At 43.8% G+C, this 139,278-nt stretch overlaps 10 protein-coding genes, 1 long non-coding RNA gene and 1 other non-coding gene across 18 annotated transcripts; 8 read left to right on the forward strand and 4 right to left on the reverse strand.

The window, feature by feature from the left end:
• The first annotated feature begins 1,037 nt into the window (after positions 1–1,037).
• Positions 1,038–12,510, forward strand: ptprna (protein tyrosine phosphatase receptor type Na). Of its 3 annotated transcripts, none has more exons than XM_011610821.2 (24): positions 1,038–1,318; positions 3,601–3,651; positions 5,001–5,111; positions 5,807–5,924; positions 5,999–6,152; positions 6,270–6,465; positions 6,549–6,764; positions 6,862–6,987; positions 7,075–7,109; positions 7,192–7,436; positions 7,512–7,598; positions 7,679–7,758; positions 7,917–7,981; positions 8,912–9,121; positions 9,217–9,453; positions 9,530–9,677; positions 9,861–9,934; positions 10,048–10,125; positions 10,215–10,334; positions 10,516–10,682; positions 11,253–11,306; positions 11,395–11,459; positions 11,550–11,623; positions 11,710–11,781. In XM_011610821.2, the coding sequence occupies exons 1-24, from the start codon at positions 1,243–1,245 to the stop codon at positions 11,779–11,781; spliced, it is 2,859 nt and encodes a 952-aa protein (XP_011609123.2). In that variant the 5' UTR covers positions 1,038–1,242. The 3 variants fall into 3 exon arrangements, with proteins under 3 accessions (XP_011609123.2, XP_011609116.2, XP_029690092.1); XM_011610814.2 differs by having other exon boundaries at positions 1,042–1,318; positions 9,202–9,453; positions 11,710–12,510; XM_029834232.1 differs by lacking the exons at positions 1,038–1,318; positions 3,601–3,651; positions 5,001–5,111 and adding an exon at positions 5,130–5,534 and having other exon boundaries at positions 9,202–9,453.
• On the forward strand, positions 10,920–11,005 carry mir153b (microRNA mir-153b). The gene has a single exon (NR_105335.1). It is a non-coding gene; the product is annotated as a microRNA mir-153b (primary transcript).
• A 157-nt stretch (positions 12,511–12,667) lies between the features above and the next one.
• On the reverse strand, positions 12,668–17,929 carry dnajb2 (DnaJ heat shock protein family (Hsp40) member B2). 5 transcript variants are annotated; one of them, XM_029834256.1, is made up of 12 exons: positions 17,677–17,927; positions 16,526–16,615; positions 16,251–16,360; positions 16,070–16,123; positions 15,801–15,917; positions 15,571–15,642; positions 15,291–15,414; positions 15,018–15,088; positions 14,583–14,867; positions 14,018–14,062; positions 13,051–13,121; positions 12,668–12,926 (listed from the first exon to the last, which is right to left on the reverse strand). In XM_029834256.1, the coding sequence occupies exons 2-11, from the start codon at positions 16,588–16,590 to the stop codon at positions 13,093–13,095; spliced, it is 972 nt and encodes a 323-aa protein (XP_029690116.1). In that variant the 5' UTR covers positions 16,591–16,615; positions 17,677–17,927; the 3' UTR covers positions 12,668–12,926; positions 13,051–13,092. The 5 variants fall into 5 exon arrangements, with proteins under 5 accessions (XP_029690116.1, XP_011609138.2, XP_003962049.2 ...); XM_011610836.2 differs by lacking the exon at positions 14,018–14,062 and having other exon boundaries at positions 17,677–17,926; XM_003962000.3 differs by lacking the exons at positions 12,668–12,926; positions 13,051–13,121 and having other exon boundaries at positions 13,351–14,867; positions 17,677–17,929.
• Positions 17,930–19,010: 1,081 nt separating this feature from the next.
• LOC101067523 (tubulin alpha chain) lies at positions 19,011–22,147 on the reverse strand. Its single transcript, XM_029834239.1, has 4 exons — positions 22,005–22,147; positions 20,588–20,810; positions 20,327–20,475; positions 19,011–20,235 (listed from the first exon to the last, which is right to left on the reverse strand). The coding sequence occupies exons 1-4, from the start codon at positions 22,005–22,007 to the stop codon at positions 19,258–19,260; spliced, it is 1,353 nt and encodes a 450-aa protein (XP_029690099.1). The 5' UTR covers positions 22,008–22,147; the 3' UTR covers positions 19,011–19,257.
• Positions 22,148–22,966: 819 nt separating this feature from the next.
• LOC101067442 (tubulin alpha chain-like) lies at positions 22,967–24,706 on the reverse strand. The gene is made up of 4 exons (XM_029832915.1): positions 24,689–24,706; positions 24,334–24,556; positions 24,041–24,189; positions 22,967–23,956 (listed from the first exon to the last, which is right to left on the reverse strand). Exons 1-4 carry the CDS (start codon positions 24,689–24,691, stop codon positions 22,982–22,984), a joined length of 1,350 nt encoding a protein of 449 aa, XP_029688775.1. The 5' UTR covers positions 24,692–24,706; the 3' UTR covers positions 22,967–22,981.
• Positions 24,707–27,841: 3,135 nt separating this feature from the next.
• On the forward strand, positions 27,842–32,208 carry LOC101074770 (tubulin alpha chain-like). Its single transcript, XM_003961951.3, has 4 exons — positions 27,842–27,989; positions 29,782–30,004; positions 30,086–30,234; positions 30,932–32,208. Exons 1-4 carry the CDS (start codon positions 27,987–27,989, stop codon positions 31,904–31,906), a joined length of 1,350 nt encoding a protein of 449 aa, XP_003962000.1. The 5' UTR covers positions 27,842–27,986; the 3' UTR covers positions 31,907–32,208.
• Positions 32,209–33,001: 793 nt separating this feature from the next.
• On the forward strand, positions 33,002–35,714 carry LOC101067668 (trans-1,2-dihydrobenzene-1,2-diol dehydrogenase-like). Its single transcript, XM_003962002.3, has 7 exons — positions 33,002–33,359; positions 33,894–34,005; positions 34,213–34,376; positions 34,459–34,711; positions 34,851–34,975; positions 35,074–35,224; positions 35,320–35,714. Exons 1-7 carry the CDS (start codon positions 33,270–33,272, stop codon positions 35,427–35,429), a joined length of 1,005 nt encoding a protein of 334 aa, XP_003962051.2. The 5' UTR covers positions 33,002–33,269; the 3' UTR covers positions 35,430–35,714.
• A 494-nt stretch (positions 35,715–36,208) lies between these two features.
• Positions 36,209–40,656, forward strand: pofut2 (protein O-fucosyltransferase 2). Its single transcript, XM_011610862.2, has 9 exons — positions 36,209–36,507; positions 37,423–37,676; positions 37,834–37,978; positions 38,133–38,243; positions 38,454–38,520; positions 38,601–38,726; positions 38,885–39,065; positions 39,192–39,315; positions 39,788–40,656. Exons 1-9 carry the CDS (start codon positions 36,332–36,334, stop codon positions 39,939–39,941), a joined length of 1,338 nt encoding a protein of 445 aa, XP_011609164.1. The 5' UTR covers positions 36,209–36,331; the 3' UTR covers positions 39,942–40,656.
• A 772-nt stretch (positions 40,657–41,428) lies between these two features.
• Positions 41,429–89,017, forward strand: abca12 (ATP-binding cassette, sub-family A (ABC1), member 12). Its single transcript, XM_029839226.1, has 71 exons — positions 41,429–41,680; positions 42,562–42,639; positions 42,730–42,823; positions 44,703–44,838; positions 46,188–46,300; positions 46,419–46,486; positions 46,612–46,782; positions 46,861–47,054; positions 47,650–47,768; positions 47,856–47,944; positions 48,251–48,397; positions 48,990–49,135; positions 49,286–49,419; positions 49,900–50,030; positions 51,068–51,232; positions 51,478–51,680; positions 51,911–52,047; positions 52,267–52,381; positions 52,581–55,214; positions 55,576–55,688; positions 55,806–55,864; positions 55,992–56,140; positions 56,227–56,357; positions 56,454–56,596; positions 57,117–57,272; positions 57,457–57,665; positions 58,165–59,058; positions 59,502–59,608; positions 60,655–60,761; positions 61,207–61,406; positions 61,571–61,647; positions 62,459–62,589; positions 63,055–63,225; positions 64,197–64,361; positions 64,499–64,694; positions 65,059–65,198; positions 65,638–65,757; positions 65,921–66,011; positions 66,373–66,552; positions 66,826–67,153; positions 67,860–67,974; positions 68,118–68,447; positions 68,646–68,715; positions 68,794–68,928; positions 69,075–69,236; positions 69,326–69,509; positions 69,893–70,111; positions 70,576–70,772; positions 72,017–72,174; positions 72,748–72,981; positions 73,137–73,281; positions 73,568–73,814; positions 75,215–75,301; positions 76,231–76,318; positions 76,620–76,747; positions 77,037–77,124; positions 77,259–77,367; positions 79,105–79,159; positions 80,420–80,597; positions 80,729–80,844; positions 81,908–82,070; positions 82,478–82,731; positions 82,913–83,117; positions 83,430–83,539; positions 83,883–84,033; positions 86,316–86,450; positions 87,038–87,141; positions 87,324–87,416; positions 87,556–87,661; positions 87,953–88,090; positions 88,324–89,017. Exons 2-71 carry the CDS (start codon positions 42,574–42,576, stop codon positions 88,426–88,428), a joined length of 13,338 nt encoding a protein of 4,445 aa, XP_029695086.1. The 5' UTR covers positions 41,429–41,680; positions 42,562–42,573; the 3' UTR covers positions 88,429–89,017.
• A 282-nt stretch (positions 89,018–89,299) lies between these two features.
• bard1 (BRCA1 associated RING domain 1) lies at positions 89,300–100,494 on the forward strand. The gene is made up of 11 exons (XM_003962005.3): positions 89,300–89,522; positions 90,565–90,621; positions 90,703–90,851; positions 91,231–92,267; positions 92,536–92,616; positions 93,437–93,609; positions 95,176–95,293; positions 95,368–95,497; positions 96,048–96,140; positions 99,087–99,184; positions 100,004–100,494. The coding sequence occupies exons 1-11, from the start codon at positions 89,431–89,433 to the stop codon at positions 100,349–100,351; spliced, it is 2,376 nt and encodes a 791-aa protein (XP_003962054.2). The 5' UTR covers positions 89,300–89,430; the 3' UTR covers positions 100,352–100,494.
• A 1,426-nt stretch (positions 100,495–101,920) lies between these two features.
• vwc2l (von Willebrand factor C domain containing 2 like) lies at positions 101,921–119,599 on the reverse strand. The gene is made up of 4 exons (XM_003962006.2): positions 118,894–119,599; positions 117,712–118,234; positions 109,139–109,268; positions 101,921–104,361 (listed from the first exon to the last, which is right to left on the reverse strand). The coding sequence occupies exons 2-4, from the start codon at positions 118,117–118,119 to the stop codon at positions 104,210–104,212; spliced, it is 690 nt and encodes a 229-aa protein (XP_003962055.2). The 5' UTR covers positions 118,120–118,234; positions 118,894–119,599; the 3' UTR covers positions 101,921–104,209.
• A 3,930-nt stretch (positions 119,600–123,529) lies between these two features.
• On the forward strand, positions 123,530–124,543 carry LOC115252658 (uncharacterized). Its single transcript, XR_003890984.1, has 3 exons — positions 123,530–123,634; positions 124,004–124,067; positions 124,183–124,543. It is a non-coding gene; the product is annotated as an uncharacterized lncRNA (long non-coding RNA).
• The last annotated feature ends 14,735 nt before the right edge of the window (positions 124,544–139,278 follow it).

Consider the following 139,278-nt stretch of genomic DNA (forward strand, 5'->3'; position numbering starts at 1 on the left):
AGAGATGTTGGTTAACTAAAGATTCCTTGTATCAAAAAATACTGAAAAATGCAAAATCAACAAAAGATGTTGATTGTTGAATTCATTGCCAAAGTGGTTTAATAATAATAATAATAACAATAATAATAATAATAATAATAATAATAATAATAATAATGTTTTAGACTGTAAAGACATTACAGTTAGGACAGCCGAAATTCTACCACTTGCTGTTAAACAATAGAGGGTGCCAGAGGGCAAAAAATCAATGTATCAAGAGTCAACAAGGACTGTTAAAACACCAAATAAGAATACTGTACTTGATGATAAGAAAATAGGAGAATATCTGAAAATACTCATCTTAATCACTAAACTGGAAACGTGTTGTAATTATGCAAATGATGTCTCTTTCTGATCTCGTCCACAGAGGGAAAACAAATCCCATTATGTTGTAGCAGTATTTGTTTTATTGTGCAGTAAATCCACACCAGCTGACATTGAAGAACGATGTGCGTGTGCAGAGCCAAAAGTGGGCAGATCAACGTCAGCATCAGCAGTGATGTCATTATATCAGAAATGTTATCACCATGGTAATGCTAACCTTGAGCCTATTGCAATAAATTTTGGGCAGCAAAAGTAATTTATGTTTAAAGTCGTTTTAAGCCAATTTAAAATGCTTGCAAAGGCCGTTGACCCTGGCCTGTTGACCCCAATGTTCCTCATTTGAATAAAGAAATTCCAAGACTTATAGCATGTAAGTTAAAAACACACTAAATAACACACAGTTTAGATAGCACATACTGCACACATAAATTAGACATTATGTCGTTTTTGTTGTCCGTTGGACCAGAGGGCTGTATTGTTTCTTTATAGCCTAGAACAATATGCATTTACCTGCTCGCATCGGGGGAGTGACCTCTCCCACCCAGATCGAAGGACGTGATGACGTACAAGTCCCCGTTTCTTCCATCCTCCCCTTCATTCCGCATTCACGCTGTCATAAATCGATTACTAATCGATCCTCCGTCGTCTGTTACTAGCCTCTTCGCTAAACCACGCCCACCTCCACCCCCTCCCGCCTCCCGCGAGGAACTGGGTTTTCCAGCTGCGTTTTATTCCCGTTTTCTCGTCACATGGGTCCTGAGCCGCGACTGTCTGCGCCCCGTCGGACCGTGATGGGGATCTGAAGGCGGATGCGCAGCAGCAGCAGCAGCAGCAGCAGCAGCATCCTCTCGGCTCGTCTCCTCCGCTGCTGCGGGAATCATGCAACACCTCAGACCGTGGCGAGCCTTGCTGCTCCTCACCGTCCTCTGCCAGCCAGGAAGGTCCGAGAAATACGGTAAGATGTGGCTGAGGAAGATGGCAGCGTCGCTGCAATATCTATAAAACAGGGCTTGGTTCGTTTAAAGCGTTTTTTTTATTTTAACGTGTTGCTCCCTCAAAATGACTTGAAATGGTTGTCACAATCTGACGTGCTCCAGTGAAACCTGAGCAATTACACGTCATTAATTTGTTGTTAATGAGTTTTACTTCTGTTCAGAAGCAGACGTCAGAGCCCCTGAAGGCGTTCAGTCTTTCAGTGCGATTAAAGTTTGTTTTCTGGGTTAAATAAACAGGATTTTTATGTCCAGGATTCGGCTCACACCTCCCTCCTCGCATTAGCGACCATATTGATTCTCATTTTATCAAATTATTCTTGATATTTGGCGACAGATGCTTGAAGTGCTGCAGGCTGAAACCACTGCCATGAATGCAACAGGTGAATTATTACCCAGAGGACTCAAAGATGACGTTTTTGGTTTGTTTTTCACAAGGTGTGTTTGCACAGAGATGCGTGTCACCCTAAATGCACATGATGCTGTGTGAATGTTTCAGGTTTAATGGAAGCACAGCAGTGGAATCTGATGCGTGAAAACAGGGTAAAAGGAACCCGTGCTGGATGTTTTCAGATTTGAAAATGAACATTGTTACATTGGTGTATTAATAAAGTGTCGTTTTGGTTTTTTGTTTTTTTGGGTTTTTTTTTTAAAGCAAAATCATGTTTTATTTGCAGGAAAAACAGAATCTAAACATCACAGTCTTTTGTGTCTTTCTCTGGGGTGCACCCGTGGACTTTGCTTGTTACTGAAAAAACACATTTAAAATCACGGTGACACAAAATAAATCAAGCTGTGAACTTTGGAGAGAACAAAGGGACAGAAATTATTGTTGCCTCCTCTTGTTCTCTTTCTTCACCCGCACTCGTTTATTCCCAGCTCTCAACTCTGTTTGTCCACACATTTGTCCATCCATCCATTTATTTGATGAGCCACCCATCCATATGCCTTACCGTCACACACACACACACACACACACACACACACACACACACACACGTCTGATGAGCTTGTTGCCATTAGGAAAATGTATCAATTACCACAAATGTTTCCACTTTTTAACATTTTTACCATTTTACAACACTAGAATAATTGCTTCGTGTTGCCTGTAAGACACGGTTTATGGTTTTGGAACTTACTGGTTTTGGAACTTACTTATGGACCCATTTACAGGTCAGAAAGTGAAGACGTCCCCAGGGAAGCTGTTGGTGTTAGCAGTGTTCACACTATAACCAATGATTTTTTTGGGGGGGGTTCGATGGTAGCTGGTAGTTTTGTTTTGATAGAAAGGTCAGAATTCATAGTGTTCATAAGAGTCAGAGAATGTGAATTTAACTTCCAGACGGATGCAACTTCTGCTTTTTTGTTAAAACTCACTGCAGTCAATGTTGATCCAAAGAAATAAACTCAATTTTTTTAAGTTGCTTGTAAACACTGTCCTGAATGAATAAATGAAAAGTTGAATGATCGAATGGCGGTTCCTCCTGATAGCTCCAGAGTGGGTGCTTCTACACAGACGCATCTCTGGGGGTGTATCACAGAAACTTGATTTATTGCGCCCGTTACTCATTGAATGTCAGATATGGGTTTTAAATGGAGCGTTGGAGGTTACCAGAGAGAACCTGAGGGTGTGTCACTGAAACAGCTGAAGCTTCGGCCATTCTTCATCTCCTCCTGCAACGCTGCTGAGCCACCTGCTCCTTTCCCATGTTTTCTGTCACCTTTAGCAAATGTCACGTCACTATGATTTCGTAACATTTCCCTGGATTTGTGCCAAACCTGTTTTCTTGTCTCCGGGCAGGAGTTCCGCAGCGCTACGCTACTTTGCTGTCGTTCTACTGTTTGCTGTGTTTTTTTTGCAATTCAGATGAATCACTTCCTCTTTATATTTTGGGATTAATTGGGCCGTCCCGATGAACATACGCAGTCAGCCACGATGGCGTCTCTGTGCGAATGAAAATACAAAGGAACAATTTTGTATTTGTGGGTCAGCAGCTGTTGAAGGTGATAATGAATTGAGCACTTACACAAGATGGTGCTTCTAAATTGCCCCCTTGCAATTATGGAGTCAGTCTTTGAGAGTAAGTGCAGTGTAGGTTGACTTCGATTGTGTTAAGAGCTGGTGAAAGTGTGTGGGAGTGTTGTTATTTATGATGTTTGTGTTACATCAGTGCTTTGGGGGATAATTGAATAAGAAGGCAAAGCTAACTATGACGACTGTTCCTACTCTCTCTGTCCTCTGCAGGCTGTCTATTTGAGAGAAAACTATGCATGAGAGATCAGTTCTGCTCAGATGGTGAGTAAGCACACACACATATGCACGGACACACACAGCTGATTTTCCATTCGCTTTAATTTATTTTCCAGTCATTTGCACATCCCAACCCTTTATTGCCTCTAACCTAAAACCTAGTCTTGAAATTGTGGGGCCACTTTTTTTTGGTCCAGTTTAGAACCCTCTAATTAGCGGGTCCCCACTAATGTAGGTAAACCTACTCCCTCACCCTCCTTCCCGATGGGTCTTTAGGACCGTGTCGCTGCAAAGATGGTGCCTGAACAGCGCAGGTAACACAATTTTCCCCTCTCGTCACTCTCTTCATCCGTCTCTCCTCCGTCTCTCTACCTTCCCTCGTTTTTAATCTAAGCCCCTCCTCTGCCCCGACCATCTCCATGGCAACACTGACATCACAGTGAGGTCGACACCCCCACAGTTGTTGTGCTAATACGCCGATGAGTCACTGGCACACACTTGCGCACTTCTGCGTGGAAACGGCACTTACGTATGTGCGCAGCCACTGGTCAGAATATAAAATGGGTCTGCAGACGCACGTATCACAGAATCAAGAGGGAAGCGATAAAAAGAAGCTCTCACTCATATAAATGTGCTCATGCATTAGGTGGGCTGACTGGATTCAGGAGTTAGAAACAGGAGAACTCCCTCCACATCTTGGCACAGCCGTCCCCCCCCGACAGCCCCTCTGTTGAACTGTCGAAGCTGCTGTAGGGTCCCTGCACAGAGATGATGCATACGCAGCGGTGCTGCTCTCAAAATAGCCCCAATCCAATCAGAGCATGTAGTTTGCTTCCTCTTTCTCCATCCATGTCCCATTCCTCCTTCCCCTGTCCCCTCTTCTCTCTGTTGTTGGGACTTTTACGTGAGCCAGTTTATATGTCAGATCACATCAGCCGCAACTAGAGGGATGAAGATGAAGAACAGATATCTTTGGTTATGTCCTTTACTTTTTGCAAAAGGGGTCGTCCATATTGTGGCCAAATACCCAGAGCGGTTTATATTCTCTGCATCCTGCTGTGACATTTCAGCCTGCAGGAGCAAGTTTCTGTTAGTTCTAATGTGTAAACCAGCCCAAAATGTGAAAAGTTAGATTTAGCCCTTGAAAGCCTGTGGTGACTCATCGGTGCACCAGATTACTCACCACCAGCGTCGCTTTATATTTATTCCAATCACATGGAGAGCGACACTTTTGCCAAAATATTCTCACTTTTTTTCAAGTTTTTGTCATCTGTTCTGTCCAATACTAGATATAAAGAACCGAATCTACAGCAGCGTCCAGAAAAAGGATTTCTGCCTTCAATTTTCCTTGTGAAACCTTTTTCCTTGTCTATTTGCCTCTTCCCTCCCTCTAGATGGGCTCTTTGGTCAGTGTCTCAGCTCCAAGCAGGACAAGGTCCAGTACCAAGTCTCAGTTCAAGTGCTGAAGAGGATGCAGGAGGTCCTGAAACAGCTGATGCTGCAGGGTGACACTGCTTTTCCCTCAGATGCTATTTCTAAATATAGTCTTGGGGTGGATATTTTAGCATGTCTGAGTTGGTGTTTTGCAGTTTAAGCCTGCAAATGTTTGCGTCTCAGCAGCAGTTCGTGTAAAGCCGTTAGAGACACTGCTCTACGATCTTTTCCCCCTCTCACAAACTGCAGTTGAATGTAGAAAATCTACACACACTTCCTAGTCAAGACTTATTTCCTCCATCTCCCTCGGCTCCCTCCGAGCTGATGCACTCAGCAACTGCTGTTCAGATTGTTGTCCAAAAAGGTCCATCGAAGAGATGTGGCTGTGTGAGAGGATCACTTAAGCCCTAAAGAGTCTGCGGCCATGTTGTGGCCGTGCTGATGGCCTTGTTATCCAGATCTTGGACACAGAAGCTCCTACACAGCAGAAGCAGGTGGGCGGCGCTGGCTAACCATTAGCTGCTCATAGTCATTGTGGTGGGCTAATGTCAGGGCAGGGTCCATTTCAGGCTCTGCCAATGGAACCCAAAGAGGGACCCATGCGAACACTGGCAGAACCCCCGGAGATGCAATGTTCTCTGCTTGTAACTGAATTTTTGCTAAAATCCATTCATAATTGGAGCAGTTTGATGGAACCCTGCAAAGAATTATTGATTTTGGAGGATCTTTTTTTGTCTGTCATCTCACTCTCTTGATGGAACCACAGGTCTCTCCTGGCAAGATGACATCACCCAATACATTTTGTCAAAGGAGCTGAAGAGAGTTCCCCACACCAGCCGCACATCCAAGTCAAGTTCCTCGTTCCCCTCGTCTCATTCTCCTCAGTAAGCCATAATTACAGGGACTCTTGTAACTTTGGTTAGTGTTCTTAAAAAGTCACCTGATCATGTGTTGTCAGGTCGAAGCAGCACCCCCCCCATTACCAACACAGTTCTAACTTGGGGTCCTCATCATCTCCTGGTGCAAACTATGTGGATTACATGATTCCTGAGCCTCCACAGTCTCCAATGAACATGCAAACAGCCTCCATGGACCCATACATGTACCATCAGGTACACAAAACTCCTTTATACATGTAAAAAGCCAATTTTGTTGTAGAAAAGAAGCTCAAATACTGTAAACTCTACAAATATCGCATTGCTAAACTGGCCTCATTTCTGTGATTTCAGCACAGGTATCAAGATGAAGTACAGCAGTACCCCCATGGGGCAGGGGGCACATATGCCCGCCCCTCCTCAAGGACCCAGGCCAATCAAAGAGAGCTGGAGCGGGACAGACAACTGCTACAGGAAGTCCTGTCTCTGTACTTGGCGTCCAGCCAGCCATCGTATGGTCACCGAGGGGCTGCGGTCATGGCTCCTGCAGGTGAACATTTACAGATCAGATCAGAGCGTCCTGTGCTGGACACAGATGTCCTTTCCTGCCATTACGTCCTCTGCTGTCTACAGGTCTGCCTTATTATGAGGACTTTGAACTGGAGATGCCAGTGGATTATGCGGAAGACTACACTTTACCGGAGGGTCTCAGTGCTGGTGGCAGACAACACCAACAACACCAACAACACCAACAACACCAACAACAACAGCAGCAGCAGCAGCAGCAGCAAAAGCTGCAGAACAAAAAAGTGTCTCAGGATTTAAGCTCCCTGCCTCTAAATGGAAATGGTGAGAAGCTCCTTGGACTCACGATATACCTCAACACAATAGATGCATGCACATGGTGTGCATAAAAGCTAATGCTAACTCTGCTGTCCTGTGACAGATGGCCTCCTCCAGCGGATGTCAGGGGTCCTGCAGAGGTACGGCGTGGACCCCAGAGAGCTGAGTCAGGATCAGCTCTACAAGCTAGCGCTCATCCTGCAGCTGTTGCAGGCTCAGGAAAAGACAGGTACAACCTCCAGCTTTAACCTCGTGTTTCTGGGCAGAAAACCTTCAATCTGCCATAAAATCTGAACATTTGTTTGCCTCAACACAGGTTCCACAGAGAAAGACCTCATAGCCCTCAAGGAGGTACGTCTGCAGCCCCCGCCCTTAGTGACGGACAGACAATCACACGCCTTTGGATTGACAGGTGCTCTGTTCTTCTCTGTAGATGCAGCTGGTAAAAACTGACAGTGCCCCCCTCAAACCAGAGAAGCCTGCCACTGTCCTCGACCCCCCAGATGCTCCCCCCGCCCCTTCCTCCACTTTGATCTCAGCCCCCACCAAGAGCTCTGGCTCTGTCCCTTCTGCCTCTCAGCCCACCCACGCCACAGAGCCCGGACAGAGTCTGAAGGACCTGCCGCTCGATGGCACAGGAGGAAAGGAGGAGTACGGGTACATCTTCACCAACCAAAGGTCAGAACTCGTTTTCATTCAGCTCTTTGACTTCTTGACGGCGATAAAGGGCATCATGGAATCTTTCTCTTGCAGTCTGCTGACCTTGTACGACGGCGTGAAGCTGCTGGGGCTGCTGGCTGACAGGATACACCTGTCAACCAGCAGTTTCATCAATATCAGGTACCCGCTTCAACATTTGTCCGTGTAGGATGAGCTGGAATCTGTCTTTCCTGCTCAAAATAACACATTTGTGGTTTCAGTGTGGTGGGACCGGCGGTGACGTTTCGCCTCCGCCAGAACGAGCACAACGTGACGGCCGCGGAGGTGGCAGCTAAAGCCGGTGAGGCTGGAAAACACACGAACACCCACCTGCCCACAGTCAGAACGCGGAACAAGTGTCTGAGCTTGTCGCCCTCGGCGGTTATCCACTAAATGATGTTTTATCAAATGTGTGTTTTTTCCCCCCGGTAATTGTTTGTTTTGACTTCATACCAACAGTGTCAGAAAAACACTTCCTGGAGTCTGAGACAGGCCTGAAGATTGTGCAGAGTGGCGTGGGAGAGGTGTGTACCTGCCACCGCAAACCATGTCAAGCCCCTGGAGACATAATAGGCCGTTGCTGAGGGAACAGATGTAGAACCACTGCTGTTTAATTGGAATTAATTCAAACATACATTCTCTGATAATCAGACATCCGCGCAAGCCTGCTTTTGCGGCTCAGATCAAAGAATAATGAGCATCATTAAATACCACAAGCAGGCCTTATTACAGGAAAGTAGAACACAGAAAGAACACAGATATACAGCATCTGTCTCATCTGTGCTCGTCTGGTGTGGGTGTTTGTTTGGCCGTGTGCACATAAACCTCAGCGCTGGTGTGTCACCTGTTCAGTGAGGCGACGCAACATAACTGGCCGCGCTTCCCTTGTTGCCACGGTGCCTCATCTCACCCCCCGCTCCTCACCGTGGTTCACATATCCCAGGTACCATGGCAACAGTCACAAGAGTCACCCGCCATGTTGTTTTTTGCTTCATACGGCAGCCTGACCCCTGACCTCGTGCAGAGCCGATCAATAGCCGCTCCACCAGATGTTGAACTCACAACGGCTGAATGCTGTTTGTGTGTCTGCAGGAAAATGAAACTGCTTCTGAATATTCATATAAAGCATAATAATAATCACATGAGCCTATGTTAGCATAAAAACAGCTACCACAAATGCTGCAGTGAAAGATATTCAAAGGTCTTCAAGATGATGATAAGGGGAACGGACACAGACGGCAGTACTGAGTCACAGTTCACAGACCCCCGTGGGGTCTCTGCTGACTTGTAACACATCTGAGGCCCCCACTGCTCCGACTCCTCAGACCCGCCTTCAGATCTCATCGGCGACCCAGCAACGACCGTGCTGCTGACACAACGCGCTTGACCTTTGAGCTCCTGTGACGAGCTCTGATTGGCTAAGCTCATGTCCCGTTTTTTCCCTTCCCCCACAGAGGACAGATGCACGGGGTCTCCCTCAGGTAATCAAGGTTTCCGAGAGCTCCGGCGGGACTGTCATCATTCTTGTTTCCATGGCAGTCGTGGGAGGAGTCCTGGTATTGGCCATGGCTGTCGCTTGTTTCCGTCACTACAATCAACAACTAGCCAGTGGCAAGCTGGGTCTGGGTCCAGAGGGAGGGGCCGAAACCCACTTTGATTACCAGGTGAGACATAACACAACATGTCGAATACATTTACATCGAGAAGAATAAATAGACATTAAACACAAGCTGACTATTAACAGGAGCTGTGTCGGCAGCACATGGCATCCAAATCTTCACTGTGCCGGCAGGACTGCGTGGGAGGGGGAAGCATAGCGGGCGTCGCTGGCGCCGGCGGTCGCAGGGGCACAGACACGTCGCGCGTCAGCAGCGTCTCCTCCCAGTTCAGCGACGGGCCCCAGCACAGCCCGTCCTCCACCCACAGCTCCACCCCCTCCTGGAGCGAGGAGCCGGCCCAATCAAACATGGACATCTCTACTGGTCACATGATCCTGGTGAGCAAAGGAACTCAACTTAACGGTTTTTGACATCGACCTCCTGTGATTCACCTACGCGTCCTCTGTGTCTCAGGCATATATGGAGGATCACCTGCGGAACAAGGACCGGCTTCAGAAGGAGTGGGAGGCTTTGTGCTCCTACCAGGCTGATCCCAGTTCATCCATCGTGGCTCAGAACCCAAACAACATCGACAAAAATAGACACGCCGAGTCGCTACCCTGTTAGTGCACCGACGCATCTACCCGTGTCACAATCGCATCATATTTGCACATTACTAAGTATTTCAGACAAATATATTTACTTTCTGGCACGTCTTCTTGTATATTGGATCTTTTTCAGCCATTTTCTTACCTCCACCTGAGATTTCTGTCATGCAGGGCTCATTTTGCTTTTTTACGCCCAGATGATCACTCGCGGGTGAAGCTGAAATCGGATGTAAACGCCACTAAACAGGACTACATCAATGCCAGCTTCATTGTAAGAAACCAGCCAGGATTTCATATTCCCAGAAATGTGTATTTAATTGCTCTTTTGCTTTGCACTTTTATCACAGTAAATCATTCTCTTTGCTCTATTTCCCTTTCTCCCAGTTTGACCATGACCCCCGGCAACCAGCTTACATCGCCACACAGGGGCCGATGGCTCACACAGTGGCTGATTTCTGGCAGGTGAGGGCGACCTGTTTTCCAATCACCTCCCGTTTCGTCCCTGTTTCCTCGATGATAAACAGGAACGCCGTCCTCTCTCCTGTCTGCAGATGGTTTGGGAGAACGGCTGCACGGTGATTGTGATGATGACGGCTCTGGTAGAGGATGGGGAGAAACAGTCTGAGAGATACTGGCCTGACGAGGGCTCCTCCCTCTACCACATCTACGAGGTGATATTGTAATAAAGCTAAAAAAATTAATTCAGGCAGCATTTATTTTAGATGATTACTAAAGTGCAGATTTTGTAAAGTTAAAGAACTTTTTGTTGCCCGATTTGTAATTTTTTCCTCTTGTACTATTGAAATCCTAAAGTTTGTCTTAAATTTCCTGCCCCTTCCCCGGTCGGGTCAGGTCAACCTGGTGTCAGAGCACATCTGGTGCAAGGACTTCCTGGTGCGAAGCTTCTACCTGAAGAACGTCCAGACGCAGGAGACCAGAACCTTGACGCAGTTTCACCTGCTGAGCTGGCCCGCCAACGGCATCCCCACCTCCACTCGTCCGCTCCTCGACTTCCGCAGGTCAGAAATGGCACTTCCTCTCACAGTCAGTTTGCCTGTTTTTATATTGTTTTTAGCGGGGTAACAGATCACGAATGAACGACACACAACACAGAACAGAGTCTGAATGCTGAATCCATAGCATCCGTCCTTCTGCTCCCTTCCATCCTCCTCGTTCCTCAGGCCCTCAGACATTCCGCCCTCGCTCTGCCTCTCTCCCTCTCCCCCAGTGTGCAGGTTGATCGGTTTGTGTTTTGCCATCTCCCAGTGTCATTTTTGTGGTTTGCAGCTAGTACTCTGGCTCCAGTTGCATAGTCACAAAAATGAGCATTGGCAGGTGTGACTGGCTGCTGCAGGAGGGACAGTGAATCTTTGGCTACCTCCTCTTTCCCCTCTCCTCCCGTTTCTCTGCCATCCTGACATTCCCTCTGTGTGTCATTCATTTATGGTCCCCCACCCACAACCACTCTCTAATTTCCTCTCATTTGCTGCAGCCCTCAGCTTTTTATAATGGTCTTAAAAACATGTTTAACTGCAACTGTAATGTTTTACAGAGGCTTGTTTTCTTCTTTTTGCTGTCGTGCTCTTCAGAAAGGTGAATAAATGCTACAGGGGTCGTTCCTGCCCAATCATTGTTCACTGCAGGTAAAGAAATGCATGTCTGGTATGAGTCCGATTTCTCCAGCTCGAGCACCCACCTACAAAAACGGACCTGTTTTTGTTCCTCCCACAGTGATGGAACCAGCAGGACCGGCACATATATCCTGATTGACATGGTGCTGAACCGCATGGCGAAAGGTGAGGATTCACCCGCAGGCTCTGTTTTAATGGTCCTAATTAGACTTTTACCATTTACATCTCCAACTATATCTTGTTTTGTGTTTACAGGAGTTAAAGAGATCGACATTGCTGCCGCACTGGAGCACATCAGAGACCAGAGGCCGGGCCTGGTCCGCACCAAGGTACCGTCCGTCTGCATGTCTGTGCTGTCTGGATACTTTTGACATGGAGTTCCTTCCTGATCTTCTCCCTCTCCTCTTCTGCTCAGGACCAGTTTGAGTTCGCCCTGACGGCCGTCGCTGAGGAGGTGAATGCCATCTTAAAAGCTCTGCCGCAGTGAGGCGGAGCAAAGGCAGGTGGGAGGAGTCACGTGGAGAAAGAAACAAGACTCTGGGGGTGCAAACGCGTACATCCGCTCATCACTGTAAATAAGGTTCTGTGGCCCTTGAGTAGTTACTGCTCGTGTTTCAGCATGCAGTATTTACGCCATCCGCTCCTTCTCCAGGTTGGGAAATGTCACTTTATTAAAAGTATGTGTTTTGTTTAGTTTTGTAATCGTGCAAAGATAGAGAACAAATGTTATCATGACTGAGGCAAAGATTTCATTTGTCTTTATTCTAACATTTCAACCAAAGCAAACACAAATGAGTAGAACGCTTGAGAGTGATGATTCTCCGACTTTGGTCTGTCCTGCAGCCAGAATGCATCCCTTTGCACCACTGTCAGATGCCCGTGCTGGTCATTTGACCTGTGTGTGCTTTGGTCCTGCCTGTGTTGATTTTTTTAAATTTGCAAGGCTCGTCCCTGCCCTGACGACACGATTGTTCGCAACAGATGCTGTACGTCGACAACCAGCCCCACACTGCTGTCGTTCCTGCTCTTTCTGCACACAGAGTAATCATTTTGGGTTCTTTTATCGTCTCGTCATGTATTTACATGTGATTTCTGTGGGGGAGGGGTCACCCATCCCCCCCCAATAGTTGTGTTACTTCCATGTAGCAGACAGATACAAAATACCTATAAAAATGTATTTTTGACTTGAATAAATTTGTGATGTGATGCAACAAAACAAGTTCTTTTCTTTAATGATAAAAATGTTAAATTTTACATTCAGGCACGCTATTTTCGCGGGCACCTGTTGATTTTCTATCAAATGTAATAAGTTTGGGAAACAGCGCCCCCGCACGCATGAGAGTGGAACAGTCAAATGCAAACGTGACAAATTATTTACGGACAAAACCCTTTATTTTCTGCTCTTAGTCTGTAGACGAGCAAATGTAATTAAAATAACTGTGTTAAGATAATTTAATAATTTACTTGACTTGTTAAGTAAAAAGTTTCCAGTCGTCCGTCTCCACAGTCAGCTACTGTATGAACACGCAAACACATTCTCACACATACATACAATCAACATTTGTAGCTTTCTTTAAGTTTCTGATAGGTGCCGTGTTCAGCAGGGAGACAAGTGCATCATGGGGAACTGACCTGTAAGAGCAGACACAGTATAGGACACGTTACCCAACCATCATCAGTCATATCAGGACTTTGACAAAACTCCGTCTAAACCGTATCGAACATCATTTCAAAGGTGCTTCACACTGGATTTTACCTCAGGGCAGAGCTGTCCCATGCAGAGCAGCACCACTCAGGGTTAACTTGTAAAGGCCTCAAAGTCTGAGTCTGAAACAGGAAGCAGCAAATGTGAGAATTGCTACCAGTCAGTAAAAACGACAATATTGGTAGGTGCCACAGATGAACCCACAGGGCCATTTAAAGGTCTTCCTTGGCTAATGCACATGAGATCAGCAGAGTTTTAGTATGCCTCAATAATGTATAAAGAAATAACTTTCCACAGATTTGAGTATTTAAAAAAAACAAAAACGTAAGCACAGTAAGCAGATTTAGTTGGCCTGTCTTGTCTTTATTATCATCCCAGTCTAGAGATAACAGCAATACATGGCACATCCGTACACATAAAACGTACAAAATGAACTTATAAAAGACCTCCGTCCTCTTTAGCTCCTAACATCCAACAGTCGTTTGGGAGAGATAAAATATAACAGACATATTTCTATAATTCTGCTAACTGTCCACATGAAGGCGACACCTGGAGCAGGTGTGACATTTTCAGCAGAAATCAGTCTTTCTTTTTAAAGGTTGGCGTCCAGACGACTGCACGCTCTTTCCCCCTCAACTGAAAGATCGCAAATATTAAAAATAAGGTGGGAAAAAAGGCGACTTGGTGTTGGCACCCTGGGCAGCTCCAGTGGAACAACTGGTCAGTCAGGTGATGTCAAATGGCTCCTAAATTTACGCAGGCAGCACTATTGGAGGAAAACTTTTTTTTATCTATTTCCTACATTTTCTTCCGTTTTGGCACATTTTCGGCGTTCGCCTCACTGAATGAGCTCATAGTCAATCGCTTAAATCTTTAAAAGTAAAAAACAAATAATACTGTCATATGTATGGTAAATTGTGTTCACTGTAAAACAAGTGTTTGATGTTATAGTACGTTATAAATAAATGGCTGTGACTGCAAAACTTGATTGTGCGTTAAAGGCAAGGCATTTTCATACCAAATTGCAACGTGTGTCCTCTTGACCCTTCCTGCTCAGACTGAACTGCATATATAAAGAGGAAGGGAATTAAAATAAATAATCTGACAATTAAACTTTGCGGACTGTGTAAATGCATTATTAGAATTTTCAGTCATATGGAGAAAATTTAGAGCAATAATTGCTTTTGTTTCTTTAAACTGTGCAATTTTAAGTGTGTCAGCCTGGAAACCCTGAGGTTAGGATCGCATAGAGCTCCCCAAACCCTACTTTCCTCATCAGGACACAGTGCAGGTGCACTTCTTTTTCTTTTTTGCCTCACTGTTGTTGGTTTTTAGCTCAGGGTTCTGCTCACTGTCGGGTGTGGAACTGCTGGAGGCTGTGGGGGACTCGTGAGAGAAGCCCGTCTCCTCCATCTCGCGCCTGGTTTGGGGCTCTGGAACAATTCTAACATTGCGCTCCTCACCCCTCTCCTCTGAAACAACCTTGCCGTTAACCACGACAGTGGTGCTTTTAGTTTTAAAACCATGGCTTTCTCTGCGGCCATCACCCTGGTCCTTCCCTGCTTTGGCCCCTTTCGCAGCACCTGATATGGTGTTGATAATAGATTCTCTCTCCTGGTGTTCCATTTCTGACAGGCTGCAGGCCAACGCCATCTGCAGGGCTTCGTCCTCGTCGTCCTCGCTGCTTGTCTCCGTCCGGTAGTTGAAGAAGGGGGCGGAGCTAAAGGAGCGGCGTGCGGGTGAAGGCTGAGGGTCACAGTATTGCGTGTCAGAGGGTCTGCTGTGGATGTGTGGCTTCTGGGGCAACTGCTGGGGCTGTACCCCCCGACGACTCAACTCCAGAGCCAATGCCATGTCATCCTTCACGCCTGGAAACAACAACCCCGCAACAGTGTGTGTGAGGCCTCGCCGTGAAAGGTTCATGGAGAGGTGGATCTACTGCATTAAGCACTTTACACAGAAACCAATGAGAAAGCTTAAAGTTTAGTTGTCCTGATGACGCCAGTGTGCAGTCTTACCATTTATGAGGACGCTCTTTAAGACACCGTCCTCCTCAATCTCGACCCTTTCCTGTCCATTCTCCTTTATCCTGGTGGGGAATCAGATACATGGGAGCATTGAAATCATTGCTTATTTTGTCTGGGCTTCTTCTGTAGAGGAGATTTAAGACTTCAACATGTTCACATGTCAACTTTAATCATATATGTCCCACTTTCCTGGGTTAACACAAACACAGACAGAGTAAATGTGAGATATGATGGTAAATGGGACATCTGATCAGTTTTACATACTTTTTCGTGGTGGTGCGCTTGCCATTTACGATGCGAGTGGAAGTAGAAACTGATCTGAAGTTGCCCGTCCCTCCCCCCATGCTGTCCATACCCCCCATGGACGAGGAGAAGGAAGTAAAGTCCACTGAAAAGCACATCATTAGGAAAGAAGGGAAGATCAAATCGATTAACTCTGAAGGATCATTACGGACCCTGAGTCTTTTCTGACTACTGATATGAGATAATAAACATAACAAGAGTATAATTCTCTGGATGATGCTGATTATCTGTGGTTTCTTACCTCCAGCTGAAGGGAAAGAAAAGAAGCGACTGGGTCCAACATGAGATGAACCACAGAAGGGTGTAAAATCATCTGAGAGACAGAAATTCTGCTTTTAAATTATGCAAAATTCAATCAAAGCAGATTTTACTGGCAAAATGATTGCTGGTTTGGCAGAATGTGAAATGGTGTGAATAGAAAAAAACCTCTATAACTTCTCAAGCATGTTTATTACTGTATGTAGGTCATACCAAAGAAGGAACGAAAGGGATCCTGGCCCCCAAAAAAGTCCCTGAACACCTCATCTGGGCTGCGGAATGTGAAGGTGAATTCTGGGAGATCTGAAGAAAATTCTGAGCTGGAGGAGCCTGTGGAGAGAGAGAGAGAATGACAGGAAAAGAATGAGATGGATGGAAGGAGAGAGGTGGGAGAGAGATGAATAAAATGGGACAAAAGTAGCCTTTGAATAGGTTTGGTTAACATTACGTCAGAGCAGGTGAATGGACCAATGGTTACTTACCTGCATTTCGCAGTATGTCACTTCCGTATCTGTCGTAAGCCTCACGTTTACTCTCTGAAGAGGGAGTTGAATGAAATTTAACATTACAACAAAAATTTCCACACTTAGAAAGATAGAATCTGGTAAATATTCAGGATACAGTCCTGCCTATACCCACATAAATTACTAATTACTGACTTACTGTCAGAAAGAACTTCGTAGGCCTCGGCCACCCCTTTAAACTTTTTCTCTGCCTCCTCCTTATTGTCTGGGTTTTTGTCTGGATGCCATTTCAGTGCCAGTTTCCTGTAACTGAGCAAATACAGTAACTCAGCAAAGGAAGTATAGGACATTTAAGGAGTTGTATCAACAAACCATAATAAATGTTATAATTCATAATGATCTGAGGAAGTATTAATATTAATACACTGATTGTTAAAAATATAATTAGTCGCTAGATACTTTCACAGTACTCACGCTTTCTTAATGTCTTCCTGAGAGGCTGTTTTGGAGACTCCCAAGACATTATAGTAATCTACCATGTTGATTCTGGTCACCTAAACACCCCTGGAAGTAAAATACAGTTAAGATTTAAGTTATAAATACATTTTTGATTTTTTTGTTTATTACCTAAGTAGAAAGTAAAGGGTGATACTGCACATACAAATGAACTATGGAAGGAGTGGCAAAAGAAAGGGAAAGGGTAAGGCAATTATACATATAAGTCTTTACAAACAGAGTCAAAATGTGTAATATTCTGTGACGGCATACATAACCCTCAGACAAACAAATATCTGACGTAAGTCTTAAATTCCATATCATTTTTGGACACTAGTTGATAAAAATTAGGACAAACTGAGATATTATGACTGATTGTCTTAGCATATTAGACGTTCATGGTGTAGCAGGTGTTTCATTGGGATCTATTCAACATTACTAATTGTTTGATTACCAAGTTTATTATATAGTTTAGAAATTAATTAAATTAGTCAGTATGTTTGTTATTTGTCATATTTCTAGCAGTTGAACGCTATAATTTATCCTAAAGAATACAACGGCCATGTTTATTTACATACAGAGTGAGCTTGAGGATCTCCATGACGTCAGAATCAGCTGATTGGTGCTTTATCAGCTTGCTATTTGAGTATGAATTTGAATTAAATACATTTAAAATTAGCCCGTGATCACATACACACAAGTTAACTTGGGCACCGAACATTTTGCTTTGTGTTTACACTGTCCTTGTTAAAACAACACCCAGTGCCCTTTAAAAGTTCCCCTGACCGGTGTTCTATTATAGCCACATGCTGACGGCCGCGCCAATCCCATTAACGGGCACTTCCAGGACCGCGGGGAACTTCCAAACTGAGGCACCACAAATAAATTTAACCCACTTTACTCTTCAGGGAACAGCCATGTGGTCAAAGCAATATTGTTTCTATTACGAAACGAATTCCAGGTCTACGGAATCCGACTACTTTATAAAAAATAGCAGACTTACATACAGTTTAAGGCGCCTCCTCACGTGGGCTTTGTATTCAAAAGCATTACGTCTGTTAACAACGTTTCTCGGCGTGTGGGAGTCAACCGACGGCCGTCGCCGCTTTCAGAACAAACTGTTGACCTACCGACGGATTTTTAGCCTTTATTTTCTCCGCAGGTTTTGACAGCTCCCGAATACGCCCCCCTGTCCTTCTTCGTGACAGCCGCAGAGACAAATCCTCTTTATCTCGCCTTCCTCTGGACAACAAGGGATAGTGTGTTTGCAGTAGAGTCCGGGACGTGTCTCTGCTGCTCTGTGGTCCCTGCGGGGTAAAACAAGCGGCCAGTTTAGCCCCGTTAGCCCCGCACGCTGTTTAAAGATCCAGCCGTTACGTCACTCAGGTCTCTAGAACTTACCAGTGTGGTGACGTCACCAACGACGTTCGCCTGTTTCCCCAGCGATGCAACGTGATAAAATGCTGTGTGTCGTTGGGCTGCAAAACTGAATAGATATTTATAGCGTCATAGTTTATAGTTATAGGGTTTAAAATATGTATTTAAATGTAAATGTTACATAACTATGACGAAAGATAATTAGCTTAATACTTTTAGATGCGTTGGGCAATAACCTTGCGTTTATTGATTTATTTTCGATTTCGATTGAAAGTCGAAGGGAGCCAATTCTGAAGGGAGTTGATAGTGACTATATCAGAGAGTGCCTTCTGATATGGGCAACTGTGCCAGACACCGCTGACAGGAACAGTAACTGCTTAAAGACGAAATATAAAGAAGAGAAAAAGCCGAGTTGGAGACGAAATGAACCTGTATTCCCACTTTCCCTCTGTTCTACTTCTAACTACATGATTATTATTCTTTGCTTTCCCCCCTGTCTAATTAAGTTTAAAGTTGAAATTATGGTCTTTCTGTGGGAAATGAATGTGGAATATCAACTACCTATTGATTGAGATTACAATACTATTAATGTTGGCCTGGACTTGAACATGGAAATGTATGTAAGAATTTGATTACTTTCACAGCCATATGTGCATATGATCTATTTCAAATACCCTATATATTTCTGAAGTAATAAAGAATGGCACAGATTCTAATGAAAGCTGGGTGCAACAATGGAGGACACCAACAAACACCAACACAACTATGCTGTAGCTGGTTCTGTTGGCTCAGAAACTGCAGAGAGGCTGAAAAGGCCAGCACAGCCTATTGTTTTTGGGGGGGGGGGGGTTGTACCTCATCGCCAACTGTAGAATAAAGACTGGCAAAGGCAGCGAACTAGAACTTTCATTGTAAATGGACGGCTGTTGCATATAAATGTGATATCAAGGAAAATATGGATGCTGAAATCTCTATCTGTAGTTAAAAATGCAAGGTCAGTTATTTAAATGTGTAGTAAAATTTCCATAGGCACTGCCAGAAACCATATTTTACCGGCACAAGCAGAATAATATTTCCTTAAAAGTCGTATGGTTTAAAGCTTTATTGTTAAATACATTTTCACACTTTCCTGTAACAATTGTCATTAACATATGAACGTTTAAGACCAACAAACACCCAAAAGAATGGGACGACCATACACTCATTTCAGATTTTTACTTTTTTATTGAATACTGTACTATTAGCAGAGCAGAGTTAACATGGTGTTGCTAGGAATGTGCACATTCATCTTAGCTATTGGAACAAGGGGTATGAAGCTGTGATGACTGTTCCCTTCAGTATTCCTCACCTTCTTCATCCTCATCTCCCACGCTGTCTGTGCCGACCTCTTCGTAATCCTTCTCCAGGGCAGCCATGTCTTCTCTGGCCTCTGAAAACTCTCCCTCCTCCATTCCCTCCCCAACATACCAGTGGACGAAGGCTCTCTTGGCATACATGAGGTCAAACTTGTGGTCTAGACGGGCCCAGGCCTCAGCGATGGCTGTGGTGTTGCTCAGCATGCACACGGCCCTCTGCACTTTGGCCAGGTCTCCTCCAGGAACCACAGTGGGAGGCTGGTAGTTGATGCCTACTTTGAAGCCTGTGGGGCACCAGTCCACAAACTGGATGGTGCGTTTGGTTTTGATGGCTGCGATGGCAGAGTTGACATCTTTGGGAACCACATCGCCACGGTACAGCAGACAGCAGGCCATGTATTTACCATGGCGAGGATCGCACTTCACCATCTGATTGGCCGGCTCGAAGCAGGCGTTGGTAATGTCAGCGACAGACAGCTGCTCATGGTAGGCTTTCTCTGCAGAGATGACTGGAGCATAAGTGGCCAGAGGGAAGTGGATACGAGGGTAGGGCACCAGGTTGGTCTGGAACTCTGTCAGGTCAACATTCAGAGCTCCATCAAAGCGAAGGGAGGCCGTGATGGAGGACACTATCTGGCCGATGAGCCTGTTAAGGTTGGTGTAGGTCGGCCTCTCAATGTCCAGGTTCCTGCGGCAGATGTCGTAGATGGCCTCGTTGTCCACCATGAAGGCACAGTCAGAGTGCTCCAGGGTGGTGTGGGTGGTCAAGATGGAGTTGTAAGGCTCCACCACCGCAGTGGAGACCTGGGGTGCCGGGTATACGGCAAACTCAAGCTTAGACTTTTTGCCATAATCGACAGAGAGTCTCTCCATCAACAGTGAGGTGAAACCTGAACCAGTGCCCCCACCAAAGGAGTGAAAGATGAGGAATCCTTGAAGGCCAGTGCACTGATCAGCCTATCATGAAAATGTATTTTTAATTAAATGAAGTTACACATCAACTACAACTACAATAGCATTTTCTCTTCCACACCTATGAGACCCTCACCAATTTACGAGTCCGGTCCAGAACCAGATCGATGATTTCTTTGCCAATGGTGTAGTGTCCACGGGCATAGTTGTTGGCCGCATCTTCCTTCCCTGTGATCAGCTGCTCAGGGTGGAATAGCTGCCGGTAGGTTCCTGTACGCACCTCATCTGGAAAATGAACCATTGACAAAAAAATTTGCTTCTTGCAAGTTACTGTTGGAATTTTCAAACACAAATGTCTGACATGCAGATTTTAATTAAAACAGTAAATTTTACTGACCGATCACAGTAGGTTCTAAGTCAACAAAAATGGCTCTGGGAACATGTTTCCCTGCTCCGGTCTCGCTGAAGAAGGTGTTGAAGGAGTCATCTCCCCCTCCAATGGTCTTGTCACTGGGCATCTGTCCATCTGGCTGGATCCCGTGTTCCAGACAATACAGTTCCCAGCATGCATTGCCCATTTGGGCACCAGCTTGGCCCACGTGCATGGAAATACACTCACGCTGCAGAAAAGCAAGGAAAGCAGTCAGACGACAGATCTTCTGAGCCTGTCTTTTTTTTCCCTGACAGGGAACATTTTTAAAGTGCGTTACTCAGATGGAGATGTTTATTTTCATCTGGAAATTTCTGCATCATAACCACTAATCTCTGGCCCACCACCGAATTCCTCAGAGAAACCCTTCATTTTGAGGGAGCATCTCATCCTAAACCAAAGATTCGGTCACTTTTAGTGAAATTGTGTCACCTGATCAATCTAAATATGGGTTTTACAAGATTTCATTAAGGGTCTATGGCAACCAGGGTTGTTCTTTGAACCTTAAGTTAACGTTTCAAGTCATCTGGGCCTTCACTTTATAGAGAGAAGACAGGCCGATGGATACGTGTTGTGGTAGAAGGTCAAAGTTTTCATCTGATCAACCAAGTCAGTATCTACATTCAGTTAAAATGTTAAACCATTACACCAAAATCCTGCAACCACAGATACAAAATAAAGCTGAATTGTGAAATCTTTCAACTTCTGACTGAGTACACATTTTGAGGAGTCCCTCTCAAACCAAGGAGCAGTGGACAGCAGAAGGCAATGCTCAAAGAAGCTGGAAATCCCTCCCCTCTAAGCTTTTTATTGTGTCTATCCTCCCTTTCCTCTCATCTCTCCTCCCCTTATTGTTTCCATCTGTACGTGCTGTGAGAGTCAGTATGGTGGCTTTTCATTCCCTCTTCCTTCACTCTTAAATCATATCCTCCCAACAGCTGCAGTATGGCTTATACAGCCGGGTCCCTTCCACTTCGGCAGGCCGGACCCCTCCTCTTTTCTGTTCTTTATCCCCTAAATTCCTTAGCTTGGATTTGCCAAATCACTCCTTTTTTCTGCACAGCCATAAAGAAACATGGTTAGAACTAGCAGTTCTAATAGTTTGGGCTTTAAGACTTGGTACAGTAGATTAAAACCAACTTGTCAAAAAAAATAGTCAAAGAAAATAAGCATTTGTCATCTGACTTCCAGAGGTTCAGCATGAACAGAAACCTATCCAGGAACAGGCCTGTGCTCAAGGTTTCTCTGCATAGAAACAGCTAAACACCAGAGGATTCCCAGAGGATAAAGCTTTATATGCATCACTAATCTAGAGGCTGCTATTCACAGCAGAAAGGCTGAGGAAAAAAGAGAATGAGACAGCATCAGCAGAGCGGTTACTCACCATTTTGCCTGCTCGTCCTGTTGCTGACGTCGAGGAATCAGACACCGTGCAGAAATGCGTAGGAGAGGGAGAGTCGGTGTTTATATAGCCAGGCGATGATGTGGAAGGGGCAGGATGGAAAGCACAGCTGCAGAGTTCATTGGCAGAAGGGAAGGTCTGTTTTTTAAAGAAAAAGAGGGCAGTTCTTTAAAAATGTCTGCCATTTTATGATTCCTGTGCTTTAAAAAAAGGCTTTGGCATTGTTCCTGACCTCACACTGTGCTTGAAATGAGGGAACATTCAGAGATTGATGTAAATATATTTTATTAACAACATAAATTCTATCAGGTAGAATTATACATTTTATTATACATTCACTGCATTCATCAACATGCATGTTGATACCTCATCATTCACATCTAATATTTATTGAAATCGAGCACTAGCCTGGTTATTAAGACAGTGGCTTTAATGATCATATGGGACACTAAAAAGAGACAAAACTTTAAAAAGAGGAGAAGATATGAAAGTCATTTTGTGGCATCTTCTTGGTGGGATTATTCAACAGTCCTTGAGCTGATTCATAACTGAGATCGTATTGTTGCTGTAGGCCCCTGTCTGAGTATGAGTAACATAAACAACAGCCAGTGAGCTGGGACGTTTTTTTTCCACACTCGGATTCACAGCTGAATGGTGTATAGAAACTGACATAGGAGCCCTTTCATAACTAACATTCCACATGGATGGGACAGAGGGGGGGAGGTGCACAAAGAGAGGATTTGGTCAAAGTTTCTCAGCCTGATGCAGTCCACCAGAGAGGCTTGAACATGGGAGACTTCAGCTTTAGGTGTTAAAAATACAAATGCTTTACACAACTTCTACATTGAATATCAGATTTTCAGAAAGTACTTCTCTAACAATTGGTAAGTCAAGATTTTTCAAGAAAACATTTTTCAAGAAGTATAAATTGTACTATTTAACAGTAAGGTTAAGGATGTTCAATATTCCTCTCCTTCATCATCTTCCCCAATGTTGTCAGTGCCGACCTCTTCATAATCCTTCTCTAAGGCAGCCAAATCTTCTCTGGCCTCTGAAAACTCTCCCTCCTCCATTCCCTCCCCGACATACCAGTGGACGAAGGCTCTCTTGGCATACATGAGGTCAAACTTGTGGTCTAGACGGGCCCAGGCCTCAGCGATGGCTGTGGTGTTGCTCAGCATGCACACGGCCCTCTGCACTTTGGCCAGGTCTCCTCCGGGAACCACAGTGGGAGGCTGGTAGTTGATGCCTACTTTGAAGCCTGTGGGGCACCAGTCCACAAACTGGATGGTGCGTTTGGTTTTGATGGCTGCGATGGCAGAGTTGACATCTTTGGGAACCACATCGCCACGGTACAGCAGACAGCAGGCCATGTATTTACCATGGCGAGGATCGCACTTCACCATCTGATTGGCCGGCTCGAAGCAGGCGTTGGTAATGTCAGCGACAGACAGCTGCTCATGGTAGGCTTTCTCTGCAGAGATGACTGGAGCATAAGTGGCCAGAGGGAAGTGGATACGAGGGTAGGGCACCAGGTTGGTCTGGAACTCTGTCAGGTCAACATTCAGAGCTCCATCAAAGCGAAGGGAGGCCGTGATGGAGGACACTATCTGGCTGATGAGCCTGTTAAGGTTGGTGTAGGTCGGCCTCTCAATGTCCAGGTTCCTGCGGCAGATGTCGTAGATGGCCTCGTTGTCCACCATGAAGGCACAGTCAGAGTGCTCCAGGGTGGTGTGGGTGGTCAAGATGGAGTTGTAAGGCTCCACCACCGCAGTGGAGACCTGGGGTGCCGGGTAGATGGCGAACTCAAGCTTAGACTTTTTGCCATAATCGACAGAGAGTCTCTCCATCAACAGTGAGGTGAAACCTGAACCAGTGCCCCCACCAAAGGAGTGAAAGATGAGGAATCCTTGAAGGCCCGTGCACTGATCTGACTGTAATTAAAAAAATGTTAAAATTGAACAAAAAATGTACCCACACCATAATCATGTAGGTTTGTCATTATCGGACTGTCTTACCAGTTTACGGATCCTGTCCAGAACCACATCGATGAGCTCCTTGCCCACTGTGTAGTGTCCACGGGCATAGTTGTTGGCCGCATCTTCCTTCCCTGTGATCAGCTGCTCAGGGTGGAATAGCTGCCGGTAGGTTCCTGTACGCACCTCATCTGGAGACACATCGAGACAGAAGACTACACTTAAAGCCCCTCCTATTGTTTAAAAATGAATCATTTAAATAAAATCAAAGATGCTAAGTGTTTAATCAGTCAGCAATCAGTCAGCAATTTTTTAACATTAATATTCTCACTGACCGATCACAGTAGGTTCCAGGTCAACAAACACAGCTCTAGGGACATGCTTCCCGGCTCCAGTTTCACTGAAGAAGGTGTTGAAAGAGTCATCTCCCCCTCCATTGGTCCGGTCACTGGGCATCTGTCCATCTGGCTGGATCCCATGTTCCAGACAGTACAGCTCCCAGCAAGCATTGCCAATCTGAGCCCCAGCTTGGCCAACATGAACTGAAATACATTCACGCTATGGAGAGGGACATTTGTATGAATTTGGAATTATTCTGCAATGTTTTCCATAAAATCATCACAATCAACCTCAGTTAATGAACTAATATTTATAGGTAAAATAAAGAATAAAGCTTTTGAAACGAGTTACCATATCTGTTTTCCTCTTCTCCAATGGCAAGGTATCAATAAGAAGATGAAGTGCTCGAAACAACTGTGTTCCTCTGCGTTTTTATACCTGCAGCTTTTGGTGAACTGTGATTTGATCCAGGCTGAAATCAGAGAAGCTACTGATGGATGCGAGATAAGGTCATGCTTTTGACAGACAGACATGAACACAATGCAGAAAGGAGGTCACCACCCTACTCATTGTGTGACTGTGTGATTGTTTGGTGCCGGTGTGTATGAACCCCCAGTGTTTCGGAGAGGATATGCAGAACCTCAGATGAAGTGGAGGAGCCCGATTGTAGTTTTGCTTGAATTATTGTGTTGATTTTGATGGTTTTGGAAGCAGGAACATTCATTGTAAGCCTTCTGACAAATGCTTTTTTTAAGCTATCCCTGATTTTCAACACCCCAACAATAAAGTTTTTCATGTTATACCATAAAATACCATATTCATTTCCATTACATTTTAATAGAAACTTCTGCATTCACTTTATATTTAATGCACTGTTATCTACAGACACAACTCCCATCTGAGAGACATGTTGTCTAAATTCATGTTGTCTAAAGTCAAAATTCATTGAAATGTGTACTGAAATCCACAACTTTCCCATGCTGTTTGGCAATGTCTAAGGTCTCTGAAAAGCCACTCAATGCCCCTCCTATTCAGTCCCAGAGGAGACCAAAAGAACAAAGTCAACATGTTTTAATCTACAGAAAAAGGAAATATGTCATAGGTGACTGATGATTTCTGTTGCCAGGAATCAGTTTTCTTCCACTGCCTGAGTTTACAAGAGGCAGCAGCTTGTTTGTGTTGGCAGCTCTAATCTAAACTGAGGTAGATTTCTGAACTCTGTGATATTCAAAACAGGTGAAACCACTTTAAGAGCCTCCGGGGATTCACAACACTGATGTACTGTCAGTTATTGTGCTCAGAAAAATACCCAAATGGATGAAGAGTTTGAATTGTTTCTTAAAATATTATTGTAATTGTAGAGTTATTCATAAGAATAAAACATCCATTCAATTAACATAACTTTGTTTAGAATATCTTCAAGATTGGTTAGGATGTGTTGTTAACCATTAGTGGGAAAGCACGCACCTGACTATTCCCTCACAGGTGTTGTTTGAGGTTTAAAGCCATGGCCCAATTCTATTGTTTGCTTCATTCTCTGACGCCACAAAATCACGTCTCTTTATTGATAATAACCATGTCAGTGCTGTGAACAATGAAAACAGAGTGCTGGAACTGAGGTGCATTACACATAATTAAGGTCATGAGCGATAAACTTTCTGTAAAAAATGCTCTGGTGTTTTTTTATGTTTTAATGATTCTGTTTAACAGTTACAAGTTAGATGAGTTACAAGTTAGAGAGCAAGTTTACTCAACAATAAATCCTGAGTTGTGGTAAACTCGCAGTTGTGAATTATTGTGTAAATGCACAAAAAGAAAGAATGCTATAGTCACCTGAATCGTATTTGACAAAAATGGCATGTTTCTCTAGAAAGATTTTTAGTTACCCACATTCAAGTGATGTCAAATGTGTTACTTAACAATAAATCTTGAGTTGTGGTAAACTCTCACCAGTGAATTATAGTGTAAATGCACAAAGAAAAATTTGAAAGATGCTACAATCACCTGAATCGCATTAGACAAATATTTTAAGTTTCTCTACAAAAAAATTTAGTTACCCATATTAAAGTGATGTTGAGTGCATTTACATCATATGAGGAAACACTAGTTGTTCATAGAAAGGAGATCTTTACTAAAGTATTTACAGTAATATTTTTAGTAGTCATATAGTTATCATGGTGCATACAATATCCCTATAAGTTCAAGGTTTATGTGGAGTTTTAATTTTATTTCATGCACTTCCAGATCTACAAGTCCATTTGATTTTTTGGTTTTTATGTTTACCGTGTTTTAGACACAAACAGTGAACGACCTCTTGTCTCATGTCCTCTAGTCTAAAATTTATATGTCACTGCAGGAAACGTTCGGACACAGCGACATCTGGTGGATTTTTTATTAAACACGGCGAACCTTTGAAAACAGTCCATTCCATCAATTTGTGATAGATGGTATAAAATTATATGAACATATAAATGAGATGAAAAGGTACTGTATATTTTAAAATGTGAATTAAAGAAAATTTAGATTTAAATAAACCAAAAATATGTGTACATTTTCTGAGATAAATTTGATAAATATTTGATTATATAGATGCCAAATTGTTCATGTTAAACATTAAACAAATTACAGGATTTGGATATGCATTTCATGAAAAACAAATGTTAAAAATACATTGCTCTAAAAAATAAAGTCACTTAAGTATCTGATATCTCGATGAAGAACATTTTTCAGTTGAAAATCTTTCCTCAGTTCGTAGAAAAAATTTAGAGCAAATAAATGTAAGAACAAAAAGTCAAAATCCAAATTCAAAAGGCATTATGGACTGAACTCAGAATAAATACTCAAAATCAAAGTGGATTCACAGGCCATGGGTCAGTTTTGCATGTATCTGTATGCACTCCCTGCAAAAAGTGATTAATTCTGCTGACGAGACATCTTGTTCTAAACATTTTGTGAGTGTGTGGATTTATTGACTCAACCGAAAAGGGGAAGGAAGTGATCTAAAGCCTGTGACATAAGACTTAATTGACAGTTTTAGTTTCTTTGAAAGAACATTAACAAAAAAATCACATTCAGTTCAACAGCTCCACCTTAGTATTGTGTTTTGTGTGCAGCAGTCACAGTAAAAATCAGCAGGTGATCCAAGGACATATGGGATAAATAAATAAATAAATACAAGGGCGCTACACGTAAGTGTTTGCATGGAAGCGGAGGTTCAACGTATTTAAACTGCCGATTTATGAAAAAAATATTTAAATAAGCCTTCATGAACATGGCAAATAGATTGTGTTTTTAATCGGAAATAAACTCAAAATGAATAATGTACAAACTTATTTGAATAGACATTTATTAAGATTAATATATGTTATTAGATTTCATTTTTACATCAGTATTACACGTATGAAGTACATCGATTTCTCTTTTCTGTCTAGATGAAAAGCAAAACATCGATTCGAATTTTTACAGCCCTGCGCGCGCCACCATGCTTGACAGGGAGGTGGGCGTGGTCAGCTTCTAAGTAAAGGTCACGGCACTCTTTCACCCACCTGCCGCCGCTCAGTCTCACTCGGACCACATTGAAGGCTGCTGTGAGAAACATACCCCTAAAAGTTTTCTTTACCTTTTGAGAACCTTTTTCACAAATCAGACAATGGTAAGTTTACGTTTTTAATATATTCAATACGCGTTTATCGTTTGAACGTCATCACTGGCTCCTGCCAAGAATACTCTGGCTGGCAAAACTGAGCCGATGAAGTCCTGATTTGACATGTTCAGCGCACCAGTGGAGGGAAAATAACCTCCTTTTTTGTAATGAGTTACACAGTTTGACTATAGACTTGATCGGGTCAACACATGCAGAACGATATGTTATTATCATTAAGCTCTGTTTCATGATACATTTACACCTTGTTTTTTTATGTGTATATATATACAATGCGAAGACGTCAGAAATACAGACGGAAGTGATTTTCACCATTACGTTTGTGTAAAGAACCTGACCTGAAATAGATGAAAATTAGGAACATTGATTAAGTTGGTTTTAATGACTGATTTGTATATATTATAGTAAGATTTGGATGTCAGGAAGTGAAATTCTACTCGGACACGCCCTTAGACTTTGTTCTGTTTGCATACTGGAATATAAACACAGCTTTGTTTGGGCAGCATATACAGGACAAGGTTTCGCTGCATTATAAACACCTTTGCCAAACACCCCTGTGGTAATAAATGTAGTGTTAGTTTTCCTGTAACTTTAATTGTATTAAATTATAGCTGGTAAAATTGACTATTAGTGTAAAAGAATGAAATGGTTGCACATTTGTCACATTGGTCTTACCTGAAGAGAATGAGTGTACATCTCATTTCAAAAACATGGACTGAAAGTAAACTTCATAAGCTTAAAAGCATGATTCCTTCACACCAGTGTTGCTATTTTGGGGGCTGTCATTTGGTGTTTACAGACATAGCCGCCATTCTGTGATATGCAGGTTAGCTCCAGTCACCAAAAATAATCCTTTCTATGAGCTGATCAGTGTTTGATGTACATATGTGTATAAAATCCCCCTGACTGATATGGATTTTGAGAGATTTACACGTTAAATTTGGAAGGCAATTCTGTAAAAACCTGCAGCTACAACCCTCCCCTCACCCAGCAGCAATGTCACTCCTTTTGAGTACTGGTAAGCAGAAATATTTGGGGTGAAGGATAAAAATAGGAGGATGCAAGTATATCGTATTTCAAAGGTCACTGTGTTGAGTCACATCAGGTAACAGTAGATTTTTAGTTTGTTGATCACAACAAAATGCAGCTGCGTTGTAAAAATATGGAAATCATTTGTAAAATCCCTATTTTGAAAATAAAACAGAGAAAATACATAAATGATTTGGTTCTCAGAAATAATGAAATTGTTTGAAGTTGAAAGTTTATTATATACAGTCTATAAAATTGGATGAAATGTTATGATGGCCAAAATTTTACGTGTGTTGCGGAGTTCCCTGAATGGCATTAGGCTCTGAAATAAACCACTGATGGTGCCACTTTTATTTTTATGCAGTGCGCAAACACAGTGCTGTGTGAATTTTGGGTGTACCATTACATCTCTCTCTTTAATTTGAGCTATAGGTATAAGAGGATAATGATCTCCATTTTAGCTCCCAAACTTTGCTCCCTGACAGTCACAGGAGATCTGGCAACAGCTGCAACTCATCTATATTTCTGTGAACTTCAACCTTTTCCTTGTATAAGCTTTTGCTTCCACCCTGAGGTAATTTTTGAGTGATTTATTGCATTCCTGCAGGCATCAAGTGTATTAGTAACTTAAGTCATGAATGCAGAAGCAGAAGGACAAAAAGCATCATCTGCTGGCATGTCTCAACTGGAAAAGATGAACATGCCATTGCCAGAAGTATGTGACCGGAGAGTTTCTGTTGTTCTGCCCTTCCAGCGTGAATGTATCTCAGTCCATGTCGGCCAGGCTGGTGTCCAGATGGGGAACACCTGCTGGGAACTCTACTGTTTAGAGCATGGGATAGAGCCAGATGGTCAGATGTCCAGCCACAAGCCCGTGAGAGGCCACGATGACTCCTTCACCACTTTCTTCAGTGAGACAGGGGCTGGGAAGTATGTCCCCAGAGCCATCTTTGTTGACCTGGAACCTACTGTCGTTGGTCAGTAGGTTTATGTTATCCTGCTTTTTAAGCTCTCATGCCATTCCATTACAAGATAATGGAATCTCCTTGCTTCTGCAGATGAGGTGCGCACAGGAACCTACCGTCAACTCTTTCACCCTGAGCAGCTGATCTCAGGAAAAGAAGATGCAGCTAACAACTATGCCCGTGGACACTACACCGTCGGCCGGGAAATCATTGACTCTGTCTTAGACAGGATCCGTAAACTGGTAAGACAAGATTAAGATAACACACCAGATTTAAGCCGTTCCTTTACTGGTTCTCATGCAACCCAATATTTTTTTTCGTGGTCACTGCATCAACTTGCCGTCATGGATTACATTCTATTAACCCTATATGCTCAAGCTGTTTGAGGTTAATGGTAAAACTGCCTTGAGCAGAGCTTCTGCTGTAGTTTATGTGAAGAGGACTCACCCTGTGAGTGTCAGCTGGAGACAGTCCTCTATCCTGCAGCAGCTTGCACATTTATACTACTTCTTTGTGTTGAAGCCCAGCACACATTCAATGCATTGCTTAAGTTCATAGTTGTGTATTTCATGGGCACCTTGAGCAATTAGATGTAACGTTCAAAGAACAAAAGGCTTGGAAAGAGGCATGAGGTCATTTAACAAATCTTTGTTTTTTTGTCCATTTTCTACATTTCTCTGCCAGTAAGTTCCGCCTGCTTCCTCATTTTGCTCCCTCCCTTTTAGTATGTTCAGCACCTTAGGAAATTGCACACAGGGTGTTAATTTTCGGCCATTAATGTAATAACTGTGTAATTCTTTGTTTTTCTATTAACCATACTGTCATATTATATTAAATTTAACAAAATCACCATTCAGACAATAACAGTAAGCTTTAATAGGAGAAGATAGTGAGGATGTGTTCTGGGATCTCAACCCCAACTCTTTTTTTTAATTACAGTCAGATCAGTGCACGGGCCTTCAAGGATTCCTCATCTTTCACTCCTTTGGTGGGGGCACTGGTTCAGGTTTCACCTCACTGTTGATGGAGAGACTCTCTGTCGATTATGGCAAAAAGTCTAAGCTTGAGTTCGCCATCTACCCGGCACCCCAGGTCTCCACTGCAGTGGTGGAGCCTTACAACTCCATCTTGACCACCCACACCACCCTGGAGCACTCTGACTGTGCCTTCATGGTGGACAACGAGGCCATCTACGACATCTGCCGCAGGAACCTGGACATTGAGAGGCCGACCTACACCAACCTTAACAGGCTCATCAGCCAGATAGTGTCCTCCATCACGGCCTCCCTTCGCTTTGATGGAGCTCTGAATGTTGACCTGACAGAGTTCCAGACCAACCTGGTGCCCTACCCTCGTATCCACTTCCCTCTGGCCACTTATGCTCCAGTCATCTCTGCAGAGAAAGCCTACCATGAGCAGCTGTCTGTCGCTGACATTACCAACTCCTGCTTCGAGCCGGCCAATCAGATGGTGAAGTGCGATCCTCGCCATGGTAAATACATGGCCTGCTGTCTGCTGTACCGTGGCGATGTGGTGCCCAAAGACGTCAACACTGCCATCGCAGCCATCAAAACCAAACGCAGCATCCAGTTTGTGGACTGGTGCCCCACAGGCTTCAAAGTAGGCATCAACTACCAGCCTCCCACTGTGGTTCCTGGAGGAGACCTGGCCAAAGTGCAGAGGGCCGTGTGCATGCTGAGCAACACCACAGCCATCGCTGAGGCCTGGGCCCGTCTAGACCACAAGTTTGACCTCATGTATGCCAAGAGAGCCTTCGTCCACTGGTATGTCGGGGAGGGAATGGAGGAGGGAGAGTTTTCAGAGGCCAGAGAAGACATGGCTGCCCTGGAGAAGGATTACGAAGAGGTCGGGCTCGACTCATTCGAGGAGGATGAAGAAGGAGAAGAATATTAGACAGGCTTCTCTGTCATTTGCCCATTGATATAACAAACAAGATCTTGAAAATAACAGAAATATTTGAGACGTTAATTTGCATGTTATTTATTTGTTAATTGTTAAACTGAAAAAACTAAAGTTTAGTTTTTCTACCATTGTTCTTTGCTACAAATCATTAGTTATGGAAGTGCATCCACGCTGAAAAATGACAGTACAGGAGAGATGCTGTGACTATTATTTTTGTGTGTGTGTGTGTGTGTAATTCTTTTGCGTGTCTGTAAATGAAGTGCCATGATAATAAATGCGATGTTTGAAACCTGTTTTGTTTCTCAGTGTCCATGCAGGATCTCTTTCATCCAGGCTATGGTAATCCATAAAGTTATAGCAAAGGGTCAACTGTACTGTTGAACACAACTGGAAAATGTTTTGATTCTCATCCGAAAGAATTCTTCAGTCCTGGTGTGACCAGAGTTGAAACTATTTAAGCTGATGCATTATGAAAGGGCTGAATAGCCATCACATGGGAGTGGTTTTCTTGAATAGTTGTCAATAACACTCATCAGAAAGACAAAAAGCCTATCGGGTGAGTCTTTCGGATCACATGTCCTGGCAGAAAGCGGAGTATTTCTCAGTAAAACATTCTTTTAATAAATTGATTACACAATTACTGATCAGCTACATTCTTCTATTTGGGATCTAGTTGGGAATGTCGGTCCAGAAGTCTCCTCAATTTTACTTGTTCAATGTGCATAAGGGTGAGACGGCCACACAGTGACAGTCTGAAGAAGCATATGGGGGCAACAGACTGCACTCCCACTTTCCATCATTAAAAGTAACTTGGCAAAGAGAAAAATGCTATAGAGGCTTAAAAATCATTCTGGCAGTAGGAAACTGGTGGTATGAATGTTGATATTGATCTGACACATTCCACTTGCCTAACCACAGTTGTGGTTTGAACATGCCTCTGTGCTAATCCCTTTACAGACTTTTCTGAAGCAATCCAGGGCTTGTGCTGGACACATTGCTGAACTGTGGGGTTATGAGCAAAGACAGGACAGAATGTACTTGATACCTTCGGTATCTGTCGCCAGACATATGCTGTGATGCATCAGATATGAATCACTTGAAGAAGATGGATTGTTGCTACATTTTACCCCTTGATTGTGTATTGCCTGTCTGACTGGGCAGAAGTGCCCCACCTTATCTGCAATTGACCTCTTCTTAGGAAACTGGCCTTGTTGGCATAATCATTGAGTAGGGCAAGTCTCAGAGACATTAACAGGTGTGTGAAGGTGCGAGTCTTCACAAATTGCTTACTGGGAACATCAGAACGTAGTTAAATTGTGTTTAATTGCAACTAATTGATTAGAGATCTCAAACAATGGCAACACGTTGGGGCATATGTAGTGTAGGTAAAATCAGTCATGATCTCTCAGCTGCTTTGCGGACTCTGGTTCCTGAAGACCATAAGGTAAGTTGTAACATATATTTAATCCCTTATGTATTCAATATGCAAGCTAGCCAAATCCCTTCCTTGATCTTTAATTCACACAGTAACGTGTTAATGAAGATTTGACGTCTAGCTGGAGTGTAATAAATGGATTTATTCAAAGATAGCAATATCACATAAATGCAGGATCAGGATGAGTTCAGATGTCACAAATTACCCAATTTAAACAATGTTACACTAATTGTTGTGGGCTGTTAGCATTTACTGTGTGTTTAAACATCAAACTTGTTCTTTATCATTATTTATCAAAATTTCATGCAGTGTCACTAGGCGGCCAAAACCAAGGACAATTATTATGTCACTTATAACGGTTAAATTACATTGTTAAGTAAACTATAAAGAAGACAAACCTTTGATGAAGTAAATTCCTAATGGTGTTCCACGCCCTTTATAAAATAATTGCTTGATAATTTCACACGCTCACATTTCAACTGACGTTAACACCACTGTGCTGAAAGTTTGTGAAGTAATAAAGTCAGTTTTGGTTCTGCTCAGATTGTGGCCGTGGCATCGAGGGACCTGCAGCGTGCCGAAGAGTTTGCGAAACGACACAAAATCCCTCGTGCATATGGGAGTTATGAGGAGCTAGCACAAGATCCAGACATTGGTGAGCTCATCTTTCTGGACATGATGTTCCTGGACTAAAATGAAACTGATGAGGAACCATCATTTTTGTCCACTTTCAAGGCTCAACAGAACTCTGAAATTGAAATTCCTAACTAATAAAATTCCAATGAAGTATCAAAATTTAGAACAATAAATGTTTTTCACAGAAATGTGACAGTGACAAAAGTCAAACCATTTACTTTTGTAGATGTTGTGTACATTGGTACAATCCACCCTCAGCACTTTAACACTGGAAAACTCTTCGTAAACGCACAAAAAAACGTGCTGATTGAGAAACCGCTGGGCATGAATTTAAGGCAGGTGCAAGAACTAATCACTGCAGCCCAGGAGAAAAAGGTGTTCCTCATGGAGGTAACTGTTTGGTTTTTTTTTTTTAAATTCTAGGGTGAAAAATATCTTTGTTTGATACATTTCTTTTTTTAAATTCTTCCAGGCAGTCTGGGCGCGGTTCTTTCCTGCGTATGCTGAAGTGAGAAGACTCTTAAAACAAGGAGTAGTGGGTGATGTTCAGATGGTGAGGGCTGAGTTTGGGCTTCCAGTCTCGCATGTCCGTCGCATGTCAGACAGCAAACTGGGAGGAGGGGGACTGGTGGATTTGGGCATCTACCCACTGCAGTTTGCCTTCATGGTTTTTAAAGGGGAGAAACCAGAGTCCATCCACGCAAGTGGCCATTGTTTGGAAACAGGTACAGGTCTCAAAACTGCTAATGTAATTGCCATTTCATAATAAGCTCAGAGAAAATGAGCCGAAATCCTAGTCAAGAGACAAGCTTCTACATTTTATAAACAATTCATGAATGAACTTGTGCTAATTCTCTTATTTAGGTGTTGATGATACAGCAGTTGTGGTGCTCAAATTCTCTGGAAACAGGCTGGCTGTTTGCACCTGTTCAATCAGCATGAAGCTGGTCTCTGATGCTGTTATTGTTGGAACAAAAGGCACTATAAAGGTAAGAGGAGAAAAAACATTTCCACACAATAAGACATCTGTAATGATAAAGGAGCAGTTTTGTAATAAGAAGTCACGTGTGGGTTATTTCCACTCCAGCTGCCCCACCACATGTGGTGCCCCACCGAATTGGAAGTAAATGGGAAGGAAATGCACTTTCCCCTGCCAGAGACCGACCTGCCTCTGAACTATGTCCACAGTGCAGGTTTACAATATGAAGGTGAAGAGGTCAGACGCTGCCTGCTCAAAGGTACAAACTAAAAAAGGTCCAAGTCTGTCCATTTATTGCTGCACAAGTTCAGCAACATAATATTAATTAATGTGCAATTACATCATCCCTGCTAGGTTTGAAGGAGAGTGCAGAGATGCCGTGGGCTCATTCCATCCTGTTAACAGAAACCCTGGATGAAGCCAGAAGGCAGATGGGAGTGATATATGACCAGGACAAACTCTAGAGTTTGCCAACTCTATGTTAGAAAGTAAAAACAAAAGAATCACATTTCCAATATCCTGGTTATGCATACATTGAGGCTCAGTAGCTGACTTTTGGGTTTTGATTAAGGTGAAGTAAAATTAAGAATGTCTACTAACCTGTTAGGTAGGAGGAATTTATTTATTTTATAGCATGTTTGTTTCCAAAATAGATACATTTTTTTCTTGTTTGACTGAGTGATTCAACTGTCATACTTGGCTGAGTAGTGGCAACTTTAAGGGGTAGAGTAATAAAGGTAAAGAATGAACCTTGGTTTGTTTGATTGGTTTGTCAGAGGGATGGATGGATGGATGGATGGATGGATGGATGGATGGATGGACTTTTGTTCTGATGATTTTCCATGCTTCACTAACTCACTAGATGCCATTACAATTCGGAGTAATTTGGAGTGAGTTGCAGTATTTTGTTTTCACCACAGAGAGGCAGAATGTTCAGGCCAAGAATATGCGCTGCGTCATCACTCTTTGTTTTCACCCACGTTCTTTTTTTTATTGTCAGCTAAATCCACTCTGAGTGGAAAAGGCGTGCGTGAGTTCGTTTGGAACCTAACATATACATTCAGAGTGCCACAATAGTTAATGGCAGTCTGCGCATAACTACACGTATTTAGTGCGACAGCATCTTATGACGTCAAATCGACGCGACTTAAACTGGCCCTTCTAAATGATTGAAAACTAACATTTGAGTCAATTTACCGAGACTAATGCGTTTAACACATGGATAAGTGGTTCATGAACTGCGAGGCCATCAAAAGATTAGGGTTTTTCAGTCCGCAGCCATGTCGTCGTGTCAGGGACTGACGGTTGCTCGGCAACTGTTGAGACGCTTTTCGGTTTGTCCGGAAGTGCGTTGCTCAGAGGAAATATGGCGCACCGTGCAGTGCATATACTCCGGTTATGGACTGCTTCACTTTACTCTTGTACTTTATCAGTTTCGTTTGTGCTCGTCACTCTTGTTGCATTTAACGCAGCGAACGCCGACGATGTCTTTAGTGCAAGTCACACGGCGACAGCATCCACCTCCATGGCGAGGGATCTGCGGTAAGTTTTCACTGGTTGCTAATTTAGCAAACAAAAGCTAACGCAAAACTAGTGGTGTATATTCATCGAAACACTTCTAGTTTTTAATGACACTTCACTTGTACCCCTTTTTAGATCAGAGTTTAGTGTCTGTGATCGTTTTCCCGTTTAAAGGACTATTAACATTCAAGTAGTCACAAATACATTTTTTCTGTGAATATTTGTAAATACTCTCTTTACCTCCCCGTGTGACTATAATGAATTACTGCTATTAATAGAATACCAATTTAACTTAAAACATGAAGTGTCAAGACAGTTTCACGTTGGCTGAGAGGTGTGATTTTTTTAAAAAAAGGTAACAAAGGTAACAAAAATAGTATACTTACTAAACCCATAGAGTCTAGCAAAGATTTTTGAAAAGCTGGATATTACAGAAAGAAACTATAATGACTATATTAGCTATAATAACATATAATATAGCTTTACCAACAACAACAATAAGGAGAAGAATAATAAAAAGAAGAATCTGTTCAGCCAGCAGCGATGGTGCTGGTATATAAATGTCTTATTTGTATTTTTTTTCATTTTTGTTCAACCCTCATTGTGTGTAGAATAAACATTGAATAATAAAAAACTATTAATAATATATCCAAGGTAGTTTTCTATGTCATATTAATAATATACATAATAACAACACATTTTTTAAAGTTACAAATAATCTCCTACCTTTAGGGAATGGACTGTTTCCTCTTTATTCCTGTTATGAGGTTAAAGATTTTTGCCTCTTCCACTGTTGCTTGGGGGGGTTGTGCAGTCTTGACTGTGAAAGACAATATATCAATGATGTTCAGTTGGATTACATTTTGTCATTGACGAATGAGCTGTTCCATTGGCTATTCTTGAAGCTGGAGCTCTTGACCTCTCTCATCACTTTAGGTACCTGTTGTATGATGTAAACCCTCCGGAGGGCTTCAATCTGCGGAGAGATGTCTACATTCGAATGGCCTCCCTGGTTAAGACGCTGACTAAAGATGGAGATGACTGGGTATTGGTACTTCCCCCGTGGGGTCGGCTCTATCACTGGCAAAGCCCTGATATCTACCAGCTGCGCATCCCGTGGGGAGAGTTCTTCAGTCTCACCAGCCTGCAGGTCAATGTTCCTGTCATTGAGTATGAGGAATTCATTGCTGGTAAGTTTCTAATATTATTGATCCAGAATTTGAAAGTATTCTTGTTTTTAGTCAATTTAACACAGATTCTTTTAAGTCACCACAAGTCTAATTTCTTCAGATTTTGTGGATTAAAGCCAAACGGCCTTTCACATTTTGTTCTCCCCTTTGTGTCCAGAGAACGGAGGCCCATTCATAGACCAGGTTTTGGTCCTGCAGAACTATGCTGAAGGTTGGACAGATGGGAAATGGGAAGAAAAAGTAGATAAACGGCCATGCATTGAGAAGCTGATCTACTCCAAAGATAAACAGGGCTTTTATAGGTAAAGAAGTTTTAACTGCAATGGCAAAATAATAATTTTAACAGTTGTAGATCTTTCAAATAATTACACTCATCTTCATTTTTCTGCATTGATATTTAGCCTCTAGCCTTTACCTGATTCTGATATGAATCTGTTTGTCTGCGTTGATTCCAAGGGGCTGGTTTTGGGGTTATGAGGAGACAAGAGCTCGAAATGTAACTTGTATATCAGCCCAAGGCCATGCATCTATCATGGCTCCAGTTCTCCAGAAAAACATCACAGTGACGTGAGTAGCAGTTGAGCAGCATTACCGTGGAAACGTACTCTGAGGCTCCACACGCAAACACAGTGTGGATACATTTATGAAGCACACCAAAGCATTTTCATATGCAACACTGTTAATGTTACATTAAAATAGAGTATCGTTGTACTTTTATTACAAGCTGCTGGCGTCAGATGCACCTCATCGTCAATGTATGCATCATTTGTGTCACAGATCTGTAATGCTGGACCGTGCCGAGACCCTCCTCCACGATCACTACGCTGGGAAGGATTACTGGGATGTAAGAGGTGATCGGTTATACATTTCTGTTTTTTTTTAACGCCTCAAGTCTAACATCATGCAAATCTGTGTTTGAGGCAGACGCGCCGCAGTATGGTCTTTGCTAAGCACCTGCGGCTCATAGGGGATAACTTCAGGGCAACACACCTGAACTCGACAGATATAAGCGACAGCACCGTTTACAGTGAGGACTGGACCCGCATGAAAGTGAGTGACCCTTGAACTAAGCACACTTTATTTTGACAGTTCATTTTTGCACCATTCACAAAACTGCTGACAAAGTCACTTTGGAAATCAACAAGACGCTAATAACAGTCTTCATCTGCATGTTCTTGTGCTGTTTGGGGGAAAATGTGTCTCCTCAGGCTAAGCTAGGCTCAGCGAAAGGGGGACCGTATCTTGGTGTCCATCTGCGACGGAAGGATTTTATCTGGGGCCATAGAGAAGATGTCCCCAGCCTTAAGGGAGCCGTCAAAAAAATACGCAGCTTGATGAAGAAGCACAAACTTGACAAGGTTTTCTTGGCAACAGATGCAGATGGGGGAGGTGAGGACATAAAGACATAAATGTAAAAGGGTTATCAGAACAATTCATATAATTAGGTGAATAATAAAAACAGTGGTCTGTTCATTTTCTCATTTAATCGATGCAAACTGGTGCCAAATCTTTTAGAACTGAAAGAGCTGAAGAGGTTGTTACCAGAAATGTTGCGGTTTGATCCCTCAATAGAAGACCTAGAGCTCCTTAAAGATGGAGGAGTGGCCATAATTGACCAGTGGATTTGTGCTCATGCGAGGTAAATTCCATATCCCATTTCTGTTGTTAAAAAACTGTAAAAGCTCATTTCATTCTTGCCTTTTTGGTATCAGGCAATAAGTTAGCGCTTGTTAGCATAATGACTATTTCTATGGCCAAAGAACCAATCCTTTCAATAAAGACACATCATTTTATAGATATTGGTTGCAGTAATACACATGTCATAGTGAATTTGTATCGACTAAATAAGTTTGAATGCATTTCCCCCTAAATTCACTCTAGATTACCTCGACATTGCTATTAAGATGTTCTGGCACCTTTCCCTACCAAAACACCTTCCATAAATCAAATATCTCTTATTTCTAAATCAATTCTACATTACTTAAATGTAAAAGATGTCTTTGTCTTCATTCCACACAGTTTAAATTAAGAGCACAATAGGTTGAATACAACCGTTTCAGCTGTGGTTCCTCTTGTCAGTAGGTTCCTTTTAACTCTACCTTAATTTTCAGATTCTTCATTGGAACTTCGGTGTCTACTTTCTCATTCCGGATCCATGAAGAGAGGGAGATCCTGGGATTTGATCCTAAAACTACGTACAACCGTTTCTGCGGAGACTCTGAGAAAGAATGTGAACAGCCGACACACTGGAAAATAGTTTACTGATGCAGTCACCAACGGTCTTCTCACACACAAGTGCCAGAAGTATTAGGTCAAATAACATTCACATGGATGAATCTATTCACAGTATTTTAAATGTTTTGGGGTTTTTTTCTTTAACTATTTGTGCAATCTGGTCTTTAGTGACCACTGTGACTGAACCTCGTAGTGAACAGGTCAAACCAGACATGTCCGACTGTGACTTCATAGATTTAAGCTGCAAATATTCCTGTTGTGTGTTTGAGATGGATGTGTTTATTTTATGTGATTTCCTTTCTTTCCCCTGAACACCAGCACCACTGAGGGTTTGGTTTTGGTTCGACGTTTCCGTTTTTTACCATCTCTAAACTTGAACAATTTGAAATAAATTAGCACGTGATGCCGTTTTATACCGTCATAAACATTATTTTAAAAAGAAAACAAGCTAAGATCGGGGAAATATGTACTCAGTATTTTTGTTCCTTCTATTTAATGGTGGAATTTTCAGAACTTTTAAGTTATCCTGTTTTTTAAATAACTGATCTTGGACACTAATCTCCAGCCATTATTATAAGGAACAAATGTGACTTATTACAGTATGCCAAACAGAAAGTGAGAAAATTATTTTATTTTGAAGATGTGTGTATGTTTTCTTGCTTTCACTTCTCAAATCACAGCTATGATTTATTTTTTAAAGGAGAACGAATTATACGTACATATTAAAAGATCCACATTGAAGCTATTCTTGTCTGTGTTGTCCATATTTATGCTGTCATCCTTGTGCCTGCTCGAGTCCAAGACATTCCATTCGGAAAATAAAACAAACATCAATTGTGGGTTATTCTTGCTGCTTTCTTTGGGTTCATCTATCCGGGTCTTTTTTTTCTTTCTTTTAGTGGCAAGTTTATCACCACCGTGGTGTCTAGCGCCCCTTGTGGCGGGAGCAGAACCCAGGTCAGGCGCTGATCTCATCGGCTTACAAGAAACATTCTTGAAAAACAGGTTTCGTAAAGTTAAATATAAAACGTCACAGGCGAACAACCCAAGCAAAGTTAATTAGATATATTAAAAATATGCTAATTCTCCTTAGGAATATTGCCCATCAACGCCTTCTGAATGGAAAACCAATTCTATATTGTCCTTAAAACCGTATTATTCTATAATAAGCTTTGAAACGCTGCGTGCATTGTATTATTGTTTGCCTCTTCGTCTTTTCCCTTTGCACACAGTCAGAAGATGGGTCTAGTCTAGAGAATATATTCTCCCAATGATATTTCCCAGAAGATGCCATGTGTTCCCCCCACCTGAGACCCACCACCTCAACAACAGCTCAGCTTGTTGCCTTCCAATTCACATCAGCACAGCCTTGTCTTGTCAGCTGCATTCACAAAGACTAAAAACGTATGTTTTTGTCACGGTTTCCTATGTAAATGATACAAAAGTTGATTTTACGCGTCTAGTTGGGCATTCTCGTTCTCTGGAGGCTTACGTCATGGATGTATGGCCACGCCCCCGTCGCACGCGAGAGGTGACAGGTAGTTCGGCTCGCGACAGAGGAGAGTTCTCCCAAAGGAAAGTTGCAAACAAAGTGTTTGTTTGGACGAGTTCATTTACTTTTGCCTTATTTTACCTTCTTCGGACACTAATGGAAGTGTCACCTTGCTAGGGGCCCATCTAGCGCCATGACCTTGCTAAGACGTCGCTATTCTGTCCGATAACAAAAAGTGGAACCATTAAAAGAAAATTGAAAGAACCAGCGCAGACAGGTATGTTACCTTCCTAAAAACCAGTTCGCTTACAGAAACAAACTGTCATTTTTAAAAATTTGTCAAGTACTTCCCATAAATGTTACCACCAATCTACAGTATGCAGCATGTAAAGGCTGTGTGCGGATATAGTGTTGCTAAACCAATTTAAAAAAGACTAAAATACACTTTTGGAATGAGGTTAAAGTTTTACCGCCGAGGGAATGTAAATGCATTTCTATTATATATTTAAATGTTTTAACAGTATATATCAGTAACATTTTGACCAACTGTCAGTATAAAATTCATTATTTTAACTGTCGCATCATCCCGATTTCTGACCAAAAAATTAAAGAAGAGACAATCTGCGAGATTCGCAAGCAAAATTAAGGAAAAATGTATATTTTCACCATTCTGTGCTGTACACTAGAGGTCAGTTATGATTTTGCCAGCAATGTATGTTAACATATCGCTATCACAAAAGAATAAAAGCCACTTTATTATTGTGGGAAATGGCAGAAAAGATGATCCACATTCTAAATTTCCTCCAACAGTAGCAACAAAAGAAAGAATGATGAAAGCACGTCTTTCTTTAAAACTGTTGTTAAGGAAAGTCAAGAGATAAAGAGGTAGAAGATGGATGGAAGTTAAACTAAAATCTAAACCTGAAAGAGTTAAAACTCAACATGGTAAAAAAAAGGGAAATTGTTCACACAAAATTCACAAGATTATTTGATGTGTTTGCAGGAAGGTCTCCACTTTAAGAAACTAATATTCAATGAGTTCTCGAACAGAGATGGTAGAATTTAGCATGTCCCCCACTAGGCACTTGTTAATTGTCACTTCCTTCTCCACCACTGCTACCACTTACAACTATTGACATTATTTTGTGTTCTTTCTAGCCTCTGCTGCATATGGCCTTTTTCCAGCAGCTACGTCTTCTTCTTTGGAAGAACTGGTTGACCATCATCAGACAGCCAGTGAGTGACCCTGAAAAAAGTTCTTCTTTGTTTTTTAAGAACTCAGTAGTGTTTGAATTCTGCAGCATTGATTCCTGCTCTCTTTGACAGCTATGGTCACTGACTCTGATCACCTGGCCTTTGGTCATCTTCATCATCATTGCTGTCACCCGCTCCAACTTTCCTCCCGTCCTGAAAGACACATGTGAGTGTAAAATAAAAAGAACTAGACAGCAGGGAGCAAGTGGTCCTTACGAAAGCGCCTGTACATCTCCAGTTTGTTACTCAGTTTAATTTCGGTTTTTGTTAAAGAACGCAATCTGAATGTGGGAAAATTCAGTAATTACGTAAGTGATGTGATCATTTCTGTGGCGGCGACACACCAAGGGACATTGGTTCAATACCAAAGTAAAGACAAACATTAAGCCCTTTAGATGTGCACTCTGTCACAATGTTTGTATTCCCTTTTTAATACAGAATTGAAATATGCGCCATTGATTTATTTGAATGGGAGTGAACATGAAAGAGATGGTGGCATAAAGAATCTGACAGCCATTGATTCTTGTGAAATGATTGATGGTCTTTGAGGGAGGGGCATCATTCGTGGTTACCTGAACAACCGGTCTGTGTATCAGTTTTATCAATCAAAGTTGCAAACCTTATAAATGTACATTTAATGAGTGGAAGCCGGAGTATCTTTAAAGATCTTAATCCTTTTCCTGGCACTCCCACTATTTTTCCACCCTTTTTTCTGAGGCTCAGTTCTGGGAATGTAATTTAATAACGTGGTTACCCACTAAAATGTCTTTTCAGTCCAGCAGAACAAAAGGAACAAACATTTTCAGACCTCTGTGTTTCCTGAATGGCCAGTTTCAGTTGTAAAGGAGGAAGTATTAGATATTTACTAGTTACCGGTAATAGTTATTTTCTATGTTGCTGTATGTGCTAACGGAGACAAATCTGTTCCCTTTCAAACACTCACCTCTGTACTGACGGCGTTTAACCTCGGTGATTAATTTGTTTGCAGTTCCACTTGTGTAAACGTCATGAAATCCTATGTCTCCTGCTGTGTGTGTATTGTGAAGCCTATATATCTAAAAGTTACCGGTACTTCTTCCACAAATAGGACAACTTAGACTTGGGTGTTCTTGTTTATGTTGCCATGTTGAGTTTGAGATAATATCAGCAGGTAAAAATACTATAAAGGTCACTGTGGTCAGTGTGGCTTGAGTGTAATCCAGTGCTTCTCAATTATTTTCTGTTACGCCCCCCCTAGGAAGAAGAAAACATTTTGCGCCCCCCGCCCCGCCGTGACTATAATTAGTATATGTCTATGAAATTGTTATAAGTACACCTCTGCATAACATTGTATCCTTATTAATATTAAAGAAAACAAAAAAAGAAAGAAATATAGACCAAAGCGGGATGATTGTTGCCAATATTCGGCACGTTTTTGCCGAAAAAACTCAAGCGGCTGATCAGCGTGACTGGGGTGTAATGTCTTTAAGTGACGCCTTCATTTATTTGGCTTCATGCTGTCCTGCCAACATTTTTAGACACAGTAAACACACCGGTCTTTCCTCGTCTCCCACCGTAGTCGCAGTGAAGCCAAGCGCTATAAATGCTTCGTCATATTTCCTCGTCTTAGCTTTCGGGAGACTTTCGTATGTCTCATTATCTCCGTCTCTCTCCGCCTTTCTTTTCATCACTGTTAAGTATTTTTTCATGGTCTCTTGGTGGTTTGTTCACTGCACTTCCTATCTCTTGCTCTGTGGTGTGTGCGCGCGGGACGTGCAATTACACTTTATTCTAGTACGGCAAAAAAAAAAAAAAACATGTTCTCCGGGGTCAAAAAACATGTTCTCCGGCTTCTCAAAGCGCGCCCCCCCGGTGCGATGCCAGGGTGGGCGCGCTTTGAGAAGCGCTGGTGTAATCTGACCTTCACTGATTTTCCTGCACCACAAGAGAAAACTAAGAACTAGTTGAAATTAAAACCATAATAGCATTTGTGCGATTCAGGTCAGGGGACATTAAGTTGATAAAGCTGTTATTAGTATTTAAACTCTATGTCCTGTCCTCCCCAGGCTATGTGGAACCTCGGAACCTTCCCAGCACTGGCTTCTTCCCTTTCCTACAAACCCTCATGTGCAACACAGACAGCAACTGCCATAACACATCACATCAGGTGGACACAACGGCATCAAAACAGGGCAACACAAGGTACCGTAGTTAACAGCAAAATGGTAAATGGGCGATTAGCCAGCAACTAAGCACGATAACTTCAGTATTGCTGCTTTCACGAGGTAAAATAAATAACAAGCGATCAGAAGATGCGTGAGATGAAGGACGTGCGATTCCGTGCAACCAGAAAAGCATCTTATCTCTCAACAGAGAGGCACGCTCTTTAGTCCATCTGCATTTTTCTCTTTTGTTTGCTGTTGAAGCGGGAGGTGATTGTGAAGGCACATGTGCTAATGGAAACTCAGCTTCTTTTCTTTTGTTCAAGTATGAAATACCAGCAACAGTTAGACAAAAGATGTTCTCTGGTGCTGGACCAGCTGCCTTTTGTTTCCCAAGCCGTCCCGCTGCCAGTGTGAATACTAGAAAAACATGACTCATAATGAACCACCTGTGGTTTACACCTATTTTAAAGGATTATGTATATATACCTGCCCTCGTATGGATGACCACAGGAATGGGCAGATCCGGGATGGAAAAGCGTCAAAGATATCGATACTGAATTGCTTTCAGGAGCCATTTCTCACAGAATCAAACTCTGAATCTGGATCTGAAGGATCCTTCCCTCGGTTACGGGTTCATTAATTATCTCCAGTATGTCCCAGTAATTGCATGTTCTTACTAATCAAGGATGGGCATAAAAAAGAGAGAATCAAACACATTTTAAAAAAGCAACACAAGAGAAGTACATAGGACAAATGATTCAATGTCATATCAATACACACAAGTATGCTTCAAAAATGTCATGCTAAAATAAAGTAAAGTAGACTTTTGCAAACTGCTGATTAAAAGCCCCCCTCATCCAAACACACTTATGAGGTGGTTGAGTGTGATTAAAAGCAAAGGCAGGTTAATGCCGAGGTAAATGGCTTTAGATTTGTCTCTGCTCATGGCCATTATAACCTGAAGACAGGCTTCTGCATGCTGCTGCTGCCACATTTTTAATAAAAGGCACCAGTGCCACTTTAAGTTGATTAGGGAACATTTGTCTTGGAAGAGTGAGCCGAAGTTTACTTAGCATTCTAAATGTGGGAACCTGCGCCACCAGTTCCAGTGAGGAACTCCAACAATGGGGCATCTTTCTGCACCTAGGACATATGGACCTTTCTGTTGCCCTTGTGCTGCAGACAGATCTCCATCTGCTCTTGTCTGTCAGTCCTATTTTGTTCTCTGCTTCTATCACCAGCATCTCAACTATTTGATGGTTTGGGAACATTTTTCAGGCTTAGCTGCCGTGACAAAAGGTGTGGTAGGCTGTTGTCAAAGAGGAGATAATATCAGAAAATTACCATAGATCTGAATCTGGACTACGTGTTTCATCTGACTGGCAGGTCCAAGCGTTCCATGCTGGAAAACCTAATTGAGGGTGATTTTAAGGTGGCCCTTCCAAGTGACCCACAAAACAATCCTGAAACGTTAATCAACATTTTAAACAATGTTTTTGGTAAGTGTTTTCTTTTATACATTCCCGTTCATTATAGTAAAACTGTGATTCATATGTTTGATGTGAAATTTCCTACAGCTGCTTTTTAACCACTAATAATCAGTTTCTCGGTTTAAAGGCTCATCTTCCCCTGACGTTCCTAAAAATGTGTCGTTTTGGAACACCAGCACGACTCAGGAAAATCAGGCGGGTTTCCTTAAGCCAATCAGATTTAAAGCAATTGCCGCCGATATTCGATATAATGCACTTTTATTCCTTTTCTCCACCACTGTGATACTACTGATAATTTGTATTCATGATATCTTTTGCAGGAGGGCTTGGAGCAAATGCTGGAGTCTTGGGATCTGCTGAAAAGGGGCATTTGCTCCATAATGCTACCCTTGATTAACACAACTTCACCCAGTGCCGCCTCCTACAGCGTGGTCTCGTTCTGCAAGTCCAACTCCACAGTGTTTGAGATTTCACTCCAGACACTCAACCAGGTTTGTTCTTCTGCTTACTGGCAAACAGCATATGTCTGGTCGATGCTGTCCGGAGTGTGACATTTTCTTTGGTTCCAGTTCCTGTTGGAGCTGGTGCAGACCAAACCTGATGAGATGGCTACGGTGGCTGGAATGGCGATGTTGGTGTTTGATCAGCTGCAGAATCAGAGCTCAGTGTGGGACAGTCTGCTAATAATTCCCAAACTCCTCTCCTCCGGTTCTGTTGACCAAGGGATAGACAGCATGAAAGCCCTCCTGACCAATGTACAGAGGTAATGTAATTAAAATGGTGCCTTGCCTTACTGTATTGTCTTCAATAGTTAGATTTAGGTTTTGCGAGTTCGTTGCACATTATTATCTCTTTCTGGAACCAGGCAGTAGCATTATGGCAACAGTAGTCACTCCCAGGGTTGGGAGTGAGGGCTTGTGTCATTGTGTGACTGATGAGAGAATTTAAGTGGATGTGGTTAACACAGAAAAGAAGAAATGTTGTCTTTTTAATGTCAATGGATAGTTTTGAGGAACGGATGGCCGTGGTGGTGAGGAAGTTTAAAAAGGTGTGCAACATCGAGCAGTCACATAAAGACACGCAAATGGGCCATAATCTGTGGAAAAGAGGTTAAAACGACATTGTAAACAGAGAAGATTGTCAAACGGCGTGAAGAGCGTGCAGGAGTTTGGCGCTGGAGTTTCTGGGGAAGTATCGAATGTCCTGGCCAAAACTAACTATGTTGTTCTTGCATCTCTGAGAAAAAAACAACAATCCTCATGTCTTGCCTTGTGTAACAGCCTTGATGGTTGACCTTGAAGATAAATAATCAACTAGTCCTGATTTGACGTCACATCTTTTCTCTCTTTATTCACCAGCACGTTACGTATCATCGAGAACAGTTTTCCACAAGTCATTGCACCCCTCAGAACGGTTCATCCGGTGCTTGCCAGTGGCATCAACCTGCTCTATTATGCTCAAAACTGGCCAGGAAGAGGTAACTTCTAATGCCAAGCTCAAAGCAGATAATATTAATATTATATTTTCATGACATTGTAGTAAAACCTGATCTGACTCCACTTAGCTGTGACCATTCCCCTCGGAGAGCTTGTCAAGTTGTCCAATGACTCACTGAGTGACGCCTTGAAAGAGGTTCTGATACCACTAGATAAGGTGTGTCTCAAGTTTATCTTCAACGATTATTGGATTATAAATAGTTCAATACATGCAAGTAGGCTTGCCGGACCGGTTTCCTCCTGTGAAAACACAGAAATGGCTTTCATCACATGAGCAACCAGTTCTCGGAAAAATATTTATACTTGTACGGTGGCATCTGAAAAAACTCTTTATATTAAACGTATTTGCTTATTTAAAACATTTTTTTTCTATTCAGTAATAATAGTTTTATTTTATTATGTTTGGTGATTCAGTTGTTGTTGTTTTAAAAAAAAAACCTTTTCTGCTATTGTGCTGTTTTAGGCAATCACTTTGACATTCAACAAAGAAATGGTGCGTCACTATTTGTGCAGCAAGAGCAGTAGTTCAGTGTGGCTTCAACAATCTTGTGCGACAGGAGTCATGGACATGCTCCTTGGCAGCACCAGGCCTGACTTGGTGGCCAAACAGGTAGGTTGGGCTGACATAATGTTTCCAACAAAAGGTGTTAGGTTATTAGGTGTGAAATATGTTGTTGTTCTATTTCTACTTTCTTGTCTGCGGTATCCTTAAAAGCCACCTTCAAGCTACTGTATAGTTAGGTTGTGGCTGCAGGACAACTGCTAGCCATAGCAACAAGATACTGCAAACCCCCCAGGTTGCATGTGGAGAAAATAAAGCCAATTAGGAGCTCACAGTGGTGGACATGTTTTGATGTGAGAAGTCCTTGTTAGAACTTGTGAGGGAACACTAAAATCTCTGTGTCTTTGCCGTAAGAGCCTGTTGACTTGTGACATAAAGTAATAGGCTAATACGAACTTGTAATAATCTGTGTTCGTCATAGGTCGTTATGCTGTATGGAAATAATAAACTGTACATGTCCAGGAATGTTTTCATTCATCCATTTATTACAGCTCTTTGAGGTCTAGCAGAAAGTCATTTTTTGAACTTCTCTGAATGCTTTGTCATATAAGGGCACCTGGTTTGGTTTGATTCCATATGATAAAATGATTTAAATTCAGTTCAGCCTTGAATCATCACACACAAACTGTAATTTTCCCAGGTTCTCCTTAAATGGAGTAAGTCCGTTGCTCCTCAGGACATCTCCTTCGCCAAGCAGCTGCTGCACAGTCTAATGGGAGGAAATGGAAGCTCCACAAGGGCCCTGCGCAGCGTGGATGCACAGCCACAAAATATTGAGGAGGAGCTGTCAGTACACAAACGTCATTTTTTCCTCCATAGGCCCACAGTTTGATATTTGTTACAGAATGATTAAAATTACTTTTTTTAATGATCCTAGAATAGCTTTAATTTGATAACATTTTAGGACTCTTATTCTCGAGCCTCTTGCTTTGTCAGGTTTTTGGAGGTCGGTAAAGTGTTGCTGGAGATCATAAAAGCTGTGCCTGAGGTAGACATGGTTGTCCAGCGAGTGCTCCGGACCAGCTTTCAGTCCATGCAGGCAGCCACAATGATCCTCGATGCTTTTGATGGTAAGGCTCCATAACCCCCAGCTCCAAACGGTGGCATTTTTCATTATCACCAACACTGAAACCCATAGCGGATAAACGTAAAACAAAGCTTGAGAAAGGAGGTAACAGATTCTCAAGACCTATATTGTTATGTTCAAGGAGTATGACTTGGATTTTAGACTGCGTGCGATCACAGGCATTATCCTAGTTCCCTTGATGAACATGGTTTCCATGGCACAAAGGTAAATAGAGCAGGTTCACACCCTTTCTCAGGGGAGAGGAGAGTAGAAATAGAGGAGCTTGAATAGAGGAAATGAATACATACACACATATACACACATATACACACACGCAGACATCCTTTTGGTCTTTTAATCACCCCCCCCCCCCCCCCCCCCCCCCCCCCCCCCCCCCCCCCAAGGGTGGTGTTACCCAGCAGCAGATTATTATTATCTAAAATCCTTTCGATTAGGTCATTATTGTCTTTTCTGCCCTCTCCAGTAATGATGCAGAATCTCCTGAAAGATGCCTCTCAGCTCCAGAAAACGTACTTAACGCTCCTGAGCAATGAGTCTGCTGCAGCCACCTGGATGTCTCGAGTCCTGGACAGTGTAATGATGGTGATCAATGAGGTAACAACACGAGTGATCAGAGACACAAGGCCAACACATGTTTGTTAAAAGACCAACAAACATTTCTCCCCTAAAGATCCTTACATTTCAGTTTAACCATACATTTATTTGCAAGTGCTTTTTCAAACACTCTGACACTACATTAAAAAAATAAAAAACAGATCAGAGTTAAAATAAGGTAATTTCTGAAAAACAGCATCAGTGGTGGAGCAGACCTGTGAGAAAACTGGGGGGCTGGTTATTGAGTGTAAAGAGGGGAATTTTGAACTGTGTGTGCTGTGTAATGGGGAGTCAGTGCAGGATTTGGAGGACCGGGGTGGTGTGGTCTCGGATGGGGGTGTGGGTGAGCAGATTGGGAACAGAGTTCTGGATTTTGAAGTGTATTGAGGAGTTTAGATGATTGACCATAGAGAATGCTCTTGCAATAGTCTGACCAAGGGTTTCTGCAGCAGAGAAGGTAAGTAAGGAGCAGACAGGGGGCAATGTTCTTGAGCTGGAAGAAGGAGGTCCTGCTGATGTGGTTGATGTAGCGGCCAAACCCTAGCTGGCTGTCAAACAAGATTCCAAGTTTGCGGGTATGTCGTGAGGGTGAGAGTGCAGTTCTCAAGGGTGGGGCAAATAAAATCTGATAATAAAGTCTGTCGTTGAAAGTAGCTGCATTCAAACCAGCAGGGACTGTGGCATGAAACTGTGAGACATTTTATTAACATAAGCAGATTAAGAGGTTTGAAATTGCACTTCAGCTTGAAAAAACAACAAAGCGTAAATTGACTTTAAGCTGTGCTAATTATCAGCAGTATGCCAGGATATTCAAGTTGACTACTCCTTAATTTATCCCCAATTCATTCAACACTGGCCTGTTGTTTATTCATGCATGTAGGCTTACCTGCACCAACTTACATGTATATAAGGTCTGTGATAAAAAATAATCTTCATCAGTTTATAAAAATTTAGTGAAAGAAAGAAGAGAAAGTTACAATGGATGGTTTTAACACTAGTGCAGCACATCCCTCAATACTCTTTGTCCACCTTATTAGAGTATCTCCTCTGGGTGTTTATGCTGTGAGGAGATCCTGACTCCTTTCGAGTGGCTCTTGGACACGGAGAGCATCAAAATCGAAGTGTGGAGAACAGCTTTCTGCCAAAACAGCTCCAGTTTAGAGCAGGCCCTGTTGATGGAATGGCAGCCGGTGGTGCAGAAGGTAAATATATGTTAAATCCTCATCTGAGAGATGGCAGATCACAAAAACACATGATAAGAGTTTATCATTCTGTTATCTGCTATAAATTCTGCAAGGATGTCTTATAGTAACAATAACTACAGTATTTCTGCTGCTGTTTTTATTATCAAGTCTGTTTTTCTTCTATTTCCGTGACCCAAACCCATCATTCTGAAAACTGTAAGAGCCTCACATTTGATGTATCTTGTTATGTTGGGTTTCTTCAGTTCCATGAAATATACAGAGCCCTCACAAGCCAACCAGACTACAACGTAACACTTCCCATGATTCTCTCTGAGTGGCACAAGTTGTACAACATCAGTCGTTTTGAAGTGTGGATAAACAGGCTGCCAGCGGAACTGGGTGAGGCGTACTGGAAGAACTGGATGCCACACACAACTCACAATATCACTGGAACTCTCCTACAAAGGTTTGCTCAAAATAAAAGAAATCTATATGGCAGACATGTGTATGCTATTTGTTGCAAATAACAAAAGCCCAGTACAGAGGTGCAATGATGAAATGTAATCCGAGTGAATGTCGGAATAGTGGGAAATGAAGGAAAGGAACAGACTGATAGACCGGATATCTACTGTGTTTTTCATTGCATGCAGTGCCTCCTCAACGGTTTGTGCTTCTTCCTGTTTGCTTTGGTTGTAGTTTCTTCATGTCCATGGTGAATTTTGGTGAGAAGATTGAGGCGAGTCAGTGGTGGCCTGAGCTAAAGCACTACTTTCACATGGTGAACTGGATTCTAAATTACAGGGACGCTGCCACAACCCCAAAGCCAACAAACTGTAAGTCAGTGTTTTCATTCTTTTGACTCTAATGGAAAATCATACCACTTTTATACATACTTTTAATAGCATAAAGTGATGCTTTTTGTGCTTTTACTCTTCAATCATTCATTTTTTTGAGCATATATATTACGTACAACAAATGTACATGGAACAATTTGACTTTTCTTACTTATGATCTATATCTCACATTTATTAGCTGCTTCTCTTTCCCCTCAGGTCAAATCAACATCTTCACCTCATCCATTCATTGTGATGTTAATATCAACTGGACAGAGTTTGTTGGGGCATTGACTCGAATTCTGAGGTCATCAAATCCAAATTTCCTCATTGAGTAAGTAACATGGGCCAGTATGTGACCTCTGACAATATTTATAAGAAGGTGTTATAAGTATCTGGATCCCTTTTGACTGAAGGGTTCTGCCTGGACACTATTTTTTCTGTTGGAAAAAAGAAATTGTTATTAGTTCTAACGTAACCATTTAAAGGTTTATTGTCAGAATCTCATGTTATTTTCCCTGTTTTGTCTTTAGTCTTCTCAAAGGAACTGTGAAACTGTTGCAAGATATCTATAGTTCCGCCTATACATCTCTGGCCAGCTCGTTCTTGACAAAGGAACTGAAAGGTGGCGGTGCGATGAGCACCTACCTGATCAACCTGCTGAACAAAGTGGACGACTTTGTTAAGAAGATCGTCGGGCTTCCTGATAGCAGCATCTCTAACATTGAGCTGATGCGTCCCCACATCAGCAGCCTGCTACAGTCCACCGGTCTGACGCCGCTGCTGCCTCTGCTCTTCAGTCACCAACCTCCCAATGCCTCAGCCGTCATTGATGCTGCCTTAAAGATTGGCAGGCTCAACCAGCACATTTTTACCTTCAACGAGTCAGATGCAACCATGCCTCAGCTGGAACGCTTGATCGTGAAGTTCCTCTCCATGGAGGATAATCTCACCATATCGCTCTCCCACATCATGGGCCACTCTCTGCTCACATATTTAAAATACATCACTCCCGATGATGTAGCGCGTGTCAGGAAAAGCCTGGAACCTTACACTAACCAGACCTCGTCAGGGATGGTGGAGGCCATCCTGAAGGCCATGGAGCTGCTGAAGACAGTCACTGATTCTCCAAACGGTGACCCGACTCACATCATTCTGGCTTACATACAGCAGCTGCAGGAATTTGTGATTTCTCTGTTAAGACTGAAAAGAATGGACCGTTCCTCACTACCTAATGGACAGTTGAGCCTGGCACAGGTCACCGAACTCCACCAGATTTTTAAGGACTTTCTCAGCCTCCTAACTCCAGTGAGCCTTCAAAACCTGACCCGTGCTGGGCCCGATGCTGCTCAGAACACTGTTATACAGAAGTTTGTGCCATTACTACCACCTCATGTCCAAGTCGAAGCTGTTAGGTTTTTGCAGGAATTCAAAACTCTGCAAGATAAAGTGGGCCAATGTGCAGCAGGTCACAACTGCTTAGCTGGCGTTTCTGAAATTTTCACCTTCCTTGATAAGATTTTAGACATGATGCTGTCTGCCAATGGTTCTGTCAGCCTCACATTTACGACGCCCAACACTCTGATGAGGATGCAACAATATGAGGAAGTCGCCTCCATATTCTTCCCGTTATTGTTGTCCTCAAATGATGCTGCCTATGTCAGAACATTCAGACAAACTCTTCATTTCATCAGACTGGTTATGGCTGCACAGAATATCACCGTTTCTGATGTCCAGAGTGCTCTGAAACAGTCCAATCTGACTATTGATGACCTGAACCAGATTGCCACGTTAGCTGGCGCGGCTAACATAAATGACCTGATTGTTAACATAATGCAAATAATCAATGCTCGCCAGTGTTTCGAACCACAGAATAACATAATGGTGACAGCCCAGTGTGTTCAAAGACTGGCAAACGGGGTCATCGGCTTCCTGATGCACCTACCCGCTCTCCGTAATGACACGGCCATCCTTTCCACGATCCCGCTTATTGTCAATAACACCATCAGTGAAATTGTCCAGTCCAACTTCACCTCCAATCCAGCTATGGTACTGGTGCAGGCCCTCAATGTGACTCTGGCCAATGTCAAAGTGAGCCTCCAGCTGAACAACCTGACCACTCCAGAGATCATGAATGAACTCAGAGTACTGGAAGGACTGATCCAGCTTGCCACCCTTCCCCTGCCATTTAACACCTCTTTCAACGCCACACTGCTGATGACCAACCCCACATATGCACAGAAAGTATACTTGCAGATCATTGATTGGTACTTGAAAAGAATCGTAGCGATCAGCAACAACAGCTCGGTCGCTGACCTTCTTCAACCCTTTTTCTCCCTCACGCAAATGCAAGTGACGCTCCAACTAGCAAGTACGAATTTCACGCTGTTTGTGAGCAACCAAGTGGAGCACCTCATAAACAACCTGCGGTTCCCCATAGATGGTGCAGGGCTTCATGAAGTCGGCCTGACTTCAGTTGCGATTTTCCGACGTCTCTTTGATCTAATCATATTAAACCTGGAGCTTCAAAGCAATACATCAGGCTCCTCACCGTTTCTCCTTCCGCACAACTTGAAAGCTGCTAAGCTTCAAGTTCGGCTGTACCTCGACCTAATAGAGATGTGGATGAAACAACCCAACGTCCCGTCACTCCTCACCAGTATGCTCCAGTGGGGAAACTCCTCCATAGATGCCTCCACCCCTATAAGGGACCTGCATCACCTGCTTCAGACACTGAGGGATTTTCTTGATAATGATCAGCTCAGCTACCTCTCCATCATCAGCAACGTCACCCAATCTCTGAGCAAAGCGGTCATGATAGCAGAGCAACCGGGCGGTCTACAGAGTGACCAGTTTTTAGCGACCATCTTGGAAGCAGCCCAAAACGCCCTGCAGATCCTGAATCGAACTGTGACCCCACTGTCACTCTCTGTGCAACACAACATCCTGGAGATTGTGCACAACTCTCTTAGGCTCATTCTCCAACCAGACATGAACTTTGGTTCTTCACGTAACATCTCCCTCGTCATCCTCAAGAGGACTGAGAGTGTCGTCCGGGAGTTGTTCCCGGGAATGGCTGGCTCCTACATGCTTTCTGGACTCAAAGTAGTGGTCACATATTTCCAGACGATCTCCTCATTCTCAGATCCAGACAACTGGAATCAGCTGTGAGTGATTCCTTATTCTCTGTTAACGCTGAAATGCTAGCATTTTAATCAGTAATGGTGGAACAAACAGTTACACCTCAGTTGTCACCCAGGAAATGTGAATAGTGATACAAGTTCAACTATTTTCTGATCTCTGCAAGGTTTCTATATGAGTTTTTTTTCAAAATTATAGATGCGATGGTTTACAATTCAACAAATAAGAGGTTGTATGTAAATTGGTATAGAACAGTTTAGCGGAACCATGCTGAATTTGCCCATCTTCTCTTGCAGTCATTAAGGAGGAGGATTTAATGCCAAGATCTTAGATTATTGTTTGATGAGAATTTCAGATTAGAAATGTTGATTATTCTTTTTTCTGAAGAATTTTGAATGAGATGAGGACAATCCAGAGCCTCCTCCCAGGAAACAGCTCAGCCAACGTTTACATCTCTGTGCTCATCAACATTACGCAATTTGTGTTGGAGTCCGGCCGAGGTAAAAGAGGTTTTTTTTTCGTTATTACATATTTCCAATACCCGGAATCATACTGATAATCATAGAACAAGGTTGGTGTGTTTAAGTACATCAACAACACTTTATTTTTGGTTTCAGGAAACATGAGTATATGGGCAAGTTTTGAAGATCCAAACTTGCCCGTTATTTTTGTCCAGGTAAAAAACAAAACAACATCCTCATTTATTCAAAATTATGCACCCATGGAATATTTTAGCATCTTATTTTACCTTCAAATATATTACATTTTTTTAAAATATGTTTGGCACTCTCATCTTATTTTAGATTGGAAGAATTCTCAGCAAACTTTGGCCGCTCCTCACTGGAACCCCTGGTTCACCTACAACTGCATCATCGCTGATGGACTTTGCTCACCTTGCACCAGTCCTGGAGCAGCTGGTGACTGGGAAGGCAGACAAAGACACGTGGGACAAGTATGCACACACAGCAGCTTTCCTAATGCCCACTGTTGATCAGGTGCATCTGTGGGTGACCCAAAGCAAATTCATTTCTTGTACAGATTTGAAAAAATGGTTGAAGCACTGCTGTCAATGCTCAGAGAGACAGAGGTGTGGGACAGTGTCCCAACTGTGATCACACTGGCTGAAAAAGTCATGGCAAGAATAGTGAGAAACATTCAAGCAGAGAACGGTAAGGCTACTACTAGAAATCTTATCAGAAATGTTGTTTGTTTTGTTATCCAGCTGCACGTCTTGTTTTCCTCCCTTTAATGTTTTCTCCTTTTAGCGATGATCTTAAGTCTGGAGACGCCTTTGGTAACACTGATGAAAGGAATAGCTTCATTGGTAAACAGCAGTCAGTTTAACGTCACGGGGCTGCAGGACAAAATGCAGCTTGCCATTGAACTCACCCTGCAGGCTGCTCAGAAGGTTAGACTTTTGTTTTAAACATTGATGTCACCATACACTCCCCAGCGGCAGATACATAACCATTAGTTTACCAGAACCTTTTGTAATATATTTAGAAGAAATACCACCCCCCCTCCCAGGTATCAGATCACTATCAGTTAAATTTAATTTATATTGCAAGGACTCTAATCCAGGAACGAATATATCACGTAGCAGGAAACGTTGCAGCATGTGTTCCTTTGAGAGAGCTTTGTTACTGCTGCATGAAACCATAGATGACCCACTGTTAATTCATGTACATTGTGTTTACTACACGTATTCACTATAAGTGGGCGTTTAACCAGCATGACAACCTGATACCTGTGTGACAAACCTGTCCTTTCTTTGTTTATCTGTCATCTGCATGGACATATTTGTTGTTTCCCTCATGCAGTTCTTTCAGACACTCTGTTCTGGTTTTGTCTGTTTGACCGACGCTACTTCTTTACACAAAACAATGCATGTGACTCATTTATGCCGTATTTGACATACTTCTCTGCAGGCAAATGGAACATTGGTTTGCAGTGATGTTCTCAAAGTTTGGCAGCCGGTAGGAGCGATGGTGGGGTTAAGCCAGGATGCCATGGCAATGTGGTGCAATGTCAGCATGCAGCCCCTTATAGATGCCTATAACGACATCATCCACCTAAACATGAGTGTAAGACACATGATGATTGAATAGAGATTTGGCAAGAAAATCTTTGTGTGTTCCTCAGATGAAATAAACATACTTTCACAAAGTAAATTTAATAGATTCTGCCACTTGGTGGCACTATTGTTGCACAAGGAAAGCTGCCTTATCCCTTCTCCCTGTTCTGTCATACATGTTATCTCTACATCAGATGGGACCATTGACTGGGAATGCCACGGCTGCTAGGATTGTCAAGATTGTACAGTCCTTCTACCAGGCCAGCATTAATCACACTCTCGTGACAGAGAGGCTGATTATGAACTTCTCCAGCCTGTTCTCTGTTTGGATGGGCCAGCCTCTGAATCCTGGGGCACAGCATCACTGGTACAAGCAGCTCCAAAGCCTTAATGTGGAAAACAGGTGATCATTTTAGAGGCACTATACAGCTGAAATGAACAATTCAGCAAAAAGAAAAACAAATATTGAAGACTGAACAACAGTTTGACTGCACATATTTAAATTGCAATGCACCCTTATAATAAAATCCACTGAAGATCAAAGTCAGAACATATTTAACATGCTTTTATTTTTTCTGTAGAGATACACCCTGGTTATCATAGACAGATACATATCTCTAGATGACCTCAGTCCTCTGTAGCATTATCTTCAGGGCACTAGTTTAACCAGTTTGATTCCTACGTAATCTGTAGATTATTTTTATTGGAAATGCAGTAACGAGCCAACACAGTGACAGAACATGAGAACTTTGATTGCAGCTTTTAACAGTGTGGAGGGACAACCTGGACAGCAGGGAGGACAGCAGTGAAAAATAGTTCACTTTGTTGTGTTGTTTAGTGTTGTTTAGCTATTACAATCCCTGCAAATGGAAATGATATTATTTGAATTTGCCGCTCCCCAGCCTGGCTTCCATCAGGATGCTCGCAGATGAGGTGCTGAAAGTGGCCCCCTTGCTGCATCCTTACATCCGTGCTGTAGAGAAAGCAGCCAGTCACGTCCTGGAGAACCTCCATCTGATTCAAAACAACCACACATCTGAGATCCTCTTCAGGGAGGCAGCCATGATCTTCCTCTCCTCCGCAAACATCATTCTGCCCACTTCTGGACTGAACCAGGCGGCCATTGCTGACATGATAAGGAATGCCGTGAAGATGATGATCGACATGAAGATATTTGGTCACGCGCCCGAGGTCTACCAAGCTCTGGAGAACTTCTTGGCATCCAATGACTCAAACTTGATCGCACAGAGGCTCACTGAGATGTTTGCATGGCTTTCCACCACTCAAGCGTCTGGACTGGACCTGTTGACTCAGACTCTGCCCCAAATCTACGACATCTTGCGGCCTGTCTGGGCTGTTGTGGCTCAGATAAATAAGGACTTGTCAGTACTCTGGGAGCTGTTGGAGGACTTGGTCGGAAACATTCTGAAAATGTTCCGGCAGCTGATAAGCACTGGTGGTCTTGTAAACCATGGGGGTATGTTTGAGCAGAGTTACCATCCAACACGGAGCCGTCACAAGCGTGAAGTCCTGCAGACACCAAGGGACCCCATGGATGACTTCATAGACCTCTTTTACATCGACTATCCCTCCATGTTCAGAGCCATGTCTGTCCCTCCTGCCACAGCCGAAATCATGGAGACTGTTCATGTATTCGCTGCCAATCCTGATTTGAAAGTTGTCCTAAATGGGGCAACACAAGGAATGCCGTGGGGTTTGAACGCCTCTCGGGAGGAGACCATTCACGCCGCGCTCAGTGTCTTCTCCTTCCTCACCCACCCCGGAACTTTTGAGACGTGAGTATTCTTTGATTAGGGCTCAACAAATCTTATACCTAATTACATACTACATCATTTTAGAAAATGTTACTGAAGTAACTGTACAGACAGTAATGTTCCAGTTTCTGTCAATAACTCGTGACAGGAGACTACATAAATTTGGGCGTACATAAAGGAGAGGTTCCTGGATTAGGCTGAATGATGAGTTTCCATTCCTGACATTTTTCAGTTCACACCTTTTTCACACCTGTTCCAACAAGGAAGTTTTCAAGTTATTGTTTTTTGGTTTCTGTTATGTACAAAATATCAGTTTCGGTACCTGTGAAGTCAAACTGTGAAAAAATTTGCCTGATACAACATATTTACTGTATTAAATTAGGTTGTAAGGGGGGGAAGGAAATGCATTTAAAATGATTCTTTGATAAGTTGATTCAGTACAGCACTTCTTTAATCTTTCTCAGGCCATCCATGGATATGCTGTGGGATGCTGTTCGTACACTTCCTGATAGTTTCCCCTTGGCCCCAACGCTCAAAAACATTAGTCGAGCTCTTGCCAGTGAATCTCCAGGTAACCTGATGCTTTGAAGCTACATTGTTTCTACCTCAGTCTGGACATCTTAAACGCTTATTGGTCCAGGGCAGGCCTTCATAATGAGAAATGTGCACTCATTAGTTCAGTGAAGAATCCCCAAATGAATCCTGTTATCCTTTTAGTCTCTTCCAATTAACTTTACCTCCTGACTCCTCTGTGAATTTCCTTCTTGTCATGCTTGATTTACTTGTTGCCACATTGTACAGTGATGCGTGTTTACACAGTGGCTATGACAGTATAAGCCCAACCTTTACATTTAATAATGACTTGTAGATAGAGCAGAAAGTATGACGTTAACATCATAGATCTGGTACTGTGTGGAGTATCCAGCTTCACATCAGTTCAGCTTCTGTTCCTAAAGATCTCATGGCCCTTCTCCAGCAGGTGGCCACTCAGCACCTTTCTAAATCTCATTAGCAAAGTGGAATTCAATCACTTATCCTGTCCGCCCTCTCTCAACATCTCCCGGTATAGTCTTGCAAGTGGACATCTTTGACCTCCTTTTAATTGGCATCCGTGCTTTTGTCATAATGTTTTCGCTCTTTAGGACGCAAATGTAGCTTCGTTCCTCTGAAACCCCACTTGTATTCCTTACATGCACACACTGTAGTCGGGAAGCCCTGCAGGTTTACAGCACCCCAAGATTAAACACTGCCATTGTCTAATTCTGGCCTAATTAAATATTCTGTCATCGCATCGCATCCTGTTGCCTGAGGTAGTTCCTTTCTTAGGGCTTGTCAGATGTGTTTTAATGCACGACAGCATCCACTACTCCTGGCCCCGTTGGCCCCATCAGTCCCCATGCATGGCTTCACTTTAAGCACATCATTTGTTGAGCGCTGCCTGACGCCGCTGCCCCGTAATGGTGCGAGTTGTAATGAGGCCCACTGGGATGTCGTGTTATTCGGTCACCTTTCAGATCTTCTTGCCCTCTTTCTCTCGCTCCCATCACATCTTCCTGTCTGACTCATTTATCCTCTGTATCCCCCCCCCCCTTTTTCATGTTGTCTTGCCTTTTGCAGAGAACCTGATCGTCATGCAACAGGCCATCCAAACAGTCGCTAAGCTCTTCCAAATCAACCCGTCGGCCCCTGAATTCACAGCACAACTTCAGCAACTGAGATCTCAGGTCTCTGCATGGCTTCTACCACTTTCATTTTTGTATAAAAATGCACTGAGAAGTTCAAAAAATTGTTTTTACTCTGTGTGTCTTATTATTTATAAATACAGGACTCTTAAATAACATAGCTCCCAACGGTCCAAGGTGTTAGATTTGTATGAATTTTTATATAATTTTTGTTTACTTTAACATTAAAATAGCATAAAAGTTACTTTGTTATCATTTATATTAGCTGTTAGATGTTATTAGCTGCTGTTGCTATAATGTTGCCCTGCCATTATTCTGGAGAGGTCCAGAAGAGTTAAACAATAAAAAAGGAGGAAAAGGAACTTTAATTAATTGATATAACTCACCTATACCTATTTCAATAAGACCTAATGAGGGTGATTTGAAACTTTACAATCCAGATTTGTTCCTAAACTCCACTGGTGCTGATTTGGGTGGTTCTTTTTAGGTGTGTATGTTGAAGAACACTTCTACCATGAGTGTTTTGGAGTGGACCCTCTACATGAAGCCTGGTCAGCTGTGTCACACACTCCTGCCCAGCCTGCAGCTGTTGATCGAAAGCCTAAAGTTCAACATGACTTCTCTGAACGATGCCATCTTCCACGCTGTCATTGGAGAGCCGAGCACCTACAACATCAAGTCAGACTGGTACAGCAGTTTTCTCTTTGCTTCACGTTCAGAGGTATCCTCTCTCTGATCTGCTGAATGGATTTCTGGAGCTACAGCCTCTTATTTACTTTGACCGTTTATCCCGAACACAAACTTCGCCCTTTGATGCATTTGTTTTCATCTCTGTTGATCTGTGATTACAGGACATCTGCGTTGAGTCAAGGTTTGGGCTTTAACACCAGCACCCTGAGTTCTCTCAGTATTAACATCACATCTCCAGGTAGGACTTAACTCTAATCGTCACAATACTAACAATCTTTCAAATTGTAAATAGCATTTTATGAGTAATTGCTATCACAATAAAAAAATAATAATTCCAAAAATTTGTACATTACATTTTACATTTAAGTCCCTGTTAGTAGTTAATTAATTAATAGTAAATGTATTGCTTGTTTTCATGTTATAAACATATCAATAAGAAATAGCAGCGGTACCATCTTAAGGTCTGTGTATTTGTTTATAGTTAGCGAGCGTCACTCTCGCGTTGTTTTCGTGCTTTAAAGTGGTCTAAACTGCATGAGTTTTTAAAAGCTGTGCCGCCGCATATTTTAAATATAAATAAATCAAGGATGGAATTTTAGCTTTGTTAAACTGACATAAAGGAATGTAATGGCATTCATTTTTTTAAAAAAAAATAGTTGCAGAACTCGTCCTTCCAGTTTTTAATTATCTTATTTGTGCGCTACTAAGAAATGCTGTCATAGGTTACTGATGTTCCTGTTCCACAGCCTGTCCTCCCTGCAGTTTGTTTGTTCTTATATGTGGTATTTATTTAAGTAGGGAAACAGATATTAATCCAAAAGGAAGGCAGAATTCCATACATGCATACCTTGAAATCTTTCACAGACCAGTTCCGCCCACCTGTATCCACAGACTTTCTCCTCACAGGCAATTTGTCAATTATTGTTGCTTTAGGAAAAAAGCTTTTTTTCGCAGGTTTAGCTTCGTCCCTATCAGCCCTTGACATGTTGTCAGTATATCAAATGTAGATACTGGCGCTACAATAAATCCACTATCTCTTTTTTCCCCAGGAGTGTTGACGGTCGGAGAAATGCTGAGGAATAACTCGGCATTCCTTGCAGATGTTCAACAACACATGAATTTTAGTCTGGTTGCTCTCCGCCGGCTGATGGATACAGCCATACCGAACAACAATTTAATGGTGAGTCAGATGCATCCTATAAACATAGTGGAAGGAAACATTTCCTCGCTTCTGTGTAAAGAGTAACAATAAGAATTGTTTGGAGAAATGACACCTCAGGAAGAGCTTCCAGGTTCCCCACCTGATCTGCTCTCTGAGGAGAAAGGTCAATTTGAGCTTATATGAGTCAGGTTGCAGAGGGCAGAAGCACTATTGTTAATACTAACATTAGATAAAACATAGAATATTTAATAAATATGATTTTAAGGCTCTTAAATGTTGACAAAGTTTTAGCTATCTGTATTCATTTTAACTTTACTTATATGTTAATAGCATGGTTTAAACTAGCTTATTTTTCTCCCTTTCAAGTCCTTCGATTGTTGGAGTATAAGATTAATAACACAGTGATGTTTTATGATGCCATTAAACAGTTTTTTTGCTTAGCTTACTTGTTTAGTGATTTCAGCGCTGTTGTTGCCTGATCAGATCCTGTCCTGGTTGGTCAATCTGCGTCACTGCAACTCCAGAGCATACGTGGAGCAGCAGAAGATGGACGCGGTCATCCTGAAGGCCTTCTGCTCCATGTCTGTTAAGGACTGGTACACCCTGTCGGTGCTGATGGCTCGCCATCTCAACACTGAGAAATTCATCTACAGAGTAAGACCGAGTCTTTAACTAAAGCACCCTGATGAGTTCCTCTGTTGTGGACGTTCTTTCCGTGCTTCTGTGGAAGCGCCAGCGCCAGGGAGTGTGAAGGGTTAGTGATTGTACATGCGGCTGTGATCGCTGATTGAAAAAAGCGCTGCAGCAGGACGTCATTATTTATTTCACAGCATCTGTTTGGAGAACAGACACAGCGTAGCTTGGTGAGGGAAAACCCTTCGAACAACATGTTTCATAGTTGATGTACATGAAAGAACATGATTTATACAAAAGGAAAGAAAGAGCGAGACCTCCATCAATAGTGCGGAATGTGGGTGCAAAATAAATCTGTGAAGTTTTTATATCATGCCTGGACAAAAGTGTTTATTTGTCTTTCTTTTTTAGGCTGATTGGATTTCATTTTAAAACCACAATCTGCAAAATATAAATCTAATTCATTGACTAGCTTTTTAAAATTTATGTTACTGGTTTGTGAGTTAAAACTTTTTAAACCTTTTTAAACTGTTGACATGACTCTCCGTGGAGAAATCCACCCTCTAAATGTATGTTCTGGGCTTGTGTACCTTAAGTGTACCTAACCAAAGATTGAAATTTCCTTCAACACACACACACACACGCGTGCACACACACACACACACACACACACAGACAGACACACACACACACACACGCAAAATAAAAATGGCATATTGCCAAAGTAAGCAGCTAACTGGGTGTTGTGTTGTAGCAGAAATATCTGCTGTGCAGCACAAGTTAAAGGACAAAATGGATCAATAAGGAAGCCCAACATCTGATTTTGAACTGTCAGATTTGATTTTAGTAAATATAAATAATAGAGGTCAAAGGTGATAAATGACTCGTAAATACGGGCCATTCTTTCACCTTTGCCATCCCTCATAAGGTCACAGCTCGCAGTGAAACGCACAATATAATCATTTTGGTGATGATTGTTTACTGTTTTCTAGATGATTCTCTCTGAAGAGGTGCAGACCTTGATGCAGGTGTTGCTTCACGCCGCTAAGGTCATAACCAACATGATGAACTCGTTTCTTCCTGCCATTAATCAGCTGCAGAGGTACTTGTACGCCATCGATGACCTCAACCTGATGGCCGACGCCGACTTTTCCAAAGTGCGTAGTGTTCCCACAGGCCTTACAGTCAGATTGTCAGTAGGCCTTTGAGTTTATGTCACAGGAGATGTGGATTTTGGTTTCAACATATGCATGAACCAAAGTGGACGAAAAGCAGCTTCTTTCTTTTTCCCCAGATGGTGAGAGGACAGAGGAACAACATCCCCACGCAGGCCACATTCGTCACCCTCTCTCGAGCGCTATGCAGTAACGGCATCCTTGCTGTATTTGGAATCGCTCAAATGCCGGCCGTGTCCGTGTCGAGCCCCTCAATAACTGACATTGCCCAGAGGGAGGAGATGATTGACAGGTTTAAGATTCCTCGAAACGCCTGTACGTCAGCAGAAAAGCTTTTATTTTATAATGTGGGCTAAGTCACAGTTCTGAAAAGATGCAATCAGCATCAAGTCTCTTTAACAATGTGGATGGGCTAAGGAGATGCATTTATAATCTTTGGACAATACAAATTGAAAATTGAAATTAGGAAATTAGTCAGGAACTTGACATTATCTTGGGTAATACTGAGAATCACACTGAGATTAAATGATTAGTCTTTTTAGAACATAGTTGACGTCAAAAAGCTATCTAACATCAGCATCATCTTTCATCCACCATCCTTGACATTTGGCCTTGAAGTATTTATGCAGATAGCGCACGTATCTGCATACCTGTGCATAATGGTTCGTCTCATCTTTAGCTCCCTTCTGCATGAACATGTACTTGGACATGGTCAACACCACTGGAGGAGCCATCGCCTGGGCGTTCCTCAAACCCATGCTGATGGGGCACATTCTGTTCAGCCCTGACACACCCGTCACCAGGGCTATAATGGAGAAGGTATGTCGCTACTCCAGGATTCCTGGATTCCAGTCAGAATTGGCTCCCTTGGGACACTATCTTCACATGTTTAATCAAATTCCTCTTACAGCTTGCACCTTCATGACTTTTATGTACCGGTACATTATCCATATTCCATTAAAATCCATTGTCAGATGCTGTCATGTGGTAATACATCATTTTTGGGTTTCTTCAGCTTATTGACTGTTTAATTGTCACGTTGTAGCATATCCAGGGAAACAGAGCAGCAGGAGGGTCCGTATATTTGTATGCGTCACCATCTTCTGTTGTGGTGCTGTTCTAATAGATCTGATTTGGTGTCCTGTTCCCTTTTGTACGCTTTCACAGCTACATGCCCCAAAACAACAGGTTGTGGATTCTGGCCTCAGAGTTGTTGATTTTCTTTTTAATGCTCATTTGTCCTTCTGCCCTTGTCCAGGCCAATGCGACCCTGAATGAGTTTGCCAACCTGAGGAAGCACTCAGAGGACTGGATCGAATCCTCCAACTACATCATAAACTCAGCCCAGATACTCAGCCAGACCTTGCCCATGCTGCAGGTAAGAAAGTGCCTACGTTCCTTCCTTCCCCCCCTGATTATTCTGGCTAGGCTGCTGTTGCCTGAAAGTTTGGAGATAAACTTTATAGTGGTCTTCAGCTTGTTTCAGCAGTTGAATATTGATGTTGTTCACTGTCTCTTCTGCTCTCCCTCCCCATTGTCAGAATTCCCTCGGCAATTCCTTTGTGCAGAACTTCATTGAGATGCAGACAGACATCAATGTCGGCAAAATGAAGGAGACACTCAGCAACTTCTGTGAGTGAGCATTTGAAGGTCTTACTTTTGTAAGCAGCAGATCCCAGGCTTAGCTCACTTTCCCGACTCCACTCACCGGCTGTAAAATACCCAAACTGTCAGAAAATGGGACTCTTCCACAGGGTTATAGAAAGCACTGCACAAATTTCAACAATAGATGAAATACATGCTTGCCTAGTTTTAAAAAGGAGGCCAAAAAACTGTATTTTACTCACCTCAAAAATTATTAGCACCTCAAAATTGCACTGAGCAAAGCTGGATGGTTTATTGTTTAACAGCTGACCTTAAAGGTTGCAGCCGACGGTGTCAGAAATGTGCTTTTGACCTGCTTCATCCGCTCGTTTTTTCTGCTCTGCCACAGCTAACATGACCACCTTGTTGGAGAAGAATAAGCCTATTCTGCAGCAGATCACCACCTTGTCCAGGCTGATGGTGAACCTCTCTTCCTGTATCAAGTTTGACCGCTACCGTGGTTACAATGATACCAAAGAGCTTGACACTGTAGCTCAAGAGCTCGCCAAAAACCGAGACCTCTATGCAAGTGAGTAAATAGCAGCAGTGATTAATCCTGTTCTGCAAGGCAACCACACACGGATCCCCCCCACCCCCGCTTAGGTTGATTGTGTAGTGTAGGTACAATCATGAACCAGATATGATAATCTCACTGCTCTTGTAATAGAATCTGCTATTAATTTTTATAAATTAAGGCCAGTGTTTTGCAGGTGAAGGTTGTATGTTGACTAATAGTCCAGCCTATTAGTAGGTTTGGACTTTGATTAATTCTTGACATGACATCATGCAAACTGTCTTTAAGGTGTCATATTCAGGCTTCCAGAAGTCGGTGACTCATCCAGGAAGCAAAAGGCTGGCTCTTCCTCCTCCACAGCCCCCTTACCCCCCAAAGTCCGATACACCATCCGCATGCACATGGACAATGTCATGCGCACTGACAGAGTCCGGGACCCCTTTTTCATTAAGGACCCACACATCTCAGCCCGGCAGACGCTCCGCTACAACAGGGGGTTTGTCTACCTGCAGGAGAACATCGAACGGGCCATCATTGAGACCCATGCCGGCCATCCAGTGGCAGAGCCTGCTGTTCAGCTGCAGCCCTTCCCCTATCCCTGCCACCTTCGGGATGAGTAAGTTCCAAGAAAGCCTGGGATCATGTGCTAACATCTTAAGCATTAGCTTAATTTAGGAGGCATGCGTTTATTTAAACATGAAAGGACGCACAGTGTCTCACAATGAAGGGAAAAGTGGGCATTAACACAGACTAGTAGTCATTCACTGACTCCACACGGGGTGGATGAACGCTCACTGCTGCTTTACATATGCACACTGAGAGACAGCTTTAATAACATCCGTAAAGAACTCCACACATCTCTGCACTATCCACTGAATATCTGATCTACCAGAATGCAGCACTGTTTCCAATGAATCTGGCCAGACTGAAACACCAGTGTATGTGCTGCTGCACCGAAGCGCCAGCAGCCAGCTTTCTCCTCCACTACAAGCTATGAGACGTGATTGTCCTCACCGTCCTACTGATTGATTAGTGAAAATTCAATGCCTGGCGTAATTGCTGTGGAAAAATAGGCTTGCTGGATGGAAAAAAAAGAAAAACTGGAATATTTGTTCAGCACCAGGCTTCCTATATGAAGAGAAAAAACTACAACGATGATGAATTTATTTGCATGAATACAAATAGTATATAAAAAGTATATAAAAAAAGCCCTCCCTGTCAAGCAGATGACTTCATGAGCGTCCTCTTCATCTGCTGTCGTTGACAGTGATCGGGTGTTTTTTAGCAACAGCGCTGACAGTTGCTCCGTCTGTGTTCCCCAGGTACCTGGAGGCCATCTCTTTTGTCTTTCCACTGATGCTGATGATGGCCTGGGTGCTGTTCGTGGCTGACTTTGTCAAGAAACTGGTGCACGAGAGGGAGCTGAGGCTGCATGAGGTAATGCTTTGTACCGTGTGAAATGAGATAAACCTTGTCACTGTTACCTGTCAGGAATAAACACATAAATCACGTGACCTTTTCTCACATTAAATAAAGCTGATTTATGTCTTCAGAATTGTTATTTTTGCATCCCCCCACAGTATATGAAAATGATGGGCGTCAACCCACTCAGCCACTTCTTTGCCTGGTTCCTGGAGTGTGCCACCTACCTCATGTTCACCATCATCATCCTCACACTGGTGCTAAAATATGGGCGTGTCCTTCCAAACAGCGATGGCTTTCTACTTTTCCTTTACTTCTGCGATTACGGCTTGAGCGTCCTGGCCTTCAGTTACCTCATCAGCTCCTTCTTCGACAAGACCTACATTGCCGGCCTCAGCGGCAGCCTCATCTATATCCTCTGTTTCTTCCCCTTCATCGTTGTCATGGCCGTGGAGACGACTCTCACCTTTTCCCAGAAGAGCATACTGGTGAGGAACTTCACAAAAACAGGGACACTGATAACACAACAAAGAAAGGCAGGAGATATAATTTAGAAACCGCCAGTGTTTATTTTTAGCAGATGCCCCCAGGGGTAGTTAGGTAACACCAATATTTTTTTCAACCAAAAGGTTTTGCTCTTAATCCCTCATTTGGGATCTGAATAGTCTCATCTTGTCTTCCTACAGAGTGTGTTTTCACCAACCTGTTTCAGTTATGCGGGTCAATACATCTCCCGTTATGAGGTTAAAGGAGAAGGTAAGGCTCCTCGCGCACACACTGAAATTACTACCACTTGTTGGGTTAATTGAAGGTGCTGTTATTGCTCATCTTTAGGAATTCACTGGAACAACATGTACACCTCCCCCATTGCTGGTGACAAAGCCTCCTTCGGTTGGCTCTGCTGGCTCATGCTCATTGACTCCATTGTCTATTTCATCATTGGAGCGTACGTACGGATGGTCTTTCCAGGTATGAGAAGAATTCTGGAAATTCCGTCAATTAGACACAAAATCAGTGTGTATATTGTCCGGCGTGCTGTTAATGCCTTATGCCGATATCATTAAATAATCCAAATATGTTTGGTTATGTTTATAAGGAGTCTGTTAAACTTTCAGGAAAATATGGCATCCCTGCGCCGTGGTACTTCCCATTCAAAGGTTCCTTCTGGGCTGATCTGTGCTGCTGCTTCAGGTCAAAAAGGAAAGCTCCCAGAGGACTCCTCTTCACCAACATCATGGACAGGAATCTCCCTGTTTTCTTTGAGGACAAGGAAAAAGGTATTCGACAGAGTTGTGCTGTAACAGCTCAGTTAAGTGTTAAATTTAACTACACTTTACATTCTTTTCTCATTGTGTGTTTCTTGTAGACCAGAACAGCGTTTCATCTCATGCCGGCGAGAATTTCTCACATCTGCCAGTGGGCGTTTCCCTCCATGGCCTCAGCAAACTCTATGGCGACCGAGTAGCCATTCAAAACCTGAACATCTCTTTCTACGAGGGTCACGTGACCACACTGCTTGGCCACAACGGAGCTGGCAAGACCACCACCATGTATGTGGGCCACAGCTGTCTTAGGTTCTGCCTGAATCAGCATGTCCTCAGATAACTAAAAATGCAGTCTGTCCATTGATACACTGTAGGCATTGTCTTTTGAGTTTGATCCAAGCGTCTCTTTAATCATCTCAGTAGCTTGCTGCTGACAGGGAAATTGTTTTGTTCAGCTTGGCACTGAAATTACAGCGTGGTGGAGATGAATCTGATGGGTCGTCCTCAACTAGAATTCAAAATTTCCATTTTGAATGTGGCTGCTTTTGCCAATATGATAACGCTTTGTAAGAGAGCCACAGCAAAGGCTGCAGGAAAATGAACCAGCAAATTGGGAAATGAAGAAAAAAAATAATAAGATGGCGAAGGTAATCGTTTTCTGTGCCCAGGTCTCTCCTGACTGGCCTCTTTGCACCATCGGTTGGCTCTATCGAGGTGTATGGCAAAGACATGCAGACCGACACTGATGAGGTTCGCAAAGAGCTTGGCGTCTGCATGCAATACGACGTCCTCTTCGACCACATGACCGCCAAGGAGCACCTGCTGCTATATGGCCAGATCAAGGCGCCACAATGGACACAACGAGAGCTCCGTGAACAAGTTCGCACGTGAGTCAGATCAGCCATTGGAAGGTTCCTGCCTGAGTGTCAAAAGTATATAGACATGTGATAATCTTTAGGCTTTGGTGCAAAACATGAAAAGACCTGTAGTGTGTTGTTTATTATTACTTGAAACTTTTTTTTTTCCCCGTGGGGCAATTAACCACTTAGAGCCCCCAACCGGATGACTGCACAAGCAGCAACCCTGAGATGTTATAACTGGGGATCAAGCCCATAAACTGCAATGTGATGCGGTCTTGGGCTGTTTTAGTTGGTCAGTCTGTAGAATTATTTATTTGATTTTTGTAGCATATTGAAATTAGTCTGGGCCTTACAACAGGAACCTCCCCCCACTGATTCCAGATGGTCAATAGCCTCTACTCAGCAACTGATGGATGTGTCAGATTAGTGCATAGGAAAAGGCTGTTAACATCAGCGCCATGTTAAAGGCGTTTCATTTATTTGCCCACCAGGATCTTAGAGGAGACAGGCATGTATGCCCACAGACACAAGCGGGTGGGCACCCTTTCAGGGGGCATGAAGCGCAAGCTGTCAATCTCCATCGCCTTCATAGGGGGCTCTCGCTTGGTGGTACTGGATGAACCCACCACAGGGGTGGACCCCTGCTCCAGACGCAGCATCTGGGACATTGTTATCCAGTACAAGAAAAGTGAGTCCGACACATGAACATCCTTAAGAGGCATTCCAGTTCATCGGAATCCGTAAAAGCCTCACCTTAACTGTAACCTACAGCCATTATTACTGCTATCACTATAATTACAGTGATTACAGCAGTCACAACACTGTTATAAAGAGGAATTTGTAAAAATACTAAAAATAAGTCTAATCAAATTTGACGTCTATTCACTCTTTTTCTGGCTACTGCAGTTCAAGTAATTGAAATATGTAGAATTTTCTTTCCTGATAAAAAGACAACTCAATTTTCTTTTCAAGCTCTGTAATTTAGCTCTGCTGCATACTTTGGCTTGTGTTACTTATTTTTTCCTGCCTAAGGACCAGTTAGCAAATTTTGCAGGAGCCTTGAAACAAAAAAGAAATATGTGTTCTTGAGGAACAGCATCACATCAAGCCGTCTTGAGTCCCTGTAGCATTTTCTCAAATCCACATTTATTGGCTATTTTCAAACTCTATGCTCAGATCTTTTTTTTTTTTTTTTAAATAGCTTTTATCTTTTTCCCACACATCAATGTTCTTTATTTATTCAGTATATTTTTTGTAGTGTTTTTCTTTTTTTCTCTCTTATCTTTTAATTATTTTTTTTTTTTTGGGGGGGGGGTTACCAAATTTGATCATGTTGCTGCCGGTTAACACAGATAAAATCCTTGACCCTGCGTGTAAATAGTGTGGAAAAATAAGGAGCCACAAGCAGTTTCAGAAGGGTTCCACTCTGCTCAGACCTTAATTTTAGCAAAGAATTATTTTGAGAGAATCCTCAAATAATTCAGCTGCTCTATTGTTACCGGAGCAGCAGCGGCAGCAGCAGCAGGGAGACTGCTTAATCACACGTTTGTAGATGTGGGAAATATCCAGCCTAATTGGCCTTGTCTTATATGTTAGCGAGCTTCTGGTGCCAGGGGAGTCTGTTTCAAAGTAAGCTTTCTGCATCACTTGCCATTTGCTTGTCAGTTTTCTCTAAAGATTGTAAGCCAGAGGCGACACGGGTGGAACTTTGTCTTTGTGACATCTGGCTGTTTCTTTAGATGTGTGTTGAGCTCATCAATCAAAGAATTCTCACCGAAAACTAGTGAGAAATTTTGAAAACTTATCCTAGGATTGCAGCCCGTGGCTGACAGACACCAAATCCCATATTTTTGAGGCTAACAAAATACCAAATACTAGTGTTTATCAAGTTATGATTTAAGTGTTTTGATTGTTTCATATGCATCCTCTCAGATCGCACCATCATCATGTCCACACACCACTTGGATGAGGCTGAGGTGCTCAGCGACCGTGTTGCCTTCCTGGAGAGTGGAGGTTTGAAATGCTGTGGATCACCCTTCTACCTGAAAGACAAGCTGGGTCAAGGTTACAAACTCACCCTCACTAAGAAGGTACACAGGGACCCACCTATAGAAGGATTTTATTTCACAGCTAAATCCTCTTTAGATAGCTCTGTTACATAGCTAAATTGATGGGCAGGATCTGTGAAATTAGCACTTTGTCCTACAACAGATTTTGCTCACACATCGAAATGAAGTGTCACACCTAGTGGACATTTGTGGTACGCCCGTGTGCAACATGGTGTAAACATAAACATAAAACATTCATTCAAATTGGCGGGAATTAAAAAAACCTGAAAATTACGGCTTCCTGCTTTGACCTCTCTGTTCCAGATGCCATTAACTGTGGCACAGCTTTAACATAGCTAAATCAATAGTTTTTCCTTTTTGCTGAATCAAATATATAATAGAATTTGCAGGCTACATATTTTGGACCACCTAGCCATGGGTTTCACCACACACAAATCCTCCCTGCAGTAATGCAACATGTAATTAGACACCTTGCAGGTTCTTCGTTTGTGGTCTAACCACGTCTTTGAACGATGCTGATATCTGATTTGTAGCTGTACAAAATCAATCCATGTAATCTTGGAAAACTCAATAGCGATGCATTTTTATGTGCAGATGCTGGACCAGCAGGCTGAGAACATGGACACTGCAGACCTAAAGTCCTTCATCCAAGCTCATGTACCAGAGGCCCGACTGATGGAGGCCCAGAGGGGTGACCTGGTCTACTCGCTGCCCCCCTTCAGCTCTTCAAACGCCTCCTTGTACCGCTCCCTCCTGACTGCGCTGGACTCTAACTTGGATGATCTGCAGCTGGGGGGCTATGGCATCTCTGACACCACCCTAGAGGAGGTAATCCCTGCACAGAAGTTGGTTTATTCTGCAGATACTAATTAGGAAAAGGGTAGAAGATTAGCTGATGAGATGCATATGTTCAGACTTGCCTCTTTAAAGCAGTCTAATTCTGCTTCTATGCTCAGTGATAAACAGATATCTGTTCTGTGTAGGTGTTTCTACAGCTGACTCAAGATGGCAGAGATGAGACCCGAGGCAGTCCTCTGTCCATCTCAGAGACGATGTCTGACTCTGGATCCATTGACAGTTTCCCTTCAGACCTCAGGGACAGTGTCTCTAACTTTGGGGACAAGATATGTAAGTTTGCTCACATTAAAGGCTTTCACCCCTGTCCTTTCCTGCAGATGTTTCATAAAATGATCAGGTTTCATAATACGACAACAACATGTTACAGTGCTCCAAAATATAGTATAATAGAATTCTTCTGACTCTTTGTCCAGACTGCTAGTAGGAGTGTGAATGTTAAGGCTTAATCAATTAAAAAGGAAAGAGAAAGGAATGGTCATCTTAAAGGAATACATTTTGATCTTCTTTGACCCTACAAGTGACAGAGAATGTCACATCTGCTCTGCTACACTCCCAGCTCTCACAGGTGCATCCACAGTGAGTGGGGTGGCCCTTGCCTGGCAGCAGATGACAGCCATACTGATCAAGAGATTCCATCACAGCCGCAGAGATTGGAAGGGTCTGATCGCCCAGATTCTGCTTCCTGTGCTCTTTGTGGTGTGTGCCATGGGCCTGGGATCAATCAAGAACGACCTGCGACACTATCCCGAGCTGGAGCTTAGCCCTGCACTTTACAACTTCCATCCAGGCTACTCTTTCTTCAGGTCCGTCCTCCAACAAACCAGCAGGAGAAGGAGCTTCTGAAGGACTCTTATAGAGAGTTAATCATAGGCAATCAGTGCATTTACACTAAGCCTGCTCCAAACAGTTCAAACAAAGCTCTTCAGTGTCACTCTTTGATTCATTTTCAGGTTTTATTCACGTTGCAGTGACCACAAATGTGTGGATATGATATATATACAGTATATACACATTTAGGATGAAGCTATGGATCACATATTGTATGCTAACCTGATTTTTGCAGTTATATATCTGATTATTGTTATGGAGCTTTTTGATTGATTTCTATCATTGAATCATGGTTCCTTCAATATTTTACAAAGGTTTTTTGACTTAAGCACGAGGGTCACAAAGCAGAGACGTGACTAATGAAGGAGCGGTGCACTTTTATTTCACGATTGGGCTCCAGGTCATTTTCTGAGCTGTTGTAAAATGAATTTGATGCCGGTAGATATGGAAGGACAGGCAGACCTTAAGCAGAAGTGAGTGATTGAGAGCATGAGAGAAACAGATTATTGTGAAGAAGACAGCTGAGATGGGAGATCAAAGTGAGAGAAATCAAGAGCGTCAGGAGGTTTCAGTGAATGCCTTTATGCTTGAGAAGTGCTCTTGTTTGATCAAGTGGATATTTTGCAAAAGAAAGAGAACGCTGATGTGCCAATCACCATCAAAAAGAGGATGAACTCTCCCCACATTCTTTATAGCTCGATCTACAAAGATATGTTTAATTATTTAGGGTTGATCAGAGTAATGTGGAGGAGTGGAGGAAAATAAAAATCCATTTTTTTAATAGTGTTCTACCTTCTGTATTCTGTAGTTTAAAAGCAAAGCGTCTAAAGAGAGATCGTTTTTACATGATGTGTTGATATTTGAGCTCAGTAACTGCTGCCACTCCACAGGAACTCGCGGCAGTGAACTTGTGCTGACTTTCATCCTGACCGCTTCAGACTTCTCTCATTATAGCCGTAAATTGCAGAATGCCACATCCTATTGACTTTGTCAGTTTCCAGCCCTGCCCCAGTGAACTGCAATTGTAATGATCTCAGTGTTTATGTATGAGCGTACCACAGCATATGTGTATGCTGTAAGGCAGGGAATGTGTAAAAGTTACAGAAAAACACATGTAAAGGGTAGATCAGCTGTCATTAAGACAGCACACCAGTGGTCACTTTATACTAGGTTCATTCAAACCAGATTTCCAGTCCTGAAAAACAGTCCTGAAAAATGGCAACATTGCATTAGAACTGTTTTCATAACATCAGGAACAGACAAATCCTCAATACATACCTTGCTGGTTTTCCGTTAGAGCCCTACGTAACAACCATTCCCTTGCCTCTTATCCTTGGAGCTGTTGTTAATAATATGTTGTTTTCTGACTTCACAGCAACCAAAATCCAAACTCCATCCACCTGGTAGATACCATGATGTCATCCCCGGGGATTGATAATGCTTGCCTCCACGGCAACAACCAGTACGTTACAGCCAATCCTTTCTTGTTTTGCTTTGTTTTGTTTCTTAAAATGACCATTTTTGTTGCTATTCTGGGAGTCCGCGCTCAGCTCCTCTGCTCACTCCACCCTCTACACATTTTTATTTCTCATTGCTATTCTCTCTGTGCCTCCTCTCTTCACCTTGTTTCATTTTACAAGTCTGTCTGTCTCTCACCAATTCCTGCTGCGCGGTCTTTTCCTTTCTCTCCCTGGTCTCTCTCGTGTCCCCGTCCTCTTTTCTTGCTGCACTGCTCAGCGTATGTGGCTGAAAGCCTGCAGCAGGACTCTGTAATGTGAGAAGATAATTTGTATTCCATTAACACCCTGTGTTTATATGGGAGATGTTGCCCTTAGAGGCGCTCAAATCAATGTTGGCATTCACGAGCAAGACCTCAGTTGCATTTTAAAATTTCTTGCAAAACAAATAAATAAAGGGAGAGAGACAGAATTTTGTGTTTCATGATGCGCTATAGTCACGCACGATAGTAGCCAAGACCAGGTGGGGGTGGGGTGAGGGGGTGAAAAAGATGCTGCATAGACTGCGTGACTATTTCATTGTCAGACTAATCGACATTTGAGCGTGACAGCGCAAAGCCCAGCTGAACATTTGGCATTAAATAAAGTCCATGTGATCCAGGGGTCTACACAAGAAAATCATACTGCCTTGCATATTACACAGCACCGATGTCTTGATAGCAGGTTAAATATTTCAAATAACAAAGCAGCACACCAAGTCACAGTTGAAGGCTTGAAGGTTTTTTATTTTCTTTTGTTGTTTTTCTTTTTTAACATCTGTAGACATCTTGTCAGTCCAACTTTCACAATGTGTTCTGGTCTAAGTCCAGAAGATGTGTTGTGGGCCTGTGAAGCACTAAAAGCTCAGTTTATTGAGCCTCTGTTTCTTTTAAAGGGACTGTGCAGCGAGCACAAACAAGTGGACATCCAGTGGGAGCAACTCCAGTGCATTTGCTCGCTGTAAATGCACCTATGACAAGCAGGTGAGACTGGGTCATTGCCTACGTGTGTGTGTGTGTGTGTGTGTGTGTGTGTGTGTGTGTGTGTGTGTGTGTGTGTGTGTGAGAGTGAGTGAGTGAGTGAGTGAGTGAGTGAGTGAGTGAGTGAGTGAGTGAGTGAGTGAGTGAGTGAGTGAGAGTGTGTGTGTGTGTGTGTGTGTGTGTGTGTGTGTGTGTGTGTGCGCCTGCCACATGTGTGTGAGTGACTTTTTGCATTGTCTCACAATAGGGGTGCCTTCATTCAGGTGTCATTTCCTGAAATCATGTTTGTTTGTGTGTCGTGCAGGTCTGTGAGGGGGACCACATCCACCCCCCATATAAGAAGATTCCTTCCTCTCACATTCTGTATAACCTGACTGGCATCAACGTAGAGAACTATCTGATGACGACAGCGAATGACTTCGTCAGGAACAGGTGATTGTGATGTGCCGATGGCACGTATCACCCCCATTTTTCATGAATGATAAACAATGCCATAAGCAGATTTCCAGGAAAAGTGACACAATATTCCTGACATCAGACTGGAATTTCATAATAAAATATAAAACAGAAGCACCAAATGTTATTATTGTTCCCACCACACGGTGCTACAGTATTGTGAATTTTATTTGTGGTTATTATATGTTATTGTAAATTTCCTATAGCAGTTGAAATGTAATTGTGTTTCAAGCAATGCGTTTTGTTTCTAACATGCTTCTTTTAGGTATGGTGGCTTTTCTTTGGGCATGCCGCTCCCCACTGACTTAAAACTGGACATAAAGGAAGTACCCAAAAACCGTACTCTGTCTAAGGTGAGCCTCCCCACGGCCTCCTTGTTTCACCATTGCACGATTGCTTTGACGTTATCATGTATCAAGAATTATCTTGATAATTCGTGTGTCTGAATGTTGCAGTAGAGGTTTGTGATTATGTGTGCATGCTTTAGGTCTGGTATAACCCCGAAGGTCATCACACGATGCCGGCATACTTAAACAGCCTTAACAACTTGATCCTTCGCTCCAATCTTCCAGCAAACAAAGATCCACAGGAATATGGTAAGACAGCTCTGAAAATTTGAATTTATTGAATTAATCCAAGAGGACAATCTGAGATTTAAGCAACAGATAGATGCCAGTAATGCTAATGAATGTTAGTTTCTTTTGTAAATTCATGCTGATATGCTATAGCAAAACTGTCTACAGCTTAAGAAGGTGCAATTGATTGAGTATCCACTGCATGTTTATATAGTAAACATAAGGAAAGATGTCAACAGTGTGTTTGCTCATGGTTCATTTCACCAGATTAAAGCCAGGGGGTGCTGCGTGTCCTGAACCTCACATCATTACACATGTTGAATACTGATGAGTGTTGCTCACAGGGGAGCTTTGTTAAAGAGAATGAGGCCGACCATGTTTTCAGTAATGCTTAGGGCCAGGGTATCACTCTGACCATCTGCCTGCCAGCACAAGTGCACAAATACAGCCATGCGCTGATGCATATGAGGCAAACATACAGTGCATACACGCAGTTTTCTTCCCTACCGGATGCTCGAGGGTAGCATAATCACATTAAATGTACCCTGCAAGCCTGCTGCGGGAGCAGGGAGGGGGAGTGTGTATGCAGGGAGGGTGTATCAGACCACCCAAAGTATTGTACTGTGAACTCTGCTGCCAGCTGTTGGAGATGCATTGGAGGTCTGCCTCTGTCCTCACTGCAGATTTGGATCACTCCCATATCAACGATGCATGTCGTATTAACAGGCAGTGATCCTCATCCCACTGACAACATATTCCGCTGTCCAATACTTTAAATACCCCCCAAAACAGTGCCCTTAAAATGTTTTGGAAAATGGGAAGAACAATCCCAGACTGAGGCGATAAGACCCAAAATATAGTTCTTTATTTATTCACATGACCCAGTTTTACTGTAGGCCTCCACACAAGCATTCACCGTGGCTCCCAGTATTATATTTCTAGTCTGTTTTTGCTACCTGTGAACTCTCTGCTGTCCAACCTGGAGGACTTGTTTTCTGCAAAGGTCAAAAAAACAATGAGATAATCCTTTCAAACTCAGATATCATGCTGTAGTTATAACAAGCATGCATTCATAATGCACCATTTTTCAGCAGCAGGATGGCAGATGTGGCACAGATGCAAAATTGGCTAATAATAATTTCAGCACTTCACTTGTCAAAGCACAAGCTTCCATTATTTTGTGCTTAGAGCCTCACAGAAGTGCTATCTCTCTTCACTCCATTGTTCCCCTCAGATTTGTCATTCACCTCCGAAGGGGTCTCGTTATAGCCCCCCCTCGCTCCAACCACCAATAAACCACAAGGAAGACTATTATGGCTTTTGTAGGAAAATGAATTTTTAAAAAAAAGCATTATTACTGAGAATGAAAATTATTCTCAGCTTCATATTTATACCATAAATGTGCTCTCGGGGCAGAACTTGATTGTTCTAATTCTAATTCTAATTTAATTGTTCTAAATCTAGTTTAAATGATGAATGAAATGAGAAAAATGAATAACTCCACATCATATTCTGCACAAACTAAGGGACGATACAGACATGTGGGAGCAGACTGCATCTGTGAGCACCAGAAAGACCATGAAAAATGATAAAGAAAATTCAATTTCCTTTGTGTGCCCCGGTAAATGAAATCATCGTGTTCTATATTTTCAATTAACTGGGTTTCAGACTATGAGTTTCATTGCTGTTTTGGTTCCCCTTAAGAAAAAATAGTGTCTGTGGTGTTCCAGTTGTTAACACGATTTCTTTCTATTGCAGCCATTTTAGTTTCTAGTCACCCCTACTTTGGACGGGCAGATGATGAAGATCTGATGTAAGTACTGCACTTTGCATTCTTTCCTCTGCCTAAAAAGTATTTTTAAGAATCCATTTTTCAACCTAATCAATGACATTATCCCCAATTGTGTTGAATCACTGAGACTATTAATAGCAATTGCTAGGCTAAGCCTGCTATAAATTATGGAAGAAATCCATCTTTTTGCAATTTAGAACATCCAAATCAGGGTGGACGCAGGGCATAGATGTACATGACAGAAGTATTTACCCATATTTGATTTTCTAAATGGAGTTTCCTGAGATTGCCCTATTGATCAGGCTCCCAATATAATGAGTGTTTACCCTGAAGGTGGCACAGAGGTGGATTGATTCTACACTGCCTCCAAAAATGAGCTCATGCCTCAAAAACAGACTGTGTGTGTGTGTGTGGGTTGTGTTGAAGCTGTTTTCTGCAGAGCCTTATTAACACTGACCCTTTCTTTACATCTGACATTTATGTAGCTGTAAGCTCTTAGAGTACCACCGTGGCTTTGAGTGCACAATTACATTTCCTTCCAGGTCAATATTCCTGGTTCCCTATTCATGCATACATTTCTCTATGACACTGGTGCTGGGTGTGATGGTTGAGGCATTGGAAGCATTCCTTAGGCTACTCCAGCCAAACTGACACACCCACCGTGCATCACTACCATACATCACTACCATACATCACTACCATACATCACTACCATACATCACTACCATACATCACTACCATACACCACTCTGCTGTTTGCTGTCTTTCCCACTCACTGGTTCTGCAGGTTTTATATTCACAAACTCTTTCCAGCACCCATGACTTTATTTTGTTGAGCTGGTGGTGTTGAGCTCTGGCCAGGTGAGTGAGGGAAAGGTTGATCAAAAACAACTTTAGAAATGAACAAACAACACCTACTAGACAGTTTGATTGAGCACCTGTCATTGAGTACCTGTACAGCCCAACAAAGTCGACTGGATCAGCCGTTTTAGACTTTTTATCTTTTTGTCAGAGAGATGGCCCAGGCATCTTGTCAAATGAAGCTCACCATTAATGGTGCCGTTCTAACCTCACTGGTTACGAGCTATTTCAGTAGTTCCTCCTAGTCTGGTATGAGGAAAAAAGACATGAATTTTGAAAACAAAGGCACCGAGTTTGTCACGCAAATTAATTCCAGCAAATTCTGAAGTCATGCCTGCTTCAAAGCCGGCTACTAATGACTCTGTTGTAGTTCTATGTTTTTATATTTAGATATCTATTTCTTTGTCTTTATTTTTACAGTATCCAGGGAATGCTGCAGATCCTCGTGGCTATATGCGTGCTGACAGGCTACTCCATCACAACTGCCAGCTTTGCCATCTATGAAGTCAGTGAGCACAGCAGCGGGTCCAAAAGGCTTCAGCACATCGCAGGCATCAGCGAGCCCTTCTATTGGACCGTGAACTTCATTTATGACATGGTAGCATCTTGGAATCATTAGTTGTGTAACCAAAGACAGATTTATTTACTATCTAGACTTTTCCTGAAACAATGAATGCAGCTTTGATATGCTGTTTAATGCCTTGTTGTTGCTGCATCATTTCCCCACAGTCGATGTATCTGATCCCAGTCACCCTGACTGTCAGCGTGATCGCAGCCTTCCAGCTTCCAGCATTCACAGAGCGGCAGAATTTGGGTGCTGTCACGCTGCTTCTGGTGCTCTTTGGGTGAGTCATTTGATGTCACAACATTTGTGAATATTTTTGAGCCTTACAATGTTTTGAGGCTGCAAGCCGACTGACAGTGTCGGTTGTCTGAGCTGACGGCAAAAGTGATTGGACTCTTAATGCTTCTATGTCTCTGCTTTAGTGTCCAATTTCAGTTGAGCTCAGAGGTGCTAGCCAGATGAGAAGGACATAGCAAAATAAGGATGAGGCCAACCGGTTATTTTCTCAAGATAGAGTTTTAGAAACCCTTCTGACAATGTGATTCTGAAAGACGAGGAGCTCGTGACGTTTCTGGCTCCCTGAGATTATTCACGTCCTGCCCCGGCTGCAGCTGAAGCTCAGTCTTCTTTGTCTCCTGCTGTTGCTGTCACAGGGCTTGTCCTAGTCTCCTAGATCTTCAGAGGTTGAGGCAGCACTGTGCTTCTCATTTATCAGACAGATGCCTCCCTCCCAAGCAATGAGTAATCAGAGTGCTCCATCTGTCAGGCAGCACCCACCTGGCCTGGTCTGCAGCCTTCTTGCTTCTGCTGCTTGTCATGGATTGGCACTCACAGTCTGCCTACCCAGCACCTTTTTCCCCCACATGGCATGCAGATGCTTTGTCTCTGTCTGGCTCCGTCTGTGTGACTGCCTCAGCTCTCTTCTTCTCTCACCTCACACCGACCAAGCCACTTAAATCAAATGGATGAGCAGGTTATTTGAGAAAAGGATAGGCGAAAAAATAAAGAAATTAAAATTGAAAAGAAACTTTTGCTGGCAGGAGAATAAAGTGAAAAGTAATTTGTCTTCCTGTCTTTTTTTGGACTCCATCTCTTTTTCGTGGTGTGCTATTTTTTCCCTGTGCCTATTTTCATCAGACTCACAGTTGCTACACTTAGTCTTTCAAAGGTCTATACCACTCAAGTTAGAAAATGCAGGTCATACCATTGCGGAAAACTGCAAACAGCTTCCGTTTCCACTCTGTTACTATTTCTGGATCTTTTGAGGAACAAGCAAGTGACACCTATTTTAAAGTGGCTGTGTTTTGGTTTTACCGCCTGTTCTGTCCTTGTCAATTCCCCAGGTTTTCCACATTTCCCTGGATGTATCTGCTAGCAGGAATCCTTAAGGATGCAGAGAGGGCTTTCATCACCTATGTGTGCATCAACCTCTTCATCAGCCTCAACACCATCCTATCCACTTCTATTTTATACTTCTTGCAACAGATTGCGTCGCGCAATGTAGAGGTTTGCATTAATTCCCTGCATCCCAATGCATTTGTAATAGCCACTGCTTACATACGTCCTGTAATTTACCAATCACTGCATTATTTTGGGAATGTCACCAGTTGGCAGTCCTCATAATCTATCGCTATCGTGACTTCCTGACTTCCTTCCAGCATCCCCATTTATTATAAGAGCTGCCTTGAAATCACAAACTGCAACAATCACAGAAAAAAGTGGGCCATCCTGGAGGGCTCTGTCATGCATAACACATGATAGCTGATTCGTTGTTATGAAAAAAATTTGCAGCTGTGTGAGAAGAACAGATGTATGCAGTGAAAATGATAACAAAGATACACTGTCTGGTTTGTTTGATACCTACTCTACCTCTACCTACAACCTTTCCTAACCACACTCTTTTCTTGCTACAGCTCATCCAGGACATCTTCAAGCGGCTGAGCCATGCCTTCCTCATCTTCCCTCAGTTCAACTTTGGGAATGGGTTGATGCAGCTGGCCCGGATGGACATCGAGGTCCAGCTTCTCAGTGGCTACGGCATTGATGCCTATAAGAACCCATATTCTGTGGATGCTTTGGGTTGGATGATGATTTCCTCCTTAATCCAAGGTCTGGTTTTCTTCACGCTGCGCCTGCTGCTTAACAAGCGTGTCACACGGAAAATAAGGTGAGGATACTAGCAATTCTAAGTAAAATTCAATAAGAAAAAGACATAGTCAGGAAACATATTATTTTGTTGGTAAGAATGTAAAGACACAAACATTCGCCCTATTGTTCTGTACAGCAGTTAATTTCAGTTTAAAATAAAATTGTCTCTCTTGGAAATGAAAATGCATTTTCTTTTGTAGGCATTTCATTTGTCGAAGAAAGAAGGTGCCACCTGTGGTTTGTGAAGACGAAGATGAAGATGTATCTGCTGAGCACCAGCGGGTAGCAAGTGGTGCAGCCAGCTCAGACTTACTACAGGTCATCCAGCTCACTAAGGTGTACCAACACCTTAAGAGGAAAGTGCACGCTGTGAAGAAGCTTTCTGTGGGCATCCCTGCAGGAGAAGTAAGCTTTGCTGATTATGAAACTGTAAATAAATAATATTATATAAATCTCTCAGAGTACAGCAATGGACTGGGGATGAATATGGACAATAACTTAACTTCCAGCTCTGTTTCCTGGTAACACAATAGAGATTTGGAGGCATAATTGGATGTTAGTATAAAATGAAGATGTGCATTTACAGTCTAGTCCTTCCTGGTTTATAATGCTGTCTGCATAATGTTTGTTGCATCTATGAAATGCTAATGTGTAAGCCCATAATATTTTATGGTGCTTAGAATTGACAAGTTACCAAGCAACTGTGTGCTTCTCCAGTGCTTTGGTCTGCTGGGTGTGAATGGAGCTGGAAAAACTACGACCTTTAAGATGCTGACTGGAGATGTCAGCCCCACCGATGGCACAGCACAGATCCGGGACTGGGATGGGTAAGATGCTCGTAAATGTTCTTGCTTATCTTCAGACTGACACTGTGGATACTTTTTTGTACTTACCTCAGGATTAAATTTGCATGGTAAGCACACGATCGCCAGGTACCAAAGCTGTGCTGTATAAGCAATTAGCACATTTGGATGGTCTTGCCTCACACTGACCAAGATTTGAGTATTAATAGTGTGGGATTTAATAACTAGGAGCCAGACTCCAAATCAGGTTTAACCCACCCAGGCACTATTACATACAGGGGTCACTTGCATACCTCATGTGAAATTTAGGCATGTCTGGTTGAATGGCACTTGGAAAAAACTGTTTTCTTTTTTGTCTTTTTTTCAGACGGTTGGTAGACATCGTGGAATGCCGTCAAAAGGGGATAAACATCGGCTACTGTCCCCAGGTGGACGCACTTGACAGCCTACTCACCGGAGAGGAGCACTTGTACTTCTACGGCCGCATTCGGGGCATCTCAAAAAAAGAGCTGGACGGGGTAAGAAGCTGAGTTGCAGGTTGCAGTGCTTTCTAAACAACAAAATGACACTACATCTGATAGAAATTCAGAGGTGCACTCCTCCCCACTCTGCAGGAGTAGTAAGTGTCAGTGCCTCCATGCATACACAATCACTCTGCTAAGTGCTGAGTGATGTGAGCTGAAAACTGAACTATCTGGGGCAAAATGGAAAAGCTTTTGTTGTCAACTCCTGCAATCCAAACTTCCGAATTAAGCTGACAGTGCTCTGCCTTACTGCATCAGAACATTTACATTTAAACGATACTTTGATGATGAGAGGATCTTACTTGATGTGTCGCTTTGACCACATTCTTCCCATTTATCTTTCTGGGAACAAATCAATCTTACTTCTGCAGTGAAAGGAGTCTGTGTTTTGTTGCTGCTGCCCGCCAACATGAGAGAAATCTGCAGAGCAGCCAATAAACAAGATGATGGGATTCCTGATTTTTATTTCTGTTATGCTTTCAAAGACACTGAACAGAAACAGCTCATCCATCTTCCGTTTTGCCCCCATTCTTTCTGTCTCTCTCTGTTTTTTTTGCAGTGGAGAATTCAGAGGAAAAAGCCATCAGCTCTGACACATTAGAAGCAATCACACACATTAGACATATGTGCACTGACTCAGAAAGCAAACTGGATGGGCTCGTTGTTTGAAATCGTCTGACAACAATGGCTGTAATGGCACCGGAGCATCAGCGTCAGGCTAATTCACAAACCCGGGGTTATACATAGAGGTCCTCTGATGTTGTCTTCCATTGACAGTCTCCTCGTTGTTGATAATGAGATGTGGCTTAATGGGGTCAGTTTGCCTTGACTTGATTTTTTTTACAGGAATAATGAGCGCCTGCATCAAAGGTGATTGAAACGGGCTTTTATGGAAGAAGATGGGGGAAAATATTCCATACACATTATGATCTAAAGTAGTCGGTAATGTTCTGTTGCCTCTGTTAGTCGACTAGTAGCAGCTAATTATGTGTATTTATCAAAGGGAATGTCATTTATTGGTATAACCTGGTGAGATAAGTCACACAAAGACAAAAAATGCTTCAGTGATCTGGTTTCTGAGTTTGTGAACTGATAGCAAAAACCTAAAAAGGCCCTGATGGGAGCAATCTGAAAACCAACTTAAATTTGCAGAACACCATTTTGTGTGATTAATAGGCAAGCGTGAAAATGGTTATGAGCCATGCAGCGTTTCTGCCTCCTGCATTCAGTGCACTCTCACACAGCGGATAAATTGATGCTGTAGCAACCAAAACGGCGGCGCTGCTTCAGCGCCTGTTCTCCTGCAGTCTCAGAAGCTGAGGAGTCACCTAGTTACCCATGTCATCCAGACAACATTAATTATGCATGAGAAAACACAATCTGCAGGTATTTGCTCTGCAGCTGGACTGGGTGGAAATTAATGTTTCGGAGTCAGTAAGGTCTGGAGACAGTCTTTGCCCTCCTGGAAGCTTTTCTTAAATGCATAAAATATGTTTCTACCAGTAATTAGCTTCTGAACTGCATGTTTTTATACTGCATATTAAAGTGTTTCACCAAAGAGACATCTGCTCAGAAAATATTGGAATAAAGCAAAAGAGCAACAATTACGTGTTACAAATAAAGTTACTTCATTCTGCAGATGAAGCACTGTAGTAATACGTTATCTTATATTTCTTAAAGGTCATAAAAAAGTGCATAACAGTTATTACGACTATTCATTTTTACAAGGAAGTTGCTGTGACTTGACAATATCTCTAAATATCTGTATATCTCCTCTGAATTTCTGATTAGGTTGGTTGGAAAAGAGGGTTGAGACATAAAAAGTAAATGAATGCTATGACTTTACTTTCAATTCAACTGGAGTGCTGACAAAAGCGCATCAGTGTAATGTGTCTTATCATTCACAGTGCTCATTTTCACATTGTATGACTGCTGTTACTGTGGCGATACATGAGGCGATGTTCTTTTAAAACACAACAGACTAACAGTGTAAAACCTCTGAAGAACAGATATCACTCACATTAGTTTTCCCTGAACTTGCGAACCCTCTTCATCCAAAGGTGATAAGTCGTTTAGACATGAGGATGATGAAGCGATGTGATCAGTGGAGCATCAGGTAGTGCTCCAGTGAACTGGACTAATGCACGGCAACCGCCCAGTCCTTAATCCTCAATATTCCCTTTACAGTGTGCGCTCACATACAGATACTTGAAATTAAAGTGAGTATCTTTTAAATCTTTTCCTCTGTTTAATTGGCCTAAATGTTTCCTTCAAAGGTGGTGAGTTACCTCCTGAAGAAGCTGGAGCTGGACTACCACAGAAACATCATCACTGACGGTTACAGCTGCGGCACCCGCAGGAAGCTCTCCACCGCGCTGGCTCTCGTTGGCCGTCCACAAATCCTGCTCTTGGTGAGAAATCCGCCTGGATGCACTGCAGTCCATCTACTTGCTAAAGCAGACATCATATATTAAACAGCTTATATGCAGCTGCTCCTCCTTAAAGGCTCTTTGAAGTGAAGCAGATATTGATCCCAAAGACCTGACAGGTCTGCTGTACTGTATTTAATTGGTCTGTTTTCCTCAGCTGACCCAAGGGAGGATTTCACTGAACTTTTAACTGTTTCCATCTGGATTCCCTGTTCATTCCTTCTTTCTCCTCTCTCCGTCACTCTTTTCCTTATTCTCACCATTCTCTATTGCTGTGAAATTTTCCTCGGTCTCTCATCTCACTTGTCCTCGACTTCATTGCTTGTCTTTGTGCTCTGACTGGAACAATGGGTCTTCCATCTCCCTCTCTCTTTTGCAATTATGCCTTTGTGTTTACTCTCTTCATGTTCCCTCTGCCCATTTATTCTCATCACCGCCTGTATGCACCTCACACTGTTGCGACACTGCCTTCGCTGGTTAACTCCTTATTTTCTCTCAATGTGTCATCTCGATTTGAACCTTGTCCTCCTCTTTTCTCTCATTCTCCTGCCATCTTTCTGCTTCTACAGGATGAACCAAGTTCGGGCATGGACCCTCGGACCAAGCGTCACCTGTGGAAAATCATTTCTGAAGAAGTGAAAGGAAAATGTGCTGTTGTACTCACCTCTCACAGGTAAGGGCCTCATGCATGTGCCCTTCTTTACCCTGTCATGGTTTAGTCAGGTAAATTATATATGGTGCGATGTAGAATATACAGAAATTACTGTTGTTTTTTGACTGACAGCTGCCGTGGCTAATTACCACGCGCTTTAAAGGCTTCTCATGTGACCCTTTATCTTTCTGTCCACATCTCAGCATGGAAGAGTGCGAGGCGCTGTGCAGCCGTCTCGCCATCATGGTGAAAGGACAGTTCAGATGTCTGGGCTCCCTGCAGCACATTAAGAGCAGGTTTGTGACCTCTGCTCATCCTTCTCTCCATTGCCCACCCACACCCTTTGTGTCAACCCCCCACACACACACACACACACTCACACACACAGGCACCTCGGGGACCTCTGGATGGTCATGTGTAAAATCACTTTTGCAGGTTTGGCAGTGGGTTCACTGTGAAGATGTACTTGGCTGAGGCTTCCTGCAACACAGATGCAATCACTGTCTTCATGCAGCACAGGTTCCCCAGCACTTACCTCAAGGTGAGCCCTGAGAGCTATCCAGAGTACCGTAGTTATTCTTTGTGCAGAAGTGCTTAAAGGATTATTTAGATCTTACAATAAATCTAAATGACACACGCATCTACAATAAATAGTACATTTTTTTACAAAAATGTCAATGGACAAATCAGCTATTCCTCCCAGGTATTTGCTTTAATTACATATGAATTCTGTTTATAATTTAAATATTTATTTTAAACAATTGACAATGTTATACTCTGAGCTCATTTCCTGTTTTAAACCTTTGCCTGTGCTTTCTTCTCCAATAAACAGGACCAGCATTCCAGTATGGTAGAGTACCACGTACCAGTTGCTCCAGGAGGGGTGGCTGATATCTTCGACCAGCTGGAGTCCAATAAGACTACTCTGATGATCAAACACTTCTCTGTGAGCCAGACCACCCTGGACGAGGTGAGGAAACGAAACAGGACGTACACAGAAAGATGAAGAGAGATGGACAGTGCCGGGGTTTGGTAGATAGAAATGAGGAAGCCAAATATACAGGACAGGAGATGAGAAGAGAGAGGGGAGGGGTAGTGAAAGATTCTACAGACACAGATAATCAAGGGGTGTCAGCTTTATTAAAAATTATGGAGCCCAATGAAAAATATTTAACTAGTGTTATTCTTCCTGAAAATCTACAGGTATTTATCAACTTTGCCATGGAAAGTGCGGACATGGAGAACGTACCAACTCACAGTGGAGATGACACTGGTGACCCTCGCTGCTTAAAGGAAGTAGATGCATAGAGATCACTGCCATGTTTTCGCTGTCATTTTTTCTAGGTTCACTCCGTCATGAAGTACAGTATCCATTTATAGCGAATCTATTCCTAATTAGAAAACAATATCCACTTAAATAAAATTTAATTTAGAAATTATTTTTGGAAGGACTTGGTCACATGAAGATTTTCCTTATATGTTTTTTCATGTTAAAATCAGCTGCTTTTCTGTATTTGCACAGTTAGAAAAGGGAGAATGCTAATAGAGTCTTTCTTGCCAAACCAGCAAATCATTTATACATCAATTAATTCACTGCATATCACAGTTTTTCTCTCCATTAGCAGGGCACTTTATTACAGGAATAATGCAGTATATAAATAACTTTTTCTCTTTCGGATAATTTTTTTAATTTATGTTACTGTAAATCATCAACACTAAATATATGGGTAAACGTTTTAAACTTAAAGATAAATAAAGTGAATTAGCCAAAAGAAAATATTTATGCTCTAATGTCCTCTATGTGCTGTGCACCCTTTCTTTACTTTGTTTCAGATGTCTGGAATATATCTAACCTTTTTAATAATTCTAAATAAACGCATCAACAATCTTGATCTGAGTTGTGTTTCTGTTTTGGTTTATTTTTTCGGCCCCTTTCTACTTAATATTGTGTTGCAGTGGGTTACCTCAGCCATCTATTGTAGATAGCAGAATCACAGAGCTGTTAAACACAATTAATCAATTAAATTTGCCACTGCTGCATAAAGGCTACCTAGCAAAAATATTTTAGTTAGCTTAAACTACATGAATGGATAGAAGAATGAAGGAATGAATAAAAACTCTAAACACCTAAAGAATATTTTATAGGTACTTTATTGTGGTCCAAATTATGCAACAAGGCGTCGCCCCTTAAGTTCGTCATCGCTCTGCGACTTCCGGAAGTCTTCTGGCGGGAGATGTAAATTTCCCGGAATTGAGTTTGAGTTTAAGGTCGAAACGGGGAGAAAAACAATAAATATAATCCTGAAAATCATGGACGCCTATGTCAACGAACAGACAAGTGACTGGAAAAACACCAAGGAAGCCGTTGCGAATTTCCGACGATTGCTGCTTTGCTCTAAATGGTAAGTCAGCATTAAGCGAATCAACACATTAAACATATTGAAAACGTTTAGAATCCAGCTATGTCATTAGCCTAAATGCATTTCTTTTGACCCGGGGAACAAATGCAACCTTGATTCTCCGTTCACTGTCTTGTGAAACACATCGAGGGATTATACATACCGAAAGATTCAGTTCGAGTCGGGTATCAACAAACCTCTGCTACAAACCAGTATGAAAGTGTGTCATATAGTGTGGTATTATTACACACCGCTGCCATACAGTAAAACCAGATAAAAACAAGTTACGTGGCTGATGAGAGTTTACGGATAATTATAATAATTTTCTGGCGTTTTCTGTGGAGCAGCGTCTACATAAAGAACATGTTTCTGGTTCTGTGTGCCAAGATGAACCGTTGATCTCGTCCCAACACAAGTTTACCAAGATCATTTTAGGGATATCTTAGAAACCATTGAAGAGCTGTTTTGTTGAGTCATTTTGGTCACAGCTGCTAAAACTGCTTCAGGTTAAATGCAATTAGAAATCTTATACTAATAACAATAGAATTTTATTTGTGATGCATATTATGTTTTTAGCAAAATGTCCCAAATGGCTCTAAAATAGTCAAAGAAAGGTTGAAAACTGTTATCAAAGGTTGAAAACTGTGGTTGTTGGTGGAGCGAAGTGAGCGTGTTGAGTTCTGGAGAGTGTGAAGTTCTTTAAGGTACCAGGGGCGTTGCCATGGTTGCGCTGCTACGGGAGGAGGGAGACTGTATTTGATCCAGGCAGAGCCAGTGTTGTGAGCCAAGAATGGGTGTGATGTGTTCAGATTTACGTACTCTCAGCAGGATCCTAGCAGCACTGTTACGATTATGTTGTAATGCCTGAATTCACTTCTGGATTTTATTTTAAAGCGGTTTCATCCCTCATCTGGGAGGTTGTAAACTGAGGAAGCATTTTGGATAAAAAGAAACCTCAGACTCTGAGAAACAAGCTAAATTCACAAATTTTCACCACTCCAAGTGGACATGACTTATTCTGAATATTGTTTTACCTTTTTTCCAGCTCAGAATTAATGAAAGAACCTGTGTGTCTGGGAATGTGCGAGCATGTGCTGTGCAGGTAATGTAGAATGTGCACACATCCCATGTGTCCATCTTTAGTGTCCCACCCAGCAATCTAATGTAAATGTGTGTTGATTAGATCCTGTGCTGGCCCCCAAGCAGGAGATGGCTGTGTGGTGTGCCACCGTCCTGCATGGGTCAAGGACATACAAATCAACAGGCAGCTAAGCAGCATCATCCAAGTTTTCTCTAATTTGGAATCTCTGCTCAAACCCACTGAGCAGCCAGGTAACAGCAGCTTTCCTCTCATGTAGAACCAAAAGAACATACTTAGAAAGTTTCCTCATTTATCTCATTTGGCCACATTCCTTGTTTATCAGGTTGGCCAAAAAGTAACTCAGTTGGTCTTTCTGTCTAATCTTTGGTCGACTGCTGATTTATTGTCTTAATTACCCATCAACATTCTGTTCCGATAAAGTAATTCTGTGATGCAGTCCACCACACAAAGTTCATTTTTATTTAAAAAGATGGAACTTTTAACAAACAGCAACTTTCTAAGCTACTGAGTTTGTTGGTTTGTCTTGATTTGAACCAAAAATAGAATATTTATTATCACATTATTCCATGTTTGTTGGTAAACCTCATTTAACTTAATGTATTTTTGCAGATTGCTCTCCAGATAACACTAAAGCAGAACCCGAGCACTCTGTCTTTAAACAAAAGAAAAACCTTAAGATCTGGTTCAGCCCCCGCAGTCGTAAGGTACGCTGTCTGGTGGAGACACCCTCAGAGGTCACTTCACCAGAAAGTGGATCTAAGAGAGGGGCGGGACCAGCAATGTCGGCCAACAATTCCGCTCAACCTGGGGACATGTCGATTTTCAATTTCACCTCATCTTCTCAAGATTCGGGCTCATCGTCCTCTCCAAATTCCAAAAACAAAAGCAGCAACAAGAAGAGGTCAGCTAAGAAAAATGCTTCTAGCAGGGATATGGTGCAATGTGCCAGCAGGTCCAGACGAAAGCCGACCAAGGAGACGATGAAAAAGAATAAGTTGGAGGCCATAAACCAACGATGGGGCATTACAGGGGAGACAGATTCTCCAAATAAGAAGGGACAAGCCTGTGTTGAAGGTGTGAGGAGGTCCACTAAGAGGGTTTCCTTCTTAAGCCCTGTTGTCACATCTGATGATCCTCAGCTGGAGGTACCACAGGCCAGTAATAATGACCACAGGCCTGACACAGACACCGTGCAGGGGAATCTCTCAGAAAACAACTCAGTCCTGAATGAGCAAACACAGTCTAGTCAGAATATTTCACCAAGTGTTATCAGGAGTGAGGCACCATCTGTCATTTGCCCCAGCTTTGGTGATAGTCCGGCCAAGCGCGACTACGTTTCTCCCTTAAAGCGTCCCTCAGAAACATGCAAAGCCGATGGCAAAGTCACCACATTAGAGAGCACTCCAAAAAGGCCCAGGGTCTCACCAGCCAGGGGGAGAAAATCACAGATCTCTCCCACCGTACTCAACCCGCCTTCTTCAGCTAGTCCAGGGTGTGATAAGAAGAAAATCTATTCTGGACGGCAGCAATGCCAAAGCCCACCTGTCCATAGGTCTCCATTGTCCCAGCGGTCAGCATCAGGAAGTCCTGCAGTTTTAAAGAGGAATCACAAGGGAGAGACGCCTCTGCACATCGCTTCAATAAAGGTACGAAACAGTCGGGCTATTGCCGTGTCAGTCAGAACCCCTCCACTCCGCCTCTGGAACACACAGATGATCTGACTATTATGTTGGAGTCCTTGGAGAATTATCTTCCTCACAGTAATCCTTGCAAACATAATTGTAATCCCCCTCTGCATCCCTGACACGGTAATCGATGACCCACTGCGTCATTTAATTGATAAACACAGGGCCTTTCTTTCCCTGGGATCAGCTGCTGTTTCTGATGTGCGTTGTTTTGCTGTCGCTCTTTCAGGGGGATGCCGAGGCTGTGAAGGAGCTGTTGGACCAGGGGGCCGACCCCAACATGAAGGATAACGCTGGGTGGACACCTCTGGTAATACTGAAACAAGGACTGGCAGGGCAAAAGCTTTATTTAAGTAGAGCCACGTACTATTTATTGGGCCCTCTCCTCCATTAAACAAGCAAACGCAGCCATGCTGTGTCATGATGATACATAGATGTTGTTTCCTGTTTCTATTATGTGAGTTTTGGTCCCTGTTTGCCTCTTCGTCTGGTCTGAGCTTAAGGTTAAAGCTCTTTAGCATTAAGATGCGCCAAACAGGCTCTTGTAAAACAAGAGACCACTGTGGAGTTCAGAGAAACAGGTGAAACGGTTTATAATCCGGTGAGCTCATTACTGAGAGGTTTATTATGCATGCGGATGTGTGCTGAACTACGGAGTCCTCTGTTGTTGCAGGTCTTTGTTCCTCTGGGAGTGAATGGGAAATGCTGCATTATGGGGGAACCTGTCATCTGGACACTCCTCCGGAAGACGAGCCTTAGAATGAGCTTCGATTGATTATTGCTGGGATTAAACCCGCTAAAAAGAAAGCTTTTGGGTTTTTAATTAAATAAAGCTATTTGCATTTTGTAAGTCTAAATTTTCACAACGTCAGAACAAAAAGGTTTTAACTACATTTTATTTATTGAGCGTCTTGGCTTTACAAAGCATGGTACAACTGAGCCAAAATGCAAATAAATAAATTTGGTGAATAAATCACATACATAATAAAGGTAAATAAATTTAACTTTTTAAAACTCTCACTTCCAAAGGTGTCAGATGAATAAAGAAATATCGTTTAGAAATCAAAGACGGTGAAAGGTTTAAATCCAAACTTTGGGTGAGTCAGGAGTGTTGGTGTTCTTTGTTCCAGCATGAAGCGTGTAACCTGGGACACCTGGGGGTGGTGGAGGTGCTGGTGTCTGGGGGAGCCCTGCTGAACACGCCTGGCTACGAGAACGACTCTCCCCTTCACGATGCAGTTCGGAATGGACAGCTTGCCATCGCCCAACTGTTGTTGCAGCTCGGCGCCTCAGCGAACGTACTGTGAGTCCTTTCATTTGTTCTAAATCATGTGATCTCTTGTGCTTGCTTTAACCTGCGCCGATGGTGGTTTTTCAGTTTTTGTGGTTCTGGAACTGCACCTTGCATCGCACTCGCACTCAGGTTCTTCTTCTTTCTGTCATCAATCACCAAATATGCAGTTAATATAACAAGTTAGTTAAATACAGGTAGAAATCAATCAGCAGATCCTACTTGCTTCCTCATTCCATAATGCTGGACGGGTGTTTGTGGATGCAGGGAGGGTAAGTAGCACATGTCTTACAGGTCTGCAAGGAGGAAAAAAGTAGAAATTTAAGCAGAAGACTGTGTGAAACTGCCAACTGGGCCCCGGGGGTGTGAGAGTGGAGAGTGGAGCGTGGAGTATAAACTGTCCGGAGAGGTCAAAGGTGACTGGAAAGGTGCTGCGTGTCCAGTGTAAGCATCACCGGTGGATTCATGGTTTCTGCGTCGGATATTACTCAGTAATGTTTGGTGAATTAGGTGCACGTGGTTCTTCTGACTTAAAGTTGAACTCATTTCTCCACTTTTCCCGAGGCCAAAGTTGGAGACACAGTCTTCGTCAGCGGTGGGCTGCAGCAGCCCGGCTGATTCGACCATCAGGAGCGACTGGTGGATTATTTAAGAGGGAAATGAATTTAATGAACCTTTTTGATTAAAAATGTATTCAGGCCTCACACACTGCCTCATCAGATACTCAGAGGTGCTGCTGAGTGGACATCATTTAAAACTTCTGTCAACTCCACTTTCTTTTATTTATTGAGTTGACCCCATAAAACCCTGATGTATAGTACCTTTTGACTATTATATTTTAGGTTGCGTTCAAATTAATGTAAAAACTTTATTGAGTAGATGTTTTATGGACAAACTAGTGGCTTCTGCCCTGAATGTTTTATTGTTCTTATTTTACATCCTCAGATTTAATGGAAACATTTGTTCTGTTCTCAGATAAAATAAGATGGCTTACAGCAGTTATTGTTCTCACTTGCAGCTGAAACCAGCCGAGTGTGTGTGTGTGAGGTATATTTTATATTTGTTTGTGGGTTTTTTTGGCTTCAGGGGAATGAATCCAAATTAAATATTTTATGGACCAGTGGACCTATTAATTGTCCCCCAGGTGTTATCTTTGCTGACGCCTCATCTTTTTCAGACGACCTGCTGGGCTTGTTGCTTCTCCACGTCTCTTCTCCTCCACGTTCTTGTGCTTTTCCTTTCATCGCTTTGCTTTTCCCTCAAGGTGACCCGTGCCTGGGTTCCTGCGGCCCCTTCGTATACACTCTAAATGTTTCTTACCAGCCAGCAGATTGTAACAGTGTAAAAAGTCTCAAAAACAAACCCTCACTGGGCAAAGAGTGATTTTTTTTAAAACTTTTGATATTAATTGAATCTTTTACAATATTCTCATGTTATTAATAAAATCTTTAATCGTGCTCATTTGAGTCGCTTAATGTATCTCTTAATAGATCTCCATGCTTTTATTTGGCTATAGCTTTGTTTGCATGCCTATACTGTGAAAAGCTTGGCAGACTCTATCTTTACTCTTCTTCACAGTAATCTCTACGGAAAGCGGCCTGCAGATTATGCTGCCAGCCTCGAGATGCGGGAGATTTTCCAGAATGCCTCAGATGGAATGGCAACATCTCTGAGTCCCTCGGCCAGTCTCTCTGTGGTACGCACGCACACACTGCAGCCATTTTATAGTTTTGTGTTTGTTCATTTTCAGCATTTGATGGTTTTTCTCAGGTGAGTGGGAGTGTGAGGAGGGAAGAAATAGTGCTCTTGGCCACTAGGTTGTCGCAGCCCGAGCAGCAGCAGCTGGTCAGACTGGGGAAGCTGCTGGGAGGGAGAGTGGCTGACACCTTTTCTGCCTCAGGTAGGTTCAAGTGTTTCTGTAATATTAAAAACATCTCCCAGCTGGGACTTTGACACCCCATTTTATGGCTGCCTGAGACACGGAAATCCAGAATAACCACTGTTGCCAGTCAGTTCAGCGCCGCCGTCACTGATCTGCTTGTTCAATGTCAAACGCTCCAGTAGGCAATCAGTCATCGTTTGGATGCTCTGCTCAGGAGAAAGATGTATTGAACTGGCAAATTGCAAGCTCAGCCGCCCAAAGTCTCTCCAGTCTGGTCTCCACATGTGGAGGGAGCCAGTCGAGCACCAGAGTGCAAAAGGGATCCAAATCATTGCTCAAATAATGGTCAAAGGGATTAATGAAAGCTTTCTGCACCCCTGCACCATCTGAATGGAGGGATGAAAGCAGCCTCCCTCGCGCAACATGTGAACCTGATTCCAGTGTCCATTTCTTAGTTTGCTGTACATTCTTTTCAAAACCAATCTAAGACGATGTAATAATCATTGTAATAGAGTCACAGATATGTTCCCCTGCTGTCTGTCTTCATCCACGTCTTTGCTTCTTCCAGTGAGCCACATTGTGGTGCCTGAAGGACAAATGTGCACCACCCTCTCCACCCTCTCGGGTCTGCTTGCTGGCTGCTGGGTTGTCAAACACAGCTGTGAGTAAGCTATTTTAAGATGATGTGCTAAACATGTTTGGAACCTGACTAACTCCCTGCTGCTGCGATGCCAGAGTAGGTTTAATTTAAATGTCCTCAAGGTAAATCCATTTGGGGAGTCTGTTTAATAAAACACACTCTATGCAGCTATTAAGCTGCAGAGCAAAATGTCTTATCAATGTGGATATGAAAGGAGTAAAATACATCTATTATTAATAAACTATACCGACCTTCAGGTTGGTTTTCATTAAATAAAAATATCTGACAGTTTAGATTAAAGTCACAGCTGTGGTGGGGAAAAATAAGACACATCACAATTTGTTTTTGATCAGATTCAGATCTCGTTTATCCGCCTCATTATCACCAAGAAACTCTGGGGTCCAGCAGAGGGACTTCAACATGACAAAGAAAGAGAGTTAAATCCAGCTAGATTTTGGCCTCTGCTCTGACACCCAGCCTCATTGGAGAAGACCTGTGGTTTATTTCTCAAATATCAAGGTGTTAAACATTCTTACTTTTACTATTTAAATGAAGCATTCAGTCTTGTTTTACATCTTTATGATTTGACATGAGCCCTAATAATAACATCCAATTCTGGCAGCGTTTGCTCAGAGGTTTTTTATTAAATCCTTGCATCTTATTTCAAAAGCAAATTATGAAGCCTCGACGTCAGCTGAGTCATAAGTTTATATTTCATCTTCTCTATCAGGAAATCACATGCGCTCTTCTCATAACCTGAGTATTATTCGTTCTTTGCTGTGATAAAAGGAGTTTCTGACAAGTCAAACAAGGACGTTCCTGTTTACTGTGCACATAAGTCTCCTCACAGACTCCCACCACAACATCGCTGTCAGTCTGAACTGTTGGCATTTACATCTGCTTGGTTACTTCCTTTCAAACGTTGTGTGTTTAGCAAGTTTTGAAATCTTCTCTTGCTTATGAATGCGTGCTAACATCAGGTTCGTGTTATTGTTTCATGGTTTGATATCACAGGAGATGGTGGACTGAGCCAGTCCTGTCCACGGCTCTGAATGAATCCAGAAAGATTAAGTGAAAGGAGTGTAAATGCACAAATGTGTACCCCTAAGTGTCTGGTCTGGGCTCAGTACGTCATGTGTTTGCAGGAAATTGCATTTATATCGATGAATATTCCCAGTGTTCTTGGTCGAAGAGAACTGCAGAAAATTCAACTGGACTTCTTGAAGTTTTTTGCATGTATGTTCATCAGAAAGGATTTGCATTCTTGTACATCCCCATCCCCACATGCGATCGATTCTAGCATTCTGACAAGCAGGATAAATAAATACCTTTGTGTTCCTGGCCTCGGCACAGGGAGGAGGATTTAATGGAAGCTTCTATGGGGCTTTTATCATGAAAGGGCTCGTGAAGCTCTTTCCTGTCTCTTATCCAATACAGGATCCACTACGCCAAACAGAGATATGCATAACCTTTTTTTATATGTGCATGGACCTGTCATTCCATATATTCCAAGTGCTGCTCAGTTGGGATTTATATGTATGATTCAGCTCTTGTCCTTCTTTTCAGGCTGAGCACTTTACTTATCTCCCTCGTGACAATAACTGCTCGTTGCTGCCTGTGCTGGTTTTGTGTGTGCGAAGGCATTGAGAGCTCTCTGTCACCTGCCTCCATGTACCATCACTGTCAGTCGGACCAAGGTTGTGCTTCCCACCCAGTCAAGAATATCAGCTTTACCTCACCTTTCCCATCTAACCTTTCATTCATATGGCGACTGCATTTGGAATCTGTTACTTCAGATGAAACTGCACATTTCTGCTTAAGCTTTCTTTCTTCTCTAACTTGTGTTGATAAATCTTTGTGAACTCTAGCCTCTGCCGCAACTACAAATACGAATATTTCTTTTACAACTATCCGGTTGGACCCGATGACCTGCTGGAACAGGAGTTCTACTCGCGGGCTGCTGCTTCGCTGTCGGGTCACCTTTGCGTGCCTGAGCAGTTTTATTCATCCTGTGTGAGGCTAACTTTTTTAGAATGCCATCGATCAAAAATCCATCGCACCCTTCCCACTCACCTTCTCAGAAGCAGCACAGACTTGCAGTCTAATGGAGGGTTTCTCTTCAGCCAGCTCTTCACTCAGTCACTGTCTGGAGAAGGAAGGCGCCTGCTATTTTCTTTGTGAGGTGTTTTGGAACATAAATAAGAAGCATGCTAATGAGTCCTCAGTGCTGAGTGTTATCGCCACCACAGTTAACCCTGGTATCTCCTCTCTTCTGTCATCAATCCAATGGCAGAGCCCTCCTGAATGAAAGCTTTAATTAGCCAGCCATGAAGCCAAATGTACCGGAATGAAATGCATCCCAGCCTATCCCCTCCCCCGAGCGGGTTTGTGTGTAATTGATGATTTTTGTGGTAGAAACGTGACACACTGAGCAAAACTATGAAGCAAACTTTGTGGTGAAGATTTCTTCAAGTAGAGTATGATCAATTCAGACGGATTTGCCTTTGTCAAACCCCAAAATACCACATTTAGTCATGAAAATGGCAGCAGAGCAGCTCTGTGATCCCCCATTCAGTAGCTTTGGCTCACTGTCCCCTACTGTATACTGCTCTACTTTTTTCAAACTTCTGTCTGAGATGCTTTATTAAAGTAGAATAAAAGACTTTCCCTTCACTCGTTCTGAGAGGCTGCACGCTGTTCGCAGCACACAGACGCTGTCTGACGCTGCAGAACCTCACTAGATGGGAGGGGATAAGGACCCTACGCTCTCATACTGCATAAGCTGGAGATGCTTAAAACAAGGGTTGCATCATTAACGCCATCACGCTGTGGGCATCCTTATCTGTCAACAGCCGCCACGTTGGCAATCTCTACACTCGTGACAAAACAGACACGAGTTCTGTCACACTCCTTCTTGTCAACATAATTGGCTGTTCTTCCATTTTTTCCATCTTTGTTTGCTGGCAGGGGTGAAGACGTGTCTGCAGGCAGGAAAGTGGATGCCTGAAGCGGAGCACGAGGCAGGAGAGGGCCCGCAGCGCAGCCGCATCAACAGATGCAGCCTGGTAAATGAAGCACAGTCACCTGAAGTAGATGAGCAAACGTGTCCAGACTGGGAACTGTGTTGGGGAGAGCTCGCCCGTGTCCTGCACATGTGACCTGTGCTTTCTAAGGAAGGAACTTAAGCGCAGCGTTTATGAAATTTTGCATGTCTTGTATGAGGGCGGAGACAATGAACTATGAAGCTAAATGCAGAACTGTGAGCTGCACCTGTTCCAGGCAAAGCCAAGGATGCAGAGTAGAGAGTTTAAAATGAAGACATTAACGTCCCGCTGTCTCCGAATGCATATTGGAACACCCGGCACTATCAGGACCTTGTGGGGGCTCATATCTGCTCACGTTCAACCATCAGAAAGAGCCAGAGAAGAATAAGACCCTGAACAGTCAACATATGCACTGACTAAGGTGTCATTGCTGAGAATAACCTGCTAGAAATCAGGGTGCATCATGGGTGGGTGCCCTAAAGAATCTCCAGTGGGGGGGGGGGCAATGACAGGTGTTACAACCTGCCGCCTCTCTTTGACGGTGTGAAGGGATGAGTCTCGCTGATGGTGTATCTCTGATCATAAGCAGGCAGGAGTCACAAAGAGCTGAACACGAGGCGCCGTCACAGACAGGCTGACTAATAACGAAGGGATATGGAGAATATGAACATTGAATTATTCAGTCTTTCTCATAACAGGGAGGCTTAATTCCTTCTGCCGCAGCTCTCACAAAGACGTTTGATGTTGATGTTTTGAGCCGAGTGACATTTCAGAGGCGCGAGCAAGTTGGGAAAGGTCTTATTAGTTTTTTTATTTTTTTAATGATTCGTCTTTCTGCAGCTGCCGCCGCTCTTCGACGGCTGCTTCTTCTTCCTCCTCGGGTCTTTTAAGTCGCCATCCAAAGACGAGCTCGCCAGGCTCCTCAGGGAGGGAGGAGGTCAGCTCCTGAGCCGACGGCCCAAGCCCGACAGCGACGTGACGCAGACGGTGAGCGCGGCCGCCTACCACGCGCCGCCGGGCTCCGACCAGGCCCTGTGCACTCAGTACGTGGTCTTCGACCCGCGGGGGCGTCACAGGCCGGCAGTGGGGAGACGGGGGAAGGTGTGGTCGGCTCCATCCACATGGATCATCGACTGCATCGCAGCCTTCTCCCTCCTTCCTGTGCCGGACCCTCAAACTCTCGACTAAACCCAATTTTATCATCTTCAGAATCACTGAAAACAAAGTCAACAGAAATGTAAACAAATCAACGATGTGTCAATTATCATCATGGGCCAACTTTGAAATTAAAATTCTGTTCCTTATCAGTGACGAGGAGCTTCTCTCTCTCTCTTCGGCAGGACATGAGTCTTTATTTCACATCATGTTAGGACGGAGGCAGAATGGCTGCAGGACAAGTTCATCTGTTTCCTCAAGTCTGGATCATATGCAGCTTTTAACATGGCGTCATATGTAAACAGCAGCTTATTAGCCCACAGAAGGGTTAAGAGAGGTCACACTGTTCAGATTCAGATTTAAGAACTTAAAAAGGGACATGTTTCCATTCTCTCGCTTCTCCAGGTTCAGAACTTTCTGGCTCTTACCTCAGCGACCTGCTCTTTCAGTCAAATCCCAAAAGAACCCCGAGGCCAGAGGGATACATATACAATCCCCCAACCATGTCCTGAATCTGCCCTGGATTCTGCTCCCAGCTTCAAATCCTGCAAAATTCAGTGATCACTCATCCCTAAACAGACATCCTGGTCGTGAGCAGAGGAGCAAAAAAACCCTTCACCATAAACTGTAAACGGTATAAAAACCATTTAGCTAATTGGAACCAAACAAAAGCCACGCTACAGAAACAAGAGAAGAACTAACCAGGGCAGCTAATTGCACTGTCAACTACACTGGTCTGAGGAGCGAGTGCTTCAGGAGGTCTTCTGCTGGCCTTCCCCCAAGATTCCATTTTCAGCGGGATTAGTGAGGGATGCACCTAATTGCTATTGATTGCTATGTGCTGCATAAAATTGCTTCCCTTTTCTTGTCCACGACGGGAGGTTGGAGAAGGCAATTAGCGGCGTGGACGAGATAGAAGTCCGACGTGTAATGAAATAGAAAGGAGGAATGAACCTGGGAGTAATGTCCTTGAACCGGCTGAGCTCCACAAAATCGTTTTCCTTGTTGTTGTTCTCTTTCACAGCCTCTAGTCAAGAAATCATTTATTTATTTTTATAATCGATATTCAGGGGGGTGTCCTTGTGGCTTTCTTCCATCTTCCCAGGATTCCACTGAACTTTCCCTCCCAGAATTCCACAGAAATGATGTTTGTTTTCAACGTGCCCTCGCTGTTAAATGAATTCCACCTTTCCTTTATGTTTTTATTCCATGTTTTTATGCCTTCCACTACATGGAAATAGCATAAATGAGTGGAGTCCATTTAACAAAGCTATTTTCTTGCCAACAAATGACACTGCATGATTTCTAGGTTGTTGTTTTTTTATACTCAGATTTCAGAATACATATATGTTTAAGATATTTACATATAGACAGCGTGGGGAGCACCAAGGGTTGTTAGGCTTTTGAAAAATCTGGACCCTTTTTGAAGTAGGACAGAACCTGTGACCACATTTGATACAATCATATGGGAATCAGAAACAGAAGCATCAAGTTAGTTAAACTGAGTCCATTTTAAAAACACGTCCTTGGTGCCCCCCCCCCCCCCCCCCCCCCCACCACCAACCAACAAATAATACAATTGATTGTATATAACAGCCCCCCCCCCCATCAGATAGTACACAGTTGGTTTTCAGGCACACTTTATGTAACAGTTTCATCGCTGAGAACAGAAGAACGGGCAGAAATAAACACACACAAACAAACAATCGGAGTCGCTGTCTGGGCCCACGTTGCAGAGACGGCCATGAACGAGCCTGCAGCGCTGGCGAAGGAGCGACGAAAGACAGACGGGATTTGACATTCTCAGACGCGCGCATCTGGCGGGGAGGGAGCGGAGCCAGATCTGTCCTTTAGACTGCAGAGATGGTGGGGAAACATGGAAATGGAACATCTGGATTTCATGAAGGTTTGTAAATGTCACGCGCCGGCGCCTGAGGACATTAAGTCATCCTGTTTAGACTGACGTCATTAGCATCGTTGAAAGGACGCGCGGTGATGCTAATAAACCAGGGCGCCATGATGGAGTTTGACTTCCTCCACTGACTTGTTTGAACTCTTTCGTCTGACGGCGTGGGTGGATCATGTCGCCATCCTCGTTGTTTACTTAAAATAAGCCTTTTCCTGCCGCTCTGACCTCCATCCTTGGCTTTGCACTTCAGCTAATTCACAGGGCGACGAGCTGGAATTTCTCACACAGTGCAAAGGTCATCGTGTCGTCGTGACTTTGCTCGATCTGAAGCAGCGGCCGCGCCCCTGAGCCTCCGGTCCCTCGCTCGCACCGGCTGAAATATTGCCAATATTTCTTTCCGAGCACATATAGGCAGAGCAATCATGTGGCATATGAAATAATCCAGACGAATGGAGCTCATTTTATTAATCCTCAATTTTCCAGAGCGCCGGGGTTGTAATTGATAAACCGAAGGCGTCAGTTTTTGTTTTATGAGTGTGCAGACCTCGAGCTCAGATATATGAGGTCTGTCTCTCACACTGAGAGACACTAAATCACTGCAGCTTAATGAGGAAAATAACCCCCAACTCCGTTCCTGCATCCAACTCTGCCCATGCTCTCTTTCACACATCACACATGTTAGGTTCTTCCAAGATTGGGCTTCGCTTCCCGTTGCGGTAATCTTCGTTTTTCCTCATTGGTCTCTATCTTGTGTTCTTTATTAAGTATCGGGAGTCCGTGTTAGCAAACCCATCCATCACTGTCCAGGAACGGGGTCTGAAAGGTTAACAGGAACGGCTTTTCTGGAAATGATGGGGGGGGGGGGGGTCTTTGTGATGAATGGAATGGAATGAATACGCTCACTGGAATTTTGCTTTGAATTAATGGCTGATATTTATCATGTCAAAATATTGTGTTCCAGGCCCCCCGAGGCCAGACCTCCTGGGGACCCCTGAACACTGAGGCTGCACATTGCCTGGACATTATCCAAAGCAACGCTTGGGATTTGGAGAGATACGCTGGAGCGACGGGACGGGCGCGGCTTTGAGTTTAAGTGCTGGGGTGGCGTCGATACGCCCAGGCTGCGAGATGGGAGGGATGGCGACGCGCCCCCCCCCCCAAAAAAAACGCTTCCTCTTCAATTTTCCAGCCTTTTTCTGAGCATCTGCAGCTCCGAGCAACCAGCTGGATGATTCATCGCAGAATGCTCCTTGATTAAGGGAAATTAAAACGGGTGCCTCTTGGTTCACTAATTGCATTGATAACAAGTTCAAGCAGTTATTTGGGGGGGGGTGGAGGATTGGAGAAAGAACAGGAAAAACAATAACACAAGCCAGGAGGGGCTACCCCAACTCCATATTTGAATACAGTATTTTACACATCCTCACCGTTTAAATGACATTATAACAATGTCATAAATTAGCCCGCACGTGTCGCAGCTAACAGACGCCGAAAACAGCCCACGTTCATCGATAACCTCGTCAGTTTGGGGTTCGATCAAAGTTTCTAAAACTGCAATTCCTGCCACAGCGATAAAAGGACACAAACAGGAGCGCGATTGTGTGCGTCGTGTAAACAAGCTCTCAGTGATGCGCCGAAGGAAACAAAGTGCCGTTAAGTGTGCTTACAGTTCACCTTTGTTCTGCAAAAGATGGACACAACAAGCAGACGACAGACGCACATATAGAAATACAGGTGAGCTGTTGTGGTTGCAGGACGGAGTCCAGGGGAGCGCGTAGAAACTTGGTTGTGAGTCTGGCACAGTCTGAATCAGGCGGTCCCACCTGGGGGGCAGGTGCAGCCGTGAGACGAGTTCAAGGCTCTTCGCTCAAACGTCCGCACGTCATCATCCGTCAGCTCGCTTAGGAATTGTGCTCCTGTCCTCTCCGTCGTACAAAACACCGCGGTGGACGGGGCCTCCGTCGAGCTCCTCCACCCTCCCTCTAAGACAGCGTCTGGCCGTTGAGGCACTCCCGCCGGACACACTGCGCCGGCTTCCACCAGTCCCCATTGTGGCAGCGGCAGATGGTGCAGTCGTCCACCTTCACATCGATTCCGGCTGGGATGATCGTCGTTCCGGCGAAGCAATTTGGACCTGCCGCATGGGAAGGGGGCGGGGGGAGGGGAGACAGTAAAGAAGGATTGAGAAAGGCAGGAAATGAGGCCCTCCCCAGAGCTCCTCTTTTTTTGGAGAAGTGGAGGACTGAAGCAAAGAACTGGTGGAGTTCGGGGAGCCGGAGCAGACGTACAGATCTTTTCACGGACATGCATCGGTGGGCTTGTTTTTGCAACACTGAAGCGCTTTTGTTAGTCTCCCCTTCTCCCCTGACACGGAGCGCTTTGCATCCTAATGTGCCGTGAGGAGAGAAGCCTGCCAGACGCTGGCTCGGAAATGCAGAGAAGCTCAGAGAGACGGGGGGGGGGCCAGATTTGTGAGGCAACTTAGAGGACGGTGTTAATGACCGGCCCGGCTGAAGAACACCTCAGCAACTCTACACGCAGACCTCATCTGGAACAACAGCTATTACTCTGGATGCCTGAGTTATTTTTAAAAAATACTCAAGTGTCTCCATCTCCTTCTCCTCTTTCTGCGCTTAGTTTAAACTTTAGTTACTTTTGAGATTACGTGCTGCTTTGGTGTGGAAAATGGAGCATCGTTTTAAATGTATCGAAGACAACTGGTGCCAAGGACGTTTGGTACTTTTCAGGCCCTTTTTCTTTATAGCCTTCTATTTTCTCCTAACTGACGCTCCCACAGTTAAAGGGGGTGCTGGAGCCTGTCCCAGTCATTGGGTGAGAGGTAGGGCATATCTCGGGACGTGTCACCTGTAACAGTACACACACACACACACACACACACACACACCGGGTCCTCACACAAGTTTGTGTGTTTGGGAGGAAGCTGCAGGAGCCAAACAGTCACAGCATTTAGCTTCTACAATGTGATCCCAGGTAATAACCTCTGATGACCTTTTTGACATGGTTTCACAAGACAAGACCGTCTAATAGCGATATAACCCTGAAAATTCTAATCAAAATCCCAATCAGAGACACAAACTTCTTTGGTTGGGAACGTTTTTGGCCGTTGCTTGAGGAAGTCTCGGACTGCAGTGCGTCCCTGTGAGAGCAGTGCTTTCATTACTGGTAAATTCCAGGGGAAAGGGCTTTATCTCGGTCCTTTCTCCCCCCCTTGGCGTGTTTTGAGAAGGCATATCTTTTTCCTCCACGTCTTTTAACAGAAAAGCCAGAAGGTGCCGGAATCCGCACCAGTTTTAATCATTTAAATGAAGCAATCAGTCGCTCGGTTGGTGTGACGGTGACTTTGGCTGGCTGTCGTAAAGTCAGCCCACACGTCATAAACACCCACTCAAGTCTTGAAGACGGAGCAGCTTTTCCAGGTGATATTCAGACCTTTGATTTAGAGCGAGTGAACAAGATGCTTCAGGTTAGCCGAGGATATTTATGTGCATTATTAGCCGATCACTTTCTCAGAATCTGCAGCTTTATTCGCTCTTTCCGGGTAATTTATTTGTCAAATGTGCACCATTGAGCTCCTGACCAATCCAATAAATAATACAGTCAATGACAGCTCAGTTTCTCCAAGGCATTTTCCTGGAATTAGGTGCAGCACAGCTCCGCTGCAGAACACCTGGTGGTTGTGTTTGTAGCAACATTTAGTCAGCTGCGATCAACTACCTCTTGTTATTCTCTGCAGGAACGGCGACATCACGCCACAAGAAGTGAGCAGCGATTTTTGTGTCAGTCACTTTTACGTCAAAGGCAGCCGGCTGGGGTGGTTCAGGCATCTGCTTCAGAGGCTTTGGAGGTTTTCCAGGTTTGTCCAACTGGGAATAAACCCAACAGTAGACCAAGAATCCACTGGAGGATTAGGCGGTGTGTCCCATCTGTCCAGGGATGATAAATGGACGTCACATAGTCCACAAGTAGCCTGTTTCTGGTGAAAGAGTTCTTTATTTGCCGACGATGCCGGGCTGTTTGTTTGCAACAGGAATGGTAAAGCGGAGCAGCCATCGTGATACGACCACTGCAGAAGCAAATAAGAAGGAAGATCTTTTTGATTTATGCTGAGCTTTGCTGTGTTTTATGGCTCAACCGAGTCTCTAACAGCTTAAAGATTAAAGTTTAAAAGACAAATCAAGCCAGTCGATAAATTCCAGTGTTAGTGTTTCACCAGTTTGCGGTCTTAGGGATTTAAACCTCCTGTAGTGTTTGATCTTGAATGAGGCGGTATAAATATCCGTGTGACTCTGGACCGGTCGGCTACCTACCCCCACCTGCAGCCTCAGCAGGGGGTGAGTCCCATCCTCAGTGTGGACCCGTTAAACCCCCTTTTATCCCAGCTTGGAGGAAGCTCTGGGAGCTTTTGCCAATTCTTAACTTCCATTGATCTGCCTCAGGACAGCTGGTACAGGTTACAGGACGCAGCCCGTAGAGGCCAATGTCAGGGCGGGGGTGCGATCCGTCGCCGCTGCCAACAGCAATTGTTCGTCTCCAGATAGATTTCTAGCCGCAAGGACACGGTTCCAACGACAGGCCACAGTTCGAAGGTCATGCCATCACCAGTTAAATTTAGTAATGTTAGGATTTGTTTGTCCCGTGTCAGAACTGTCCGAGCATGTTATATTATCCCTGACACGGCTCGAGGAGGGAAACTGTATTAGGACTCATTACAGCCTATTTGTTTCAAATTCAATTATCATCGTTGCCCTGAGCTCAAAATGCTGCCGTACGAACCCACAGAACCGTATTATGTTCAGAAAAATGTGTCAGTCAGACTATTTTCCCCGACAGCATCCAAGTATCCAGCTACTTTTGGCTAAAGCTAATCGCTACTTTAAAAAGTGTGATTAGCTATAGCAGATGGTGTAATCATACTGACGGAACACTTGCCATTTTCAGATTACCTCTCATCATTTTCTTTATGAAAGTTATATAATTACTATACCCCCTGATGAATTGACACTGTATTATTCATGATAAAGATTACAGCTGAATCAGCCGGGTGGAATGAATGTGGAGCCGGGAGATAAGCGGCCGTACCGTCTGACTGCCGTCTCTTCAGCGAAGCGCTAACGGCCACATCATCGGAGGGGCTGCCCGTCCTGTGGGAGGCAGACTGGCAGCGGATTTGTTGGCTTTCGGGTCAGAAAAGACACGTATGCTACGCCTTTGAACCGAGCTGTCTTAAATCAGATTCCTTCAATGCGCCTTCAATTCTGTGGAACTCTAAAAAGGTGTAAATGTAAATATAAATAAAATGCAGAACAGTGCACATCTACTTTGACATTACATTCACTATTAGTATGCTAATGCTTGCAAATCAGGCGCTGTTTAGATGCTAATGGTAAATAATCAGGCAGCACAAATCAGGTACGATGATTTGCAAGATATTAATAATATCCTGGTCTGATATGAATATAGATGATCAGGGTATGTGATCTCTAATCTGACTATTTTACTGACTTGTGTCTCTGTCAAAAGTGAGCTTCCATCCTGAAGATGCTAAAAGGATTCTTATTGGTGCATTATTGCTCACACAGTAACTGGTCCCTGCTAGGGTTTCTAGAGTTAGCGTTGGTGACATCTACTGACATAACCTCCGTGACCGAGTCACAGCTCTAGTCCTAAAGCTACTGTTGAGCTGTTGCTGTTAGCATTGTTGAACTGAGCCGTTAGCTCTTGGATGGCTGGTAAAAGTTTGACCCATCCTCGCTTCAGTTTCTGTCATAAAATACCAACTCCAGGAGGTTTTCCGCCGCCCACTTTGAGGTCAGGAACTATGTTATCTGTTTCTCTGGGATATGAGGGAAGCACTGTTGTCGTTTTAAGAAGTTTTACAGCAGCTAAAATACCAGACAGATGTCCTCTGATTGCATACCGGACTAAATAGATGTCTTGACTTCCTTGTCCCTGTCTCCCTAACGGCCCCCCCCCACCCCCACCCCTGCAGCCCTCAGCCATCCACTCCCTTAGAGACTCATCTGTCTGCAAGATCCTGACCACGCACCCTTGGGGAGCCTTGAAACGCCAGGCCTTTTCCCTGAAATGTCAAGGGTGTCAGTGTGTCCTGTCAGCCCGAATTAGCTCTCTCCTAGCAGCCTCGTTAGCAAGGGTGTTGGTGTGTTGAAACACGAGGAGGGGAGGACACGGAGCGCACGAGTAGAAAACAAAAAAACCCCAAAATTCAGTAAATGTAGAGAAATTTCCATTCAGTGTGCAAAAGAGGCATGAAATCAGTAAGGCCCCCCTTGATTAGCTTCTCGACTGAAGGAAAGAAAAATCCACTTTCGTACCACCGACGCTACTAAACGATTTGATGGGTGAAATCTGCCATGGCTGCGTATTGATACAGGGACTACTTGCCCTTTGTCATCCTAGTCAGGCGATGCTGCAGATACTGTACTTCAGTCATAAAACTCTGTCTCATTCGTCCCCCTGGACCGGTCCTGGAGTGGGGGATTTTCTCACTTCTTGCCTTGTAAATAGCCAATGAACCATTGGAATCCCATAATTCTAATTTAGGGTTTGGCTGCGTGTGACAAGGGTGTCAAGGCGCTGGCAGATAAGAGGCTCCCCGAGGACCCATTAGTCCCTCCTTCCATGTCTTTAATCAATGGGCTAATGTTTATTCTGCTCAGTGTGTCATTTATAATTAAAACTAGTAGTGCTCATTAGGGTCTAACAGACCCGAGGTAATCATTTCAATTCATAAAACATCAATTACGTCCTGATCGTCCAAAGGTGCGGCCATCAAACGGCGATGCCACAGATAAACCTGCCTTCTTTGCTCTGATAACAACGTAAGGCCTCCCGGGAGGGTGCGTGCGTTTCTGGAGGCGATGAGTGTTTACCGTTTTTACAGATGGGGCAGCACTGCTCCGGCTCGTACACGGGGTTCACGCACTCCGGGACGGCGCAGTCGGACACCACGCAATGCACCTCGTTATTTGGTTCGCAGCGGCACCATTCGCAGGGCGAGGGCTGTGAACAGAGGAAGGGGGGGACAGGTTGAGACAAGGTTCCCAATTAAAACTGGGATTACATGCATCTCACACTGGCGTACGAGAGAAGGCGGCGTGTAGATGCATTATTCAGGACGTCAGCTTTGTGTCTTCACAAACAGGGTCTGACATAATGAGAGGTAGCTTGTACGAGAGGGCAGCGCGGCAAAGACCCTCTGATGCAAAGGAAGTGCAGAGAAACTTCTGAGAACCACCAAATTTCCCCCCAGTTCGTTCCAGTTCAGCTTGAAGGTTTTGGAGTGAGAATTCTATCCAGTTATAAGTGGTGTCCTTACATAGTTTTCATGAATTGTTTTAGTGAGGAGATTCACACCAGCTTCAGCTCTCAATGAGTCAGCAGCCACTTAGCTTAGCTGGACACAGAAATGGGCAGATGATGAAGCGGCGAGCTTTAGAGGTCTACCGGCGTGCTGACAAGTGAACAAGTGTGAGCGTGTTTCATTAGCTGCCAGGCAACCGTTGGATGCTCCAGGAAGCTCTGCTTCTTCAGCCAGTTGTTTTGCCTGAGCACAGTTACCACTGGAGTTAGCCTGAGGCTAATTAGGCTAACAAGCTGACATGACATTCATATTAGCAATGCTGCAAACAATGCGGAAAACGTTGAGACAGACTTCAAGTCACCTTTGAAAGCAACAAACATCTAATTTAATTAGGATTTCCTCCCCCTTCTGCCTTTACAGACCTGAAGTGGGAAAGAGGTTATATTTCACACCCACTGACAACAGCAACAGCAATGACAATTATTCTGCTGTTCATTACTCTGGGAGAAGATAACCGGAAGGGCTTCGCTGATGCTGAATGCTGTAATACCACTTCTATGAGCCAATTTTTATTCCCGGATGCATTATGTGCCAGGAGATGGGAACCAGCCCTGTCTGCATTTTTAATGAAATTTATGGCTGTCTGGATGTACAATAGTTACATTTTAAAATTTCAGAGGTAGAGGGAGAGAAAGGGAAAGGAGGGAGCTCCATTCTGCCCGATCATAGCCGGGCTTCTGATTTATATGCTCAATGATGTCCTGTACAATGAAATATTTAAGATCTGCCAAGTTCAGAGCCGATCCGGAACCTTCTGTCATCGCGCCTTCTTTACACCATCTTTACTGGGTATTTTCTACTGGTTGGACGAATGAACAGTTATGAGTCCTCGACGTACCAGAAAAAGACAGAAACAGAGTGAATTAAAAGAAAAATGGCCACTAGCATCACGCCCCGTGCTTATACGCCTCCACACACCAGTGGGTATTTACCTGTCCACCCCCATATATTATTCTGAGAATGATGTGTGTAAAATTAATGAGTGAGTGAGGAACTCCATCACCTCCAATACGGAAGGCGCTCCATCCCATAAATCATCGATTCCACGCACGCTTGTCCTGGGTTTGCGAGATGTCTCTTTTTAGCAGCTCATTCCCAACAAAAGAATCGTTTGTTCACCGAAGTGGGACCACCCTGGGATGGATTCATCTCGCAGGAGGAACAGGAAGCGGAGAACATCTCCGCGCTGCGTCTGGAGCGAGCGTCGTGTTTGAAGCACCCATCTGATCTGTTGCGTCACAATAATGCTGCTGGCAGTTTTAATTAGCCGCAGAAGAACGTTGCTGTCCGCGCCAGTTTGGGATTGTTCCACCCGTTTGTTGTGCTCTAAAAGCAGACGCTGCGCTGCTGGAGAACACACACTATCACTCTTTTCTGAGCTTGAAACGAGGGGACGGTCTATTTTTCCTGGGTTGCAGGGATTGGTTTCAGATGTCACAACTTTAAAAGTAACATTTGGTCTGAGAGATCTAATTAGAGATGCGGGGCTGCAGGCAGAAACACATTTGCAGTGTTAAGAGAATCTTTAATGAGGACGGCGTTGGTAGGTGAAGGCAAAAAAAGAGCTTTATTACATGTAGAAGACCAGAAATGTCCATCAGCATGATCAACCTTTCCCCTCCAGCATCAGGAACCGGGTCTAAGGAGCAGGTGTAGCTAGTTAGCGGCGACCTTTCGTTGTGGATTGTGGGTCAGGAGCTGTTTCCCTTCAGCAACTATTGCAGCAATTACACCTGAATTCAAATGAACACGGCCAGTAGCAGCGAGCCACCGTGAGTTTAACAAGGCCGGAATGAATGTGTCCCCTCAGGGAAGGAATCAGAGTTGCAATCATAAGCTTCATACTGACCTCAACACTCAGCACAGCATTAGCATCACGCCACTTTTAAGAAAAGCCTGAATCCCAGGTCATCTGAATGGTTTCTGTCATTTCGACGGGTCTAAACCTGCAGATTTATGGTCGTTTCCTGTTCACTCAAGGCTGACAACGATGACTGAAGGCTGGGTTCGGCGTGGACGTAACTGCTAGAGGCCACATTCTGTTCCTGTTTGCTACTGGACCGAGTGTTTGAGATGGAAACGGTGTTGACGCCTCACGCGTTCCTGCGTTACATGCACGGCAGGGCGAGCGCCGTGTTGGTAACTTCATCACGTCCCATGAAAACACGGGCTCGATTTCAAGGTTTTTAAGGAAGCGTAATGGCCGGGCCGAGCGCATAAACCACATCGCTGTTATCACTTCTTTATTAGGACTCATAAAATGGAGAGCAGGAAGCAGCGAGACACACAAATGTGCTCCTTCTTAGAGACGGAAGAGGAGCGAGGCAGGAGTCAGAGACTGGCTATTACTGATAAAACCCCACCATACAGGAGCAGTGATCAGTATTCTCCTGCTGCGCCGTCAATATGATCTGCAGCAGGATCAGACTACAAACCAGAATGCCAGAATCCCCCCAGTAGTCATTGAACAAGGTCACCACAGCCTGGAAACAGCGAAGGTGTCCGTTATTCCAGCTGGAAGGACCCAATACGTGTTGGAGGATGAGTGCACGGGAAGGACGTGGTCTAACACGAAAGGATCAATTAGACACAGATGCAGATTCTATTTCTCCCCATGAGGCATATTAATAACTTAAGAGGATAAAGACAGAAAAAAAGAAATTACATTAGGATCCCTGAAAATGGACGCAAACGCAGCTCTGGTCCAGCAGGAGCTGCCGGTTGATGCGGGAATCAAGCGGAATTAAAAGAGGAGTCAGACGGGGAAGACTGGAAGCAGCACATTCCTTTTTATGAACGCGGCGACGGAGGAGGCGCTCCTCCTCGTTCTACCTGTTTTCTTTACAAGGAGGAAAATGGAGGCAAACGCATCTGTCAGCTAATGAAGCGTCGCAGAAGCTGTTTTTGTTTGGACCTCAGTGCGGCGGGTAAATCACAGTCCACGAGGTCACATGGTGTTGTAGCAGATTTTTATGTGCAGAGTTTCAGAACTAAGACCCTTTAAAAGAGCTGCGACAGGGTGGAGCCCAGGACGGCGCCGTGGAGGCTGCATGAGCGATGAGACCTCGAAGGCTTCCATCATCGCCGGCCTTTACAGCAAACTGCTCTCAGAGACGCGGTGGCATTTCTTTGGTGGGTAATCTGCGAGGCAGAACCGGGAAGTAGCTCAGGAGGTTCCTCAGAAGCACAAAGACATGAAAAATATCTCGTTTGAAGGAAGCTGCAGAAGTGTCGGTGCTCAGGGCCGCGCGTCTTCGCTGGAGTGCGGCGGTTAGGAAAAGGAGCGGCGCCCAGTCCACCGCTGTCAGTCTCCCACCGTTGCAGGAGATGAAGTGATGAAAGAGCCAAATAACCTTCGGATCTGTTTGGATTCGGCACAGGGGGGTCCACCGGGCCCTGTGGGGGACGGGAGCGGGCAGATGGTCAAAGGACCTGGGCTTCTGTCCCAGTCAAAGTGGTGCAGTTTTCCCTCTACTGGGGAATTGGGGGATAATGGAGGTGAGGTGACGCCACCACGACCCGGCGCCACTTCCATCGATGTTTAAAGAGAAAAACAAAAGCAGAGCGGCCTGATTGTTTATGCTAATGATTCAGTTTAATTAGAACCTTTGTTCCGCCTTCCCTGACTGGTTGGCCACATTTTCTCCATGATGGCTGTCAGCGCCGAAGAGCAGAGTCTCTAATTAAAGCTGTGTGTGGGCAGCTTGTGTGTGTGTGGATGCCGTGTTTTTATTCTAAAGTATAGGGTCCATGATTGGCATAGTGGTTTAAGAAAACATTCATGTGATCGTGTGACAGAGGCCACGCCCACCAGCCCCGTCTGACCTGATCAACTGACAGTTGGTGCACGATCGACGAGCATAACAGGTCCAAATCTGCCCAATTATTAATAAAGGTGGCTGAAGTGGAAGTTTACCCATAGGCGTCACTATAAGAGCCCGGTCCTGCAGCAGGTTTCTTCCTGTTAAAGGGGATTTTTCCTGCCGCTGTTCATGCCGGGAGGGTCAGGATCTGGGTCCCAGCACAGCTTCTAGACGCCATCTTGACTGTTGCAGGTGCTGTATAAATAAAGGACTGTACTCATCCCATAATAGACCATATTATTGACACCTTTGGTACCTGTTTCAGCTTGTTAGGACGATAGCGCCACGTTGGGCAGCCATGACGGACTTTAGGACGAAGCATAAAGGAGTCAAAGCGGCTTTAATTCAGGCACAACACGCTGCCCTTTGAACTCAGCATCCCAGTGGTGATCGCAGGAAGCTCGGACGGGATTGTTCACATCTGAGTTCACATCCCAGTCCTGGCCTGACCATCTGGGATCTGAACTCACCCCATAATCCCCGGTTCTTGATTGCAGCCCTGCCGAGGCCACGGGCACGCCGGCGGCCGTCCTGGGAGGACTGGTCCCTGCCTCCTCTGACGGGGGGGCCTGTCGGTGAAACACCTCCTGAGGTTGAGTGGCAGAACTCTCACAGACAGAAATCTGCAGATTATGAGTGACGCCGCCGCTTTGAAGGAATATTTGGATTATTAGTCCTGAGAAATGGACCTGAGGAGTCCCCCGATGGCTACGTTAATTACTCTGAGGCTCAAAGGACCTGGTCCGTGTTGACGGACCCCCCCAAGTTGGAATGAATCCTTCGGGTTGAAGCTCTCAGCGTGCACAGTGGCAGCTCTGCTGAGGACCTCCCAACGAGGCCCCTATCAAAGGTTAACCTGTCGGCATCCCCACGCACGGCTGTTTACCACAAACGCCGACGACCTTTGGATTTCTTGAACTCCGCGTGGTTCCAAAGCTTCCCGGAGAAAACCAAAGCTTCCTGTCGGATTCCACGGAAGACAAACCCCTCCTCTCATTCAACGGTTGTTTTGTTTTGGGGTTTTTTCCGCCCAGATAATCGTGACACAAATGAAAAACAGATTACTATTTTTTTCAATCCCTCCACTACAAAGCGATGTCCTTCGCGCGGTGCAATCAAGGTTAGCGGGGGGCGCCGGGAGCCGCACGTTTGATGTGCCTGATCTCAGATCACGGTGCCAGGCTTATGTACTCGCAGCACCCGCGGAAACAGCTGTGACTTGCATCCCAATGCGACGCCGTCCGCTGCGTGGACACACCAACCAGGTTGTGTAGATAAGTCTTAAATGGGTGGATTTCCAGCTAACAACTCCAGCAGCCTTTTGTTGGGGAAACCGTGTTTGTAATGGATGGAAATTCTTAACATCAAGACTTAATTTGGAGCCCCGAAACATGTTGAAAAAACATTTTAGAGGATCACATATCTGAATTGTTATTGATTGTGTTCTATGTGACTCGAGCAGTCGTTTAGCATTAGCACAAAAAAGGGATTTATTAATGAAAAAGGCTCATTCATCTGCAGCTGAGATGTGTGTACCGGTAATGTTGCTTTAGCATAGTTTCTGTGTATTAACCAAGTGTGTAACGCCCTGCTACTTTCAGCTTACTGGTCTGTTGAAACCTCAGGAGAGGGATGAAAAGATCCAGAAGAGACAAACAACCCTTTTATTTCACCCACCATTAAAGGAAAACAGCTTTGTTATTGTTTACACTGGTGACAGTTCTGCCTGTGATGCTAGCAGTTAGCTTTTGACTTTCAGGATCTTTCAAGATGCACCCATTATTCTGTTGTGTTATTAACTATTCAAATACGTACACTTAGATAAACCATTTGGAAAACCCTAAGGTCTGTAACGTAAGTTAGCATCTTTAGCTTGTTTAGATGAATCCCCCCCAATTTCTGTTTGTCTTGCTCAAAGGCTCAAAGCAAGCACATTCAAAGAGCTCAGATAACAGCTGGAGAATCCTACTGAGCTGTAGATTGCTAATATAAGAAAATGATATAAAAACTCACTTCAAAAGTCCTGAATAAGCCTCTAGGAGGGGAGACCAAACGTCCTCCACTTCCTTTCAACAGTCCAGACTACAACACGCAGCTCTCCCAGGAAAATGTTCCTTTGTTCACTGAGCAAAACCAGACTTGAGCGTTAGCACTGAGAGGATACGGCTCAATAAAAGGTAACAACGATGAGCTGACAAAGAGAATAAACAGACCCATCATCAAGTAAAGAGAAGCTGTCAGAATTACCACTACAACATCCTACTCAACGCCTGTCTGGTCCTGCTCAAGATTGCTGTTAGCAATCAGCCCCCACAATCAGGTGGACGTTAGCTTCATGCTGGAGAGCGGCTTCTGGAAAGATCTGTCATTAAACCTGATGACCACTTGGAATTCCTCTTGTAGGTGCTCTACTGAAACCCACTGCCAAGTTAGCGTAGGGGAAAAATTCCTTTGCTCCCGCATGTATGATATATATGTCCATGATCCGCCGACCTGTTTGCCAGATCTGAATAATCTGCTCTGATGAAAAAGACCCCATTTTCCTCTGGGGAGCTGCGGTCAGCGGTGATCTCAGCCCTGACACAGACATCGTGGATGGAGTTGCATTAAATTAACCATAAAGCTTTAGCCTGATTTAGTCACCGGACATCTCCATCATGTTCAGCCCCAGCCCAATTTCGAGGTGTTTGAATGAGGACGGATCCCCGTGGGCGGCTCAGACGCAGACTACGGTGTCATCCTCGGTGTGGTTTCAGTTCAGGCCACGCCGCCACGCGCTGAGACACGGGCCTTATGGGTAAAAACGGCAACGCCACCATCACAGGAGAGCCAGACGGACTGAATCAGCGGAGGCGGTGAGTCAGTGTTCATAAATCACCACCTTAAATATGGTTTTAGCATCTGTTGGGTTGATGTCGGGTGAATGTTGTTTATAGTGCAGGGGCGCGACAGGGTGGGGGGGTGACATCATTCCGAAAATTAGCCATCTTCTTGCCCTTGGTTATTAAACATGTTTGGATGACATTTTTATAGTATGACAACAGCCAACATGAGCCTCACACACACACACACACACACACACACACACACACACACACACACATCCTCATATTTCTGTCCTTTTAGAGACATAATACATCACCCTGCTCCCTACTCTAACCCACCATTCAACGATTCTAACCTCACCTTTAAAGCCCTGTCTTAACTCTCAAACAGTCTTTGAAGATGTGAGGATCAGCCACAATGAATATTTCAGGACTCAATATGTAACAAATACAAGGACACGAACACACACAGCCACACGCCTACACACACGTCCCCTAATTCTGCTGCTGAGGCCGATTGTACCATCAGCAATAAATGAAATCAAACAACCAACAGGAGTGTGTTTGGGCTGATGGAAGATAGTACTGAGGGTAGCAGTCATCATCATCATCATCATCGTCATCATCATCATCATCATCATCATCATCATCATCATCGTCATCATCATCGTCATCATCATCGTCATCATCATCATCATCATCACCATCATCATCATCATCGTCATCATCATCATCATCATCATCATCATCGTCATCGTCGTCGTCGTCGTCGTCATCATCATCATCATCACCGTCCTCTTCTTCGTCATCTTCCTCATTACCATCATCATCATCATCGCCTCCAAACCTCATTAATATCACATCATATTCCCCGAACGAAAATTTGTCAAAACGCAAAAATGCAGAGCAGAATGCAGAGAATTCTTTGGATCTTTTTAAAAAATAAATCATTTAACGATATTTTTATGAGCATTAAGTGTGAGACGGTGCAGGAGTGGGAATATTAGTTGGAAGATGGAGCTCTCTCCAAATGTGGCCCCTAACACCACAGGAATATTTATATATATGTTCATACTTTGAATTCAAGTTATTATTGCAATTTTGCATTAAGATACTTGTAAGTACCAAAAATATCCCTAAATGCATGTTGTTTCCTATTTGGGTTTTGTGCAAGTTGCAAGGTCTCCATATTCCCTGTGTCCTTGTTTTTAAAATAAATATATCTTGGTGGACACAATAACACAGACAACAGCGAGCATTTATCAACTCAAAGACCAGTCAGCCCAATGCTGAGACGCGTCCTGCACCCTGATTTGGTTTCAGCCCGTCCGTGACAGCAGGTTTTACAGGAGAGAAGAAGAAGGAGGAGAAGAAGAAGGAAGATCTCATCTTACCTTGAATTCTTCCAGTATTTTGTACGTTTTCCCGCGATATTCGCAAAAGTTCTTGACCTCCTTGCACTCCGGGCAGCAGCCATTGTGCTCCACTTTAGTGCACTTCGGGTGCAGTCTGGGGCACTCGGGCTGGTCGCACACAGGCCCGTCCTCCGTGCACACGCACGGACAGTTGGAGTGTCCCGGATAGAAGCGCTCCCCGAGTTTGTAGACGAAGCCGCTGTCGTCCACGCAGCCTTTCCCCCTGTAGTCATCGAAAATGATGCTGTCAGCGGCGCTCCGCTCCGCCTCGTCCGCGGCGTAATCCTCGGGGTTACTCACCGCGGCGGGCGTCACGGCACGCAGAGCCAACAGGAGCACAAAGGTGGCCGGGAGGAGGGGGGCCATCCTTGTGAACACAATCCACATTCAGTGGGAGCGTGAAGGTGTCACCTCTATCCTCTCCGGATCCACCCTGTGCTTCATTATCATCGTCATCTTCAGCAGCAGCATCACCGTCGTCTTCATCACTTCAGTAAAAAGGCTGCAAAGGGAAGAAAATATAGTGGGGATGATGATTCGCTGCTGATTCTTTTTTCTTTTCTTTTCTTTTTTTTTTTTACACACGTCGATCTCTTGCAGTACACAAATCGTTATGATTTGATTTCGTTTACCCGGGCCTTTGTTGTGGCCCCGCTCCTCCACAGAATTCGCGTTTCTTTTATGAATATTACAATTGTCTCCGAGGGCGCAGATGGGACTCTTACTGCTTCTTCCTCAACAGGCTATTGTACATGCTGGGAAAAATACGGCTCCTGTTAAAGAAGCCTACAGTCTTTTCTGTGGCGATATAAGAGCCCCTCACATTACCCATAATCCGGAGTGGGTGGAGACGGATGAATTAAAAAAATAGAATAACAACGAAAACAATCTTCTAACAAAGTCTGTAAGTGCGACGAGACAACAGGTAGATTGGATTCATTTAAATCCCTCTCACTTATCTGTGCGTGCAAACGTGCGTAAAAGTGCGCAGCCGAAATCACCATCACAGTGGCAAAGTGACAAAGATAATAAAGTGCTGCTGCGCGACAGCGGCTCGGTCCGGAGCGGCTCGGTTCCAGTGCGCTGTGTACAGTACGTGTCCTGACACATCAATTGAAATGTCAGTGACAGACGCGATGGATACGATAGAGGTAAACTCACCGCGCCGAAAATGCCGAAGAGATCCTGCAGCCGGAGATCAGATCACATCAGAGGCTGCTGGAAAACTTCACTTTATCCACTGAGGAAGATCCACTGCGTGAGATACAATCCCGCCTCTGGGTTCTGATGAGAGGTTTAAGAGCAATTGAACCTCGACATTTTTGGAGACGCGGTTCCTCCTCCCTGGCGCAAGAAAATGTTATCCGGGTGAAAGTGGGGCTGCCTCATGATGATCCTCCCGGGGCTCTCCTCTCAGACTGTGTCGTAGTTCACGAAGGCATGCGGTAGAGGAGACGGAGAAATAAAATCCCCGTGCGTTCCCCGAGAACCCGACAATTCAGTAATTCCCAAAGAAGCAGGTGAACGTGTGACACGCGCGCGTTTCCATCTAATCCAGCAGATGAGGAGTCAAAGCGCGTCAGAAACAGTCATCATTGGGAGGAGGTGGCGTTTGTCGTCAGCAGGAGAGGCTGAGGAGAGCCTTTCAGTACCTTGGAGAGGGACTGTCTCCTGCGCCCTGCACCGAGCGGAACGCGGCACAGCGCCCCCTAGTCCCTCTGACACCCACGGGCGCGACGAGCCAGCCCTCAGACCAGCAGCCTGCGCTTCCCGAGAGCTCTAAAGCAGCGGTCAGGGGGGTTCCCGGAGGAGGTGAGGGGGCTTGCGAGGGGTGAAAGGGGTGCCCGAGTGCCTTGTTGCGTCCGTGAGTGTGCGCGCTCGTGTCATTGGATGCGCGCCTGTGTGGGCACAGGCATCTTCACGCAGGTTTCTGCGAGTCACTCGGCCGTTGCGGCGCAGTTTTAAATCCGCGCTGCAATGCATCAAAAATAAAAAAGGGAGTTTTCTGCTACAACAACACACGGCGCGGAGGCTCTGACAGAGGAACGTTCTCTGGCTTTGATACAGACCCGCAGACCCGCGGGGGTCGTTGCGTGATGCTGCAGGAGCGCGGCGCAAACTCCGAGCCTGTTAAATAGATATTCCCGTATGGAATTAGAAACCTTTATCATCCCAGGTCTGGCCTTGTCATTCCCTTATCTGCTTAAAACTCCTGCTCATCTCCAAGCTAATTTACAGTCAGATCTAAAGATATACATTACATCACGTGCTTCATATTTACACATGTAGAAAGGTGAACACATCTGACGTCTCACCAGTGGGGCCATTTTCTGCCTGGTCAAGCATCTTCCTGGATGATCTTCGCTCCTCTCTAGTATTATCATGAGATTTTATGATACATTGTTTCTGTAGAGTAGTTCTAACAACATCACAAGCACCTTTCATGTAGTTTCATACCAATAAATTACAAACGGAGACAATATCCAGAGACAAGCATAGTACATGTGCTGTTTGTGTGTGGATGTGCTTCTACACACTAATTTGGAGCACTTGGACACAGGACATTCTGGGAGTGTGCGTTGGTTTGGCTGGGGCAACAAACATTTCACACCTTTTCCTCTCAAACTAGCATTTCAACTTAACAGAAAGAAAAATAAAAGGAGAAGAAGAAAATTTAGCTTAATGGAAACTAGAAGAAGAAACTTTCAACCAATGGCCATCTGACCACCGCACTTTCTCACAAGACTTTCTCAAACAACTTAAGTCCTTCCGACTGGTGTCGTTCTGCTGTTAGATCACTCCTCTCTTTGGTTCTCTTCCTCACTGTAAGCGAACCACACCAGGGTTCACTTGCAAGTGGACCACAACCCAATGGCAGACCAGAGTTCACATAGTTGGACCACACCAACCCCAAAGAAACCAACTATCAGAGGAAACAAACTCTGCTCTCTTTAAAGTGGACTGAAAAGCTTTGGTTTGAAACAGCCATAATTATATGATCAGAGAGAATAAATGTTACGACAGCATAGAAGCGAGCTATAAAAAACTCTGGGATGTATTAGACAGATCATGCAAGTTTGCTCATTCTTTAGAAATCTCCCAGAATTCTGGGCTTTGGTTCAGACACGCTGACATTCAACCACTCTAAAACTAAAAAGCTTCATTAATCTTCTAATTACATCTGTTTTTAATGGAATCCCCCCCATCATCAGCCCTGATGGTCCCTGAGTGCAGGGCTGAGTAACCTTCTACTGCTGCTGAACAGTGCAGCCAGAGCCGTCTGGGGGGGTCATCCAGGGGTTAGTATTCTCTAAAAGGTGGCAGGTGTTTGAAATGCAGGTGTCTGAGCAAAGCTGCAATTAACACAGAACCTGTGGCAATCGCAAAGTGCATAATTACTGTGTCAGCTGAAGCATTTAGCAGGAAAACAGGAGGCCAAGCGGAGGGCAAGCAACTGACTTTTTAACCAAGTGCAAAAGAGGGAAAAAAAGCCGCGATGCTCTTTTTCCAGCATTTTTACGACGGCTCTTTTTTTCGCCTCCGTCTCTTAGACTCCATCTCCATGACTGAAAAAGAACATGACACCAGGCCGAGCTAAGGCGCGGCGCCATTACTGCGTACATCACATCTTCTCCCATTCTCTGTTAGCAACATCTGTGATGCTGAGCCGGTTACCAGGACATCAAATTCTTATGGTTCATAAAACCTCACGTCTCACATCTGCTTCTCCACCACTCTCCCAATGCAACACGCATATATACATTATATATTTATATATAATGTATTGGGTCTGACATTGCACTTGGGTCCTAATGTGAGATGTGTCGTCTGCTCCGGTACGACATGCTCCATTAGGCTCTCACTCTGGGTTACGCAAAACATCAGGTGGATGATGTGAAATGACACTGGTAACAAGACAAGAGAGCAAGCGTCTCTATTAAATTAAGAGCCCGCCTGTGTCTCGCTGATGGTTGGTGCAATTGTGTTGCTGGGACAATGCTTTCAAATGGTACACACACACACACACACACACACACACACACACACACACACACACGCACACACGTGGGTGTTTTATCTACATTGTGTTTGATGTGACTCCTTACAGGTTCCCATTCAATCAGCTAATGGACAGGCAACTCTTAAAGTCGCAGCCTGCTGCCTTCCATCAAGCCCATTTCCTGCAGCGCCACATTCACTGTGGCAGCCGGTACCAAATGTTGTAATGCTCCGGCCATTAGGGCTACATTTATAGCCTTCTAGTAGGTCTAAGGTATTTATACTCCGCCATTCACGCCAACATATTAATTCCAGAAAAGCGGAGCGAGCTGACGTGAAAGGGGAGAAAACAGACAGCGGAGGGGAGGCCGGCCTCAGGCAAATCAAGACTTTTGTGTTAGTGAATACACGTTTTTTCCTCGTCCATGGAAATAGGTTACGGTTAATAAAGCGGGGCTCCGTGCTAATGTCCTGAGCATGGAAAATCACATTTAACAATGCTGGTGTGCCCCTTACTTGCTGAGCATTGGGCTCATGCCTTTAAATTAACAGCAGTGGTACAATTTTACTGTGACAAATTTAATCCTTGCGCTGAGCTCCTGCAATCCCCTGCTGATTTGACTGTGTAACAATGGGATTTTATGTCTGTCTCACAGATCTGCAAACTGCTCAGAAAAGTGTTTCAGATTCTCCAGTCGCTATATATATTTTGTGAGCAGTGTTTGCAATCGAATCATCTTGCTTCACAAACACTTTACCCACATTGTGGAAATAAAATCGGAGGCAGATGGTTGCCATCTGTTGCATCCTTCCTAAACTTTCTGAGGAGTTCTCCCACTTGTGGATGTTTGGACGAGGTGTAAAAAGACTTTAATAACCTTAACTGTGATTAAAAAGATTCTCTGGACATTGTAGAGTGGCCTGGTCGCCCTTCTGTTGTTACATCGGATCATATGACCACTGTAAAGCAAAGCGAGGCACATTTATTGAGTTCTTGGACTGAATCAGCTTGGTTACCACGATGAACAGCGAAAAACTATGCTGGTTGTAAAGGGCGCCCCTGTGGGTACTGACATTTTCCACCAAGTTAGAGCAAAAGCTCTCCTCTCTGGCCACAGGAGACCCGCAGAGACTCTCTGATTCACTTTCTCCAAAGCTGACGATGATGCTTCGCGTCTTTGGGGAGGCGCGGAGCACTGAAGCTGCATAGCTGTACTTGGTTACTCTTTAGCAGAGCAAATAAAGGTGGCGTGGGGAGCAGGTCTGGAGTGGGGTGATGAAACCAACGAGACTTCCTGGATTCTGCACGAGCCGCCTGTGAGCAGAATCACCTGCCAATTAAAAACCAAACAAACGTATGCATAAATGTGTAAACATCATTTCTACATTCACGAGAGCATTAACATTTTAGATCCTCATCTTCAGCAGAACAACTGCAAATGCTGCTATAGCTAATGCACATGCATGTACGGGGCTGCTCCTCTCCTCCTTTTCTTTGAGCTCAGATTAGCCTGGTTCTGCTCTGGGTTTCATCCTTTTCAAGGGGAGTTTAGTCTAAACCAAAAGCATGATCTCTCTCAGGTGGAGGTAAATACACTTCTATTTAAGAGATTTAGGTCTTTTGAGAACTGTGTTAGCCATCCTAATTGTTTCAGCTGTTGTCCTGTCCCCCCTGCTTCCATCTGTCCTCACCCTATTCACCCTCATGTGTCTCACCTGTGTCCAATCAGCTCCACCCCATCCTCTTGTATATAAGGCCATGTCTCCACCCTTACTTGGCTGGACTGTCTTTCTTAAAAGTGTCCAGCTGGTGTGTGGTGTTGGTTTGGGTTGGGGGTTTCTGGCATATGCCTGGGTGCTGTTCTGGATCTCTCTGCCTACACGGACTGCCTCCTGACAGCAAGTGCGTGAATAAATGTTTGAGAGTGTGCTGATTATTCCACATTGGAGTCCTGATTAACCATTTCCTGACAAATCAGTGCTAACCGACTTCAGTGTGAAGCCGTCACTAGTTTGTTGTAGAAAACCCAGTCTTAATCTCTTTTAGGGTTTCTTCTGAAGCGGGGGACATGCATAATGATAATCGGGCTGTGTTTGTCCTGATTTTCCCTCTTCTCCTTTATGTTTGTGATTATCACAGCACACCACACATGGTACCCTCAAAACTGTTTAAAGCCTGATTTACTATCTTCATGTGTGGGGTCTCAAATTGATTTTAAAATAAAAAAAATCCTTATGTGTGTACCCCACTTAAAGGTTTCTCTCTCTGCAGTGAAACTGTTGTTCCTGGAGGCTGCTTGAGGTCACTGAGTTCATCCTTCCATCACCCTTCTGTGGTAATGTCACAGCCAAATGAGGACGGTGTAACAGTTGGCAAGATGGGCTGTCTTGCTGTGACAGTTTCCACTGAACAGTATTTAAGACCTTTAAAATCTGATGTATTCTCCAAAGGTCTCCATGGGTACAGTCTCACTGGATCCCAGTTAAATGGCTGCACAGGCAGGACGTCCAGGTGAAGAATCAATGTATTCACATATGACAGTAATGCAGAAACGAGCCTGAGCCCTGGTTCTGCTGAAGGACACGTCGTAACGATTCCCAGGGCTTCCTGTTTGGGTCGCCTCTGGGAGTGTGTCATGGCAGGAACACACTCCGAGGAGGTGAACACAGCGCTGCTGTGCATCAAGGGTGATAAACGGGTGTCAATCATGAGTGTCCTAATCAATCCTTTCATCAGAGCTGCTGCAGCCAAACTGTAAAGGTTATCTTGAAGCAGCTGATGAAAAGTTCATATATCAGCTGTACACCACGTTCGAGGAGTGTGATGGGGGACAACAGGTGTGTTGTGGGATTAAACCTGCCATCAAATAATCAATAGATCTTTTTTGAATCTGTGATAATGCTGTGCTTAGCGTGGGGAAATCGTCCTCCTGGTGACCCTTATTAAACCTGCATCAAAGGAAAGAAGAGAATGAGATTCTGCTGCCACGGCAACAGAAAGACATTAGACCGCAGGTGACTCTAGAGCGGCACAGAACGCAAAAAGAAAATAATTTTCAGGACTTCTGCTAAAAGTGCTTTGTTTTTCTCTCATTATGGTGATTGGGCCGTAAACCAGAAAAACAGGGCAAAACAATTTCACTTCCTGCATCATTTTATACATTAATCTTGGTCTCCCTGTGCAGTATCAGCCTCTAAAAGCAGTTCAGCTGCAGCCAGAACCTCTCTGCAGGATTTCCTCTTCCTCTGACTGGCTGCAGAATCCACCCCGGCCAACAACCTGACTCAGCTAAAACGCCAAGGCTCATTTACATGGTGGCAGATTTTTGCTGAAAATTAGAAAGCTGTTGGTCAGTTCACAACCACAGGTGAACTATCACTGTGGCATAAAAGGTCCGAGGATAAAAGGTCCGAAAGGGGAGCGACAGCTTCCTCCTGGGTGATTGTAAAGCTGATGCAAAGTTTGCATCAGGTTTACATTTCGGTGCATTTCGGGTGTGTTTGCGACAGTTGTGGGGCTCAGGAAGTTGATCTCATGGGTTAAAGAACCGTTAAGTATGTTTGACCTCACACAACGTACCGATTTATGACCATCCAGGATTTGATTAGTGACTAAAAGTGTCTTGTCACGACCGATAAATCTGGTTACCCATGTTGCTGTTGCTGGGGGGGGGGTGATAAGTAAATAGTCCCAGTGTTTATTTATAATATCACTTTAGCATGTGGCGTCAGTAGACAGCTTGCTGCCCCATGTTGGGCTGCTCATTAGCCAGAGGCCTACAGGAAAGATGGCTCATCTCCGTCCTCCTCATCTGTGCTCCCTCTCACGGGATCAGTAGCTCGCAGCGGAATCAGACCGCCTCCCACAGCAGCGATATTCAGCACTTCCACGTCTCACCCGCCTCATCCCGCTCTTCATCAGCTTTCTTTCTGCCAGCCATCATCACCCATTCTTAAAGCTGTAAAGGTGGGAATACTTACCCACAGAGGCGCCGGCATCATCACCGCCGCAGATGGTGTGGATTTGTGCACTGTACTAATAAGACCAGGTGTGCAACGGCAAGAGCTGCTGAATTATAAACAGGCCTGCAAATGAAATGCAAACCCATTTAATGGTTAAGTATGTGCATCCCAGTAAGGCCGGCATCTGGGAAGCTGTTAGTGTTCTTACCCTTACCGATTTACAAAAACATTTTCCAAACAGACACTCCCACTAATTCGAGACACGCCGGCTCATTATGGAAGAGGGAGGTTGAAAGGACATGCAGCGACGCTGAGCTAAAACCCTCGGAACAGTCTCAGCACGGCGTCAGCCGCGGTCGGGCTCCAGCGTCCTGAGCTTGAACAACCATCTATCGGACGGTGATTAATGGTGAACGCTGCACGTTTGCAGAGGCGGGATACTGCCATGTTGCGGGCATCACATCAGCGTTCTTCTGTTAACACGCTCAGCCCCAACACGCCAACGGCCTCACACTTATCAAATATAAATGGGCCACACAATTCTGTCACGATCAAGAATTTATGGAATGACAGCCATTTTCTTTTCAGTATTCTGAGTAATTGCATCTAAAGCCTCCAACAGCTCAGTCCTGCTCCATTCAGCCGCTGTAAGTCGCTTGCGTTTAGAATCTTAATTTAGCAGATGGCAAGTAACTGATTGTTGACTTTGTTCAATGAGGAACAGCCATTTGTAATCATCCCTGTGCAGTCGACAAAATATGTTCCACTTAGCTAATCGTGCGACGCAGAAACACACACGTGGATTGATTTTTTCCTTCTGGTCAATATCTGGGTGAACAGTAGGGTGGAAGGTTTTCTTCCTATTCACTTGGCTGTAAAAAGCACTTGAAATGCTGCGTCAAGTATGTTCATGAGTAACCTGAATATTTAAACCCAAAAGACGCATCGCTGCTGCTGCTGCTGCTGCTGCTGCTGCTGCTGCTGCTGCTGCTGCTGCTGCTGCTGCTGCTGCTGCTGCTGCTGCTGCTGCTGCTGCTGTAAACGACTTTTCTGTTCTGCCCTCATCAGTTGGAATGTTGCCACGAGATCACAAGAATAGCAAACGTGAGCTTGGTCAGGCATAACTGGCAGATGTAATTTGCATTATAATTACCCAACAAATTAATTCTTGATTCTCATTTTGGCGTTCTACGTGTCCAGGGTATGTTGGCAGTAATTAGATGGATGTGAGGTGCACCAGAGAGAACAGAGCCAGGCTGTTTGGATGCAGGTCAGCATCACGTCCATTGAAGCTGATATGTTTCATCAACGATCACAAAAGTTGTAAAAATTACTGGATGATCGCAGCTGTTATAAAAAGACTACCCACGCAAAGTAATTTGTATAAGACTCTAACGAATAAAGATAAAAAACAAAGATGACGCAGGTCAGGACCACCAAAATAAAAGCATGTTTTCAGTGCAACACATCTGAATCCAGAACAGAGCGATCTCAACACGTAACGGACTCATCCAGCTGCAGCGAAGGAGCAGATTTTCTCTTCTGAACTACTGCTTCAGCTCCCCTTTGGAACCATCTTTTAATAACTCGTTTATTGATGCTGTTATTGCTTCTTTGGGGCGTCTGCCATTCTGCAAATATGCCGGTAATTGAGGGCTGTTTGTGTCTATCGAAACTGGAGTCCAGCTGCCTGGTTTTCAAAAAGCTGCACATCAGTGGGCGCTGACACCACCGAGGTGTGGTAGAGATTTTCATGTAGAGGTGACAGACGGACGTTTGACAGACGTGTAGCTGTGTCCTCCATGATCAATGATTAATCTGCAGGTTGACTCGCTGTTTTTGTTTTAAGGATGGCAAACACGTCGGGATTTATTTACAGCCAAAAGTCACTTAATTAATCATAGTTTTGATTTTACTAATTTGTTCACAGTTCCAGACCTTTCAAACATCCATTCCTGTGATATTCAGACATCTGCACCTACGTCGTCTCACCCTTGGATCTGTGGTCGTCCAGCCAGGTTCTCTGCTGTCACCAGTCTGACCCTCAGTCACGAGCGCCTGCCAGTCTCGCGTCAGATCTTGATTTAAGCATTGAGAAAACATCATTTCCAATCACTCGTCACAGCAAGGCGAGAACCAAAAATAGCTCATGAATAATTCATTGACATTTTTCAAAAGATCAAAGAAATCAAACAGGTCTAAGATGCGTTTTCTGACAACATTAGAGGTTGACTTTGAATCTGTGAGGAGGACCTGGAAGTGCCAAGGCTTGTTCTAGCCAGCTTCCCCTGCTTTTACATGCATTATACATCTCAGCTCCACCTTGTCGTGCCCTGTTTTCAATAGAGTATCCACAGGAAACTGCGCAAAGATGCCGGCAGAACATGCAAAGCTTACACTGAAAGACTGGAGATAAAGGTTATGTGCTACCATCACACTTCACTAGACGTGATGTCAAGGTAGCCTTCCTTGACCACCGTGCACTTCTAAGTAGCCACCTACATCCGGGGCACCTGCTAATTTTATTGCGGCCTTGGGCCAGAGGACTACCTGAGACACATCAACCAGATGCAGGTGTTACATCATTACCAAGTGATGCTGGTTTGGCAAAATTCTAAAAGTAAAAGTGATCACAGGATGTTTGTCAGTTGCGTTATTAATGAACCACCAAAGAGCAGCGAAGAGGCGGAGCTTCTGTTTGCATGTCTGAATGCATCTGTGGTACAAAAACAGTTTCTTTAAAGGCACATGAGAAATTACACTTCAAAGTGTTCGGCAGCGTCATCTCTGTGTTCAGAGGTCAGCGTACATCAGATTATTTAAATCTGGGTGTACAAAACTCGTCATTTTACTGCTGCAGCGAACAAACTGGACTAAACACACTGATTAAACCACACAGACTTATGAAATAAGTCAGCCTACTGAGCTATTAAGGAAACTCCGTTCGTAATTAGATGAAGACATAAACTCTTTGGATGAGTCGATAAGAAGGGGCCGACTAATGTGATCTCCAGCAGATTGAAAAGCATTTAAGGCAAAGTACCAGTGACTGCTAAAATGGGATTTGGCCTCTGCTTTGTTCCCATCAGCATTCAGCTGCGTTACCCTCGGCGATGTGGCTGACCCAGGGAAAAAAGGACAGAGTGATTATCAATGCGCACCGATGGCGTTCCAGTAACAGGAGTCCTCGCATCATTTCCTGTGCACAGAGGAGGGGACGCTGACGTTTGTGAAAGTGTAAACGCAAAGCTTTGTTTGAAAGTTCACTATGGAGCTGTGTTGACCTTCTGTGTCACCAGGAAGCAAACCTGCATGTGTGGAAGACCACGTCTGGCTCTAAGGGCTTCATCTACGAAATCTCAAATCTGACATCTATGGCGCCAGGAATGATTGTGGTCTTCATCTGGTTCCAGCCCAAGTCCATGAGACCAGCAGAGCCGGAGCTAAGTGGACACATCCCTGCATGGTTCATTCAACCTAAAAGAACAAAAACACATCATCACCAAACAGAAAGTGTTCTCTAAAAAGGCCCCTAACAAAAAAGGAGTTTTATTGAGAACAATGAAACATACTTTATCGTTAAAAAAAACAAAACACAACCAAATACTTTTCAAACCACAGCCGAGTCACTCGAGTGGCACCAGGTCACTGGAACCAGTTTAAATCTGATAGAAATCCATCTAATTGGCCTGTCAATAAATCAAATCAGCCTGCCAACTGTTAAAGCAGTTTTCCACCATTCAAAAACTGCTGAGGACAGAACAAAGGTACGAACGGTGTGTAGTTACTCATTCAAAACTCTGAGCTGCTGTTGCTGTTCCACCACTGACCAGTTGGCGGCTTTAGGTGGCTCAAGCTATTTTTGACGGGTGTTGAGACAGGGAAGGGGTTGACCCTGGCCTGTTTAACACCGGCTGGGATATTTCTGTCCTCTTAAACAGATGGACCCTGTTCACGGTCTCTCTAGGTGGGTGGTTAAAAAAAATGCAACTAAAGGGAGGGCGAAATGACAAAGCTAGGGGTAGAATCCCATCGGGCACATAACTAGTCCGGATGAAATGATTGATTTGCATGCTCGTTTGTCCGTGTACAGGAAAGCGGACGGGCCTCTGGAGGATGTGTATTGGACAGTCATGCAGCCTGTTCTGCGCCCGTGCACAGGTCTCTGCGGGAACGTGGTCAAAGCATCAGGTAAATCCAGCACGGAAGAGTCGAAAGCACATTCCTCCTGCTTTGGTCTGATGGTAGCCTTAAAATTTCTCCACAAAATGCAAAGCAGGAGAGAGCTCAGCGAGAGTGGAGCATTTTAAAGAGCTAAGTTTTATTCATGAGGCTTGGCCTCTCCTTCTGTGTTAAGACAAGTACCTTATTTCCTCTATTAGGGAGCCATTTTATACGCCATTTTCTTGCCAAAACATGAATCTGATTGGAGGCATCTGTGTAAACATTTGTGCTCTCCCATTTCTGCACAGACAGGTTGCCTGGCATCAAATCTGCTTTCATACGGCTCCAGGAACAAACAGGTAGAAGTGCCCTTCCTTTGCTTCCTTTTTGCTTTTCATCTATTATTGTTACTTTACTGGAATCCACACTGGCGTAAGTAGAAGCTCTATATTCTGTTCCTGCTTCACGGGGATGATTGATTACGGGTGCCATTGTTTTACGGCTGCGCTGCAACAGATTCCCGCCGTTGCCCGGCGATGCCACTCCTCCCAGATCAAGGATGGTGCGACGTTGCTCTGCTCAGCGTTGACTCCGCCAGCCTGATTTCCAAAGCCGGCGGCGATATTAGGCAAGACGCCCTCAGATTTACGATAATTCATAAATCCCAAGCAATAAAGGCTAAATCAATAGAAGTTTGGGTTTAAACCGTTTGCAGGCTGCTTTTTTTCCCTCCGTCCTGACTCAAAGGAGAAGCACAATTGAATTCCCTGCTGCACACTGAGCAGCGTAATAATATTGTGGTCAGTGTGATGAGACGTAACCTTTTGATGCATAAATTGAGGCCATAAAACTGTGAAACCTTCACAGGTTATTGAAACAGTCATCCCCTGCACTTCAGTTTAATACCCACTGTTAGAAAAACACGTTGAATCTACGAGTTGTTCATCGCACAGGACTTTAATTCCTGCTTTTCATATTGTTGGGACTCTAGACACTCACATTTATGACATGTGACATTTCATTCCATGATGTGACATTTAAAGATTGGTTAGTTGCATCTCTTTGTTCATCCACCCGCTTCCCCCTATATGTCTGTTGAACCGTGGCTTTGTTGGCGAGGACGGCCTGGACGCCCTGCCAGGTTAATGATGTGTGTGGCGTCAGCTCCTTCTGTACGTGCTTATGGATGTTGCTTTTCATATGTTGTAATTACCCAGAAGGAGAGGCCACATCATAATTTGTCTTTTGTTTATTTCATGCACCGGTTGACTTTTTAATTCCGAGGCCACGGGGAATGTACGCATCTGTTACTGCACGCGAGTGATCGCGACCCTGGAGAGGCAGAGCGGAGGAAAGGTCTCAGCCCAGTGTTCTTCCTCGTACAACCTATGATTAGTTTTCCAATTATCGGGATGTTTCCCTTCAGAGTTTCACATCCTTGTACATGCCAGCCAGACGCAATCGGATTTTTCTTTGAACAGTTTTGACAAGAGTAATTGGACTCAACTCTGTTTGTTTAAATCAATATAATGACAACATGTTCTAACATTTCCGAGTAGCAGAAGTCATTAAAGTAATTTTCTCAGAGGAGAATCACACTCAACAATCCCATGGAACGTGATTCTACTTATGCTAGCACGTTTCTGTGCTCTAGAATGTTCAAAGGAAACTGTTAAATGTGCGCCACTGTAAATAAGACAGATTTGGACTAATATTGACTTTAGCTTTCCGATGACTGATAGGTTGATTTCTTTTGATTACTTTTTCTCTTCTTCTGTCACTCAAGCTGACACTCTGCCCCTCTGTGCTACCTGCCGAGGAAACAATAAGGGAGTCCCCCCCCCACCCGATCCTGCATACATGCATATCTAAAAATAATGAGATGTCTTCATGTGCTTGAAGGTTCTTTCACTAATAAATTACCATCCGCCACTGATTGGATTTCTGTCACCAGGCTGAAAAAGGAAATGAAGGCTGCAGTGCAGGAAAGGGTTACAGTAGAGAAGAAAATTGTGGTGATTAATGACTTTGCACGATTTATCTAGTGATTTTCTGGCTTCCACGTGCACGGAGGTAAACAAGGTGATGACTGGGAAAGCTGATCTTCGGCATCGCGGCTATGAATGGGTCAGTGATTGAATCTGCTTCGGGTTCCCCCCAGTTTGCAGGAAATGAATAGATGCCAATCAGAATCCTGTGATTCTCATAGCAGGCCGGCCAGGCTGCAAGTGAAGGGCGCGCATTCATTTATTCCTTTATTTATTTATCTCGTTAGCCATATTACAAGTCACTGTGCCATCGTCATATACTGTATGTGCTGAGAAACAATGGAAAGATCGTTGGATGTTTTCCCCACAGAGTGACCATCTAACTTCTGCATAATTCTGGAATTTTTTTAATGAAAGAATATTTCAGATTTATATCCTTTCAACTTTTCACTTAAACGTATTTTGTTGAATATTTGCACGTCTATCGAGCGGGAAAACATGTCTCATTAAAATTCTTTCAGCATATTACACGTTGCTTCACATTTAGCTTCGTCACTCTGACAGCATGAATCACGTCGCCATGGTGACAGTGTGACAGCGGTTCTCAAAGGCAGAACTCTTTACACAGGCTCATCTAACTACCACTCATAACACTTGTAATGAGATCACGATGAATTCCGGAGCTGGAGGATCAGATTTTGTGGGGCTGAAGAGACAGAAGTGATTCTTCCCACCTTATTCTCCAGTATTTTTTTTCCCATCCTTTTCCCATCGACCCAACCAGAACTGTGTGTATAAACTTTGGAGTGCAGCATGACCAATTCATAAGGGTCGCTTGACCTGCATTTCTGCTCAACACGCCAATATCACAGCCCTCTTGCCCTCTGTTTGCTCTGCTGTGTCCATGCAATTCTCTATCACTGGGTCCTCCATGTTGTGCACCGTTATCTTCTGCAACCAGGCTCTCACATGCTGGTCGACATTTAGGGAAGACCACGGTGGACCTCAACCGTGAAACACCTGAGAGCTTGTTCAGACCTTGAACCTACAACCTTTGGACGCTGTGAAATTCCGACCTGCACACACGAGCACCAACCCTGAATTGCCAACACGGAGCTGATAGTCTTGCTAAGATGTTCCCATTTTTACCAAAAACAAACAAATTGTGTTTCTTGCTCATTTAACAAGAAAAGGCACTGACCTCCATCACGACCTCCTCTAAAGCTGAATGTTAAATGACATCAACCTCAAGGATGCTGAAAAGAAATGTTTCTTCATGCATGCATCATGCATTTCTTCTAGTTGGGGCCTTAGCTTGGAAAATAGCTTTCCATGGGATTCCGAGTTATATGCAAATTATATAAATGTTTAATTTCAAAGCTTTGGCCTTGCAAGGTGATTAACAACAGCCTGGCAGGGCACTGGCAGAGAATTAGCATTCCTCTTCTGTCCAGCTCCCGTCTGCTGGGGAGATGATGGGTCAGGCTCTGCAGACGGGACCTGACATCCGTCTCTCCCATCCCTGTATCGAACATCAGGCCTTACGACGCCAGCCTGGACAATGTTCCAGATAGTAAACAGTTCTGTTGATTCTCTGGGAGCGCCGTCCAATTGTAGCTGTAACCTCCTCCCTGTGAAGTCAAGGCTGTGTTAGTGTTTTTATGAGCAGCAGTTCAGAAAGAGAGAAAAAAATAAATCATTACTTTTCAATATTGAACACTTGCAGGAAACAATAAGAATAATAAAAATCCTTTTAATCTTTGCAAATATTTGTCCATATTCAACATCCATATTTTTCATGGTCTGGATTATATTGGTTTGGTGTTTATTCGGAATGGGAATTTTAGTTGTTTCATCAAAAAGGACAAATAAAATACGGCAAGAACTCTAAGTAGGGGTATATATTTTGATGTACATGGTTTGTAGACTGTATGCAATATCTTATATGACTATAACTCTCATAAACACCTCATGAAAGTCATTTTATATGTCCCACCTCCTTTGCTTCTAGAGGACAATAACTTTTAATGAACACAATGAATTTTTTATGTGATTATAGAACATATTTCATAGCATACTACTCTGCTCTGACTGGCTGCAGAGAAATGGGTCTTTGTTTTCCTCAAATGTCCCCTTTCGTTCCTATCCACCAGCATTTGCCTGGCTTTTGAATCCAATGTGTCTCATTGTAATCCTCCAAAATATCGACTTGGCTTTATAAGGGAAAAGAGGTAGAAGTTGGAATTCTTGTCTCATTTTGCCTTTTAGAAGGATCACAATGCAACAGATTTAAATATTTATGACACTTTGACATGTACGCAGATACAGCCGAGAGCAGATGATCCCAACTGAAGAGGGCAATCTCTGAAACTGCACACTTCACTGACCTGAAGGAAATTTCATTCTCTTGGAATATTACGGATGGATGGGTGGATAGATGGATGGATGGATGGATGGGTGGGCGGTGGGATGGATGGATGGGAGGATGGATGGATGGTTGGATGGATGGATGGATGGGAGGATGGATGGATGGGTGGATAGATGGATGGATGGATGGGCGGTGGGATGGATGGATGGGAGGATGGATGGATGGTTGGATGGATGGGAGGATGGATGGATGGATGATGGATGGATGGGTGGATGGATGGATGGGTGTGTGGATGGATGGATGGATGGATGGGTGTGTGGTTGGATGGATGGATGGGTGGGTGTGTGGATGGATGGATGGATGGATGGATGGATGGATTATGGACCATTAGTGTTACATCTGCTGCTGTGCAGATGATTCCCGTTATTTCTGGCATCTGTCATCATGGGATAAAAACACTATGATACCTTCAATCTCACACTTCCTAAACAATTCAGAAATGATTCCATGACTCAAACTCCTGATTGTGCACTTAAATGTGCAAATTTGATTCCAAATCTGATTGTGGGCACAACAAACGGTCCATTTTTGGACCCATGCTATTTGCTGTTATAAATAATGTGCTGATGGCGGTTGTGAAATATGCTCCTCTGCTGAGCTCTAAACTTGTTGTAAAAGCCCACAAAGCCTGCTCACAGGCCCTCTGCTGCCTTGGCGAGCATCCAATGGCAAACTCATTGATAGGCTGTCCTTGTATAAATACTTGGCTATATGGAAAGGTTTTTATTTAATGCAGAGCACATACTGCATCCCTAGTCTGCTTAATGAGCTTAAAATGAAGATTGGCTCTTATTTTAGAAATTAAGCTCGTCGTGGTTTCAATGCCAAACAGAAAAACACTGAAGTCACCTTTATGTCCACAATTTCCTACTGTGGTGCTGTTGACAAGTGTATTTATTCAATTCTTCCTGCTTTTTAAAACACCAAGCACCTTTAAATTCCATTAAATGCAAACACTCCAGCCTTCGTGAACAACTTACTGGACATAAGAGCGTCTGGATTCGACGCAACGTGCATCTACTAGAATGAGTACATTCCGTGTACTTGCCAAGCCCTGTTACTGTTATACACCTTACAGGAATCCAAGTGACTGCAAGGAAACAAAAAAATTGGCAAAGGAACAAACTGTGATACATTCATAAGAATTTAAAAGCAATATATAAAAAGTCATGGTAGATATTTTTACGGAAGCCACAGTATTTAAGGTTTTATGTCAATAATTCTAATTCCCAATTACAACTTGGTGTTGCTTGCTCCGACCAGCCGCCCTTCACACACCTGGTGCATCAGGCCCTGAAGCCTTGATGTTGAGTGTTACTTTGGTTTGGGAATCACAGTAACAAGAGCAGACAGAAATTGAAGGTACTACAGAGCTTTCTTCTCGAATTAATCTAACTTTCTCCCAAAGGCACATGATGACTGAAACACCATCATTTTTTAAATCCTTGAAATCTGAGACTTCCTGGTAAAATGATGTTGAAATAGTGATGCAGCTGGTCCGTATGTGGTTTATTGTGAATGGAAAATGGTGTATTGGTGAACGTCTTCATTTTTCATGTCTGTGTGCAGCCGGGTCAAAACAAATCCTCATGAGACTGAAGCCCTGGTATGATTTACTGGCTGGATCCTTGTGAGAGGTTATCTGGAGGTTTTCTCTTGGACGTGGCTGAATTTCTTGCCATAACTGTCGCTTTTGCAGCGCTGCCACAGTGAGAGGAAGCATAAAGAACCCAGTTGCATCATGGGAAAATGACAAGCGTAGTGTAACACACCTCGGAGACGAGGTGTTCAGGCACCAACATTATAAATAAACTGAATAAAAAGGAAAATTGACCATGCTTTGCTCATTAGAGCGTTCCTGCCTTCTTTTCCACGAAGGCCTTCACCTGTACGGACTTTGAGGCTGCGAGAAAGAGGAACAAAACAAACATTAATCAAAATCAGGGCTCCCCGACTAAGCTGAGGACACTCGGAATGAATCAGCGCTCGCTCCTGTAGAAGAAACCTGCTCGCCACGGAGCTCCCTCATCAAGCAGTGTGAAGAAAGCAACTCTTGCTGAAAGAGCTTTACTCTGCAGCCACTAGGTTCCTCTATCATCTCTGCACCTTAATAGGCTTCTGCTTGTGACAGGTGATGTGCAAAACACCTTCCTTCAATGATGAATGGAGACAGCTCGGCCGTGGCCGAGCTATAACACTGGAAGTGATCTAATCGTGCTCTGTGGTATATTCCTGTATCCCAGGAGCGCTGGCTGTGTGTAAAGCAACCTCTGATTCATGACTGTCAGCTAATTAACTCATCTGGCTCAGTGGAGACGAGCCTGTCAAAGAACACGCAACATCCTGTCATTGAGACGCTTTGAGAAAATGACAGGGACTGTCACAAAGACACGGGGCGTTTAAGCTTTGGGAGCATCTATTTCAGGGATTCTTGAGTGTCCTTGTGGTCAGACAGCTGTCGACGCGTGAATGCACCAGTGTGACTCCAGCTTCAAACGAACGTGGTCACTCAGGTACAGCAGAGTCAATTTTTCCGCCTGAAAATGCAGTAAAATGAACATGTTCCAAAAACTCTGCTCTGGAATTATTTTGCTTCAGTTTTGTCCTCAACATTGTCTTCCCGCAAATGAAATCCTCAGGCCTTCACTTAATCGACCGTTTTATGACCGAGTGTATTTTAATTTTGCTTTGCATTGTTATAAGCCTCTCAACACAGAGCCCCAACAACAAATTGATTTTGTGATGAAAACAGCCACACCGTAAAACATTCACTCTGCTGAAAGACAAAGCCAAAATGTCCTGCTGATTACAGTCATCACATTTGATAATAGCCACTTGCTTTCTTCTTCAGAGATCGGTGCATTTTCCATTTTCATGTGTTCCAGTTAACGTTAAAGTCTGTGCAGTGAAGCTACCAGGAGGTCGGCGGAAGTTTATGAAGATGTCAGCCGCTGCTGCTGGATCCATCTCTGCACAAATGCAAGGGTTGGCAGCCCCACGCCCCACCCCACCCCACCCCATCCCATTCTAGGCATTTGGTCAGATGTGAGGGCTTTTGGATGCCCTGCTGCTCCTCTTTGGCAGAGGGTTTATCTCACAGATGCAAGCTGGGGACACACTGGTGTTCGTCCCAACCCAGCAGTGGCCGGATATTCCCCACAACTATTGATATACTCACGTCCTCATATGGACCCTTTGTGCCAGCAAACCTTGTATTTTCTTTCTTGGAAAACACACACACACGCACACACACACACACACACACACACACACACACACACACACGCACATCCTCATATTGCTATTCTTTGTAGACAGAGTACCTTACCCAACTCCCCACCCTAACAATCCCAACTAACGCTTTGACCTGAACTTAAACCCAAATTCTTACCTCAAACTTAAAAGTGTGTCTCAACCCTCGAACAGTCTTTTGGCCTTTTGGGGACCAGCCCAAATCAGCCCACTCTGAAAAATGTCCTCACCTTGCTTGCAGAATTATTATCTTGGGACTCAAAATGTAGCAAGCACAAGGACATGCACACACACACACACACACACACCCTGGGGATCTTCTCCAAATGCCCTCTCCACAGCTGGGATTGATACAGGCTAGAAGATCCCTCTTTGACAAAACCCTCAAAGTCGTAACAAGTACCACAGTCACTAACTGGAAGAGACAGAAGGAGGTGCAGGTCAGGAGTGATTTTCTGTCCTACAAATCTGGGGTAACGACACAGCACACACAAGTGTGAGCCGTGCACACGATCTTTAAGCACCAGCTGTGCAGTCTGAATGGTCTGTGCTGGGAATTAATGACACCAAGTCACATAAAACTCTGCAGTGCGCTCCATCAAAACTGAAAGTGCGTTGAAATCGGAGGCTGGATTACTGGGAGTTGCATCCAAAATCACCCCTCCTCCATCTCCTGCTCATTATTATTGCTGATATTTCTCATTTTCAGCTCCATTTACAGCCAGTGCTTTGTGGAGAGGGTCTTCTGAATCAGACTTGCAATTGATGCTGGGCTTCATTGTATCATTGCACTTTTTGCATTTTGATAGCATTTTGCACTTTTTCATCTTTTAATCTCGCCCACTTGCACCCATCAGTCCTGCAGCTCAGAGAATGACAGCGGTCAAGAGTAAACACAAACATCACTGCTGGTGTTGCACATCTTCGTTTCTGCATTAGTGGAGTGTGTTTATTAGTGTATGTGAGTGTCAGGCTTTTCTTTTTTCTGTCCTCGTGCTACAGTGATCACAGAATAATGAGGCTAAATCAGTCCTGATTTCCTGCCCCTGCAGAGATTGGGCTGCGACTCACGCCTGAACGGTGGGTGATGTATGATTTCGAGACACGGACCGGCTCACGCTAACAAAGAGACCCATCCACCCTGAGATGTTTTACGAAGTGCAGGTGATGAAACTACAATAATCAGATTTTCAGAACCGTGAATGGAGAATAACAGAGTGGAAGAGCAGAGTGCAGCTAATATTGAACCAGCTAATATTGAAATAATCATTTAGAGATAATCCTGCTTTATTAGTCTCACAATTTAAGGCAATGCTAACCTGTCACACGCCTAGATGATCAGAAAAGTTCTCTTGCGTTTGTCGTGGTTCGGTTCGCCTCATTGTTCTTTAGTTTTGTGAGTTTTTTCCTGTGCCTTGTCACCTTTTTCATTTGGTTTTTTACCGTCGGTTTTTTCCCCATTTTGAGTGGTGATTTTTCGTTCGCTCTTTCAGTTGATACTTTTCCTGAGTTTTGTTGTTACTTTGTTTGATCTTCTTGGATATTGTGCCAATAAAGAACCTTTTGCTTGCACTCTGCGTCTGGGTCCTGGCCTGCCAAACCGTTCCATAACAGCGTTATTTTCTATCAGCTTAGTTTATCAGGATAAAATGGCTATAAACTCTAAAAGTCAGTTTGACTCATGAATTTGTTCCTACTTGATATTCTGCCTATTATTCAAGTCCGTCTCCAATTAATTATGTTCTTACACAA

The sequence above is a fragment of the Takifugu rubripes genome, chromosome 1 (genome assembly GCF_901000725.2).
Source record: "Takifugu rubripes chromosome 1, fTakRub1.2, whole genome shotgun sequence".
Classification (NCBI taxonomy): domain Eukaryota; kingdom Metazoa; phylum Chordata; class Actinopteri; order Tetraodontiformes; family Tetraodontidae; genus Takifugu; species Takifugu rubripes.

Excerpts from the sequence above, each read along its gene's own strand:
- ptprna (XM_011610814.2), top strand. The coding sequence starts at position 1,243 with ATGCAACACCTCAGACCGTGGCGAGCCTTGCTGCTCCTCACCGTCCTC. Across the intron at positions 1,319-3,600 it reads AGGAAGGTCCGAGAAATACG|GCTGTCTATTTGAGAGAAAA; the intron begins GTAAGATGTGGC and ends TGTCCTCTGCAG. Across the intron at positions 6,988-7,074 it reads GCAGGCTCAGGAAAAGACAG|GTTCCACAGAGAAAGACCTC; the intron begins GTACAACCTCCA and ends GCCTCAACACAG.
- dnajb2 (XM_003962000.3), bottom strand. The coding sequence starts at position 16,590 with ATGGTAGATTACTATAATGTCTTGGGAGTCTCCAAAACAGCCTCTCAG. Across the intron at positions 15,415-15,570 it reads TTCTTTCCCTTCAGCTGGAG|TGGACTTTACTTCCTTCTCC; the intron begins GTAAGAAACCAC and ends TGTGCTTTTCAG. Across the intron at positions 14,868-15,017 it reads AAAGAGCGTCCTCATAAATG|GCGTGAAGGATGACATGGCA; the intron begins GTAAGACTGCAC and ends TGTTGTTTCCAG.
- LOC101067523 (XM_029834239.1), bottom strand. Across the intron at positions 20,476-20,587 it reads CTTAGAACCTACTGTGATCG|ATGAGGTGCGTACAGGAACC; the intron begins GTCAGTAAAATT and ends TTCATTTTCCAG. Across the intron at positions 20,236-20,326 it reads TGGACCGGACTCGTAAATTG|GCTGATCAGTGCACTGGCCT; the intron begins GTGAGGGTCTCA and ends TTTTCATGATAG.
- LOC101067442 (XM_029832915.1), bottom strand. Across the intron at positions 24,190-24,333 it reads CCTGGAACCTACTGTGATCG|ATGAGGTGCGTACAGGAACC; the intron begins GTCAGTGAGAAT and ends ATGTGTCTCCAG. Across the intron at positions 23,957-24,040 it reads TGGACAGGATCCGTAAACTG|TCAGATCAGTGCACGGGCCT; the intron begins GTAAGACAGTCC and ends TTTTAATTACAG.
- LOC101074770 (XM_003961951.3), top strand. Across the intron at positions 30,005-30,085 it reads CCTGGAACCTACTGTCGTTG|ATGAGGTGCGCACAGGAACC; the intron begins GTCAGTAGGTTT and ends TTGCTTCTGCAG. Across the intron at positions 30,235-30,931 it reads TAGACAGGATCCGTAAACTG|TCAGATCAGTGCACGGGCCT; the intron begins GTAAGACAAGAT and ends TTTTAATTACAG.
- LOC101067668 (XM_003962002.3), top strand. The coding sequence starts at position 33,270 with ATGGCAACACGTTGGGGCATATGTAGTGTAGGTAAAATCAGTCATGAT. Across the intron at positions 33,360-33,893 it reads TGGTTCCTGAAGACCATAAG|ATTGTGGCCGTGGCATCGAG; the intron begins GTAAGTTGTAAC and ends GGTTCTGCTCAG. Across the intron at positions 34,006-34,212 it reads AGCACAAGATCCAGACATTG|ATGTTGTGTACATTGGTACA; the intron begins GTGAGCTCATCT and ends TTACTTTTGTAG.
- pofut2 (XM_011610862.2), top strand. The coding sequence starts at position 36,332 with ATGGCGCACCGTGCAGTGCATATACTCCGGTTATGGACTGCTTCACTT. Across the intron at positions 37,677-37,833 it reads GTATGAGGAATTCATTGCTG|AGAACGGAGGCCCATTCATA; the intron begins GTAAGTTTCTAA and ends CTTTGTGTCCAG. Across the intron at positions 37,979-38,132 it reads GATAAACAGGGCTTTTATAG|GGGCTGGTTTTGGGGTTATG; the intron begins GTAAAGAAGTTT and ends GTTGATTCCAAG.
- abca12 (XM_029839226.1), top strand. The coding sequence starts at position 42,574 with ATGGCCTTTTTCCAGCAGCTACGTCTTCTTCTTTGGAAGAACTGGTTG. Across the intron at positions 47,769-47,855 it reads TCAAAACTGGCCAGGAAGAG|CTGTGACCATTCCCCTCGGA; the intron begins GTAACTTCTAAT and ends GACTCCACTTAG. Across the intron at positions 67,154-67,859 it reads CCCTGCCACCTTCGGGATGA|GTACCTGGAGGCCATCTCTT; the intron begins GTAAGTTCCAAG and ends TGTGTTCCCCAG.
- bard1 (XM_003962005.3), top strand. The coding sequence starts at position 89,431 with ATGGACGCCTATGTCAACGAACAGACAAGTGACTGGAAAAACACCAAG. Across the intron at positions 92,268-92,535 it reads TGCACATCGCTTCAATAAAG|GGGGATGCCGAGGCTGTGAA; the intron begins GTACGAAACAGT and ends TCGCTCTTTCAG. Across the intron at positions 99,185-100,003 it reads GCATCAACAGATGCAGCCTG|CTGCCGCCGCTCTTCGACGG; the intron begins GTAAATGAAGCA and ends GTCTTTCTGCAG.
- vwc2l (XM_003962006.2), bottom strand. The coding sequence starts at position 118,119 with ATGTGGATTGTGTTCACAAGGATGGCCCCCCTCCTCCCGGCCACCTTT. Across the intron at positions 109,269-117,711 it reads AAATACTGGAAGAATTCAAG|CCCTCGCCCTGCGAATGGTG; the intron begins GTAAGATGAGAT and ends CTCTGTTCACAG. Across the intron at positions 104,362-109,138 it reads CTGCCCCATCTGTAAAAACG|GTCCAAATTGCTTCGCCGGA; the intron begins GTAAACACTCAT and ends CCCATGCGGCAG.